Source organism: Sebastes umbrosus, chromosome 17, assembly GCF_015220745.1.
Source record: "Sebastes umbrosus isolate fSebUmb1 chromosome 17, fSebUmb1.pri, whole genome shotgun sequence".
Lineage (NCBI taxonomy): Eukaryota > Metazoa > Chordata > Actinopteri > Perciformes > Sebastidae > Sebastes > Sebastes umbrosus.
The window spans coordinates 385,017-520,016 of NC_051285.1; the positions used below are offsets into that span (position 1 = coordinate 385,017).

Genomic DNA, 135,000 nt, shown 5'->3' on the forward strand with positions numbered 1-135,000 from the left:
ACTACCTCCCCACCCCTCTTTAAAACCAGTCCAGGAGACACATCTGACTTTATCTGTTCTAAATGTACCTTAAAGGGAGATTAGTCCAGTATTTAATCCTCTTGTCAACATGGGAGTGTATAATATGCTGCTTTATGTAAATGCATGTATATATTTATTATTGTAAATCAATGAACAACACAGATCAATAACAGATATTGATCAGAAACCCTCACAGGTACTGCATTTACCATAAAACAATATGCTCCAATCATAACATGTCAAACTGCAGCCCAACAGGCAACAACAGCTGTCAGTGTGTCAGTGTGCTGACTTGACTATGACTTGCCCCAAACTGCATGTGATTATCATAAAGTGGGCATGTCTGTAAAGGGGAGACTCGTGGGTACCCATAGAACCCATTTACATTCACTGATCTGGAGGTCAGAGGTCAAGGGACCCCTCTGAACATGGACATGACAGTTTGGAGCGTTATTTAACCTCTTCATGACCAGCTGGTCTGACATGGTTGGTACCGATGGATTCATCAGGTTTATAGTTTACTATGGTACCAGGATCGGACTTTTCTTCATCCTTTCCTTCGGACATTTGCTGGACTTTTTTTGGACACTTTTCAGACTTTTTTTAGACTTTTTTATACACTTTTCTGACATATTTATAAATTTTAATCTTTTTTAAGGTCATTTCTTTGGATTTTTTTTCAGAAATGTTTTGGACTTTTTTGGACATTTTTTTTAGAAAATTTAATTCTGACATTTTTCTGACACTTTCTGGACTTTTTTCAGACATTTTTCACATACCGTTCTCTCTAAATGAATCCAGTAAACATGTTTGATTTTCAGTCAGATATATCAGGATCATTGTCAGGAATCATTGATCATATCTTTACAGACTGATCTGACGTGAGAGAGTTTCTCTCTGTGCAGGTTTCACCTTTTACATGCTGTAGTGTTTTTGTTAAATCTAAATGAATAAAACCAGTCGGGTGAATTTGCAGTTCAATAAAACCTCCTGATTCTGAAGAGGTTGTTATTGTTTTCGTCTCTTCTCAGAAATGAAGTCGTGTTTTTTTCAGGACAAAAACATCCTCCAGGACAAACAGATCGATGACATCCTGCGCTAGTCATGTGACCCACCAAACACTGATGAGGTCACTATGACATGTGAACACGTATGACTTCCTTCCTGTGGCGACACTCAGCTGACCTCTGGTACAGCTGACCTCAGGTTAGAGGTCTCTGATTGGCTGCTGTTGATCTCAAATCAATCAGAGTTTTGATAACGAGGCGTCGTCTTCCTACATAGGGACCGAAAAATGTCTCCAAATGTGGACGAGATGTTTGCCATACCAACGTGATCTCATGAGAAGAGATCTATACGACCCCTACGTTGTTATTTTAACCCAAACCAGGATCACTTCCTAAACCTAACCAAGTAGTTTCCTGTGAAGACGGAGGTTTATTTTGAAAAGCCTGTACGTATGTAACGAGCAGAAACTGTCCCGTGTTGCTGAACATGTGTAGATATCCTACGAACCGCTGTACGAGGATACGTTGGTTTATTTGATCCATCCACCCTAACCTCCGACCTACGCGGACTTCTTCCCCTGACTCTGGAGTTTGAGTTTGGAATCTGTTTAACATCTTTTATTAGTTAATTACATTCAACTGATTCTGCTGTTGGTTGAAACTCAAAAGTTCTGCAATCTGGATTGTTTGCTTCTTTTTTTGGGGTTGAATAATAATCTAAATATATAAAGTTTGACAGCAGAACTTGACGTGTGAAGACCTGAGTGATGTTTAGGTGTGTTTCTTCATCCTAGCAGGTGAAAGGTGAGAACGCCGGCGGCCTCGGTGACTTGATGTGTGTTGGGTTCATGCGGTGACGGAATTCGGTCTACAGTTTGTACCCAGGACACGTTTCCTCTGTTTGTTCATCGCCTCTGATTCCTGTGTGTTTGCCCCGAGGCAAGGTCTGCCTCCAACAACACTCTGAGTTCATTCATTCACCTGAACCGAGTCTGTGTTCCACTTTACATCAACACAGGAACGTATTCTAGGTTAGAGAAGAACTACAGTCCAGACTGAGTAGATAGAAACACACAGAGGAAACATGTTCACAGGTCTCACATCCAATAGAGTCGATTAAATCTAAACTTATTGAACATTGTTCTAGCATTATTTCTGCTGATGAGAAGGATGAACCGACAACCGAAAACACAACATGTACTGGTATCCTGGTTCGTTGGTACTCACTCAGCCTTGGCGTTGAAGACGTGGGTCGCCCAGCCGTCCATGAAGCGTGGGTCTCGTGTGAACCACAGCACCACCATGAGGACGAGAAGCGCCAGGACGCTGACCTCTCCGTAAGTCACCGGTCCCAACCGCCAGTGCTCGTCTCTGATCACTTCGTACGCCGCTCGCTCCTTCTCCGTCTGCACCGCGCCGCAACCCCACGTCCTCCGCAGGCTGCAACGAGTCAACATCACAACTTCGTACATTTAATGATCTGCAAATTAAAGTGCAGGTGGACGGGTTTGTTTCTTCTTTAGTTTGGGGGTTCTGGTGACTCACTTGCAGCCGATGTAGAGGAACTGCAGCCAGAACCAGGCCAGCGTCAGCATCAGCACCATGGTGGGGAAGGCGAACGCAAACCAGGACGCAAAGTTGATCACGTCGCCGTTCTGAGGGAAGAGTCTACAAGACAGGAAGTCACAGGTTATGTTAAGAGTGAAAGAACGTATATCGCTAAGAAGTGAAAGTCAATAGTTGGTTCCATGTCAACATCAGCGCCCAGCAGCAGAGCTACGCTGCCGCCATTTTGGACTGAAAGCGACTACCGGACGCCAGTAAAACGTCCTCCTACAGAGAGACGTACAAAAGTAAAACTACATTATTTCTATCCTATTGTCAGATTCTACTGAAATGACCTGAGTTGAACAATAAAATATTATAAATATAACAAGCGTTTTCAGTCCAAAATGGCGGCTGTTACAACACCAGAGTTTCGTCTCTTTGCTTCTAAACTCTTTGGTTGAACATCTTAACTTCAAACTACAACATTAATTCTCTTGTCGTAGTAACGAGTGTTACTGGCTCCGTGTTTCCGTGTTTCCGTCTGTGTTTGTGTGTTAGCACCTACTCGCTCATCTGTCCCATCAGGACCAGGTTGGGTCCGGTTCCGGTCAGAGTGGCGGTGCCTCCGATGCTGGCGGCGTAACAGACACACAGCAGGAGTCCTTTACTCATCATCCTCCTCTCCTCTTCTTCGTCGCTCAGCTCCTCCAGCTCCATCTGACAGACGGCCGCCTTCTCCACGGAGACGACCACTAACAACCACAGTTTGTAGACTCATCCAGTGTTTTACTACCAATTACCAGTTCTGATCATTTTACACATCATGCATCCGTTTTTAGACTGACCAATGTTCAGATTATCCGAAACCCCCAATAGTCTGAAAAATTCCGATTGGACCTAAAGCACAACGGGATGTCCGACATCCCGTTGTCCCAAAAAGAAATGAACAAACACATTTTTGCGACGGCCCATTGCTCTGAAAATACACACTCTTCATGCAACAAACAGAAGCACATGGCTAATTATTATACAGAAAGGTTTAGGCAACAAAACTACTTGGTTAGGTTTAGGAAAAGATCAGGGTTTTCTTCAACATAATTGAATTGAATGTCCTATGTGGACTCACCAGTCTCACTGTGGCTGCAGTCTGATGGAGGTTTGTCTTGTGGTGTCGGTTTGACGTCCTCCCGTCTGTCCATCTGATCCCCTGACAACAGTTCCTGCTCAGAGGACATGTTGTCTGATAGGTTGCTGGTTTTCTCCGGGTTGCCTTGTGTGAATGTTGCCCCGTTCACACCTGGAAGGAAACATTCAGAAGTTCAACGTCTCAACCGAACCACCAGACAAGTTCAACGTCTCAACTCAATCACCAGACAAGTTCAACGTCTCAACCGAACCACCAGACAAGTTCAACGTCTCAACTCAATCACCAGACAAGTTCAACGTCTCAACCGAACCACCAGACAAGTTCAACGTCTCAACTCAATCACCAGACAAGTTCAACGTCTCAACTCAATCACCAGACAAGTTCAATGTCTCAACCGAACCACCAGACAAGTTCAACGTCTCAACCGAACCACCAGACAAGTTCAACGTCTCAACCGAACCACCAGACAAGTTCAACGTCTCAACCGAACCACCAGACAAGTTCAATGTCTCAACTCAATCACCAGACAAGTTCAACGTCTCAACCGAACCACCAGACAAGTTCAATGTCTCAACCGAACCACCAGACAAGTTCAACGTCTCAACCGAACCACCAGACGAGAACCCTGATATTGGACGATTCTGCGTAACTCTGGATTATCTCCAATGACAACTGCTTTTAAATATCCTGGCAGCACAGTGCATCAGTCGTACCGTTCTCCAGGACGCTGCTGGCTTTCTCCTGATGTTCCTGGTGTACGTCCACACTCCCTCTCTGGGTCTTGGAGGAGGGTTCTGGTTCTACGTTGCCGTGGAGCTGTTCCAGGACGGCCTGGACGATGGGGACCATCATGGCGGTGGTGGCCGTGTTGCTGATCCACATGGACAGGAAGGCCGTCACTCCCATGAACCCCAGCATCAACCTTGGAGACAAAGGAAGAGGAGATCAATCCTCATCAACAAACGAGACCAGACAACCAGGACCAGGACCAGGACCAGGACCAGAACACCAGGACCAGGACCAGGACCAGAACCAGGACCAGGACCAGGACCAGGACCAGGACCAGGACCAGAACCAGAACCAGGACCAGGACCAGGACCAGGTTGGTGACGACCAAAAACCAAGTTGGAGACGGCCAAAAACCAAGTTGGAGGCACTCTACACTTACTCGTTTGTTTTAATACATGTTGTACTTGTCCTATACCCCTGTTAATAACTCAAACGTTCATCCTGGTGCAGTACAGAGCAGGAGATCATGTGACTCACAGGGCGGGTCGGACGCCGACCATCAGCAGAACTCGGAGTGCGATGCGTTTGTGGAGGTTCCAGTGCTCCACGGCGACGGCCACCATCAGCCCCCCCACAAACAGCATGTTGGTGTCCTTCAGGTACTGCATACACACCTGGACAACAACAGAGAGGATTTACTAATAACGTCAACACAGTTTATATTCAATAATGTAGTAAAGCTCCTTTATACGTCTCAACAGCTGATATTTACTGCTTACTGGTATTCAATCTTTAACGAGCCTCTGTTGTTGTTAAAGGCTTTTTATATTAACTCTATAATGTAATATATCCACAGTATGTCTGCAGACTGTATCATACTACAGTAGTTAGTAGTACCAGCTGTAGTACTCTGAGTGTTTGTGTGAGTCTCACGTCTTTAGACTCCATGATGCCGAGGACGGGGAACAGGATGGTCGGCAGCAACGCCGTCACCGCCAGCGGCAGCACCTCAGTGCACCAGTACAACGCCATGAGGGCGATGACATAAGCACAGGCCGCCTCCTACACACACACACACACACACACACACACACACACACAGAGAGAGATAAAAACATTCCAGGTTAATATTAATTCTAAGACCCACAACAACTTACAGTCGTCACGTTTCCATCTGAATTTCAATCTTTTCCTAAACCTAACTGAGTAGTTTTATTAAGTCGTTTTATTTTGAAAAGACCGGACATTCGTAGGAAAACGCACAAAAAATACTTTGTTGAAAGTCGTGCTGAGCGTCACGAAAAAAAAGGGGATTTTGTGTCGATGTACACGAATCAAAAAGATGAAATACTTTATATCAATATCAACATTTTAAGGGGATTTTAAAGTATAAGGAGGTTCTGATTGGTGTCAGTCCGTCTCACTGTCACATCTGTGTTCAAAGCCTCGTTATATAACATATAAAACTAGAACAACGACAGGTGTTTTTGTAGAAAGGTGAAGACGTGTTGATTTAGACTCATTCACCTGCTGGACTCCAGAATCCAGCTGAGAACATGGTGAGTCAAAGTTCTCAAAACCAACAGAACCGACGGACAAAACTACAAACGTAAGAGCTGAAACATCAGCGTGAGTAGTGATGGTTCAATAGAAAGAAACACGTGACTGACGTATATGAGGTATTTTGTTATATATGAAACAAACGTTTAGGAGAATCCGTGTGAAGCTGCATGTGGTGAACAATGTGAGAACTCAGAGAGAGGCTGAATAACGATGAGGTGAAGTGATCCGTTAAAGAGCCCCAGTGGCTGCTGGGAGTCTGAGCTGCTAAAGGGAGAGAATCTGTCCAATCAAAACAGTTCTTGAAATAGTCACATCTATTAGATTTGTGTACATAAACATGAATTTCGCTGTTTTTTTTCGTGACGCTCAGCACGACTTTCAACAACAGATTTTTTGTGCATTTTCCTACGAATGTCCAGTCTTTTCAAAATAAAACTACTTAGTTAGCTTTAAGAAAAGATCATGGTTTGAGTTAAAATAACTCAAGAAATGCTGTAACTTAAGTACGGAAGTTACGTGACAAATAAATCAACGTTGACTTTTGGCCTCACACGGGGCACCAGTAGTGGCCTCCTGGTTGAAGTCTGGTGTTTGCATTATTACCAAGGTCGTTGTTGTGTTTTTTTATACCTTTTTTCAGTGATCTACCATGTGAATATACTATGGGGTGTAGTAGGCCCCTACTGACCCACATCTATGGGCTTATAATGACTGATAACGCCTCTTTAATGGCCTGACAACAATCTAAACAGCTGTTAAAGGAGACAATGAAGCCTGTTAATGTGTCAGGAAGTAAAAAGATATCCTTTAAATAGATGAAAGTTGTTGTTGTTGTTGTTGTTGTTGTTGTTGTTGTTGTTGTTGTTGTTGCTCTCACTTTTAAACAGTCTGGACCTCAATAAAAAACAACTAAATTGTATGATTTTGACTCCAAAAGGAGTAATTCTATTATAATAATGATGTATGATCAAGTAAAACTTAGATAATAACAAATAAGATCAATAACAATATAGATAAGACAACAGAAAATAATCCAAAGTCAAGTATGTACATTCAATATAAAAACGGTCAAAATATTATAAAGTTAAAATACAATTTCTCTTGCGTTGATTTTGTAACTAAAATATTGAAATCATTGTCAAACAAACTTTATTTGGACAAATCCACTTGTTGTTTTAGTCGCGTTAAGGCCTCGTCTTTTAGAAACTATTCAGAAAGAAAGACCACCACAGGATGTTAGGAAGTTTCTAAAGGCAGTGTTTTAACACACAGCTCCGGTACCGGGTCCGTCAGGTAAAAGAGGTTAAACTGCAAGTGTTCAGCAAACTGGTTATTTAGACTGGTTAAACTGGTCTCACCGTGGTGCTGAAGGCGAGCGGCAGCAGGATGAACGGGCTGCAGACGAGGATGACGACGCCCTTCAACCTCCACACCTGCCGCAACATTCTCACCCGTAGAGGAAGAACTGCCATGGATGGTGATGATGATGATGATGATGAAGTCTAAATGACTAAAGTCAGAGTAACACCTGTATCAATGAGTCTCCTCTCTCTCTGCTCTCTCTCTCTGTCTGCTGCCCTCCTTCCTTCTTTCTCTCTTATTGGAGATGCATTTCACCGTTGACACTAAATATTAACTCTATGTGAGCGACACACACACACACACACACACACACACACACACACTGTGCCCCTGCAGTCTTTATCTCAGAGTAAACACAGGAGAGGAAATCGGATCTCCCGTTTACGTCACTTTTTATCTTTTTTCTGCACTAATTCAACAGAATCAGCTGAAGTTCACAGTTTGTTCTGAAGCAGCAGATATCTGAAGATAACAGGATTATATCTGAGGTATCTGATGATCAGAATCATCCCCATGCTCTATTGTGTCTTATAAGTTGTTGCAGCAGTTTTTGGGTTGATATCATTTGTTTCACAAACTTGGTGCCAAACTTAACCATTTTTTTACCACTGGAGAATTAATCAATATGATCAATAATCCCTCCAGAATACCAATTAAGACACCAAGACCTCGAGAAACACCAGAGAAGAAGACATGCTGTGATTTGGGATCGAAAACTCTTGACATGATTGGATAGCGAGCAGAAACCCGCTCTGATCCTGGATCTAGTCTGATCCATCCATCCTCTGAATGCTCTAGGTCTCTAGTCTGATCCATCCATCCTCTGAATGCTCTAGGTCTCTAGTTTGATCCATCCATCCTCTGAATGCTCTAGGTCTCTAGTTTGATCCATCCATCCTCTGAATGCTCTAGGTCTCTAGTCTGATCCATCCATCCTCTTAATGCTCTAGGTCTCTAGTCTGATCCATCCATCCTCTGAATGCTCTAGGTCTCTAGTCTGATCCATCCATCCTCTTAATGCTCTAGGTCTCTAGTTTGATCCATCCATCCTCTGAATGCTCTAGGTCTCTAGTTTGATCCATCCATCCTCTGAATGCTTTAGGTCTCTAGTTTGATCCATCCATCCTCTGAATGCTCTAGGTCTCTAGTTTGATCCATCCATCCTCTTAATGCTCTAGGTCTCTAGTTTGATCCATCCATCCTCTGAATGCTCTAGGTCTCTAGTTTGATCCATCCATCCTCTGAATGCTCTAGGTCTCTAGTCTGATCTATCCATCCTCTGAATGCTCTAGGTCTCTAGTTTGATCCATCCATCCTCTGAATGCTCTAGGTCTCTAGTTTGATCCATCCATCCTCTGAATGCTCTAGGTCTCTAGTTTGATCCATCCATCCTCTGAATGCTCTAGGTCTCTAGTTTGATCCATCCATCCTCTGAATGCTCTAGGTCTCTAGTTTGTGGCTGTAAAGTTTCATGAGGCTGTGATTATCCTAGAGGTCACCACAGGTCATTTTATACAGTGAGGTCAATGAAATGTCTCCTACGGGGACTAATATCATCACACATGAATCCAGTTGGGCTCATTGGATCCACCAGAGTCTCTCAGCACTCAGTCGAGTGAAGAGAGACATCAGTTTGTCCTCTGCTGCCACCCAGTGGACACAACAGGACTGTGCATGTACTTTCATTTCTTTATATATATATATATATATATAAGGACAACACACGTTAATCAACATTTCTGTAAATGTGCTGCTGTTGGTTTACTTTCAGCTGCAGTCTTTTGGAAAGATGTTTAAAAACTAATGAAGTGACGGATTAATAAATATAAACACAGAACAGCATGATGCTGAAATGACAACAAAAACAACACAATCAGAATGATCAGTATTTTTAGCCTCGTTGTTACACATAAATAATAATAATTTTCCAACTGAGCGTTGCAATGTCTGTCTTTATGCTGATGATACCGTCTTGTACGGCTCTATTATTAACCAGGCTTTTGTGCATTAGGAGTGTTCACATGTCTGACTTTCATCACTCTGATGTAAAACAAGCGGTTGAAAATCAGTGAAATCTCTGTTAGATCTGATCCAACAAAGTGATTAAAACCTGAAAAAATATACAGAAAATAACGGTTAAATTAAAGTTATGATAATTGTGAGTCATTAAGTGGCACCCACATTAAAATAGAAAGTATTTTGTGATGAAGCCCTTCAGATGTAAATAGTGATGCTGGTAAAATAGTGACATCTGCTGACAAATCTGTGGTTCTGTGTTTCTAGGGGGAGGATTAAAGATGTAGCACCATCGTGATGAATTGAGAGTTAACCCTTTGCTATCCTGCCCTCTGTTTTAGAGGTGTAGGGGACCGAAAATAAGTCTATTCAAGTGTGATATTAGTATACTTCTTTAAAACTTAAAATAAGAGAGTATACTTCGAATATAAAGTATAAAACTAGTAAACTATCAGTATACTTATATATAGTCTGTATAGTTACAGTATAAAATAAAACTTAGGTGTTTGTGTACTCAGAGTTTACTATTCTTATTCTTAAAGTTTACCTTTATACACTAAAAAGAGCCAATTTAGTCCCAAGACGTATTGAAGTAGTACACTTACAAGTATACTACTAGTACATATATTTTAGTATACTTACTACATAAAATATACTTGTTAGAGTAGTATAGATGATAGAAGTATATGACTGTCATTCCCATGTTCTATTATGTCTCATAAGTTGTTTGAGATGTTACTCAGATTTGGTGCTAAATTTAACCATTTTTAACTTCTGGAGAATTAATAAAAATGATCAATAATTAGTTGAATGTGTTTGTGTTCATTTGAACAAAGAACATCACCCCGTTAAATAAACAGATCCTTTAATCACACTGTGGGTGATATTTACATAGTAATAATAATAATAATAATATTAATAATAATAATAATAATAATAATAATAACAACAATAATAATAATAATAATGATAATATAATGTGGGTGATATTTACATAATAATAATAATGATAATATAATGTGGGTGATATTTACATAATAATAATAATAATAATATAATGTGGGTGATAGTTACATAATAATAAGAATAGTAATTATTATTATAATAATTATAATAATAATAACAATAACAATACAAATAATAATATAATGTGTGTGGTATTTACATAATAATAATAATAATAATAATAATAATAATATAATGTGGGTGATATTTACATAATAATAATAATAATAATAATAATAATAATAATAATAATAATAATAATAATAATATAATGTGGGAGATATTTACATCGTAATAATGAAACCAACCTCAGGATCAGGAGGATCAGAAGGATCGAGGTGAACGGAGGTGGCGTGAGGACCCTGTTTGTTACAGACGTGCATTGTGGGGGCGTTCAGCTGGAACCAGGCGGTCAGAACAAGGTAAACACACGCCCACGCCCACGCCCTCGCTGTGTGCTGATGTATGTGTAGAGTAGAACGCCACGAGGCCACGAAGCTGGAGGACGAGTCACTAAACAGTCCGAGACTCACTTTACCCTCCACTGGGAGACTAGAGATAGTCTAGTTTAGATTAGTTTAGTTCAGTTCATCTTAGTTTAATCTAGCCTAGTTTAGTTTAGTTTTGTTAGTTTGGTTTAACTTTGTTTAGTTTAGATTAGTTTGGTTTAGTTTATCTTAGTTTATATAAGTTTAACTTGGTTTAATATAGATTAGTTTAGTTTATCTTAGTTTAATCTAGCCTAGTTTAGTTTAGTTTTGTTAGTTTGGTTTAACTTTGTTTAGTTTAGATTAGTTTGGTTTAGTTTATCTTAGTTTATATAAATTTAATCTGGTCTTGATTAGTTTATCTTAGTTTATATTAGTTTAATCTAGTTTAGTTTAGTTTTGTGTTTTAGTTTAGAGATTAGTTTAATATATCTTTGTTGTTTATAGTTTAGTTTAGCTTAGTTTAATTTAGATTTGTTGTTTAGTTCCCTTTGTTTTAGCCTTGTTTACTTTAGTTCAGCATTGTTGTTTAGCTTAGTTTAGTTTATTTTTGCTTACTGTAGTTTAGCGTTCTAGTTCATGATTATTACATACAGAAGGTGACTGTGATGATAATGATAAAGATATGAAGTTATACGTGTGATTTTGTCATGTTTTAGATACAGTATGTGAGTCAGTAGTGAGTCTCTGGGTGGTGGATTTTCCTAAATGATGGCGTTCCTTCAGAGTATTTCGGAGTAAAGAGTCAGACTACAGACAGTTTACTGTGTCGTAGTATCTAACGTACTACTGGAAATACATCAGTTTACTGTGTCGTAGTATCTAACGTACTACTGGAAATACATCAGTTTACTGTGAGAACCTTAATCAATGAATGTGATCGTCTCTCGGCCGCTAAGACGCGTTCACAGCCAAATATTTTGACTGTCTTTGTCGTCTCTAGAGACGTTTACACCCGTCCAGTGTGTCTCTGTATTTTGACTGTCTTTGTCGTCTCTAGAGACGTTTACACCCGTCCAGTGTGTCTCTTTAGTTTGACTGTCTTTGTCATCTCTAGAGACGTTGACAACTGTCCAGTGTGTCTCTTTAGTTTGACTGTCTTTGTCGTCTCTAGAGACGTTTACACCCGTCCAGTGTGTCTCTTTAGTTTGACATACTGTAGTGTCCAAACATCGAGCCGGACCAGTGGTGGTTGATCATTAACGGAGCATTGTGGGGGCGTCAGCCGGGGAGTCCAGCCACTACGCCGTCCAGCCCAGAGAAGGTTGCACACATCCGTCTTTACTCTTATTTTAATCACCTTTTAGCTTTCTCATCGTCTGCCTCCACATCAGACACAAGCCAGGTGAGTTCCACTCCACTTCACCCAACGTCTTCTGGGACTGAATCAGTGTCTGGACAGAAGTTTCAGTCAGTTTCAGCTAAAACAACCTGTAGTTTATACAGATATAGAACGAGTGGTGGAGTTAGAAGCTACTACTCTATAGATCCACAGATCCAGACTGTGTATATGAAGTCTTATCTGGTACTCGGTGTTGGTTGAGTCGTATGGTTCATGTAGTTCAGTGTATTCTGTGTTCTGTGTATTCAGCGTATTGCAGCTCAGCCAAAAACACTTCTGAAACAGTAACCTTTAGTCTTCTGGTAAACACAGCGGCCACATCAGAAACCTCAAGTGACTCTAAAGCTACTAAACGGATCCACTGGTAGACAACGTCACCATGAATAACAACGTCAATACGCAGCTTTAGCCCGATGCATCGTAGCTCTGTGGACGACGATGTCCGTCCATCCATCAGACACTTTGGTCCAGACTAAAATATCCTGATAACATCTGGATGGATTGTCTGACGTCTCCTGCAGCAGCATCAACAGGACAACATGATAAACTACTCTAGTTCCTGACAAGACAACTCTAAACCAACTACAGCTTCAGTTGAACGTCAAGATTAATGCTAACATACATGCTAGCATGCTATTCTCATGTGAACGTGTACCAGTAGGGCCAAAATTGGCCAAAAATTACATTTGAATATTTGTTCTAAAAAAACAACCTGATGTCACGGGAAGGTGTTTACGCCACGCAACAAAACTACGGTAACGGCCGCAGTTAGGTTTAGGCAACAAAACCACCTAGTTGGGCTTAAAATACAAATTTTATCCCAACCATGGTGTTTTTCCAAGACCTATGTAAAAAACGTTTGGAAACAACGCAACAAAAAACACAAACGTCACTAAAAAACTAGGGCTGTCAAAGTTAACGTGATAATGACACGTTAGTGCAAACTCGTTTTAACGCCACTAATTTCTTTAACGCATTAACACAACTTGTGATTTTTAGGTTGTAGCGGCTCAGTTTTAAAGCTAGAGTGAAGATCCTGGTATCATAGTGAACTAGAGAACCTGATGGATCCATCGGTACCAACCATGTCAGACTAGCTGGCACTCCAAACTTACGCTAAATTCTGGCGAGGAAAAACTGTCATGTCCATTTTCAAAGGGGTCCCTTGACCTCTGACCTCCTGCCCCCACGACCCGGCCCCGGATTAGTGGAAGAAAATGGATGGATGGATGGATAGATGGATGGATGGATAGATGGATGGATGGATGATAGATGGATAGATGGATGGATGGATAGATGGATGGATGGATGATAGATGGATAGATGGATGGATGGATGGATGGATGGATGGATGGATAGATGGATGGATAGATGGATAGATGGATAGATGGATGGATGGATAGATGGATGGATGGATGGATAGATGGATGGATAGATGGATAGATGGATGGATGGATGGATAGATGGATAGATGGATAGATGGATGGATGGATGGATAGATGGATGGATGGATGATAGATGGATAGATGGATGGATGGATGGATGGATGGATAGATGGATGGATGGATGATAGATGGATAGATGGATGGATGGATGGATGGATGGATGGATAGATGGATAGATGGATGGATGGATGGATAGATGGATGGATGGATGATAGATGGATAGATGGATAGATGGATGGATGGATGGATAGATGGATGGATGGATGATAGATGGATAGATGGATGGATAGATGGATAGATGGATGGATGGATGGATAGATGGATAGATGGATAGATGGATGGATGGATGGATAGATGGATGGATGGATGATAGATGGATAGATGGATGGATGGATGGATGGATGGATGGATAGATGGATAGATAGATAGATAGATAGATAGATAGATGGATGGATGGATGGATAGATGGATGAATAGCAACTTGAGATGCGAGACTGGAGGTGGAGTTGAGAGACGACGTCTACGACCAGATTGTTTTACTTTGTTTGATTTTGTTTTAAACTCATTTTAAACCAATAAAAAGTTAAATCATCGTCAGATGACAGCCGGTGGGTTCCCAGATTGCATTTCAACCAATGCTTTCCGCCTCTTTTGGTCTCCACACAGACTGTTTACCTGCATTCAACCAAAGCCTGCTCCAATGTGATTGGTCGATACTACTCGGACTACAAACAGAAACCAGAACCGATACCTAAATCTGGTCCCGTTGCTGCAGATTCTATTGTTGTTGATTTATTCCTCGTTCCCCGTGACCGAAGATTACGTTTCATTTTCAGGTAATAATAGTGACGTTGTTCGTCATGAGGTGCGTTCAAGGCACACGAGGCAGTTAATCAGATAACTTAGGAGCAGGAAATGTGTCCTTCGTTGGACGGAATTTGGAGGATTTAACTGTTGAATCCCCAAAACTCTCAACTCAGTAAATACTTCATGTCTACATTATGTTGGTCAGAGTATTTTTATGTTCAGGTGGTCAACAGTCCTTGATGTCTTGTATGATTTAGTTCCTGGTCCCTAAAGATCAATGTCCATTACCCAGCCAACATGGTTATGTGGGCCCCACATGGGTTATGCTGGGGGTACCTGGGTACCAAGTGGGTATGGGCCCGAAATGGGCATCTTATCTGGGGCCCACTTGGGTCAACTAAGTAGGTCCCACATGGGCTCCCCATGTGGGCTACCTGTGTGGGTCCTAGTTGGGTTACTACTGGGAAATAAGTGCATGGGGCTAACATTGAAACTCTGGACAAACCCTCACATTTCAGCCCATGTAGTCCCCATGTAGTCCCCACATAGAACTTAAAGCTGGGACCAAGATGGGTCTTGGGTATGTTGCCCAGTTGGGGCCCACAAAACACCCAGTGTAATCCTGCATGAAATCCATGTGGGCATTGACATTGAGTCGTTATGGAACCTGTGGACAATCCCATATAGGGCCCATTTTCAGCCCATTTACTGTCCACATATAGGAGACAAAAGATATTACTAATCCCATCATTAGTTAGAAATCTAATAATGTGTTCTGGTAATCCTATATATGGTTCTCATGGTTAATGATGTGTCTTTGTGTTTTTCAGGCTGGTTGTTTGGAAATGAAGCTGTGTCTTCTTCTTCTCTTGCTTTGTCTCTGCTGTCTGGGACTAACTGTAAGAACAAACCTCCGTCTAGTAAACTAAATACTTTACTAGCTGTTTCATCAGAGAGTGAACCCTGTCTTCTGTCCTCCCGTCTTCAGGAGGACCTCAGTACAACAGCTCCTGATGTCTCCGTTCCTGTAGACGATGAAGAGGAGAAGGAGACGAAGGAGGAGGAGGAGGTTCAGGGCTGCGGAGGAGGGCGGGTGTTCAGCCCCGAGGACCACCGGGCGATAGGGGGCGCTATCGAGCGACTGGGTTTACAGCTCCTGGAGAAGCTTCCTATTGGTCCGCAGCAGCCCAACGTCGTCCTATCACCTCTCAGCCTGGCGTTGGCCCTCGCTCAGCTCACCTTAGGTCAGTGACACGATAACGCAGGAGGCGATAAGCGTGGATAAGAACGCCGCTGTTGCTTTTGGCGTGTCATGTGTACGCCATGTAGTCTGTACTGACTGCAATGTAAACACATCCTCGTAAATACGCTACGCTCAGAGCTAGAGACGGAGAAGAAAAAGAGAGACAGACTGCTGATGATGGACGGGTCCAACAAACACAGGACTTTAACCAGGAGGCCGTTTGGTTTTGGAAGTTACGTTTGTGACGTTGTTTTTTCCCGTACTTATTAGGGCCCGAACACCGACAACGGTGGGCCGCGAGGACCCCGTGTAAACGTGATTGACACAACGTGAGGTTGTGTTTATGTTTAAACATGCGACAATTTCAGACAAAAAATAGGAACTTGGTGTTCAAAGGCCTTAAAGTTGAGCTGAGTCTGAATGTATAGCTGAACCTGACAAACTGAGTCTAAGATTACTAAAGTTAACGCAATAATAACACGTTAACGCAAATTAGTTTTAACAGCACTAATTTCTTTAACGCATTAATGCAACGTGCAATTTTTAAGGTTGTAGCAGGCTTTTGGACATTCGTCGAACATTTTTCGGTCATTTTTTTGGGGTCATTTTTTTGGACATTTTTGGGACATTTTTCTGACTTTTTTTCGAAAACTTCTCGGATATTTATCAACAATCATGTGATTAATCGCAATTCAATATTTTGAATTGATTGACAGCCCTAATAATTATCAAAATAACTATTAATTATGTTGAATAAAGATGTCAAAAGATGCCGTCCTTGCTGTGTTCAAATCCAATAGTGTCCTCTGCTCCTTTGTTCTTGCAGAGTGAGCAGCTTGGCGTTAACTTGCTTCGTTCCTGTTGCTTGTAAAGTTAGCTCTGTTTCAGCTGCTGATGTTAAACTTGTTAACTTTAGGTTAACAGAGTAAACTGAGCTACGCAGGAATCTTGGATAAACCTTTTGATTTTACAACCTTTCCTCTGGTTTCACCGTCAGTACGCTGATAGCGTGGCAGCAAATTTAAAGTGAGGAAATGTTTGCAGATGTAAAGCCACATGTTGAAGAGGCTGCTCATGTTTATTCTGTATACGGTCCATCAGCTGTTCCTGTTTTATGAAACATGTTGATCAGATTGAATTTGTCTCTCAGGAGCTCGTAATGAGACGGAGAAGCTGCTGCTGGAGAGCCTCCACGCCGTCAGTCTGCCGTGTTACCACCACATCCTGGGAGGTCTCGTGACTCACTTCAGGAACACGTCGCTGGAGGTGGCGACTCGCATGTACCTGAGACCAGGTGTGTGTTCTGAGGACCGCTGAACCGCTGAAACACATCTATTGTACTATTCGTCTTATCCAACTTTTTTACATTTTCTCTCCTTCCTTCCTTTCTTTCTTTTTTTCTTTCTTTCTTTCTTTCTTTCTTTCTCTCAGGATTTGAAGTGAAGTTGTCTTTTGTTGAGGAATCTCTGGCCAGGTATCAGTTACAATCAGACCATTAACACACTGAATGAAGCTGCTTTTCATCAGAGTTTGAACATCCTGCACACACCTGAGATATAATGAGTGAATGATAATGGTTCAGCACAACATCTGGACCCAAATTCAGACAACTGAGACAAAGATGGACGACTAAAGACAATCAAAATGTTGTAAACTAGAGATCAGTAAGGCTAAAAGTCTCAGAGCAGGAAACTGACCAAACAAGCAGAGAGAAGAGGGAGGTGAGGAGCGTTGATTTAGAGCTCCAGATACTGGAGAGCTGATGGGTGGATTGGGAACAGCTGAGGGGATGAGGAGGTGGAGGGAAAGCTCTCTAGTGACGGCTGCTGGTCATGGAGGGAAATGGGTCTGTAGTCTCACTCACAGCTGGATGAAGCTCCTTCTTTAAGGCGGAGGGGATCAATACAGCGGCTACTAAGGGACCAACTTCCCTTAGGGGGGAATTGAGGTCCGTTTTGATCCCGTTCTAAAATATAAATATATAAAAAGTAGTTTGAGCAGTTTACAGTAAGTATTTGTACCGGTCCCAGACATCGGATTGTGCTCTATGACGAACACTAAACTCATAATAATAGTGGTAGGAAGTAAACACAGTAATAATGGATCATTTTCTTACGTTTCTACCGACCTCTTCTTTCCGTCCTGTTGTCTTCATGTTTGCTGTGGAAGTTAAGAGATGTTTTTCTCTTCAGGTACCAGTCATCCCCCGTCCCGCTGGTCTCCGTGGAGGAGATCAACCAGTGGGTGGAGAACGCCACCAACGGTCACATCCACAACTTCCTGGACAGTATTCCACACAACGTGGTGCTGATGCTCATGAATGCTGTGTACTTCAAAGGTGAACCATCTTCACCAAAGACCAGTCAGTTTGGGGATTCATGTAGTCAGAGGGCCACGGTTCTGATCCGGTCCCTCCAACCTCCCACTGCCTTTATAGTCCCACTCACTGCTCAATGAAGCTCATCTTTAAAGTATAGGGTACTTATTTATGTATGTGTGTATGTATATACCTGACGATTTAAATATCCGTCTCTTTCCCAATGTAAGTCTACGGGAAAAAGTCTTTCTGGGCCCAATAGCATCACGTGACGGACACGGAAGTTGTAGTACCGCTGTTTGGCCACTACGAAAGTTGGGATCGATGCTCGGCACTCTTCCTGGAGGGTTTGGTTGCTGCCCATCAGCTGGACAGAGCAATCTAACAATCTGGAGGGAAAGGATGCCTTTATTTGACAGTCGTAGTGTAGGGAGACACGGAGAGCGGTATGAGGTGCAACAAGAGTCCCTGGCCGGGAATCGAACCGTGGACAATGTGGTTATGTGGTTATGTGGTCTGCCATTGGAGATCATGGTCTGAGCCAAAAAGGACAACATCATCAGCAAACAGTTCACGCCCTAAAACCATCAGACCAGATTTCTCCAGACCAGGACAGCTCCTTGAGCATCACAAAGAGTCTAATGCTCTTCATGAAGTGCTGCCTTAGTTCTTAAAATGCAAACACAGGTGACTCATGAATTCAGGTTGTCAAAAAACAGATTTACTAATGAGTCCCCCCCCACCCCCCCGTTGTGTTTGTCAGGTGAATGGCGGACACGATTTGACCCTCTGGGCACCTCCAAGGGAGCGTTCTACCTGGACAACCAGAACTCGGTGTTGGTGGACATGATGAAGTCGGCCCAGTACCCTCTCCGCCTGCTGGACGATCCAGCACTGGAAGCACAGGTAGGTCACATCAGTGATGGTGCCGATTCTGTCCATCACAGTAGTGTCACGGCTAAACCAGCTTTGCCTCAATAGGGGTCTGTCCATACTCACACGGCTCTCTAGGGGTAACTACGAAGCTAGTCAGCCGGCATATGAAGAAGCACTGGGCTATTCGTTAGCATACCTGCTGCCGGCGTGTAGCGTGGGCCAGCCTACCCGGTCTCCGCTTGCTACCTGCTCGCTGTTCCGAGTTGCTCGGCCAGCTCCCGACTCCGCCTCAGTCCCATCGCTGGTGCGTCTGGGCGGCTCTGGGGAGAGCCCAATCAGCGGTGGGCCGACGGTCAGCCTCGTTCAATAAGTCTCGTTAAGACGAGACGTAGACCGAGACGTAGACTGAGACATAGACCGATACACGAAGAACTGTTGACAGCACAAACATTCACGGGGACATTGTTCAGTCATGATGTCACGTCGTCAGTCTTCTCAGGAACACTTTCCCTCGTGGGCTGCTGCTCCCAGTTTTCAAACCGGAACCAACATGGCGGCTCGTTTGTCCTGAAAATAGTTCACTGAAACGTGTTTCTGAAAACATTTAATGAGAGAAATAATCCAGGAAGTTGATGAATCTGTCTTTATTTTAGATCGACAACGGTTAGTTTAAAAGTTTCTTGAGAGTTTCCAGAAGCGGCGAGTCCCGTCGGACGCCCCTGATTTGCATAATGTATCCTAGACCTCAACTTTATGCAAATGAGGAGCGGCCGATGTGACGGTTCGTCTCTCGAATTGCGTCACCACGCTACCAGAATGCATTGCACGGCTGCTTACAATGAATGGGAAGCGTGGAAAGGAGAGCCAAGCAAACAATGAGAAATCTACGTTGATCACAACGGCTGCCGAAGAGGTTTTGCCTCCTGAATGAGAAATCCAGTTTTGTTTTATACAAGAAACCCGTCTATAAAGAAATAACAGAACTAAAGAGGAAGTCCGTCTCTCTCTCCGGCAGGTTGCCAGTTTTCCCTTCAAGGGAAACACCAGTTTCTTAATCGTGAAGCCGTTGCCGGGCAGAGGAAACGTGTCGGCGGTGCTTCCCAGACTGAACATCTCCGACCTCTACAGACGTTTACCTCAGGAGAAAACGATGCAGGTCAATTTACCCAAGCTGAAGCTGCAGTACCGCCAGGAGCTCCAGGAGGCGCTGACCAGCATGGGTGAGAACATCAGCTCCACTAAGACTGAAGGGATGTCTGGATACCTGGACACGGTATACCGACATGTATACATAGACGCCGCATTGGACGCTTCAGCCCGTTGCAGAGATACGTCAACGTGGGCGCCATATTGGACCAGTCTTTCCTGGTCCAATATGTCGCCCACGTTGTCCAGGAGTTAATGCGGCGTCTATGTATATACGTCTTTGGTCAGTTTAGCCTGAATGTGCCAAACCAGGAAGTGAATATGATCAAACTGAGTATCCTGATGCATCAACATACGTCAACCAACGATGTCGTGTTTCCTGTCTCTCTCTCTCTCTCTCTCTGATTCTCTCCATCAGGCCTCGGCTCTCTGTTTTCAGGTCCGGACCTTTCCGGCATTTCCGACCAGCCTCTGACGGTGGCGAGCGTCCGCCACGCCAGCACCATAGAGCTCAGCGAGGAAGGCGTGGAAGCGTCCGCCACCACCGTCGTGACCTCCATGCGTTCCGTGTCCCTCTTCTCCGCCAACTCCCCCTTCTTCTTCGCCCTCGTCGACGACGCCTCCCTGGCCCCGCTCTTCATGGGCGTCGTCACGAACCCCGCCCCCGACAACGACCCCATACCCCTCAGCACCATGAACGACCAACCGGCGATGGAGAATGTCAAGAAAAGAGACACAGATAGCGAACACTGCAACAGCTCGAGCAGCGAGGCGACGAAGGTGCAGTCGTGTAGCGCCGCCGCCGCCACCGAGAGGAAGCAGCTGCAGCCTGTGAACGAACTGGAGGGCGGCGATGGGAAGTAACGGCGAGAAGAAACCAGACGACTCTGCACTGGCCGGAAGCTTTAAATCTGAAGGAATAGTTCGACTTGTTTTGGAAATATGCTTGTTGGGTTTCTCGCTGAGATTTAACTCTCCGCGTATTTCACAAATTGTCAAACTTCTCCTTCTCAGTAGATTCAGAGGATTCATTTTCCACATTGATTATGTTTTTAGCAAATTAGTCAGGTTTCTGATGTGATGATTAAAGTAGGGTGTTTAATGATGTTTATAATACACTTATTAGGTTTTCCAGCTGATGAAAGAAGATTCTGTCAAACAGAAACATGAAACTCTTTCATTCAAAAACAACAAACCAAGTCGTGTATTATGATGTTAAAAGTCTTTTTCTTTCTTTGCAGATGTTTTATCTACAACGTGATGATTTTAATTTGATATTCAGTCACAGAAAATAAAACGTTGACATAAATAAAATAATGTGTAAATTGATTTGATTTGTGGACGGAGAGCTTTATTGGTTTGAGTGAAGTTAACGCTTCAAGTGCGAGAAACGAAAACCAATTTTTTCCCAGGATTGCAGGTCTCTTCCAGACTGGTTTAGGACAAAATTATGAACCAAAAGCTAACACTTCCTTTAAAGGGACTGTTAGTAAGAATCCTAAATGTCTTGTTAACAGCTTCACCTGTGTCCGTTAAGTCAACTAAAGTCAGCGTCCTGTTGCTGGCGCTTGTGCTCGCTCTACATAGACATGAAGGAGCATCGCTCAACACAGTGAGGAGACACACGTCAGCTAAAAGCACAATATCACTCTATATTTCAGCTGCTTGGCAGTAATGTTAGCTGACCAGACCAAGGTCTCTCCATGAATCAATGCTGATCCTAGTGTTGGCTTTTCCCGCCTCAGCCTCCCGACCGCGGTCGGAGGGAACGGGGGAGACGCCGGAGTTTTGGTCGGAGACGATAACGTTTCTCTCTGCGGAGCCCCGTCACTTCACAAGACACGGGAAACCTCTGTTGGTCTGGAGGAGCTGCAGCAGTTATTTCTGCACAAACGTCCACTGAACATTCACTAGATATTCTCAGAGCTAAACTAACTCTTCTGCAGTGTGGAGTGAGCAGCATGCACGTGAGAGGTGGAGAGAGAGAGAGAGAAGGAGCGCGGTGTGTGAGTGAAGGCAGGCAGAGGAGCAGAGGAGCAGAGTACAGCAGAGATTTAGGTCTGCAGAGAGAGAGAGAGAGAGAGAGAGAGAGAGAGAGAGAGAGAGAGAGAGAGCGAGAGAGAGCGAGAGATTCTGATTCTGGGCAACGTGGAACTGTCCTGGAGCAGCCGAGAGGTGAGTGCTCTTTTACGCGCTTTGTTTGGTCACTTTGCGCTTTTACGCACAACTTTTGTCTTCATGATCCGCAGCAGCAGCAGCAGTAGCAGTAGCAGTAGTAGTAGTGATAGTAGTAGTAGTAGTAGTTTGTTCTATTTGACTGTTAGTCTAGTTACTGCATGAAAACGGAGAGCTGCTGCAGGTCTCCGTTTCCATGCAGCAAGAGAGAGAGCTGCTGCAACTTTGACATGAAGTGAAGCAGAAATAAATGTTTGATGAACCTGCAGAGATTCAGAAGTTCATCTCATGAATTCATCTTTTGGCACAAAGAGAAACCCTCTCGTCTCTCGTCTCTCGTCCTTCATGATATAAAATCAGTTTGATAATGGTTTTAACTCTCTGAAACATGGTGATTATGTTGATTATGTTGATTATGTTTCCAGTCTCTGCAGAGATTTCTGAACTTTTCCATCTGAGCTGCCAACAAACACTGAAGGCTTTATATAATAGATCTGATCTCAGGTCAGAGTCCTCTGTGTCTCACATTAAACAGACTGAACACATCAGATCCTACAGTGTGTTTTAAACATGTGATAAAGACATTAGAGTCATATCTCTGAAGATATAATGAGTAATATCACGTTTGGTATTAATGGTTATCAGATTCAGTGAGAGGTGAGAGGAGGTGACGGAGCAGCCGGAGCTCTGGGTTGGTTTGCAGGTTATTCAGGGTTGGGAAGACTTTTGGTGCCAAGAACATTTTGTGAGCTCCACTTAAAAAAAAAGGAATAATCCCAGATGTGATATGAGAGAGCAGCCAGTGAGGACACATTCCTGTGAGCTTCAGAGACACGTTGCTGCAGGAAAACACACGTCTGCTGAGTCAGCAGTTCATCTTCAGTCTGCTGCTGCAGGACTCTGTAGGACTCTGCAGGACTCTGTAGGACTCTGCAGGACTCTGTAGGACTCTGTAGGACTCTGAAGGTCTGAATAAAGTCTGTTTATTAGCACTAAAACTGATCAAACTCTCAGTCTGTCCGGGTCTTAAAGGTCATAAAGGTCTTAAAGGTCATAAAGATTCCTTGGTCCTCTGTTGCCTTCACGCCGTGGTGATAATATCTGACATCAGAGTGTCACTATGTTGCATTCAGGTGCTGAAACATCCAGAGCAGAGGACATCCAGAACTATTTAGTTTTATTGTTCTGGTTGGATTCCTTTCATCTGAAACAACTCTGAGAACAGTTCAATCAGTCATGTGGTTTCTCAACATCAGATTAACCAAAAAAGGAATTTCTTATTTTAATTTTTTCGGTGTCAGAAAATGTAAAATATCAGAACATATTGGAATATAAAGATAAACTGTGATAGAAGATGAATGTGTTTTAGAGATGATGTGAGAAACTGATGGAGAGAAACGATGAGAAGAAGCTTCAGCCTCGGAGGTTATTCTGTTGGCTGGAACCGTCTGGGTTTCCCATCATGCATTGTGTGTGTGTGTGTGTGTGTGTGTGTGTGCGTGTGTGTGAGGTCCAGATGACTTCAGATGCTTTCGTGTTTGTGAAACCATGAGAACTAGGAGAGAACCAGGTCCAGATGTGTGCTGCAGAACAAAAGAAGCATTGTGTGTTTTACTGTGTTATAAACCAGCAGAGTAGTTTATACCACAGTGATGATATATAGTATAAACCTGTAGTTTATACCACAGTGATGATATATAGTATAAACCTGTAGTTTATACCACAGTGATGATATATAGTATAAACCTGTAGTTTCATCACAGTGATGATACATAGTATAAACCTGTAGTTTCATCACAGTGATGATACATAGTATAAACCTGTAGTTTATACCACAGTGATGATATATAGTATAAACCTGTAGTTTATACCACAGTGATGATATATAGTATAAACCTGTAGTTTATACCACAGTGATGATATATAGTATAAACCTGTAGTTTCATCACAGTGATGATACATAGTATAAACCTGTAGTTTCATCACAGTGATGATACATAGTATAAACCTGTAGTTTCATCACAGTGATGATATATAGTATAAACCTGCAGAGCTCCTGTTGGACGGCTGAACAGCTGCAGAGCTGAGATTATAGTTTTCTTCTTCTTCGTGGTCCTGACGGCGTCATCAGTTTACGTTTTGTGGTGAAGTTCCTGCTGGTTGTATAATTTTGTGGCGTTCCTCTGCAATCATCCATAAACACTGTGAGGCTGTGAGATGATGAAACTCTGACCGCCGTCAGATGTGAACGTTGATCCATAAACACTGAGACTGTCTCGCTCTGTCAGGCATGTTAGAGCTGGTTTGATTAGCCTTAAACACTCGAGGAGAAATCATGAGCGTTTGGTTTGATGCAGCAGATATATCACTATTATATATTATATAATATAATATATACATCAGAGCGGCACATACGGGTACGTCCCAAAAAGTCAAGACCACGCCCCTTTTTGGGGATATTCTCTATTAGATATTATTTTATCTCTGTTGTTGTAGTTTAGTATATTCAACGTGCTTCGTGTCTCTTGACTGTTTCTATAGACACTAGGGATGTCACGGTACCAGACATCTAGTAGTCGATACCAACACCAGGGAATTTACACATCTTCATCATCATGTCTTCATGTTTGTCTTCCAGGATGAAGCGAACAACTTTCCTGCTGGTGTTTGGAGTCGTGCTGAGCTTCTGTCGGGCTCAGGTATCACATGATCTTCAATATTTTATAATCAATAAATCTTCTGTGCAAACCAACAACGTGTCGGTCCGTCTCTCACGTACACATAAAGTTCAAATAAATACATAAATCCTTGAATAAAATGTCTCCGTTTACCTTTACCAGTCTGACACGGGAGGCGAGGAGACCGGCGGCGGCGAGGAGGAACACGTGGAGCTCTTCACCACGCCGGCGACTAAGATGGGCGCCGCCACCTCGGACTTCGGCTACAACCTGTTCCGCGCCCTGGCGAGCCGCGACGCCGCCACCAACGTCTTCCTGTCCCCCATCAGTGTGTCCGCGGTGCTGACGCAGCTCTCCATGGGTGAAGACAATAAAAACACACAACTAACTAAACCCAAACCGGTGCTTTGGTTCTGACCGCCACGGTGTGTACGGGCTCGTCGGAGAAACACTGGTTGAAACAGATTGTTGTTTGCTGCTCTCCGAAAAAACACAAGTCATCATCAGGTGGTCGGAGGTGTCACATGACACCAAGTTTACCGTTGGTTTTCATAATTACTGAACATGAAGCTGCTGAACAAGATTAATAATCCAGTCTGAGTTCAGTCTGGAAAAAGTCATGAAATGTTATGTATTGATTCGTGTCCAAAGACATACATTTCACTTTTTTTTCGTGATGGTCGTCAGCACCAGAAAACCGCTGTTCACGTCCCTGTGTGAAGCCACAAGTCAAAGCTGATCTATTTGTCGCATAACTTCCGTATTTAAGTTACAACACTTCCGGAGTTATTTTAACCCAAACCACGATCTTTTTTAGAGCTAACTAAGTAGTGTTTGTCACGTAACTTCAATAATTAAGTTACGGCATTTACAGAGTTATTGTAACCCAAATCAGGATCCTTTCCTAAACCTAACGAAGTAGTTTTGTTGCCTAACAACGTTGATCTTTTCTAAACCTAACTAAGTTTTATTTTGAAAAAGACTTGAGTGGAAATTAACAACACTGTCTCGTGTTGCCAGATATTTGTAGGAAAACACAGAAAAAATACGTTGTTTAAAGTGCTGACCATCACAAAAAAAGGAAATTGGTGTCTCACTAAACATTATCCCGTTTGTTCCTCAGGAGGGTCGGAGAACGCTCAGCGGCAGCTGTTCAGGGCTCTGAGGTACCACACCCTGCAGGACCCTCAGATTCACAACACCCTGAAGGACATGCTGGTCTCCGTCAGGGCGCCCGGGAAAGGCCTGAGTACTGCCGCTCGCATCTACCTGGCACGACGTGAGTTCATGTAGGAGGGCTGGGTGTAAACATCAGGGATCCACGTATTCCTAAAACAGTAGACTGTTTTAAAGAAGTGGATGTTGTCACCGTAACGCCACCCATCCGTTAGTGGACTACGGATTTGAAGCCTTGAGTTTGGCATTTTGGTCGTCTCAATCTTGGTTTTTTGACATTGAGTTTTTCACCACAGACGGGCAGGCCTCGATCCTCCGTCTTTATAGGCACATACAGCGTATCAGTGGATATTAATTCCATGAACATGTATAATTCAGCCGAGAGATGCGTTGTATAAGGAGCAGAGGGCCAAGAACAGAGCCCTGAGGTACGCCATATTTCACCTCAGAGAATGTTGATGTTGTGTTATTAAAAGAGACACACTGAGTTTGTGGATAGATAAGATTGTAACCATGAAAGAGCCGACCCAGAGATGCCAAATTAGTTTCCTACTCTTTTTACTGATTAACTGTCTTTCAGGACGTGTGAAGCAGGACTTCTTCTCGCTGGTGGAGCAGCAGTATGGAGTTCGTCCGAAGTCCCTGCAGGGAGGAAATAGAGATATGAAAGAAATCAACGACTGGGTGTCTCGGGAGACCGGCGGGAAGGTGCAGCGCCTCCTGGCCAAGCCCATCCCCCAGAACTCTGGGGTGAACACCGTGAGCGCCGCCTACTTTAAAGGTACGTCATCTCGCCAGCTGGTTCGTCGGTTTAATCGTGAACCAGCTGAGGATGCTTGAACACCGTTTCCTGTAAACAGGGAAGTGGGTGACTCGGTTCGGTCAGAGCGCAGCAATGGAGAACTTCCAACTGGACGGCGGGCTACCTGTCCGCGTTCCCATGATGCAACAGGATAACTACCCCGTGAAGATGGGCATCGACCCAGATTTGAGCTGTACGGTGAGTGTTTTCTACTAAAACTGGTTTAAACTTCATTACCCATAATCCCTATGTGGTGACACCACTAACCAGCCTGTGATGCTTGAATAAAGTCCTTCATCCCACTTCCTGTTCTCCTCCTCCAGATCGCTCAGATCCAGATGCAGGACGACGTCAGCATGTTCGTCTTCCTGCCCGATGACGTGACCTCCAACATGACGCTGCTGGAGGAAAGTCTGACCGCAGAGTTCGTCCAGGATCTCTCCATGACGCTGCATCCTGCCACGGTGTCCCTCGCTCTGCCAACCCTGAGGCTCAGCTACTCCACCGACCTGCTGCCGCTGCTCAGCGACCTCGGTGAGTCCAGATCTGGCACGCAGACGGGGATTCTCAACAGATACAAAGAAAGAACAATATTGCACACATATGTTAAATTTGTATTCATATCTGTCTGATCCGTTAACTACGTCGTTAATCCATTTTTTCTTCTGATATATTGATTAATTGTTTGGTCAATATAACATCAATAACTTTGTTATGGAAAAAGATAGAGAAAGAAAATGTTCGTTGCAGTTTCCCCTTGCCCAAATTGACGTCTTCTTTTTCTCCAAACGGCAAAGATATTGAATTTAAAATAATGCAAAACAAAAAAAGCAACACATTATATGAAATATAGATTGGAAAAAGCTTGAAGAAAATGCCTAAAACAAATTATCAGTTATCAAAATAGTTGCTGATTAATTTTCTGCTAATCAAATAATCGATTGACTGCTCGTTGCAACTTTAAAATAAAGTTAAACATCATCTGCAATCTGGATGATATGATATATATAATATATATATCATATACATCATATATATCCATATATATATATATATATGGATATATATGATGCAACACTTGTTCACTGTCTACGAATGGACTCCTCCCTGCAGGTCTCTCTGAATGGCTCGCCAACACGGATCTGGAGAAGATCACGACTCAGACCATCAAGCTCGGCAGCGTCCATCACAAGGTCGTCATGGAGACGGCGCCCGAGGGGACCCATTACCCGACCGCCGACACACCGGCTCACCTGTCCTACCGAGTGGACCGGCCCTTCCTCTACCTGATCCGGGACGAGGCGTCGGGAGCGCTGCTCTTCATCGGCAGGGTGGTCAACCCCAAGGACCTGAGGATATAACACACACAGCCCTGTACTTCTACCTTTGTGAGGACACTCATTGATATAACGCATTCCCCGACCCTGTAACCTCACCGTAACCATCACAACGATACGACGCAGTATTACAGCCACACTGAGGACAAATAAATAAATCTGAGATTACGAGAATAAAGTCATAAGTTTAAGAGAATAAAGTGATAATATTATAAAGTAGTAATGTTACGTGTTATTTTAGAGGGTAAATAGTGTGAAAATGAGGAACGTGGAGCATCTTGTGAAGTTCTGCTTTAGTTTAGGTTTCACTAATAACCAAATACTTCATCTTTTGGCTCATCATCAGCACATTATCATCAGTATCAGGACCTGGAAGAGATTGTTAAAGAAACTGAGTTTATTCTGAAGAAAGAGTCAAAAGGACCTGATGAAGAAATGACTCTTTAGAGGAGGAGGAAATGACTTTTATTTTACTAAAGTTATGACTATTTCTCGTAATATTACAACATTTTTCTCGTAAAGTTATGACTTTATTCTCGAAATATTACCGACTTTTGTTTCATGAAATAGTATGACTTTATTGTCATTAAATTACAACTTTTTTCTTCTAATATTATGACTTCATTCTTGAAATCTCTGATTTTCTTTCCCTCAATGCGACCCTGATACTCCGTCGTACAACTAAATGCCTAACCCTTATCCTAACCTAAACCTAACTCAAACCTGAACATTGAAACCAACCACCCTGAATCAGGCCTTTGAGGCCTAAAGGTCCTCACTCTGAAGGTCTAAACACTTGGTCCCCACAAAGGTAGCTGTACCAGAACACTCACACACACTCTTAGCAGGTCCTAGGAGGATTTGCTTCGCGTTCCTGGTGGCAGATATTTACGAGGATATTTGATTTTACTTTTAACTTTTCACGATGAGACATGCATGATCATGTTAATCTGACAGAACACACTGACAATACTCTGAGCTCACCAAAGGATTGTTTATGAAAGAAACCGAATATTGTCATTTGTGTTAAAAGATAATAAACGACAATGAAATGAAATGAAACACGTCTCTCTGGTTCTGTCTGTTCCTGCTCCCCAGAGGATCAACCTTCATGTTGACATCCTCAGAACAAACTTTAGTTTCACTTTAAGTAGAGCCGTCAAAGTTAACACGATAACGGCGCAAATTAGTTTCAACGCCACAAATTTCTTTAACACAACTTGTGATTTTTAGGTCGTAGCAGCTCAGTTTTACAGATAGAGAGAAGATCCTGGTATCATAGTAAACTAGAGAACCTGATGAATCCATCAGTACCAACCAGGTCAGACCAGCTGGTCATAAAGGAGGTTAAATAACGCTCCAAAAATACGCTGAATTCTATTGATTGATTGATTAAATCTTTATGATTGGAGCATATTGTTTTATGCTAAATGCAGTACCTGTGAGGCTTTCTGGATCAATATCTGTTATTTTTTTGTGTTGTTCATTGATTTACAGTAATAAATATATACATAAAGCATCATATTCTCCCTCTCCCATGTTGACAAATCTCCCTTTATGGTACATTATAACAGATATAAAATGCTATGTTAAAAAACTGTTAAAATGTTCGAATTAATTTACGATTAATCACGATTAAATATTTTAATTGATTGACAGCCCTTATTTTAAGTTCTTCTTTCCATCCCAGTTTCTCCTGGAAGAACCTTCATGTTGGATAATCCTGCAGGACAGTTCATGTTGTAGTTTTGTGAAAATGCCGAACATAGTGTCGCCTCTGTGTGACGGGTCGGAGGTCAGGGTGCCGGATCGCAGAGTGAAACACAGACGTTGGGTTGTTAAGTTGTTGTTTAACCTCCTTCACCTGGTTGGTACTGATGGATTCATCAGGTTCTCTAGTTTCAGATGTGACCAGTACAGAATAGTATTCAGTAAACACAACCGTTATTCAGATTGATCAGACTGAAGTGTTTCTGTTCAATCTGATCGTTTCTCCACATGTGGATCTCCGGTCACATGACTGGACGTTCTGCAGGAGGAGATCTTGGAACGACGTCGGTTTCGCAGGTCGACGATGAAGCCAAGATGATTTTCCATTCGACCGTTATTTTACGCCAAGTAAAGACCCAAGTTCTTCTTCTTCTACGCAGAATAAAGAGAAACTCTTCAACCGTCTCCTGAACTCAGAACGAAGCTTTAAATATCTGATCAATAAAACAAACAAGACGAAGAAACTGAAGAGTGGTGGAGCTGATTTACATCTATGTTTAAGAAGTGAGTGTGTGTGTGTGTGTGTGTGTGTGTGTGTGCGTGCGTGCGTGCGTGCGTGCGTGCGAGTGTGTGTGTGTGTGTGTGTGTGTGTGAGTGTGTGTGTGTGTGTGTGTGTGTGTGTGTGTGTGTGTGCGTGCGTGCGTGCGTGCGTGCGTGCGTGCGTGCGTGTGAGTGTGTGTGTGTGTGTGAGGGTGTGTGTGGTCACATGTGGTCTTGATTTTCCACGCAGTAAAGAGATTCCTGAGGGAAGTTTCTGAAACGTTGCCCAGAAGAAAAGAAAGTGATCCGACACCGAGTGGAAAAAGTGAGACAAAGAAGAAGAAGAAGAAGAAGAAGCTCAGCCAGGACACAGAAACGTACAAATAGAAAACCTCTTTGTGATATGTTATAAAGTTATATGAAGAAGCTGTATACATTATCAATGCTGGAGGAAGTATTCACATCCTTTACCAGAGTAAAAGTACTAACAGACAATAGATAGTTAAAGCGTTACACGTTAAGTCAACTCAGAATGATTAAGAAGAGCCTCCATTAAAGGTCCTGTTCAGACTCAGACTCCAACACAAACTCCAGTGAAGCACCAAAACCTCTTGGTTGTATCTGGTGAAGCTGTTAAACAGTGTTGGCCGCGGTCGGAGGACGCGGGGGAGACCGTAGCTTTGGTCTCCAGGACCGGAGTCTCTGCTGTACTCTGCTCCTCTGCTCCTCTGCTCCTCTGCCTGCCTTCACTCACACACCACGCTCCTTCTCTCTCTCTCTCTCCACCTCTCCCGTGCATGCTGCTCACTCCACACTGCAGAAGAGTTAGTTTAGCTCTGAGAATATCTAGTGAATGTTCAATGGACGTTTGTGCAGAAATAACTGCTGCAGCTCCTCCAGACCAGCAGAGGTTTCCCGTGTCTTGTGAAGTGACGGGGCTCCGCAGAGAGAAACGTTATCGTCTCCCACCAAAACTCCGGCGTCTCCCCCGTTCCCTCCGGCCGCGGTCGGGAGGCTGAGGCGGGAAAAGCCAACACTAGGATCAGCATTGATTCATGGAGAGACCTTGGTCTGGTCAGCTAACATTACTGCCAAGCAGCTGAAATATAGAGTGATATTGTGCTTTTAGCTGACGTGTGTCTCCTCACTGTGTTGAGCGATGCTCCTTCATGTCTATGTAGAGCGAGCACAAGCGCCAGCAACAGGACGCTGACTTTAGTTGACTTAACGGACACAGGTGAAGCTGTTAACAAGACATTTAGGATTCTTACTAACACTCCCTTTAATGTTCTGTCAATGGAATAATCACTTCAGCTCTACTTGTATAAACTGTTCGGTACTTTTTAAGTCGTATTTTAGAAGTTCTTCACATATTGTGTGTTAAAATCTTTAGTTTTAAAGTAACTAAAGTTATCAGATAAATGTAGAGAATTAGAAGTAGAAAGTAGTGAGAGAAGAAAATACTCAAGTAAAGTACTGAAGTAAATGTACTTAGTTACCTTCCATTACTGTATATTATATACATTAAATTCCCTTTATAGAAAGTATTACACTCATTTCTCTCTTTGAAATACAGTTATAAGTGAGTTTACTTTATTCATGTTCTGTAGAGGATGAAGTCTAGATTTTAATGACATTTCAGCTCAACTATTGATTATCTCATTAGACAATACAGACATATAGCAGCAGGACACCCAGACTGAAAGACAGTCTGCTTTATGGTCTTTATATATGACATTTATATATATGACATTTATATTTATAAATATATAAATCACCAGGAAGTCAATAAAGTAAATTATAATAATTTAAAAAAGTCATATGGGAAGATCAAACTAAACACACATTTAATAAATAAATAAATGATAAATCATATTTTACAAGCTGTTGTTAAAGTTCACCATCAGCAGGAGGAAACAGTTTATTATGTTTTATTAATAACTCGTAGAAGACGTTGGGTCTCCGTCAGTTGGAGGAAACTGCAGCTGGACTTTCAGTAAAGATTAAAACCGGTTGGTGACCTGAAGTCCGGCGGCTCACATTCATCGTCTACGAGTCTAAAATAAACCTCTGAGTCGTCCAGGAGAGACGCTCACTTCCTGTTTCTGATGTCTTTCATATGATGAAACGGACCTTTACATTGAAACTCTGTTTCCTGTCTGAGAAACTCCTCACTTCTACAACAAGTTATTTATAAAAACAGGCGACTGTCAGAAAGTAAAGGGTTACTGCAGGACAAGTACTCCTTTCTGTACGCCACAATACTTCATTATACTTTCATTAAGTACGTCTACATCAAAACATTAAATACTAGTCGGACTATTAGACAAGAATACGTAGACGTTCCTGTTTACTCGTCAGTATGAGCCAAGTATACTTCTGTTAAGTGTACTCTCTTATTTTAAGTTTAAAAGAAATACACTAATAGTACACTTGAATAAACTTCTTTTAAAGGCAATCACCAAGTTGGAGGTGAAGAGCACAGACACACAATAAATTAAATTATTTACAATAAATTAAATTATTTACAATAAATTAAATTATTTACAATAAATCTAATTATTTACAATAAATCTAATTATTTACAATAAATTTAATTATTTACAATAAATCAAATTATTTACAATAAATCCAATCATTTATTGACCGTTTGACTGAATCCTGACGAGGAGAATCAGAATCTGAAGCAGCAGAAAACAGAAGAAACGTCGTCGTCGTGTTCAGAGATTTATTATTAAAAGTCATTCTGAGAAACTCTCAAAGTTTTACATTCATAAACAATAACCTCAGAACAGAACCACAACCACTTCACACTAATAATGTTTATACAGAACAAGATGCTAATATCATTTTATATAACCAGCTTTATAACTCAGACAATATAAATGTACATTGACCTCATTTGGACGGTTTATTACTTTATAATAAAATAAACTTCTTAATAAGCGACACCCTGATATGATGAGATATGTTTCCTACAAAACTAAACATAAAACATTTAACAAATTCACTCCAAGAAAATGAACATAAACCCAATAACCTGACCGGAGAAACGAGGAGTTGTGGTTAATTAGTTATAGTTAGTTAGTTATAGTTAGTTAGTTAGTTAGTTAATTAGTTTGGATGTTTGAGGCTCAGAGAAGGGGGAATTATTGTAGACTAAAGTTGGATTTTTGTAATTTGTGTTAAAAGTTCCATCTGGATAAAATAAAATAAAAAATATATATAATAACTCATTTAATGAAAAGGAATCTATTACATTTTTTTTGTAAATTTTCTCTGCTTAAAAATATATATATGTGATTGTGATTTTCACAGTAAAAGTCTTGTTTTAATATATGTACAAAATGACAAAATCTATGATAACACCATTAACACTACCACCACTACTACCACTACTATTACTACTACTACCACTACTACTACTAGACCTACTACTACTACCACTACTATTACTACCACTACTACTACTACTACTACTACTACTACCACCACCACTACTACTACTACTACCACTACTATGCAACTCCAATATATCCAACTCCACAGTTAAAGGTAAACTCTGTATCATTGTCTGTAACATTAAAACTTGGCCCCGCCTCCTCCTCTAGCTGCAGAGTGAATGAAGAGAGGGAGCGGCGTTATACAACGTTAATTTCTGATTGTGTTACTGTGGTTACGTTATAAAACACAAATAAACAACTATCCTGACAACGTTAACATGCTGATGTTTAGCAGCTATAATGTTCACCATGTTCACCATCGGCGTGTTAGCATGCTAACATTAGCTACTGATCAGTAAAGTCCAGCGGAGGCTGATGAATGTCTTTGGTTCTGCAGGTATTTGGTCATAAAGTATTGGACACAGGTTGACCTGATGATGGCGCTAGAGAGGAAACGTCAGAGGATCAACAGAGTCAGGAGGATACGTCGTCTTGGAACCACGAATGTTTCCACCAAACTGTGCGCCAATCCATCGAGTAGACGCGGAGATATTCACTGGATAGTATTTATTGGTAGTATGGACAATTTTAAAGTTTTACCGGATGATGCCAGATATTTTCAGATAATTGTCTAATATATTTTTGATGTTTCAACTTCTTTTACTCGTTCACTCTGTTACCGTCTATGGATTTTTTAAAATGTTTCAAATATTTTTTTTTTTTAATTTTCAGGTATTTTTTCACAGTTTTTTCAGATATTTTTTTTAAAAACTTACCACATATTTTACTTTTCTTCAGTTAATAGTCTAATATTTATTGGATGTTTCAACTTCTTCTGTCTACTCTGTTACCATCTATGGATTTTTAAAAATGTTTTTAATATTTTTTTTGAAAGTTTTCAGATATTATTTCACATTTGAAAAAAATAAATCTTATCACATATTTTATTAATAATTTTTCAGACATTTTTCACAATTTTTTTCACATATTATTCAGAAAATATTTTTGGGATGTTTCAGCTTCTTCTGTTTACTCTGTTACAGTCTAGGGATTTTTGAAAATGTTTCTAATATATATTTTTTAATTTTTCAGGTATTTTTTCACAGTTTTTTCAGCTATTTTACAAAAATCTTACCACATATTTTATTAATTATTTTTCAGACATTTTTCACAGTCGTTTTCACAATTGTTTTGTCAGATATTTTTTCACATTTAAAAAAATATAAAATCTTATCACATATTTTACTAAACATTTTTCAGACATTTCTCACTATGTTTTTCAAATATTCTAGTAATATTTTCCAGATAATTGTAAAATTTTTTGGGATGTTTCAACTTTATCTGTTTACTCTGTTACCGTCTATGGATCTTTGAAAATGTTTCTAATATATTATTGAAATTCTTCAGATATTTAAAAAAAAAAATCGTATCGCATATTTTACTCAGAATTTTTCGGATATTTTGAGACATTTTTCACAATTTTGTTCAAATTTCTTTTCAAATATTTTAGGAATATTTTTCAAATAAAAGTCAAATATTGTTTGGATGTTTCAACTTCTTCTGTTTACTCCATTACCATCTATGGGTATTTGAAAATGTTTCTAATATTTCTTTTGAAAATTTTCAGATATTTTTTCACATTAGAAAAAAAAGAAATCTTATCACATATTTTACTCAGTTTTTTGGTTATTTTTCACATATTTTATGAATATTTTTCAGATAATTGTCTAGTATTTTTTGGATGTTCCTTCTGTTTTCTCTGTTCCCGTCTATGAGGGATTGGGGGCGTGGCCATGAGAGCCTACTCCGGATGACGTGTTGACGCTCTGATTTATGTCTGAAAAACGTTTCATAACAATCCCTCCGATAGTTGTTGAGATATTTGAGTCTGGACCGACGCGGCGGACGTCGGACCGACGCGGTGGATCGACCTGCGTTAGCACCTCTTCAGTTCTCCCGTTCACTTCAACTCAGGTTCCTTTGAGCAGCATCTAGTGGCCGTTAGAGGAACTGCAGCTGATTAAACATCAGATCCACATTCATGTTAAAAGTTTGTATAAAAATAGTAATATATATATGTGTGTATATATATTTAATATATCTCTGAGTTTATGTAGAAACACACCAGGAATCCCAGCGGACGGATCTGCAGACTGACTGATCCTCCACATGAAACACTCGATGCAGCTTCGTCAGCAGATTCCACGTTTCCTCTACGACCTCCTGTACTAACTCTTCCTCCTCGTTCAGCTCCTCTGCCTCCTCGTTCAGCTCCTCTGCCTCCTCGTTCAGCTCCTCTGCCTCCTCGTTCAGCTCCTCTTCTTCGTCGTCCGGTCAAGTCTCTTCAGGTCTTGACGCTCTTCGGTTCTTTCTCTTCAGGCGAATCGTTCGCCAGCTCGTAGCCTCTACCTCCCGGCGGCGGTTGCTGACGTCCTGCCCTCCGGCGCAGCACCACGATGGTCAGCAGGAAGCAGAGCAGACTGCCGCACACAAAGATCACCTGCAGGCCCAGAAACCTGCACACACACACACACACACACAAAGGGGGTCATGATGATGGAGACCAGGACTCTCCAGGGTCAGAACCACCTGCTGATACTTCAGGATCTCATCACTATGACAACCACTATTCAGCAGTCAGTCACAGACGGACCAGAACATTTACCAGACAAACATTAAGACAGAACTGCTGCTGAGAAGACCTCCAAGTATGGAGGACAGAACCTGCATAAATAAATAAATAAATATATTAAATAAATAAATAAATAAGTCAATAAAATATAGCAAAATAATATTAAAAAAAATTTAGCCATTAGTTAATTGATAAAATATAAAAACTTTTCTGTTTTAATTTGCTTCTTTATTTATTTATTAATTCCGTTATTTATTTACTTACTCTTCTGTTTAATATTCCCTTTTATTTATTGATTTTTAGTGATTTTAAAATGTATTTATGTATTTTGACATTTATTTATTCAATTATATATTCATGCATTCATTTTTTATTAATTGTTTATACATTTTTTAATATATGTATTTATTTATGTATTTAGTGACAGCCCCCTCATTTGCATAATGAGGTATAAATGCATAAAGAAATGTAAAAAAAAAGTGAATACAGAAATAAAGAAGTTTGGGGAAATCAATAAGGGGTGAAATGCAAAGGGAAAATGACGCAGATAGAAATGCATACATTTATTAATAAATAAATAAATGCATAAATAAATAAAAAAGTTATTTTCCGTGGAGCTGAGATGAAATGTGGGCGTGCTTGATCGCCCTAAAGAGGTGGATGTGTGTCAGGAGGACTCACCTCTGTCTGAAAAGGTCCAGGTTGTAATACTGACAGGACGTCGGGTTGCCGCACTTTTTGCCCCACAGGATGCAGGTGGTGTCGATGACGCTGCCGTACAACACCGGGCCGGGCATGAACGCTGCACACACACACACACACACACACACACATTTATGATGGATGAGAGGATGAAAGATACAGGTTTTCATCACCACAGGAACATCTGGACAGATCATCTGTAGAACCATCAATCTATCGGGGCTTTGCTGACGATGGTCGGGATGAATCAGACCCAGAATCAGAATCAGCTGGATTCTGGTGTAGCGTGGACCCGGCATTAAGAGAGCCTTTACAGCTCTGTCTTCTAAAAATGACGTTCCCATACAACGAAACTGTGATGTGAATTTCAAGACTTTCAACCAGGATACGGCTGGTCACGTCCAGAGTGAAACTAAAAGTCAACTGGCGCCCACGTTGTGTTAGTAGCAAATGTACTTGCGTCCATCTGTGCGCCCACGGTTGGTCTTAAAACGAGGTGTGGTCTGGCGCTTTGTTGGCGCGTTGCTATCGTGCCACCTGCAGCGGTTAAACAGGTCATAGATCGTCTGCTCAGATGGAGTCAGTCGGAGTCAGACGGAGTCAGAGGGAGTCAGAAAGAGTCAGACGGAGTCAGAAAGAGTCAGACGGAGTCAGAAAGAGTCAGACGGAGTCAGAAGGAGTCAGACGGAGTCAGAAAGAGTCAGACGGAGTCAGAAGGAGTCAGACGGAGTCAGAAAGAGTCAGACGGAGTCAGAAAGAGTCAGACGGAGTCAGAAAGAGTCAGACGGAGTCAGAAGGAGTCAGACGGAGTCAGAAAGAGTCAGTCGGAGTCAGAAGGAGTCAGACGGAGTTAGAAGGAGTTAGAAGGAGTCAGACAGAGTCAGAAGGAGTCAGACGGAGTCAGACGGAGTCAGACGGAGTTAGAAGGAGTTAGAAGGAGTCAGACAGAGTCAGAAGGAGTCAGACGGAGTCAGACGGAGTCAGACAGAGTCAGAAGGAGTCAGACGGAGTTAGAAGGAGTTAGAAGGAGTCAGACAGAGTCAGAAGGAGTCAGACGGAGTCAGACGGAGTCAGACAGAGTCAGAAGGAGTCAGACGGAGTTAGAAGGAGTTAGAAGGAGTCAGAAGGAGTCAGAAGGAGTTGTTGACGGGACAGAGGATCAGGAGACGGCGGAGGCAGAGCGTCCACCGGACCAGAACCACATACATCTGCTTGCTCACTTTCACTTCACACACGAGCAGATCTGATTCCTCAGCAGAAAACAGCTTGCTGCTCCAATTTACTGAATCCACCTTTTAAATAGCGATACGCCCAGTAGACCTGTCTTTTAAAGTGAATGGGAGATGACTGGTTTATTGATTGGTTTAATTTCTGTTACGCCCAAAACACACCCGTGATTCATAAAGAGACTAAATACAACCCCTTTTGTTCCTTGAGCCCTTTACTTTACCTTTACTTTACCTTTACTTTACTCCCAGATTAGGCTCCGTTTAACTAGTCAGAGACGCCCTAAGCACACTTTTGTTTCATCGTGTAAATAATGACTCACCCAGAACTCTGAACAGCATGTACTGAACTCCCACTGCAAAAGACTTGTCCTCCGTGGGCACCGTCCTGCAGCAGAGACACAGATACCACATGATGAAGATGATGATGATGATGATGATGAGGTACTTTAAAACAATCTAAAACACTGAGCGCTCAGTTCATGTTAAAAATCTTTTAATGTGTTAAAGTATTTGTCTTTTTGTAGTCGGGGGTTGAGTAAGTGAATTGAAATGAAAGTCAAATATAAATGTTATGTATTTTCTATTCTTGTGGGGTAAAAACTTTGAAAATCAATAAAATATATTTACAAAATAAATAAATAGTTGATTAATTTTAATGATTTGATTTTGTCAGCTTTCCTTCTTCTGCTTGTTTTCTCTGTTTATTTATCATCATTGTTCTAAAGTGGTGATTATCTGAACACATTGAAGCTCACAGTTCACAACAGCAGCACGGACAGGTTCAATGATCTGATGGACTCCGTCTGTCGGCTGCTTTTATCCTCCAGAGATGATTACCTGAAGAGGAACAGGTGAGCCAGCAGGTGACTGCAATCTAGAGTGATCTCCAGATAATCCACAGCACTTGTTCTCTTCTCTTCCCAGCAGCTCTTTCTCCTCCATCTGGACTTTATTTCATGTGTAACATCTGCAGCAGCTCCTCAGCTCAACTCTCTGCATCAACAACTGTTTCTCTTTTAGACGTTTAATGAGAGTATTTCATCTTTAGTGAGACTTCCTGGACTTCATCGTCTTGTTTCTGCTCTGATAATCGTTGTGAGTGTAGAAACACAGACGTGTCTTTCTGTCCAATCAGATGAGTTTATCTCAGGTGGACTCTGATGACGTCATAGACGAGGCTTTTATAGAGAAACAGCCCAACTGAAGAACATCCTGGATTAAACTATCAAAATAAAGTCTGACCCTGAATCATCTCGTTTATCTAGAAGTCTAAAATATTTAGAGCTGATAATCGATTCAGATATTTATTCCTGATTAATAACAAATTAAGCAAATATATATAATTTTTTAGACTTTTATGAGGTGACTGGCTCAGTTGTATCATTTAAAGTTGCTATAATCAATATTTTTTAATAGAGTTGAAACGATTAGTCAATAAAATGATCATTAAATCATCAGGAAATGTATATTTTTGATAATTGTTTTGGTAATTTTTTAAGCTAAAAGGCCACAAAAAAGCCAGCTTTGTAAATGTAAATATTTACTTAAAAGTTGTTTAAGATGTTTTCTGTAGTTTAATTGTAGTTATTCATGTAATAATATTTCATCTTAAAGCTCTTTTTCTGCTCTTCATGCCGGAACTATCCATCACATCAATATGACGATGGTTATAAGAGCATTCGCAGTGGCATTCAGAATTAGCTCCATTGCAGCATTAGAGGTCAAAGGTCAAATTCTCTTGACCTCAGTGCCAGGATAATGTGACCGGTGGATAGATTATAGTCTAAGCTTTACAACGATATATGACTTCATGTTATAGTGTGTATTTTACCCTCCTTTATACCGGTCCAAAATAAACCTGAATCTAGATTTCAGACAGCATGTGGTGGTTGTGACCGTCGTACCTGAGGATCATCATGTAGGACGGCGTCTGACAGACGGCGCAGATGAAGCTGGTGATGCCGAGCAGAGCCACGAAGGGGACGAGGAGGTGGGAGCATCCGCTGCCGCAGGTCCCGGGAGACGCCGAGCCCAGACTGCCGCCGACACACCGGCACTCAGTGTAGTTCTACACAGAAACAGACCATAAATAACTGTTAATAAAGAATGGACGACATGACATGATTTTTTAAAATATATTTATTTATTTTATTATTTTTTTAAATGTATTTTTTTTATTTTAGCATTTATTTTATATTTATTTATAAATGTATTTAGTTATATGTTCATTTATTTTGTATTATTTTGTAAATGTATTTATTTATTTTTGCATGTATTTCTTATGCATTTTATGTTTATTTATAAATGTATGTATTTATTTATGCACAATTTTCCCTTTGCATTTCAACCCTTATTAACTTCCCTAAACTTATTTATTTCTGTATTCTTTTCTTTTCACATTTCTTTTATTTAAGCCTCATTATGCAAATGAGGCAGCTGTCAATAAATGCATAAATACAGAAATAAATATAGACAGTTAAAAAATAATATAAAATAAATAAAAAAATAAAGCAAAAATAAATAAATAAATAAAAAAATTAATAAAGAATAAATACCTAAATACATATAAGGGATAATTAAACAGAAGAGTTAAAAAAAATAGGAATTAATACAAAGATAAAGGCTAGATTTATTTTTAACATTATTTTTTGCTATATTTAATGACATATTTATTTATTTATCGAGTCATTTATTTATTTATTCATTTATTTTTAATTTTGGCAGATTACTCTTTTTTTCCCTTTTATTAATTTATGTATTTATTTTTATAATTTTTCAAATTTATTTATTTTTGCATTTATTTTTAATTGATGAATTTCCTTTTGGATTTATTTTTCATTTATTCATTTATTATTATTTATAATATAATATAATATTTATAAAATAAATAAAAGGGAAAATTAAACAGAAAAGTCAATAAATAAAGTAATTAATACAGAGATAAATAAATAAAGAGAAACAGAATTATCAGTTTGTGTCACATTTTATCAATTAATTAACGGCTACATTTATTGTTAACATTATTTTTGCTACATTTAATGACATATTTCTTTATTTCTTTATTTACTTATTTACTTATCTATTTATTTATTTATTTATTGAGTCATTTATTAATTTATCTATTTTATTTTGGCAGGTTCCGTCTTCCATATAAACGAACTGTACCAGAGTTCATAACGGACTAAATGTTGCTTGTCAAAGTGCCGTTAACTAAGAAAATAGTCTGCAGATGAATGAAAGCAATCGTTGGTTGCAGGTCTAGAATCTGCTTCATAAAGGTTTGAAACAGAGAAGAGAATGAAGAGAAGCTTCTGGAGTCTGTTGTTGAATCACAGCTGCTGGCTGAGGAATGTAAAATCACTTCATCGCCTCCTCATTAAACTGAAACTCCATCCAGGAGACTTAATGTTTCCCGTAGAGCCAGATGGGAACACGATGATGGAGGGGAAAGTGAAAGTAAAACGTTGACTATAAACTGATGTTCTGATGGAACAAACATCTGGACATGACGTCTCTTCCTGCACATCTGGTCGATTATCTAAAGTCTAATGTTCACTTTTGTTTTCATGTTTAAAAATGCAGAATTCCTGTTGACATGAGAATTCAAATGAACCGACATCGATGAATCATTTTCAGCGAAGTCCAGATCACGACGCTGCCCAGAACATCAACTGTGACGGGATGTGACTTCTCACTTTCTCTTCCTGATGACGTCTGCAGCCTAAACCTGAAACTGAATACTGGGAAGTGAACTTTTACATTTCTACTAATCTGTCATGACTCAGTAGAGTTTATTCCCACATTCTCTGGTTACCATGTCAGCCTGGTATTCCTAGAGAGTTTCCTAAAGGTAGACGTGTAGTCGTCGGTTCTCTGACGGCGTGATGGAGGTCAGCGTGTTACTCTCAACTCTTCTACAGTCTACGGCTAATATTTACACTGTCATCTGTTTCTCTGGATCCTCTTCTACATATTCTTGTTTCCCAGAAAGTGAATCCTAATGAGTTAAGGTTCCACTAGGGGTCTCCAAAGCTTCACAGAGGGGTCTTATTATTTAAGATGTAAACAGGATCAGGGCTCGGTGAAGACCTGAACAAGTCACAGAGTCTTCCCTGCTTCCCTTGTTTTACACAAACCTCCTGCAGTGACTGCGTTCACTATTTCATTACCTAACTGTGCAGTTTATCAGTTGTTCTGTTCTGTTATTGTTCTGCATTGAATGTCACTTTACTCGACCCCTAAAGAACAAGGTCGGGACCTCTAATCTGTCCTCTAGTGCCGCCATCAGGACAAACTAACCTGTCCTCTAGTGCCACCATCAGGACAAACTAATCTGTCCTCTAGTGCCACCATCAGGACAAACTAATCTGTCCTCTAGTGCCGCCATCAGGACAAACTAACCTGTCCTCTAGTGCCACCATCAGGACAAACTAATCTGTCCTCTAGTGCCACCATCAGGACAAACTAACCTGTCCTCTAGTGCCGCCATCAGGACAAACTAACCTGTCCTCTAGTGCCGCCATCAGGACAAACTAACCTGTCCTCTAGTGCCACCATCAGGACAAACTAACCTGTCCTCTAGTGCCGCCATCAGGACAAACTAACCTGTCCTCTAGTGCCACCATCAGGACAAACTAATCTGTCCTCTAGTGCCACCATCAGGACAAACTAACCTGTCCTCTAGTGCCACCATCAGGACAAACTAATCTGTCCTCTAGTGCCACCATCAGGACAAACTAATCTGTCCTCTAGTGCCGCCATCAGGACAAACTAACCTGTCCTCTAGTGCCACCATCAGGACAAACTAATCTGTCCTCTAGTGCCACCATCAGGACAAACTAACCTGTCCTCTAGTGCCACCATCAGGACAAACTAACCTGTCCTCTAGTGCCGCCATCAGGACAAACTAATCTGTCCTCTAGTGCCGCCATCAGGACAAACTAATCTGTCCTCTAGTGCCGCCATCAGGACAAACTAACCTGTCCTCTAGTGCCGCCATCAGGACAAACTAACCTGTCCTCTAGTGCCACCATCAGGACAAACTAATCTGTCCTCTAGTGCCACCATCAGGACAAACTAACCTGTCCTCTAGTGCCACCATCAGGACAAACTAATCTGTCCTCTAGTGCCACCATCAGGACAAACTAACCTGTCCTCTAGTGCCGCCATCAGGACAAACTAACCTGTCCTCTAGTGCCACCATCAGGACAAACTAATCTGTCCTCTAGTGCCACCATCAGGACAAACTAATCTGTCCTCTAGTGCCGCCATCAGGACAAACTAACCTGTCCTCTAGTGCCACCATCAGGACAAACTAATCTGTCCTCTAGTGCCACCATCAGGACAAACTAATCTGTCCTCTAGTGCCACCATCAGGACAAACTCTGTACAGAAGACTCATCAGAACGGGCTCATTGCTGCCCAGTGAACCTTTACAGGTTAACATCTCAGCAGTTTGAGCTCCTTCAGCTTCAGGAACGGGACCTGTTGGTTTCTGAGTGAAATCTATATTAATAGTATATTAATAGTTCTTCTGTGAACTTTACTCCAGTTTCAGTAGCTTCCAGTCTCTGGACTAACTCAGCGTTACTCTGAGAGCTTTGTTTGGCTTCTACAGTTGTTTTATTAACAACGTCTGTTTTCACTCAAGACTTCCACAGAACAATCAGACGTTCAGGGAATCAGCTGGAATGCAAATAAAAACAACTGGGTGTGATTGTTGGAGACAATAGATTCTATTTCTATGTGAAGAAACCGAAGAGGAGGAAGACGAGGAAGAGGAGGAAGAGGAGGAAGAGGAGATCAACTAACGGTCTGAATGTGTGAAAGTAAAGCCATGAAAACCCTTCTTACTGTGGTTTTGTTGTGGGGATCCGTCTCCACGGCGACACAGCCGGCATGGCAAGGAGACCTGAACTCGACGCCGTCCGACCCGCAGACCGGGTTAAAGGCCTCCTGAGGACACCGGCAGCCGGCGCTGCACACCAACGCACCGCCGCTGAAAAAACACGCCTTATCAAACTCTCAAGTTTTAAGGTTATGAAACCTTTCAAATGAGTTCCCTGTCAGTGGTGAAATGAGTTCCCTGTCAGTGGTGAAATGAGTTCCCTGTCAGTGGTGAAATTAGTTCCCTTTAAGTGGTGAAATGAGTTCCCTGTCAGTGGTGAAATTAGTTCCCTTTAAGTGGTGAAATTGGTTCAGTGTCAGTGGCGATAAGTTCTAATAATTAGTTCCCTGTTCGGGACTATATCAGTTCCCTTTAATTGGTAACATTAGTTCCCTGTCCTCGGTGTACTCGGTGTCTGTAAAGCGGCGGTGAAGCTACCTGGGAGGGAAGACGCCGTCGATCTTCTGTGTGGGGCAGCCGATGAGTAACAGCGGCGTGGAGACGATCAGGCAGAGCAGGATGGCGGCGCTGCACAACTTACCGGCACCGCTGACTGAAATACTCAACCTCCGCATCAGAAACCCACCCAGGACGATTCCCAGCACCGCCAGCGGGATACAAACGCCTCCTGAACGCAGGACATCAGGTGATTAAAACGTTCCTGCGTTAACTTCATGTAACTTCAGTCTGTAGCTGCAGGAACTCAGACGATACTCACCGATCATCATGTTGGAGAAGGAGATGGTCTGGCTGAACTGTCTCTGAATGAACTTGGCCATGAAGGTGGCGAGGCCGGACATCAGCGCCGCCAGGTTGACCTGTGCCAGAACCACCAGCAGGTAGATGGGACTCCGCAGGGTCCGCAGAGCGATGCGAGGGAAACCTGAGGGACGGCGGGGAACAGTCAAAGATCACATTGAAAAATAAATACCACCTCACGTTGTGTCATCACGTTGTGTCATCACGTTGTGTCATCACGTTGTGTCATCACGTTCACACACCGAAAACCAGAGCTGCTGTCGAGTGTTGATGATGAAACTCATCATCAACACTCGACAGCAGCTCTGGTTTTGACCCTCTGTTGTTGAACTCTGTTTTAGGTCCCAGTGACCTCTGAGTGACCTCTGAGTGACCTCTGGCTCCCAGTGACCTCTGAGCGACCTCTGAGCGACCTCTGAGCGACCTCTGAGTGACCTCTGAGTGACCTCTGGGTCCTAGTGACCTCTGAGTGACCTCTGAGTGACCTCTGGGTCCCAGTGACCTCTGTGTTGACTGTGGACGGCCTGTAGTTGCCTCTGCTGCAGTCTCATCAGACAGGAAACAGAAGAGTCTTACTTTTGAGGAAGTGAAGCTGAGACGTTTCCTGGAGCGGCGGCTTCGTCTGCTGCTGCTTGCCGTCCGATCTGGACTCCACGTCGTCGTCGGCGCCGTCCTGGACAAATATGGAAGCAAAACATCACATGATGGACTTTCAACACCAAGTCAGTCTGCAGGCGCTGCTGCTGCTTTTAGGGGCAATGCATGCTGGGAAGGTTTACATTCAGGGCTCAGTGAGAGCGTTTAGATAAACGTCCTCCGGGTGACCCGTGAGCGCTGGGAGGGCTGTGTTGATGTAACAGCAGACGCTGCACATCGAGACGGCTACCATCTGAAGTCAGATAAACGTTTAGAGTTTAAAGAGGAGCCCTGAGGTAGAAGGTCAGAGGTCACGACACGGAGGACTGAGCTGGAGAATATCATCATTCTGTTTCTCCTCTAGAGTTAACCTCTGATGGAGCAGCGCTTCTCTAACTGAAGGAGAACCTCGTCATCATCATAACACACATTCATCATCATGTTTACTCTGAGACTCTACAGATTGGAACTGCTGGGATTCTAAAACTCTTCAACCGTAATTCATTTCCTTTCATGAGTTGCCTTTTTTAACCCTTTTCCTGTCCTATTGATCTTTTATTATTTGAATGTCCTGTTGGTTTTAAATTGGTCTGATACGATGCTGCGTTCACTGTCTCCAGTTCACCGTCCGGGAGCGTTAACTTAGCAGATACGATGCTGCGTTCACTGTCTCCGGTTCACCGCCCGGGAGCGATAACTTAGCAGCTACGATGCTGCGTTCACTGTCTCCGGTTCACCGTCAGGAAGCGTTAACTTAGCAGCTACGATGCTGCGTTCACTGTCTCCGGTTCACCGTCCGGGAGCGTTAACTTAGCAGCTACGATGCTGCGTTCACTGTCTCCAGTTCACCGTCCGGGAGCGTTAACTTAGCAGCTACGATGCTGCGTTCACTGTCTCCAGTTCACCGTCCGGGAGCGTTAACTTAGCAGCTACGATGCTGCGTTCACTGTCTCCAGTTCACCGTCCGGGAGCGTTAACTTAGCAGCTACGATGCTGCGTTCACTGTCTCCAGTTCACCGTCCGGGAGCGTTAACTTAGCAGCTACGATGCTGCGTTCACTGTCTCCAGTTCACCGTCCGGCAGCGTTAACTTAGCAGCTACGATGCTGCGTTCACTGTCTCCAGTTCACCGTCAGGAAGCGTTAACTTAGCAGCTACGATGCTGCGTTCACTGTCTCCAGTTCACCGTCAGGAAGCGTTAACTTAGCAGCTACGATGCTGCGTTCACTGTCTCCAGTTCACCGCCCGGGAGCGATAACTTAGCAGCTACGATGCTGCGTTCACTGTCTCCGGTTCACCGTCCGGGAGCGATAACTTAGCAGCTACGATGCTGCGTTCACTGTCTCCAGTTCACCGTCCGGGAGCGTTAACTTAGCAGCTACGGTGCTGCGTTCACTGTCTCCAGTTCACCGTCAGGAAGCGTTAACTTAGCAGCTACGATGCTGCGTTCACTGTCTCCAGTTCACCGTCCGGGAGCGTTAACTTAGCAGCTACGATGCTGCGTTCACTGTCTCCAGTTCACCGTCCGGGAGCGTTAACTTAGCAGCTACGGTGCTGCGTTCACTGTCTCCAGTTCACCGTCAGGAAGCGTTAACTTAGCAGCTACGATGCTGCGTTCACTGTCTCCAGTTCACCGTCCGGGAGCGTTAACTTAGCAGCTACGATGCTTCGTCTTTTAATGGGAACAGGAGACGACTCTCTGATTGGTTTAATTCCTGTTACCCCCGAGAACACGCCTGTGATTAATGAAGAGACTAAATACAACCCCTTTGCTCCTTGCGCCTGACTTTGCGCCCAGATTATGCGCCGTTTAACTAGCAAAAGTGGAGTAGGATGCCCTAAATGACCTTCAGATCATTAAAATAGAACCCAGAGTCTGAATGAATCCAGACATTTAAATGAGCTCCAAATCTGAAAAGGATTAAAAGCCTGCAGACGTCCTTTAGAAACTACCGTCAGTGTGTGAAACCAGTCGTTCACCTTCACCAGACATGGAGGAGGATCATATTTAATGGTGCTTCAGAGGAATTTGTTTCTGGCTCCGTCACAGAAAACCTTCAACTGCTAACGCTTCTTTAAGGAAATGAAGCGGCGCTGCCAGCAGGTTGCTCAACACCATGTTGTTTTACTCTCTGATTAAACACTGACTGCTGCCAAAGTCCAGACTTTATCTAACAGCTGCTCAACGTCACACTTTGCTTTCGATTTTAACTTCATTTCACATGAAACACTTTTACTTCATATCTTCTAGTGAACATGTCAAAACCAACACAAGTTAACTCTGTCTGGCTTCATTTAGATCTTTAAATCCCATTGAACCCTCTGGGACCCAACCAGACGGAGAGATGGAGCAGAGGGAAGAATCATTCTCTCTGTAGACAGAAGAGTTCTCTGAAGATCAGTCTGGAGGTCATCCAACATTCATAGAACCAGTTCTATATGGAACCGTCAGTGATTGAGTTCTGATTCCTTTATCTATTAATGAACCAGCTAATCTTTAGCACTGATTCCTTATTGAGTTCAGGATTTACTGAGTCCGTACCGCCTCCAGGAAATATCCACAGCCTCGCTGCTGATGACGACTTTCAGTTCCTCTAAAGACCTTTACACACCGGGGGGTGTAAAGGTCTTATACTCAATACTTTCAATACTACTAGTATATATAATAGTATTGAAAGTATTGAGTATAGTAGTATTGGAAGTATTGAGTATAGTAGTATTGGAAGTATTGAGTATAGTAGTATTGGAAGTATTGAGTATAGTAGTATTGGAAGTATTGAGTATAGTAGTATTGAAAGTATTGAGTATAGTAGTATTGGAAGTGTTGAGTATAGTAGTATTGGAAGTATTGAGTATAGTAGTATTGGAAGTATTGAGTATAGTAGTATTGGAAGTATTGAGTATAGTAGTATTGGAAGTATTGAGTATAGTAGTATTGAAAGTATTGAGTATAGTAGTATTGGAAGTGTTGAGTATAGTAGTATTGGAAGTATTAAGTATAGTAGGATTGAAAGTATTGAGTATATTCTCAGTTTAAATGTGTTGTTCATTGTCTCTGAAGGTTCTCTGAAGGTTCTCTGAAGGTTTAGTGAAGGTTTAGTGAAGGTTCTCTGAAGGTTAGTGAAGGAGAAGTCAAAGACGTGGTGTTGACTTTAAAAGTGAAAGTATGTCTTCAGGCTGCTGGTGTGTTACTCAGGACTCTGACGTTTGAGAAGTGTTGAGCAATAAGCTCGTTTATCTGATTGAACGTGCTCAGCTGAACTTTGAGATTCCTGTCGGAGCTTGTTGAGGCTGACTGGAGATCACTTTATGAGCATGTTTTAGATACTTGACTTCACCTTAGTGATCTCTGATCAAACTGCTTCTGCTTTCTGTTTGTTTGTTTGTTTGTTGTTGCTAACCACTTTAATGACATGTGGTTGGACTTCTACAGCTCACTTTAATAAGAACCAGCATGGATGAATTAACCTTGGTTAGACAGGAACAGGCACTATGTCAGTTTTAGTAGCCAGAAGGGAGCCGGCACACCGGAGAAACTCTGGAGAGGTTGTTCAGATTAGGCATTGATCTCTAATAGGACAACTCCTTTTTGAGTTTTTGCAGATCTCAGATCAGATTTGGTAATTGTTGCTTCCTTCTAGACGCGACCTTTAGACACAGTTTCCTCTACAAGGCCGGTGTTACTGCAGGGCACACCTCCAGGCTGCTGTCATTATACCATTATACCTGATGTTGTGATTCAGTGCTGCATATTGTGCCCAAACACACTGAGAGAAACCAGGTGACTCCCGGTGAACCTGAGGCCTCTGGAGGGCCCTGATGGTCCCAGTTGGTCCAGTCCTGTCTCACTAAATGGTGTATGAATAACACGGACAATCTGGAAGTCATTTCACGTGCAATAAGAACACCGTTCTTGCTTTTGGCGTCGCTGCCACGTTTATGTCTGTGCTGGACTACGTGGAGACGTTACATACATGCATCTCAGTTGTTACCCTGCACTATCTTCTCAAAGCCTCGGCACGCTGGATACTGTCTACTGTCTACTGTCTACTGTCTACTGTCTACTGTCTACTGTCTACTGTCGACCACGGAGCACTGAGAAGCCCTGACGCACCACTGCTCTTTGTGTGCTCGGGTAGGATGGTCTGCTCCGTCCACCCGTAGACTGAACCACTGCCGTGTTCTTATTTATAACGTATTCTTAGTCTGCGTCCATCTTAATATTGTCCAGAATTGTCCGGCCCGCTACGACCTAAAAATCACAAGTTGTGTTAAAGAATCAGTGACGTTAAAATGAATCAGCATTAACGTGTTATTATCACGTTAACGTTGACAGCCCGAATATACAGAGGACATGTTGAATGTTCTTTGTTAGAGACGAGGTGACACATTATCACCTCTTAAGGAGACATTGACGTTTACAAGAACTAAATATTCAGCTGTTTGTCCTTATTCTGAAAAAGAGAATATTCCTGCTGATCTGTGTACATGGGTAATGAACATGAATATTCCCGTTTACAAGCAGCTGTTCATCCTCTGACTAACGAACCCGATGGTGAACTCAGCCTCCCTCTTTCATTCCTTCAACCTCCTTCTTGTAAAGGTCGGTGTTGTGATATTTATATTCATATCCAGAAACCTGTTGATATCCAGGTCTTTCATAATGTTTAAAGTAGGAGTGTTTCTCTCTCGTTGGTTTGTGTCCAACGCACAGAGCAGTAAAAACCCTGATTGAGAGGCATATTGTGAATGTGCTTTATACATGTCCCGTATCAAATTCAGATTATTGTCATATTGGTAATAATGGTGGAATATTAGTGTGCATGTAAACACACTGAAGGTGAACTAACTCCTGCAGAGTGAAACAGCTGCAGGCGTTAGATCAGGTCGGAGCTCCATCTCACCTCTTTGGACATGCTTCTGGGGAAGAAGAGGTAGGGCAGCGCGGTGAGGAAGATGAGGCAGGACGCCACCAGGAAGCCCAGCCACCAGGCTCCCACCCAGCGCAGGTCCTTATCGTTCAACTCGATCTCGTCTGGGAAGCAGAAGAAGAAGAAGAGTCGTTAAACACAAACTAAACTCTTGTTGTGACGGGGTCAACGCTGCTGTGACGCCGTCTGTCAGTCATTAATCAATCTCACTTGTTCGTCACCTCTCACGCTTACACTTCAATTAAAACACGTCAAAGATCACAGTCAGTTATCAAACAGCAACACAACAACTAGCAATGAAAAGTTAACGTTAAAGTTAACGTGATAATAACGCGTTAACGCTGATTCATTTTAACGCCAATAATTTCTTTAACACATTAACTTTAGGTTGTAGCGGCTCAGTTTGAAAGCTGTAAACAGATTAGTAGGAATATTGTCTTTTTCAGAATAAGGACAAACTGAATATTTAGTGCATGTACACGTCAATGTCTCCTTCAAATGTGATAAACTGCCAGCTCGTCTCCAAAGAGGAACATTCATAAGTTGTGTACTCTATAAATAAGGGCTGTCAAAGTTACCGTGATGATAATGCGTTAACGCAACAAATTTCTTTAACGCATTAACAAACTCCGTTTCCAAGTCATCTCATAAAAGAAACTTAAGAGAGGTTGTGAAAGCCAGCCAAGCACATTTTCTTTTCTTCTTTTGTTTTCAAAAACCCGTTAAAAACAACTCAAGACAAATATTCTGGTTTCCAAATCTGCAGTCTGCATTGAGGGTTGAATACTGGGAATTGAGATCCCAGTATTTCCCGGGAATTCTCGTCCGAATCCGGTCCACGTTCCTCGATCAAAGTACCTGCAGAACCACGAGATTATTATCCTGTTGGGCTGCAGTTTGCCATGTTCTGATGTGAGCATATTGTTTTATGCTAAATGCAGTACCTGTGAGGGTTTCTGGATCAATATCTGTCATGGTTTTGTTAATTGATTTAAAATAATAAATATATACATACATTTACATAAAGCAGCATATTAGTCCACTCCCATGTTGATAAGAGGATTAAATACTGGACTAATCTCCTTTAAGGTACATTTAGAACAGATAGAACACGTGTGATTAATTGTGATTAACTATTTGAATCGAATGACAGCCCTAATTGGAATATAATGATAGTTTTCTCTGCCATAATAACCCCCCAATCAAATATCAATATATGGAAAATAATTGGAGCATTATGTAGGGCTTGAAATGCCAAATTCAGTAAACTTCTCTTGTGAAATCTGACTCTATAAGTTTTACTGATAACCACAGCATACGTTCCACAGCATCGAATAATCAAACTGAAACTAAAAGTTTATTCATCAACTTTGACGAAAAAATATAAATACATCAGAATCAACGTTGTTGAGTCTGAGAAATAATACAAAATACATTTCATCCAGCATTCAGTGCACAGAAAAGACTTGTTTTGTCCTCTAAGAACCTCAGGGCGACTATTTTAAAGGGTTAAAACATGACACCTGGAAACACACTGAGGTGGAAAATCACCAAACACCACATCCAGCAGTTACAGATCAACACCATGATTCATCAGGAGTCGTTGTGTTTGTGGTCGCCTGATGAACGTCAAGCCAATATTCTCTCTTTTAGCTCTGTCTTTGGTCTCCTCCACCGACCCCTGAGGGGAAATATCGGTCTCCTTAGCTGCTAAATGATAGATTTATTTTCTCTTTCATAATTTTAAAAGTACGTTGGGGAGAAAAAATGTGATGAAATAAAATGTTGCGAGAGCTGCAGAGAGCTGCAGAGAGAGAGCTGCACAGAGCTACAGAGAGATGCAGAGAGCTGCAGAGAGAGAGCTGTAGAGAGCTGCAGAGAGATGCAGAGAGCTGCAGAGAGAGAGCTGCAGAGAGCTGCAGAGAGATGCAGAGAGCTGCAGAGAGAGAGCTGTAGAGAGCTGCAGAGAGATGCAGAGAGCTGCAGAGAGAGAGCTGCAGAGAGCTGCAGAGAGAGAGCTGCAGAGAGCTGCAGAGAGAGAGCTGTAGAGAGCTGCAGAGAGATGCAGAGAGCTGCAGAGAGAGAGCTGCAGAGAGCTGCAGAGAGAGAGCTGCAGAGAGCTGCAGAGAGAGAGCTGCAGAGAGCTACAGAGAGATGCAGAGAGCTGCAGAGAGAGAGCTGCAGAGAGCTACAGAGAGAGAGCTGCAGAGAGAGAGCTGCAGAGAGCTGCAGAGAGAGAGCTGTAGAGAGCTGCAGAGAGAGAGCTGCAGAGAGAGAGCTGCAGAGAGCTGCAGAGAGAGAGCTGCAGAGAGAGAGCTGCAGAGAGCTGCAGAGAGAGAGCTGCAGAGAGAGAGCTGCAGAGAGCTGCAGAGAGAGAGCTGCAGAGAGAGAGCTGCAGAGAGCTAGCTGCAGAGAGCTGCAGAGAGAGAGCTGCAGAGAGAGAGCTGCAGAGAGCTGCAGAGAGAGAGCTGCAGAGAGAGAGCTGTAGAGAGCTGCAGAGAGAGAGCTGCAGAGAGAGAGCTGCAGAGAGCTGCAGAGAGAGAGCTGCAGAGAGAGAGCTGCAGAGAGCTGCAGAGAGAGAGCTGCAGAGAGAGAGCTGCAGAGAGCTGCAGAGAGAGAGCTGCAGAGAGAGAGCTGCAGAGAGCTAGCTGCAGAGAGCTGCAGAGAGAGAGCTGCAGAGAGAGAGCTGCAGAGAGAGAGCTGCAGAGAGCTGCAGAGAGATAGCTGCAGAGAGCTGCAGAGAGAGAGCTGCAGAGAGCTGCAGAGAGAGAGCTGCAGAGAGCTGCAGAGAGAGAGCTGCAGAGAGAGAGCTGCAGAGAGCTGCACGGAGCTGCGGAGAGCTGCAGAGAGATGCAGAGAGTTGCAGAGAGCTGCACGGAGCTGCGGAGAGCTACGGAGAGCTGCGGAGAGCTGCGGAGAGCTACATAGAGCTGCAGAGAGCTACATAGAGCTGCAGAGAGCTGCAGAGAGCTACAGAGAGCTGCAGAGAGCTACATAGAGCTGCAGAGAGCTGCAGAGAGCTACAGAGAGCTGCAGAGAGCTACATAGAGCTGCAGAGAGCTGCAGAGAGCTACAGAGAGCTGCAGAGAGCTACAGAGAGCTGGAGAGAGCTACAGAGAGCTACAGAGAGCTGCAGAGAGCTGCAGCGCTGCCACACCTCAACAGGTCTGACTGCACTGAGTCATTTAATCTGGGATAGATTACTACTATTACTCGCTCTGTGTTGGTTTGTAACGTGATCTGGAGTTGTTTTCCCAACATGATGAAATAGAGTTTATATAAGATGTTCCTGCAGGTTTGAACAGAAACTGTCGGCAGCAGAGATGTTTTAGTGTTCCCACATCATATCATTGGTTTGTTCTCAGGCTGAATCGTCACATCCAAACACTACATTACAGTAATTATTCCCTTCTATTATTCTCCCTGCTGCATGATTTAGTTTCTGACATTTAATTTGGATTCATTTGTTTCTGTTTTATTTCCCAGGTCTTTCTCATCGTAATCTCTCACCATGTCTCCTGCTTCCTTCTGTCTGACCAATAAAGTTTCATTGATTGATACTCAGAACTTTTCAGTTGTCTGCGGAGCTACACAGCTTTTATACACACAGGTAAATCTAGTATTTACTCAAAGTTTTTCTGTCGCACACCAACAGTCTTTTTTCTGGCTATGCTAGTGGCTCATACACACACATTATTACTTTTATACTTGTGGGGACCTTTACGAGGTTATGCATTACAGGGACGCCTACGTTAACTTGTAAAACAATCTTTATTAAAAGATGTAATAACATAAAAGTAAAGTCACTTGTCTAAAACTGTAAGAAGTGAATACTGGACAATGTCCTCACTTTCCTGGTGAAGGCTCTCAAATCGGTCCTCACAAAGCTAGATGTACAAACACACACACACACACACTTGTTTTGCTAGTTTTGTGAGGACCATGACCCCATAACATGTTGTGAGGACTCCTCAAAATGTTTGCATTATGAAGCAAAAAAAGTCCTGCATAAGCAAACACGTCCTCCTAAACATACATATTATACATGCATGCATGCACACACACACACACACACACACACACATGCACACACACATGCTGACCCACACAATCCGTTCACACGTCCCACATGCTATATGAGGAAATAGGTTTTTGTTTGAACAAGGCTCAAAAGAAAGTGGAGCTCCAGTAATCCGAGAGGCGTGAAGCGTTTCACTGAACATCAGCAAACTGTCGAGTCCTGAAACTCAACCGAAGGAGAAACTCAACCGGAGGTGAAACGAGGAGCCGAGAGACGCTCGGGTTCTGAGGATTCTGCTAAAACGGACAAAGATCAACTTTCTACAAACATAAAGACAGATCGTTTTTCATTGAGTCTGAAAAGCTGAAACATCATCGCTTCTTTTATCTTAAAACTACTTGTTCTTGTTTTTGGTCAAATAATTATGTTCAAAGCAAGACAATAATTCACTTCCGGGCAATATTAAAAAATGTTTCGTGACACGGAGGGGGGTTATGATTTAAGAGGAAAACTGAATTTTACGAAGCATTGTGTTTGTACAACAAAGAAGAGTATTATATATATATATATATATATATATATATGTGTGTGTATTTCAGTCTGTGGGGGGGATTTGTAGAATGGGTTGGGGATGGGTTGAAGCGGAGCACAAAGATAAATCACTTTAAAAAGCTATACAACAAAAGATATTTTTGGGAGGTATATGGTTGAGGAAGAGTTGTGTTAAGAGTTGTGTTAAGGGTTGTGTTAAGAGTTGTGTTAAGAGTTGTGTTAAGGGTTGTGATAAGAGTTGTGTTAAGGGTTGTGTTAAGGGTTGTGTTAAGGGTTGTGTTAAGAGTTGTGTTAAGGGTTGTGTTAAGGGTTGTGTTAAGGGTTGTGTTAAGGGTTGTGTTAAGGGTTGTGTTAAGAGTTGTGTTAAGGGTTGTGTTAAGGGTTGTGTTAAGGGTTGTGTTAAGGGTTGTGATAAGAGTTAGTTTATATCTACTTTTTAACTCTGGATGGATTTGTGGGTTGTAAATAAACTTGGGATGCTGTTCATATATTTAATTTGGGATGTGAATAAATCTGGGATAGTTTATATATTATATTATATTATCATTCTATGATATATGAGTTATTAGAGGAGAAGTGAGAAAGGGGTAGGGAAATATAAGTTTTACTTCTACCTATTCGGACACTGTTACTCTTGTTTGGTTTGTTATTATTTTGTATCTGTTTTTATTTATTTTTATGTTCGAAATAAAGTCTTTCCTTGATTAATTCATAGTATTTGTCTTTGTTTACAGTTTACGACTCATTGTTTTGACATAATGTTAATTTATTATTATGTTGATCATTATTTTCATGTGGTTTGGTGTTGTGTTGGTGTGGTGTTGGTGTGGTGTTGGTTTGGTGTTGGTGTGGTTTGGTTTGGGATGAGATGGGATGAGATGGGATGGATGGAGAGTCTTTGTGTTTGTCCTCGTTGATGTTACTATGTTGGTTGTTTTTCTGTAATTCATTATCATCATCATTATTATTTATGTGCTTAAATGTTTGTTAACTTCCATGTTCTGTGTCTGAGGACCGCCTTGATGCATCTCAACGTTTATCCTCTAATACATTGTGAAATGAAAAAATGTTAGAGGTTTTCTGTCCACGTTCTCTGATGTTGGACAGACACATCTGGAGATACAGGACAGTTATCTAACAGTCTGTTAGCATTCAGCTACTTTGAGGAAGCATCGGTGGCCTATGTTGGAGAAATCTTAAGAAATAATCATCTGTAATGTTTGATAATACAACGAGGAGTTACATAAAGAGACTGAGTACAATCAGTCTCATGGGAAGGCGTATAAATAACAGAACATTTTAAGGACATGAGAACGCAGTTTAGTTTAAGTCATTCAACGCCACGTTGTTATAATACTGGTCGCAGTTATGTTTAGGAATAACATCATGGTTGGGATTGAGATAAGTATGTAAACAGATGTAACAAAAGCAGCAGTTTGAAGCTGCAGTTACAGGTTGTAATTTTCCTTTACAAGTCAGAACTGGTGGAATAATTGCTTGTGCTCATTGAGACAAACTGTATTGTGACATGTTGACACTACTCTCTATGTGACCTATGAGACACACCTGCTAGATTTCACACGACTGCAGCCAAAAACAGTTTTTGACTCGTCTCAGTCTCGTGAACATTTTAACCATAAATATAAACAAGATAAAAGTGAGCATTACACATTACACATTCACATTACCCTCAGAACCCCCAAAAGGCACAACCAGACCACACTGTCAACCATCACACCAAATCTGAAGGTCCTAAGTTAAATAGTTTCTGAGTTCTGCTCTGGAAGTGAAAAGGACGGACAGACGGACGGACGGACGAAGACACGGACCCTGACTACGTTGTCGCGGGGGTATAAAAAGTTTTGTATCTATATTTTTAACTGTGATTCTTGGTGTTTTGACTCAAACTCGTCTCGTGAACATTTGAACTCTGACTCGACCACCTGGACGTTGTGACTTGGACCTGTGTTAGTGGTTGTTTTGTTTCAGACTTGTCTCGGTATCCTGGGTGTGTTGACCATGGAGGTATAAAGAGAACTGGATCCAGCGTTGGAGGCGCGGCTCCGGTCGTTCCTATGAGAGTTGCTCATTGGAGCATGAAGCCTAAATGGCTCCACTTCCGTCTGGAAAAGTACCGGGATCTTGGCGGAGTAGCGTCCGCTCGGTCACGTGACTCGTTCACGGGGTCCCAACGTCACGCCGTCGTCACGGCTTGGCGCTCCAGCCTCGGTCTGGATTTCACTCACATGAACGGAGGAAGGTAAATAACTCTGGATTCAGCTGTTAGTGCGTTTTAATGATTTAAATCAGGACTATTAGAGTGTTCGTACTGGGGAGTTGATTCACATCAAAGAATAAATGATCCTCTGAGTTCCAGACGTCTCTTTCCCAATGGAAGTCTACGGGAAAAAGTCTTTCTGGGCCCAACGGCATCACGTGACGGACACGGAACCTGCAGTACCGCCGATTGGCCACTAGGAAAGTTGGGATCAACGACCGCGGTCTTCCTGGGGGCTTGGTGTTGACTTGGACTCGTCTTGGTTTTGTGGGTATTTTGATCTCATATTTTCCAAAGTGTGAGTCAACTAGTCACCGTTAGCCGTTCTCTGTCTGCTTTTTGTTTGTTTGAGGACACGGCGCTATTTAAGAGGAAACTCCTGGTGAAGATCTAACACTGCAACGTGGATAACTCACACCGGACCTGGTGTGCATCGCTGTCACTTCACCGTATGTTCACATCCCACTGGTGAGAAAGAGCTTTGAACCAGCTGATCAACTAGAAGTGACGGCTCCATGCAGGAAATCCTCCCTGTTTTACAACAAGATAACGTACTGTGAGTCGTCGGCGCTGCGTGTCTCCTCACCTTTGGATACCTTGTCAAAGTCAACATAATAGCGCAGCATGACGGAGCCGGTGATGAAGCCGAAGGCCGGGCCGATGGAGGTCACGGCGAGGACGATGCCTGAAAAAACAACCAAGAACAACAGAAGAGAGACAGAGGTTTAGTCTCACAGCTGGAACCCAAAGTTCCACCTTAAATCTCAAACTAAACCAGTTCTGCCTCTGATAAACGTGAAGTTAGTACCCAGTCTGCTGCGTCACATCAATGAAACTCTTCTTTGACAACATTTGGTGAAGGTTTATTTTTAGCTTATTGATTATTGTTTAGTATTAGTTAGATTATTGTAAAGGTTCTACCTATTAGACGTTGTAAATGACCTACACAGTCACGAAACCATGTTGCTGACCCAAATATCTTCTATCATAACCTCATTCACTAATTCAGATTTGGATTTTGAACTTTATAATTCCAATGTCACCACAACATAAGGAAGTATTACTGCATAATAATGACTGTGATGGTAAATGAGCAGCTGGTGTGATTAATTCAGAACCAATAAAAACAGGTTTGTTATGATCACATGACCTGTGACCTTTTTCTGTTAATGATTCACAGCTGAACATCTGTAATGTGACCTCAGTGTGGACCGGCATGACCTCATGAAATCAAATAAAACACAGGTATCATCTCCAAAACAATAAAACACATCATTCCTGCAAACCTCTAACCGCTAATTATGAACAGGAAGTAGTGATTCTGTACGGCTGGAGGTGTGTGGAGCCTAAATACAAACATGACCTACTTTAAACTTAATCTTGTTTACTTAACAACGTAACTTAACAATGTAACGCAACGTAGCGTAACAACGTAGCTTAACAACGTAGCTTAACAACGTAGCGTTGTAACGACGTTGCATAACAACGTAGCGTAACAACGTAGCCTAACAACGTTGCGTAACAACTGTAGCAACGTAATTTAACAACCGGAACAAGGTAACTATATAAATAATGACCGCCCTTAGCGGACTTTCTGATGTGACGTTCGTCACTTTCTTTGCAAAAACATCAACATTCAACGTATCCGTGTTTTGCAGAAACGAACGATGTGAACATTTCTTCGTGGCGACTGGGCTGCGAACACACGGATGAATCGTATTTAAGAACTTTGAGCGAGACCAAAGTGTTATTGTCTTCGCGGCTCTAACTCACGCCGCTCCCTCACCAACACAGATGTTTATCCGTCATACTTGAGAGAAGTAAGCTTGAGGACTTTTTCACAGAAGTTGTTGCAGCTGATTCTGACAGCTTTTCCCTTTTGATGTGATATTCTCTATAATGACATTAAAACTAGAGTTCCTCTCCTGGTGGGAAGCATCTCAGGACTGTCTGGATGAACCATGGTTCAGTGTTTGGTCAGCGTACCGAGGTAGAGCGGTGAGTTCTTCCTGCTGGCGTAGTCGTCGATGTAGGAGATGCCGAAGGGCTGGATGGGGACGGCGCCGATCCCCAGCAGCAGCTGACCCATCAGCAGCAGCGGGTACACCCCGTCCTGGTCGTGGCTCTCCTGAGAGCTGCAGGTCTGATTGGAGGATGCGGTGGTGAGGGTGCTCTCTGATTGGCAGAGGCCAGCGCTGCTATCACCGGAGACTGTTGGGAAACGGAGGGGAAGTTTAACACATCATGTGTTTCAGTTCAAGAGTCCAAACATCGTCTGCTTTAAGGTGTTTCAAACCTTTCTGGCTCGTGTCCCAAGTTTTCACCAGTGGGGCCAAAAATGTAAAGTTTGTCATGTGGGTGGCGTTAAAATCTAAATGGTGTATCGTCCGTACAGGATCAACAAAGTGATCAGGATTCATCGTCTGGGGCTCATTAATGTGTGAACCAACCCATCGTTGCTTGATCCGCAGACATGGACCCAGAAGCTTTATGAAACTACCTGTGTGTGTGTGTGTGTGTGTGTGTGTGTGTGTGTGTGTGTGTGTGTGTGTGACCTCACAGCTGATGCGGTCGGTGTAATCGTACTTCCCGCCCAGGAAGTGCGGCAGTGCCATCAGCAGCGAGGCGAGGCAGGCCAGCAGAGCTCCGCCTGCGATGAACCGCGGCCGGTGGACTCGACTCCCCAAGAAACTCACAAACACAATGAGGACGGTGTTCCCCACCTAGACATGCACAAGGAACAATAGTCAAGTATTCAATCCTCTTATCACCATGGGAGTGGACTAATCTGCTGCTTTATGTAAATGTATGTATATATTTATTATTGTAAATCAATGAACAACACAGATCAATGACAGATATTGATCCAGAAACCCTCACAGGTACTGCATTTAGCATAAAACAATATGCTCACATCAGAACATGGCAGACTGCAGCCCAACAGGCTAATAATCTCGCGGTTCTGCAGGTACTTGGACAGAGGAACGTAGACCGGATTCGGCCGAGAATTCCCGGGAAATACTGGGATCTCACTTCCCAGTATTCAACCCTCAATGCAGACTGCAGATTTGGACACCAGAATATTTGTCTTGAGTTGTTTTTAACGGGTTTTTGAAAACAAAAGAAGAAAATAAAATGTGCTTATCTGGCTTTCACAACCTCTCTGCACTTTCTTTTGTGAGATGACTTGACTACACCCCACCCCTCCAAAAAATGTAATTCAAATCCATCGCAGACTTTTGGTGTAATCCTGCTAACGGACAGACAAACAGACGCCGGTGGAAACAAGGCCTTTGCCCTTGGAAGGAGGTATTAGGAGGTATAATTACCACGGCGTAATTACGTGGAGGTAATTATCTGTAAAGAGCAGCGCTGCTGTAAACAGACTTTTAGAAGGTGTCCCGTACTGACCTCGTTGAAAGCAGCCAGCAGGCCTGACTTCTGGCTGGTGAGGCCGTAGCGTCTCTCGATGGTGGCGATGGAGCTCTTCATGTAGCCCGACACCAACAACTGAGCCAGCTGCAGCAAACTGTGACAAAACACAAAGAACTGCAGAGAAGAAGAAGAAGAAGAAGAAGAAGAAGAAGAAGAAGGAGGAGGAAGGGAGATAGAAAGAAGAGGAAGATGAATAACACGGCAGGTTGGCTTTATCACGTTGATAATATAATTAAATGTACATTCAGTAAAGTGAGGATTTAAAACGAAGTGAAACTCAGAAACAACAACAACACGGAGGAGTGAAGAGTGATTGAGGACACGATGAGCTCAGAGTTTTCGTGACACGACATGTCGAGAGGAAATGTTTACACGTTTGACCTCAGAGAACAAAACCAGGATGGACTTCAGGAAGGGAAGTTTCTCCTCCAATCAAAACACCTGGAAGTCCTGCAGATTACACTGAAGCTTCAAGGGACAGCTTCTAGCTCTTACTCCTCTCAGCAGGTTACTCTGCTTCTCCTGCTGTCGGACGGATTTCAATCAGTAGGACGACTGAAGGGATCAGACTTTGTCCATGGATTCAGACATCTGCTGTTGAGGCACCAGATGTCTGGTTATTAGAGCTGGGACGATTCAGCTGCCTCCTGATTCCATACCTTCACCATACTATCACCAGACCCCATAGTTTTAAGTATTGTGATTGTTGTTAACTTGTTTACCTCTAGACCATGAAGGGAAGATGATGAATCATACACTTCTAGGGACTTTTGCTTTGTAAAATCTCTAAATGAATCCAGTAGAATGTTTGATGTTCAGCATGTATGTAGTCAGAGACGTCCTGAAGTCAAATAGATCAGGATCATTAACAGGAATTATTGATTATCCAGCAACCCAGAAATCAAAGAATAAAGACATTTCCCTCACAGATTAGTGGTGTTTTCTTTTTAATTTATAATGTTTTATACTTCTGGTGAATATAATCCATCAGTCTGATTTCCATAGATGTATTTAGTATCTACAGTTCCCTTTGTTAACACCTTATTTTGAAAAGCAGACGTAGTCCCATGTGTCTACTTCCTCTAACTTCTCCAAGGTGGTCTCTAGCTCTCCCGTCAGCTCCGTTCTCTTTATCCATCCATGGTCAGCTCCATCGGGGCCGTTTCAATGCAGAGAACAGACATGTCAGTATCTGGGTGCTCTACAGTCGTAGCGTTGGCCCATTTGACCACGGAGATGAGAGCGACGGCCGGCTCCACCGCCGCGTTACCGCCATACCATAACGTTACCTCCAAACCATAACGTTACCTCCATACCATAACGTTACCACCATACCATAACGTTACCGCCATACCATAACGTTACCGCCATACCATAACGTTTCCTCCATACCATAACGTTACCACCATACCATAACGTTTCCTGCTAACATTTTCGCACCTTTTTTCGGATATTTTTTTTCAGACTTTTATTCAGACATATTTCTGCCTTTTTTGGACATTTTTTGCGCCATATTTCAGACATACTTTGGCGTTTTTTCAGCCTCTTTTTCTGACATATTTCAGACATTTTTTTAAAATGTTATTCAGACATATATCTGCCTTTTGTCGGACATATTTCAGACTTTTGTTTGAACATATTTCTGCCTTTTTTTGGACATTTTGTGCCTTTTTTTTTTTTTACTTTTCTGACTTTCTCAGCCTTTGTTCGGACTTATTTTCGGACATATTTTGTCCTTTTGTCCTTTAGCTCTGCTCTGTCTAGCTCTGCTTTTCCTGTCAATGTATGAAACCCAAAGTGTTTCCATCCTTTACTGGATGTGTAGTGTTTACCACGCTGGATTTAACATGGGAGGTAAACTTCTTTTCATTGTTTGAACCGTCAGATGACAAAATGATCCATTCAATTAATAAAATCTGTCAAACATGCATGTATATTCCATAAATATCTCTGACGAGGAGGTACAATTTGTGTTTTTTTAACTGAACTACTGCAGGTTTCTTTCGTTGTTGCAGGTTGTTGTTGTTGTTTTTTGGCATAGATGTCATTTTTGTGGCAAAATTTCTGTTCACAGTTTATGACTTTATGAATTTTCTTTGTTTACAGTACATGTAACGCATTGCTACACAAATAAATGAACTGTATACATACTAATGTGCGTATCCTTTTTTCTGTGTAGCTCCTACAGTATAGTACTATTCCCAGTCAACCTTTACCTGCTGTTGAAATGGGAATCTGAACAGCTCAGTGTGAAACACATTCAGCTGGACAGAACTGACATTCTGGTAAAGTCCAGTCAGCAGTCAGTGTCAACAAAACACAGATCTGTATGTAAGAAACATTTCCAGGTTTGATGACCATAACGACTCACACCATGACAAAACAACTTGTCATTTTGGTGCCGTTGGCCAGTTTACTGGTTTAGAAGCATGAATGAAGTGTTTCTGGTGAGCTACTACCTCTCATGTCCCATCAAACAGTGGTGATAGTTGTACTCACAGTTTAAAGTTAAGACTGTTACGAGCCAAAGCGATTGAAAAAAAGTGTAAAAGTGATGGATGTGAAGCAGAGACCGACCTTGATGCTGTTGAAGAGACTCCGGCGTCGGGCAGGAGGTCGTGACCCCGCGGGGTCACAGTTCATTTTGAGGTCGTTGGCTCCCATGATTTAATTTTTTTTACCACACGGAGACTGAAGAGAATCAAACCTGTAAAACACAAACACAGTCCGTCACAAATTCAACCCACACTGATATCTGCTGTGACATCCAGACTCTGATCATGTGACTGCTCCGTTCCTGTTGTTACAACACAATCACTTTCACGGCTTGAGGACACAAACACCATGTGCTGAAGAGTTTACCTCAGTTCTGTGTTTTCTAGAATCACTGAGAGCATAAAGAACGTGCTGCATGGTAACACAAAGAGACGGAGAGAGAGAGAGAGAGAGATGATCTGAATTTGAATTTGAGAGGTAAGGTGAGAGTGAAAAACAACCCGTAGGAAGAGAGAGAGAGAGAGAGAGAGAGAGAGAGAGAGAGAGAGAGAGAGAGAGAGAGAGAGAGAGAGAGAGAGAGAAGGTTTTTATGAGGCTTTAACAGGAAGATAAACCACAACTCATGGACACAATTCAAACAGGAAATGGACGGAGCTCATCGGGGTTTGTCAGACAGCGACTGGGACTATAACAGATTAATAATCTGCAGAGTTTGGAAAAGCCAGAAGGGGTTTAATTACTGGTTTAATGGTTTGGTTTAATCCACCAGACCGCTGGATCAGGAAACAAAGTCACAGCTTAGGAAAGCAGTCAAACATCCGTTTGGTCCTGCAGCCGACGGAGTATTGATTCATCCAGATGGTTACTGAGCATGTTGATCTCTAGTGTTGTTCTATATATTGTTGTAGTTTTGTATATGCAACGTGGCCACGCCCCCTTTTGGGGGAAAGAAAACTGAAGATCTCATAGACTTCAATGTGATCTGACGTATGTTTGGATTGTAATTCTGACCAGTTCGTATACATTCATCTCTTGTTATACAAACGTTTGTTTTATTCACGTCTAATCATTATTTAGTGCCTGAACCTGAGCGTTGGCGATACCTTAATAAATGAAGGCGTATCGCCGCCATGTCCCTTCAGTCTTCCCCCGTCCAACACAGTGGACGGATATTGCTGATCCAGACTTTATAGCGGCGGAAGGATATACTCACGATGATAAACTTTACTCTGGTAACTTTTATGGACCCGCTCCGTATGGAGATATAAACAGCTCATTCTAAGGTAACAAAAACACAACGATTCTTATTATCAGATGATTATACACTACAGAAAACATAGTTATTAATATTATATTCCATTTCTGCCAATAGATCCCCTCAATGTTACACACTGGTCCTTTAATTAACATATAATCAGTAACACTTAAATAGGAAATTCTTATATGTTAATCGCAACAACAAGTTATTATTGCTCATTTTCTTCACATCATGCAGTGCTATCTGAAATTACAGGGGCGCAGAAAGAGACAGAGAAGAAGAAAGAGGCAGGAATCAAATTCAGATAAACAGGAAGGAAGAGATTTCTAATCAGCAGAGGAATGTGAACACAAGGACGGCCGGTATCTGGTACTGTGTTGTACTTTTATCTCCTTAGAGCCGAAACCATAACAAGCCAACATCCAACTCAGTCAGCAACAGCAGAGAGTCAGAGCTGAACCCGGATGCTCAAAACCTCCGACACAAATCACACCCAGGAAAAAAAAACAAGATGGCAATGGCCGAAAACCAAGATGGTAAAAACCAAGATGCCGACGGCTAAAAAACAAGAAGCGATGGCCAAAAACCAAGATGCCGACGGCTAAAAAACAAAAAGCGATGGCAAAAAAACAAGATGCCGACGGCTAAAAAACAAAGATGGCAATAACCAAGATGGGGACGGCCAAAATGCCAAACTCAAGGCTTCAAAATGCTAACCCACAAACCAACGGGTGACATCACAGTGACTACAGCCTCTTCTTACATACAGTCTATGAGTCTGTTAGAATGACTGTCAGTTTTGTTTTAACTGTTTTTCTCCGGTCGTAACACGAAGAGATAAAACAATAATTCTGTTCAGACTGCTGACATGAGAGGAACCTCCTCAACAAATCTAAATGAATTCACAAGGAGATAATACTGAACCTTATGACAGAGCTCTTACTGAGTGCAACAGGTTGCAGCCCTCAGAGGTCAATGCACTCAACTCTACTGAGGAGCTGCAGAGGCTTTTCTCTCCGTCAGCGTTACGATACTGATGGAAACTTCACTGTGTTTATAAGTCACTCCGTTGGTCGGTCAGTCTCCAGAAGACTTCCAGTAACTTGACTGTGTGTCTCTGTGGGATGAAGAATGAATCATCATCATTATCATCATCATCATCATTATGATTTGGTGAAGCTGGTCTACCACCCAGAGTGAGTCTGATGTTAATTCATCTCCACGTGGTCTCGCTTCATGATGACTCACACGTTGTTTTACAGCACAATTATTGTTAATATCAACCTGAAGAACTTGATTTTGTTACTGGTCGAATTGCAAACTTATTGTAGAATGTTTTGCCTTTTTAAAAATGCAATATTAGTATAGTATAGTATAGTATAGTATAGTAGAGTATAGTAGAGTATAGTATAGTATATGTCTGCAAACATCAACACAGCAGCTGCATTCATTCATGAATCAGCTTCTTTTGCTTCAACCTTCTGAAACTTTGCATGGTTAAATGTGAGTTTGTAAAGTGAGATAACTTTTAGAAAGCAGCTGTAATGAAGTAGTCCCATTAGTCCCATTAGTCCCATTAGTCCCAGTTAAGAAGCCTGAACAGACAGAAGTGATTCATGGAGACTCACTGTGAAAGCAGCAGCAGCAGCAGCTCGCCTTAGATCCTTCAGATTTTCCCTCGTAGTGTTTCAGTCCTTCCAGCAGCTGACAGTCCTCCACAATCCGACGGAGGGAGGGAGAGACTGGAATTTGAACCCTGGGTGTTGGAAGGCAGGACAAGAAACCCAAGTATTTGTAAAGTTGCATTGTGGGTAATGTAGGCGTCAGAACAAAATAAAAAAGACAACATCTCTGGTTGTGCTGCTTCGGTTCTGATCCTTTATGTTTTAAACTTTACATCATGAGTCCAGCACTGATTAACATTTGTTCATTTCTTTACTGCACATGTCGAATAGTTTCACCACATAAACAGCACTTCAGTTCAATTTAATTGTATTTATTCTATTTTTATCTCATTTGATTCATTTATTTTGTGAAGAATGTCGGACTTCTACATTTCCTACAACACAGACAGTATTTCTCTTATCAGACTCTGTTCAGCTGCTTCATGCTTCACGTTTGTCTGTCAATGATATTTTAATTTTAATAGTTGATTATTATATAATTATAATATTACATAACTACCTATTTTAATGGCTAAGCCACTTCTCTCACACTGGCACAACAAAAGTCTGGAAATGAGATGTGTACATTGATAGTTAATTAAACTTAGTTAACAATTACTTTACTGTTAACAAACAATGAAATTAATCATTAATCGACTACTAATACTACTACTAATAATAATAATAATAATAACAAAACAGCACAAAATGTGTGGGGACAGAAGAGATAAATACCATGGATAATCAATAACATAAATGATTTGTTATTGTTGACTTTTTGCAAATTTGCTTAAAACAGTGAAACAAACTAAAAGGAAAGTTTCTTCATGATGAAACTGAGCCGACGGTTCAGTCATGTGACCAGCAGGTGGAACCAAAGTCAAATCACATGTTCCTCTTTATCTGTAAAATAACTAATGATCAGTGGTGGGAAGAAAATAAGTACATTTACTATAGTACTGCACCGTTCAGAAGTACTTGTATTTAACTTGAGTATCTCCATTTTATGCTTCTTTATACTTCTACTCCACTTTTATATGTTTACTCCACTACTTTTATCCTTTATTTAAACTTTAGTTACTTTTCAGATTAATATTATATATTAAATACACATGAAAAGTTATTGTATATAACATTAAATACAATCAGTTGTAATAATTCCTCCTCTCCAAAGAGGGCCTCTTATACTACAACGGTTCAAAAGAAGATGAGCACTTCATTAAATGTTCTTTTCAATTATTAATTATTAGGAAATTACGGGTTTGTAACGCATGTTAAGGATTAGCGTATCTTTCCTGTTGGGTTTGATCAGAACAGAAAGATCCGGACAGATGTTCCAGATGTTGGACTGTCCCACAAAGACTTCATCAACCATCAGATCAGATCATCAGAGACCTCTTTGAAACATTTTGCCAAACAGACAAAAAGATGGAAACAAAACTAATTCAAGCATCTCTGGTGCAGAAAATATGATGATAAAACAAGTGTTTTTTCTATATATTGATAAATAAACTTATGTCTTCACAGGAAATAGTTAGGTTTAGGAAAAGGTGGCGGTTTGGGTTAAAATAACACCGAAAGTGCCGTAACTTAAATATGGAAGTTACGTGATAAGTAAATCAACGTTGACTTCTGGCCTCACACGGGGCACCAACATAGTCCACTGGTGAAAGTCTGGTGTTTTCAGACCCAAACCATCGACCCTGACCTCGTCCCTACGTGGTGTTTGTCACTCTTCATACTTTCCAGGTCACAATTACTGAACACAAATACTTACACGATTAAATATGCATTGATTTCATGAGATATATAAATTAAGTACAGTGCATTATTTAGGTAGGTATAACTACGAACGGTGTATGTTTCCAGAGGTCTGTACTATGAAGCAGGATTTAAGGTTAGCGAGTGTAACTTCAGGGTTTTACCCTTAAGATTTTTCAGTCCTACGACGGTGGTTCACTTCTTACCATGATAGATCGTCATGGTAGCTGATGCTGAACACCTGACCTGCTCCGGAGCAGGTTATGTTCCAGATAAGAGATCAACTACTGACCAATCAAAGCTTGGTGTGCGGACCGTAAAATAATATTACACAAAGAAGAAGTTACAGTTATAATCCAGACTAAAAACAACACAGTTTGTGTGTCTAATACTATAGTTTACAAAATATGGTGCTCTGCTGACAGTAGATTGGTGAACGCACTCATTGTCAGATAGAGAAACCCTGGGTGGATTTACCGAGTTGATAACCACCGTCGTAGCGGAATCTTAGTTGTTAGGGTTCCAGATAAGGAGAAGACAGCCTGGGTATGTTGAACTGTCTTCGTAGTACAGGCCTCTGAGGTAATGATGATGATGACACACAGAGAGGATGCTGAGTAATTATTGGTTTTCTGTTTACAACCACCAAAACTGAAACCAGGAGCCATTTAGTGGCCGCTGTGTTTCTGCTGTTTACGACAGTTTCCACAACTTCCTGTTTGACGTTCCAGACACAAAAACAAAACTCGGAGGTTTTACTGGCTGAACACATGAAGCCACATCTGCTGAGACGTCTGAAAACTCTGCTGAGTAAAGAGCTCAGGATCTCCCTCTAAATCTGGATCCTGATGAGCTGATGTGAAAACAGCTGGATACTGTGCTCATGTACTCGCAAAATGGCTCCGATACAACGACACCGTTACCACTTTACGGCAGCGTGACGTTAACCTCTCGTCAGCATCTTTCGGGTCCTATCGCACGCGCTCACGCTCCACCACGGTGCAGGCAAGATGGGCCAGTGGTGCGCCCGGGTGGGTTGCAGACATCGCCGCAGAGCCCTGGCGCCTTTTAAGTGGGCCGAGCCCCGCCCTGGGAGCACAACACGGTTGGGCCGCACTGAGGACAGTCCACCCCAGTGATACTTTGTCCACGGCCCCGGGGAGTACCTTCGCCCCGAGCCTTTCCAAGCCGACCTAAAGCCGGTGGCGGCGCACCGCCTCGTATGCGGGACTCCCCAGCCTGCCGTGTGTCGCTCACACCCTCCAGCTGGCTGTTAACGAGGCTCTTTAGGCACAGAGAAGTACTCGTATCGGTACTCGGTATCGGAGAGTACCCAAATGGAAGTACTTGTACTCGGTCTGAAAAAAAAGTGGTATCGGTGCATCCCTAGAACATACCTCACACAACTGGAAAGATCATCTTTAGAACCACCAAACTATCAGGGCTCTGCTGACGATTGTTGGGAGGAATCAGGACCAGAATCAGCTGGATTCTCGTGTAGTGTGTAACCGGTATAAGCCAAACCATTATGTTTTTTTGTTTGTTGCCTAAACCTAACCGTCATTGTTTCACGACGTTAATCACACGCGAACCTTCTGCATAAATATGCTACGCAAAAGGCTGCCTAGCTTCTGCCAAAGCAGCAAAAAAGGGCTCTGCTGATAAAATATACTTGTGAAATGTAGAATGAAACTTTAGTTCAGACCCCGAAGGAGCCCGTTGGGTTTGTTTGTGGTTACAAACTTAAAGTTTGTTTAAACTGTTGCATGTTGGGAGCTCAGAGGACTACACCGCCCACTAAAGGTCCACTAGTTTCATCACTGTGTGTTCCAGTAACGAGTGTTAATGTTTCTCATTAATGAGGTCCACTGTGACAGTTTCTGATGGTAATTAGCCCTCTGGGAGCAAAGAGAGAGGCCCAGTAATAGATGTTTATCAGACGCTGATTACAGGCGCTGATGAAAGCTCCAGGGATCTACAGGGATCTACAGGGACTTCTGTTTTCCACCATCCTCAAAGAAATGATCCTACATTACATCAGACAGTACAAACAGGTCAGTCTCAAACACTGATGGGATGTCAAAAATAACAATGACAATACTAACCTGTTTAGCAGGTATAAGCAAAGAGTTTAGAAGCAAAGAGACAAAACTCTGGTGATTTTTTGACAACGGCCGTAAGATGGCGCCATTTTGGACTGAAAACACCACTGAGTGTGTGTCCGTGGATGTATAAAGAGACGTCTGTGAATCAGAGGATATAAATCACCTTCCCAGTAGGAACACTTAAATATCCCTCATTTAAATCAACACGTCCTAAAAGTAGTAACATGAACTAACAGCTGAATCCAGAGTTATTTTCCTCGCCATAATGGACGGTCATCAGACCCACGGGACCGCACCGCCGTGCACGTCTCTGTTCCCAAACAACCGGCTATCGGCCAGTAGCTAGTAGCATGACATCAACAGAACTTAATGGAGTTGTAGGCTATTTACTAACACGCAGGGCATGAGTGAAATACCAAAAATAAATCACTATCAGGCGCCAGAAACAGTCCTGCAGGAGATAATGAGACGGACCGAGTGAGTAAAGATAGAAGGCTGGTCTGCAGGCTGGAGTCTCCGGAGAGGGGGGCGGGGGGGCGTCTCCCTGTCCGTCGGCCCCTGAACGCCTCACTGCAGCTTTTAATTCTATTAACCTGCAGGTCACCGAGACACCAGGGAGCTCCGAGGCCTCCAGGACTCTCATTACAGCCCAACAGTAATAACACAGGTATACAAGGACCGCACACATGCAACGAGGCAGTGTGGCCTTTAACACAATACTGTGCACTTATTACAGTAACAGCTAACAATCATTACAACGGCTAAACTAAATGAACAATTCTCTGTTTCAGCTTTTAAAAGAAAGTGTCTAAACTCAACGAAAAACATAATCAACATTTTTATCAGTCAACATTTATTTGTATAGCCCTTTACAATAACCAGAAGGTACCCAAAGTGCTTCACATTATCATCCAGAACTTGTTCCATAGTTTAGGAGCAGCGACAGCAAAAGCACGATCACCCCACAGCTCATACCTCGACCTCGGGACGACTAAAAAAAGCTGACCCGATGATCGCAAAGCCCTGTTATACTCGCGGAGAGTTAAAATCTCGGACAAATAAGGTGGGGTGAGGCCGTTAATGGCTTTAAAAACAAACATCAAGAGCTTAAAATGGATTCTAAAGCGAACTGGAAGCCAACAGAGTGAGTAAAGTAGGGGGTTAATGTATTCACGTCTGGAAGTGTTCTTTAAAAAGCAAACATAAAATATGTTTCATAATCACCAGCTGGCTCATTCAGGGAATTAATCATTCAAACAACTTCAAACAACTCTTCAAAGATCAAAGCTTCTCTTTTGTGAACTCGTATGCTGTGATCTTAATTATTGTGACTTTTACTAAATTCCCGCATGCAAGGTGGTGCGCCGCAACCGGCTCTAGGTCGCCATGAAAAGGTTCGGGGCGAAGGTGGCTCTACAACATTTGTTTGTGGAAGGAGGCTGTCGCGGTGTTTTTTTTTTTTAAATCATTGTCCAACATTAACGTACTTCCCGGGGATTCTGGGCTGGATTAATGGATGGATGTTCAGTTCAGACTGGGTCACTTCCTGTTGATCAAACTGACAACAGAATTCAGTGGGAGGAAGACGATCTGCAGCTGCTCAGAGAGCTGCGACGGGAGGACGTTTTCTGTAGCCACCGTTTTTTTAAAGTAAATTTAAAGGAACAGTGTGAAGCATTTCACAACCTGTTCTCACTCCCAACTCGTCAAATGCCGCCGTTTGGTCAGCGCCCCTCGGCATCGACAACCGACGCACGGAGGCGCCCTTTAGCAACAGTACGGGACGAACCGGACTTTCAGCTAACTCCACTGTTAACCCACCATGGCGTTATTCGACAGTCAGAGCAAGTGACACAGTATTAACAGCATGAGAGTCCGTTCAGGGCGGGAGGGAGGTGAAGTTTATGGGTCAAACAAACTCAAGACTTTCAACCAGGAGACCGGTGTTCATGTCCCATGTGAAACTAAAAGTAACGTTGACTTATTTAGTCACGTCAGCCTTTAGTCTGTATCATCAGCCTTTAGTCTGTATCATCAGCCTTTAGTCTGTATCATCAGCCTTTAGTCTGTATCATCAGCCTTGTGAGTCACGTGAGTCGTGAAGTTAACGTCAACCAACCCCTAAGTGGTTGTGTTGCCTTAACCTAACTTCCTGTCAGTTTATTTTAAAAGGACACTATGCATGTAACGTATATTGACACGCCGTCCCTGGACCGTCCAAAAGTAATGCAAGAGAGGTACCGCTTGCGGCGGTCTTGGATGGCGAGGAGCACTGACCAATAGCAGTATTTGACGAGTTGGGAGTTTCGGGGATCTATTTATTGACAGTGTTTGCGTTACCTTAGAATGAGGCGTTTATATCTATATACTGTAGGTAGCGGATCCTCTTCACAGAGCCCAGAACAACAAACCAAACACTGGCGCTAAATGGGGATATTTGCGTTTTCACGTTTTCGCATCAGCTACCATAGTTCTCCAACACGCTTGGCACAAGGGAGAAGATTCAGTTGGTTGCAACCTGCAACCTCACCACTAGATGCCGCCGGATCCTACACACTACCTGGATGCAGGGCTGGATTCACTTATTAGGGGACCCCGGGCCAAAACTTTGCTGCTGGTCCACTACTGACCCCTCAAACACTCCCTGCACTCCGTTACCTTGAACACAGAAGACTATACCTGGCCCTACGTTTCCTATGTGCCAGTTAGTCTGTGCTAATTTAATCAAACACACCTTTAATTAGGAATACAAACCTAAAACTAGCTAAAAGTAAGTATTACTTTGACACACGGTGCCTCTAAAGGATGGGGCCACAAGATTAGCTAATAATGCAGGACCTATCCAGTTGATATTGTACTTTAGTGGTGCGAATGTCCTAATAAATGTACAATTAATCAAATCACCAAAACCAATCTATTTGATTCAACCTCTGGAAGTCTGGGGCGCCGGGGCAGTTGCCCTCTTTGCCTTTTTTTTGCCCAGCTGGCAATACAGCCTTTCCTGGGTGCCCTGTGGTACAAATGGTGAATATAGTATTAAATATGGTACAAAAACACATATTATACAGACATAGGAGTTGGAGAACAAGCATATCAAACAAGGCAAAAGTGAGCATAGCTCACATACCCCCCTGCTCACTGCTTGACCCCCACTAAAGTAGGGCCAAAGGTTTTGCCCTTTTGGAACTAATGGAATTAATGGGCATTAACTAATTAACTAATGGGCTCCCTGGACTTCTAACCCCCAAAAGGCACAACTACACCACACTGTCAACCATCAGACCAAACAAAGTTCCTAAGTTAAATAGTTTCCGAGTTCTACTCCGGAAACAAAAGTGCGACACGCGAACGATCAGACGGACGGAAGGACGTAAGGACACGCGGAGCGCTATATACCCCGACTAGGTTGTCGCGGGGGTATAAAAAGATTCAATCCATCTGTCCTTGAGTCACAGATTGTACAAAATGTTTTCCTATACACCTGGTGAAAGGCGGGGGACTGAGACTAATAATTATTAAAACATAAACCAAATGTTACAGGTAAAACAAAAAGCCTCATATAAATATAATTCAAACTATTGTGTCATTCCGTGTTTTTAAAAATCATTAAACTGTGTTTTAAAAGTCACAACATAAAGTTAGTTTGATCTTCAGACCAAAGCTGTATGAGTCAACTGTTGATTTCATGTTATCTGTTGGAGTCTGAGCAGAGAAACTTTCCTCCACAGAGAAGCTTGCTGATTGAGTTCAGCTGGAGTTGGTTGTTGTGGTGGGAGGTCGGGGGTTTGCTGAAGCTTCCCTGCAGAGTTCCTTCTGGTACTAATTAACACATTGTCACTGTAACAACAGCAAACAAACATGTGTGGTGAAACAGTGAGGTCATATTTACATTTCATTACTCAGCAGGGAGGCCTCCTGGCTCCGACCGCACTAAAGCAGCATCTTTTCTGTGTTTTGACCTCCAAACCGAGTCAGTTTCAGATCATGAGAGCTAAACCTTTATTTCATAACCCGTGGCCTAACATCTTACATCAGTTAAACACGTAATGTGAAAACTTGAATCATTCTCTTTGCCAGATTAAAACAGTGCTTAACCTGGAGGTAAACCTCACCTACAGTCCACCTACAGGCTCAGTCTCTGCAGGGTCATTCAGGAAGGACACTGTCTCAGACCATTCACCCATCACCACATACATCAAGTACTCCAATAAACTGCAGCAGTTGCACTAATCAACGTCAATAACTCTGTTACGGTGACAGCAAAGACTCCATCACCTTGCCAAAGCATGGAAACAGATCAACAGATGAATGGAAGCTTACGGAATTAGAACATTCTCCCCTAGATGGCCAAACGGAGATAGTTCTGGGTAAATAGGGACGTCAGGTCCATGAATGCGGTCCAGTCCACTCAGCAGCATGTGAAACAGTCTTTCAACTATGTTAACTCAGGGATCAAATATTCAGGGTGGATCACAAGTCTTTGGGGCAAGTCAAATACTTTTTGGGCCAAAGAGAGTCAGATATTGGCAGAAGAACAACTCAGGTACAAAGGTACCAACAGGACCAGGCAGTCTGGCAACTTCAGAAACAAGCCATCTGAACCATGAGAGATTGGAACCAGAAGGACTGGGATCAGAAGAATGGGATGCTGGAGAATCACAGGAGTCAGGAGAGGCAAAAAGGCCAGAGAGCACCAGACTTTAGCAGAGACCTTTGACAAAATGAGCTCAGGCAGAGTCTGAGAAACAAGTTCAGGAGATAAAAGCTCAAGATCGGGTGGATAAGAGCTGTGCTTTGGGCCGAGTGCAGGTTCCAGACAACAGGAGGCAACCTCTTTTTCCCCAAAAGAGTCAGGTGTTTGTAAAAGAACAACACACCCCAAGACCAAGCAGCCTGACTAAGGTTTGGGAGGTGCAGACTTGGGTCTTAGGAACTCTTGCTAGTGTTGGCATCCTGAATTAGACCAATGGACTTCTTGAACCTTTTTCATCACAAGTGTACCATGACTCCGTCAACCAAACTTCTGGAAGCAGTCTGGATCTGACTATGAAGCAGGAAGAAAAGTCATCCCTCGCAGGATGTGCGCTCTTTAGCGTGCATGAACACCCTGTTTCAGCAGACCCCAGCAGAGTGGAGGGGTGTACCTCTAACTAATTCCATTAGTTCCAAAAGGGCAAAACCTTTGGCCCTACTTTAGTAGAGGTCCAGCACTGAGCGGGGGGGTGGGTGGGGGGGGGGGGGTATGTGAGCTATGCTCACTTTTGCCTTGTTACTTCTGATTGTAACATTTTGGTTTGAACCTGGGGGAACATAACTTAGACTTTCTTCTGCTTAATAAGCAATTCTGTCTTCTCAAAGTTACATTCACGTGCAATAAATCATCATTCGAATTTGAACTAATGGATGCCACCCGGATAATGATTTCATCAACTTCTCAGCAATACCATTACTAGGGATGCACCGATACCGATACCAGCCTCGGGTATCGGGTCCGATACTGTGCTCATGTACTCGTACCCACAAAACGGCTCCGATACAACGGCATCGATACCACTTTACAGCAGCGTGACGTTAACCTCTCGTCACCATCTTTTGGGTCCTCACGCTCCACCTCGCCCATGGTGCGCCCCTCACCGCTGGGCCAGGATCCCACCTCAGCTGGCGTGTGCCGGCCCTCACTTTCATTGCGCCATGGTGTTTTGCTTGCACCCTCTGACTCGCGCGGGCGTTAGACACCTTGGTCTGTGTTTCAAGACGAGTCTGGTGGGTTGCCGAGAACGCCACGGACCCCTGGCGCCTTTCACGTGGGTCGCAGCACGACGCGGTTGGGGCGCACTGAGGACAACCCGCCCCGGTCGACAGTCGCACCGCGAACAGGGAGCCCCGTCACGGTGCGGCGAGGTACGAGAGCGCTGTAAAGCTGTGATCACGAGCCACCTTCGCCCCGAGCCTTTTCATGTCGACCTAGAGCCGGTGGCGGCGCACCGCCTCGTATGCGGGACTCCCCAGCCTGCCGTGTGTCGCTCACACCCTCCAGCTGGCTGTTAACGAGGGTCTTTAGGCACAGAGAAGTACTCGTATCGGTACTCGGTATCGGCGAGTACCCAAATGTGAGTACTTGTACTCTGTCTGAAAAAAAGTGGTATCGGTGCATCCCTAACCTTTACATTTGAATTACAACTACAACCACTGCCAACCTTCATCAATTAGTTAAGCGACGTTGCCTATGGCTACCAGCTTGACGACTTACCCCCACCCTTGACTACATCTCTTTTAAAACTGACAGAGGTTGTGGTCTTCTGGCAGAGGGTTGGCTGCTGAGTGTTTGGTGGCTACAGGCACAGCACGAGAAATTAAAGGTAATATTTAACGCTTTAATTATTTAACCACTGAACATTTCAAATCTCTCCTTGGTTTACATTTACACAAACTGACATCTTGTATCTTGTACTGAAAGACTTTATGACTCATGTGACACATCACATTCCCCTTTTGTGTCTTTTGTTTCAGGTTGATGGAAAACTACACCTACAACAGTTTGACCCTCCAACTGGAGGGGTTAAAGGTCACAGAAGATTTAGTGTACCCTGTATTTCTCTTTTTCTTTTTCTCCTACTTAATTATTATGTTAACTAATGTTGGCATTATGATCCTGGTTTTCTTTGACAAGAACCTCCACCAGCCCATGTACCTCCTTTTCTGCAACCTGCCAGTTAATGACATCCTTGGGAATTCTATGTTGGTGCCTCGTTTGCTCGTCGACATGTTGTTGCCTCCCTCCGAGCGCCTCATCAGTTATTATGAATGTGTGGTCCAAGCTTTCCTCTCACACATGTTCGGCACCACTTCCCACACAGTGCTCATGATTATGGCCTTTGACAGATACGTGGCCATCTGTAATCCCCTGCGCTACGCAACCATAATGACCAACAAAATGGTGATCAAGCTGACAGTTTCCGCCTGGGGGATGGCCTTTGTTTTGGTGGTCATTCTGCTCGGTCTGACCGTACGACTGAACCGATGCAGGACTCTGATCACAAACCCCAACTGTGACAACGCCTCGCTGTTTAAACTCTCCTGTGACAGTGTGTTTATTAATAATGTCTACGGCCTCACGTTCACCGTGGTCCTGTTCACAGGCTCTATAGGCTGCATGGTTCTCACCTATACCAAGATCACAGTAGTCTGTCTGACCAGCAACAACAAGTCTTTGAACAGTAAAGCCCTGAAGACCTGCAGCACTCATCTCTTTGTATATCTAATGATGGCATTATCTGGAATCCTCATTATCTCCATGCATCGCTTCCCTCAGTACTCAGACTACAGGAAACTTGTTTCCATTCTGTTTCATATCGTCCCCGGCACCCTCAACCCCATCATCTACGGGGTTCAGTCTAAAGAGATACGGAAATTCTTGTCACGATTGTTCCAGTTCAGAAAGGTTTTTCCATCATTATAATGTAAATACAATCACCACCCCTCAATCAATTTATTGCAATGAGGAATACAAAGATGATAGATGATTGTCCAGAGTTAATAATCACAAAGTAATCCTCATTTATTTATCTGTTCAACATGAACCTTAAAGGAAGATTTGTCAAATATTTATTCCTCTTATCAACATGCGAGTGGGTAAATATGCTGCTTTATGTAAATGTATGTATATATTTATTATTGGAAATCAATTAACAACACAAAAGAAACCAGAAACCCTCACAGGTACTGCATTTAGCATAAAACAATATGCTCCAATCATAACATGGCAAACTGCAGCCCAACAGGCAACAACAGCTGTCAGTGTGTCAGTGTGCTGACTTTACTATGACTTGCCCCAAACTGCATGTGATTATCATAAAGTGGGCATGTCTGTAAAGGGGAGACTCGTGGGTACCCATAGAACCCATTTACATTCACATATCATGGTTAGTACCGATGGATTCGTTAGGATTTCTAGTTTCATATGATACCAGTATCTTCACTATAACTTTAAAACTGAGCCCGCTACAGCCTCTGAAAGACCGGCGGCACATTGGTTGTATATAAATATATGTCTTCTTCCTATACATAGTTTTATTGTTGATACGGAGGAGGTCCACTTTCTAAGTCTCTCCCGTCACATCTGTTTCACTTCTGTTATCTCTTATGTTATTTGTTTAGATGCAGAACTACAGCAAAAATATAATAAACACATTTTTTTTCCAGCAACCCAAAAAAAGAATAAAGACATTTCCCTCACAAATTAGTGGTATTGTCTAATGTATAATGTTTTATACTTCTGCTGAATATAATCCATTCATCTGATTTCCATAGATGTATTTTGTATATACAGTTCCTTTTGTTAACACTTTATTTTGAAAAGCGGACGTAGTCCCACGTGTCTACTTCCTCTAACTTCATTTTGGTTTTGGTTGATGGATACGGAACGGATAAGACGCCATGTTACTCAGACTACCACAATAAAAGCGGTAACTTCCTTCTACCTCCACATAGACTCAGATGAAGCAGATATAAATCAATTCTGGCATTAAAACATCTGTTTAGAAATCGTTTTTCCATCCGTACTGAAAATACTGCCACAAATACTCAAGAAATAAATGGATGTTTGAGGATAGCAAGAAAATGACAAACCATTTGGTTGAAAATTGTTGACCAATAATATCTGTTTCCCGCTCTTTATGCCAATATCTTAAATTAACCTACAACAGGTACACATGATGATTCATCAGCGGTTGCCAAGCAACAGTTGACCCGTCTGACTGATGCAGCCGATAAAAGCGTCTGCAGTTTCACTTCTGGTCGGAGTTGGCAGGAGGGTCTGTGTTAGCAGCCTGTTAGCCCTCAGCAGCTCCGCTCTGTTTAAATCTAAATGTAATCTAAACTGTGTGTTTGATGAATTAACAGCATGTTGTGAGACGCGTGTATCCTTCATTTACTGCAGCAGCTTATAAAAGAGTTCTCACTTCACTCCACATATCTAATCTACTGTGAACAACACTTTCCACTCACTTACTTTAAAGGCTAGGTTCACCCAAATCATAGATAGTTCTAGATTTATGTTATATGTGTCTTCTACATTAGAGGTGAATGGAAGATAGTTTGTGAAACATGAACATGAATGTACGTCTGTCCTGGGAGACGGATCCCTCCTCTGTTAATCTAACCCAGGTTTCTTTAAATGACATTTTATGTGATGAAATGTTTTTGTAATTCAGGTGAATCAAACTTTAATAAATGAAGAAAAAAACAAAACAAAGGCACACTGACGTAATATGTTGGATGCTTCTCTAACTAATTCAGTTCAGAGTAACATCATGTGTGAAATGACAGCATGTTATTGAGAGGTTTAGATTCACTGATAACTTTATTAAGGTGTTTTTAAAGAGTCACAGTTTACTATAACTCCATATACATATAACAACACAGTTATCTACACTAAAGTCTTTATTGCTATGTGACAGATGAGATATGGAAAACAGCTCTTTTGGTGGGGATGTTGTAACCCTGGAGGGGTTAAAGATCAGCCACCAGTCCTTCATTCCTGCCTTCATCCTCCTCCTCCTCATGTACATCTTCATCATGGTGTCCAACGTGGGCCTGGTGGTGCTGATCTTCAGGGAGAGGAGCCTCCAGCAGCCCATGTACCTGCTCTTCTGCAACATGAGTATTAACGATGTGTTCGGGGCCTCCATAATTATCCTTCATGTACTCAGAGATCTTCTGATATCAGACTCGGTCCGGTCCGTTCATTACATCGACTGTGCCGTTCAGGCCTTCTGTGTTCATCTCCATGCGAGTGCTTCTCACACCGTGCTCATGATCATGGCCTTCGACTGCTAGGTGGCCATCTGCAACCCGCTGCGATACGCCACCATCATGACCAACCAGATGGTGGTGGATCTGTCGGCAGCGGCGTGGGGGACGGCCTTGGTGCTGGTGGCGGTCCTCGTGGGCCTCAGCGTCCGCCTGTCGCGCTGCAGGTCGGTTATATTCAACTTGTTCTGCGACAACGCCTCCTTGTTCAAGCTGTCGTGTGAAAGCGTCCTCGTCAATAACATCTACGGCCTGGGCTACACGGTGGTCCTGATGGGCTCCTCCGTCGGCAGCGTGACGCTCACCTACCTGAAGATCGCCGCGGTGTGCGTGCGCAGTAAGAACAAGGTGTTGAACAGCAAAGCGCTGCAGACCTGCGCCACCCACCTGGTCATCTACATCGTCCTTCTGGTGTCTGGCTACGTCATTGTGATCCTGCACCGTTTCCCTCAGCTAGCAGACCACAGGAAGGTGGCGGCCGTTATGGGACATGTTGTCTTGCTGATCGTCAGCCGCGACCTGAGCGATCACACTGTACGGTCCGATCGTCAGCCGCGACCTGAGCGATCACACCGTACGGTCCGATCCTCAGCCGCGACCTGAGCGATCGCACCGTACGGTCCGATCCTCAGCCGTGACCTGAGCGATCGCACTGTACGGTCCGATCCTCAGCCGCGACCTGAGTGATCACACCGTACGGCCCGATCGTCAGCCGTGACCTGAGTGATCACAAGGCAGAACGTCTGTAAAAAAGAGGCTGGTGCGTAACGTTATATGGACTCGCGGGTGGCGAGGAAGACGTGGACAGTATGGCTTGTCCATTTTGCAGAGAGAATTGGAGGTAAGCTATAGCTTTAAGAGGAGTAACCGCATTACTGATGGACACTCGGAGCACAGAGTAGAATCATTAAAAGAGAACACACTCTCCTCGACGAGTCAGAGCATCATCAACGCTCTGACGAGACGATGGGAAGACACAACAGGACGCTTTAGGCTTTTCACAAGAACCTTTATAGTGTTGTGATCATGAGACATTACCTTTAGTTCTTTTATTTCTGTGTGTTTGATGAAATACTGAATTGCTCTGAGACATCTGTTCATTAAGTGTCAGTTGTCTGTTTTACTGCAGGTAATACTGTGTGATCTATTTCATTTAGTTAAGAATTACAAAGAAAGACAACTGTCAGAGGCCAAGAACTCTTTTGTTAACGTGATTATAAGTCTAAAGTTATTATTATTATCCCTGATGTCTGAAAGTTGTTATCTGTTGGGAGGGTTATTGATGAACTTGTCTTTTACAGAACTGCATTGTTTTGGATGGAGAACGTAACTATGGTAACTCCTCTCAAACAGCCTATTGTGTTCGAGCTGGAGGGCTTCTACGTACCACGAGGCTACGGCGCCTTCCTGTTCTTCCTGGCTCTGCTTCACTACATGGTAGTGCTGTTGGCGAATGGCGTGGTGCTGTGCGTCATTGTCATGGATAAGAAGCTGCACAGACCCATGTTTGTAATGGTTTGTAATCTGGTAGTCTGTAATCTGATGGGCGCTACGGCGGTGGTGCCTCGCCTCATGATACACTTCTTGACGGGCCAGAAGAAGATCGCCTACATCCCGGCCATCGCCCAGGGCTTCTTTGTGCACACGTATGGCTTCGCAGCGCAGACAATTCTGGTTGTGATGGCCTATGACAGGTATCGAAACGCATCAGCACATCGAGAGAATTAGTCCCTGATTCAAGTCTTTCACTGTGATGCATAAATGGTAGAGACTGACTGAGAAGGCATCTCAAATTCTCATTTTACAGACCAGGCTGATGTTTTTGGTGCTGTTGTTTTGTTACTGGGGTTATATAAAGGGTTATCAATGGGTTATGGGCATGCAGACCGGGAACATCCCACAAGAGCTGCAGTTCTGGAGATGCTCTGACCGGGTCGTCTAGCCAGCACTATCCTTAGCTCATATCCTGACGCTGGCCCATTTTTTCTGCTTCCAACACAAAGTTCAAAATGTTCCCTTGCTGTCTAATATATCCCCTCCACCCCACTGCCAGGTGCCATGGTAACCAGATAATCAATGTTATTCACTTCTCCTGTCAGTGGTCTGAATGTTATGGCTGATCGGTATATACAGTATATATCCTCCACCAGCCGGCCAACTTCTTCGTGCACAAACAGTTTTAGATGCTAAGATCCTGTTAAAATATAGTTGAACTGTAAAAAGCCGAGGATGTTTTCTGATGTCTTTAACAGTGCTCTCCCTCTGCAGGTACATCGCTGTGTGTGAACCCCTCAGGTATCACGCCATCATGACATCAGCTCGGCTGTACTGCTGCTGCTCCCTGGCCTGGTTTGTTGCTCTGCTGAGTATTGCTGTGCTCTTCTCCTTCCACATGAATGTCCCACTGTGTGGTAACACCATCAAACACGTCTACTGCAGCAACCGTGCTGTCCTGTTGTTGGCCTGCAGTCCAACCCCCATGAGTAACATCTATGGTCAGTGCATTCATTTATGATGAAGCAACAGACATACAGACAGTATGTTGTTGAACATTATGTCTTATCCACAGCCCTCATCAGCTGGTGTTCAGCAAATTCAGTTTGTGGGTGAAATTAGGCAAATGGATAGAATAAGGTAAAAGGTTTACATGATACTTAACTGACTGAATATTTGTCATTTGTTTTTCTAGGTTTGTCCTTGACCTGGTCTGTGAACACAAGCGTCTTCCTCATCATCGCTTTTTCCTACATCAGAATCCTGCATGTTTCTGTAAAACTAGGCCGAGCTGACAGCACCGTCCGCAGTAAGGCCTTTCAGACGTGCGCACCACACCTTGTTGTGTATTTGCTGTACGGAATAGCTACAGTGATCATAGTTGTGAGTTATAGGTTCCCCTCACTCTCACAGAATATCAAGAAGTTCTTAAGCATCCTGTTTATCATAATACCACCAGCCATCAACCCCATTATCTACGGATTGGTCAATAAAGAGTTACGTGCCGGCATCATCAAGCATTTTAACAATCTACAAGTATGTCATAATAAAATGAGAGGGGCTTAACTTCTTTAGGTCATTGTATTCCGGATCATTTCCTAAACTGTAAGAATTGTTTTAAAACCTGTTTTACCTGCTTGCAACGTTTTCAATAACCTAGCACATCTCAGTATCACATATTATTTAGGGTCTTATGCATACTCCTGGGCTGGTGGTCAAGCTCTTTCCCCATTTCTCCGGTCTGTAACTACTTTCAACCATCAAAAAATAAAACATACTGTATATCTTTGTTTTGATTTCACTCACAATCACTGGCCCCCAACCTTTTACATGTTGTCAATGTTTCACGTAAGCTGGAAATTGGTTTGTGTTGCTCACAGGGCTGGACCCAAACATACGTACTATATCGATTTTCAATTTTGGTATTCGGATATTCGTTATTGTTTTTGTTTGAACCCCTCAGGATTACAGACATGCATAAAACCCACCAAACCTTTTGGAAAATGCTTTTTATTCATTAACGAATAACAATACAAACAACAATACTGTAGAATAACAGAATCCTTAGAAATGAATGCCTTTAATCAAACCTAAAGGCACGTGTTGTGGTGCCATGCCATTATTCCTACAGCACATTATTACGAAACCCCAATAGTTTGAAAATCACCTGACAGCCCTCTTTCCCAAACAGAAGCACATGGCTAATTACTATGAAAAATGACGTCATCGGACCTGCCCGGTTGTGATATTGTTTTTTCTTACCATGTCAAAGGCATGACTCTCTCTACTCTGCCTTTGATTGGCTAACCCTGATATTCTTAACCTAAACCTAACTAATATGACTCCTCATGCCTAAACTTAACCAACCAAACCAACAAAGGCATTCAAGGCAACGAGAGGGGAAGGTCCGATAACGTCATTCTGCATAATAATTAGCCATGTGCTTCTGTTTGTTGCATGGAGAATTTGTATTTTCTGACAAACGGGCCGTCGGAACAATGAGCAGTCCCCCGTGTTGCAGCGCTATGCCGTCCATCTCAGCCGAGAACGGAGAAATGTCTGGCTGAGTCTTTCCCAAGTCATGACATGGACACAAACCAAGGGCCCTCGTTGCCCCTTGGTTATGTCGGAGCAAAACCCATGCAAGGCTCAGACCGAATTGGCCGAAAGGAAGCCGGGCACTGCCGGGATCGACGGTGCGTAGGACGCGGAGACAGCAGCCTCAAAACAGCGGCGTTCATGGGGAGAGGGCTGGCAAGAGACTGAGTGAGGAAAGAGGGGTGTGCGGACTCATCATGATATTTCTGTTTGAAAAAGCATGTGTGGGGGAATCTTCTAATTGTGTAAAAGGATTGTGCTGCTTTAATGACAAAAGTCTGTGCTGCCTACTTCTACTTACCGAGAGGGTACTGCGACACCCCACCCCCCTGGCCGAAGATTCAAAAGTTCGCTATTGATTACTACCAAAGCTCCGAAGCCCAAAAATGGTATTCATGACAGCCCTAAGCATCGTAAAATGACATTTAAAGAATTAAACGGCAACATGTTTCTCTAACTACATAACTTTCTTAGTAAGTAATCATTTTAAAATCAGAGTCAAATGTTCAGTCTTAGTGCCAGCTTCAGAAACGAGCCGCAGCGGGCGGGGTTGATGTTTCGATGGTAACGTGACGGGGATCGGCATTACTGATGGACACTCGGAGCACAGAGTAGAATCATTAAAAGAGAACACACTCTCCTCGACGAGTCAAAGCATCATCAACGCTCTGACGAGACGATGGGAAGACATAACAGGACGCTTTAGGCTTTTCACAAGAACCTTTATAGTGTTGTGATCATGAGACATTACCTTTAGTTCTTTTATTTCTGTGTGTTTGATGAAATACTGAATTGCTCTGAGACATTTGTTCATTAAGTGTCAGTTGTCTGTTTTACTGCAGGTAATACTGTGTGATCTATTTCATTTAGTTAAGAATTACAAAGAAAGACAAATGTCAGAGGCCAAGAACTCTTTTGTTAACGTGATTATAAGTCTAAAGTTATTATTATTATCCCTGATGTCTGAAAGTTGTTATCTGTTGGGAGGGTTATTGATGAACTTGTCTTTTACAGAACACTGTTTTGGATGGAAAACGTAACTATGGTAACTCCTCTCAAACAGCCTATCGTGTTCGAGCTGGAGGGCTTCTACGTACCACGAGGCTGCGGCGCCTTCCTGTTCTTCCTGGCTCTGCTTCACTACATGGTAGTGCTGTTGGCGAATGGCGTGGTGCTGTGCGTCATTGTCATGGACAAGAAGCTGCACAGACCCATGTTCGTAATGGTTTGTAATCTGGTAGTCTGTAATCTGATGGGCGCTACGGCGGTGGTGCCTCGCCTCATGATACACTTCTTGACGGGCCAGAAGAAGATCGCCTACATCCCGGCCATCGCCCAGGCCTTCACTGTGCTCACGTATGCCGTCGCAGCGCAGACAATTCTGTCTGTGATGGCCTATGACAGGTATCGAAACGCATCAGCACATCGAGAGAATTAGTCACTGATTCAAGTCTTTCACTGTCAACCATAAATGGTAGAGACTGACTGAGACGGCATCTCAAATTCTCATTTTACAGATCAGGCTGATGTTTTTGGTGCTGTTGTTTTGTTACTGGGGTTATATAAAGGGTTATGAAAGGACCTTTGCTGAATGTCACCACCATTGCCTTCCTCCCAAGTATAAAAGCCACTTCAGGATATTTTTAGTGCATACAGAAACAGATGAGATCCTGTCAAAATATATGTTATAATAACTGTAATAACTGTAATGTCTTTAACAGTGCTCTCCCTCTGCAGGTACATCGCTGTGTGTGAACCACTCAGGTATCACGCCATCATGACATCAGCTCGGCTGTACTGCTGCTGCTCCCTGGCCTGGTTTGTTGCTCTGCTGAGTATTGCTGTGCTCTTCTCCTTCCACATGAATGTCCCACTGTGTGGTAACACCATCAAACACGTCTACTGCAGCGACCGTGCTGTCCTGTTGTTGGCCTGCAGTCCAACCCCCAAAAGTAACATCTATGGTCAGTGCATTCATTTATGATGAAGCAACAGACATACAGACAGTATGTTGTTGAACATTATGTTACATGATATTTAACTGACTGAATATTTGTCATTTTCTTTATGTTTTTCTAGGTTTGTTCTCGACCTGGTTTTGAACACAAGCGTCTTCCTCATCATCGCTTTCTCCTACATCAGAATCCTGCATGTTTCTGTAAAACTAGGCCGAGCTGACAGCACCGTCCGCAGTAAGGCCTTTCAGACGTGTGCACCGCACCTTGTTGTGTATTTGCTGTACGGAATAGCTGCAGTGATCATAATTGTGAGTTATAGGTTCCCCTCACTCTCACAGAATATCAAGAAGTTCCTCAGCATCCTGTTTATCATAATACCACCAGCCATCAACCCCATTATCTACGGACTGGTCAATAAAGAGTTACGTGCCAGCATCATCAAGCATTTTAACAATTTACAAGTACATCACAAAAAATGAGAGGTGTTACGGAATAATTGTTAGGAAAGGGACCCCCACCCTTCCCTCTGTAATATATACAGTATATTGAAACCATTTGCTGGGTACCCCAGGTCACTGGTCAGTCTCTAGCCGTGTCTCACTACCCCCCGGTACATGTTGAAGACCTCTGATAATCGGCCAGCCTGTTTTCTTGTCTACCTCCCAAGGTAGGCGCAAAGGGGGGGGGGAGAATGTCACACAACAGTTGCAGACATGCACACATAGACTTAAAGCATTTCTGACAGACACATTCTCAGTTGTTTCTGTCTCACTAATATCTGAGGCATGTGTTGTTTAGTAGAGAAAGACCATATTTGGGTTATCGCTGCCTGTGCACATGGAGGAGGGTAAAAAGTCCCCTCCGGCGTATTCAGAATTGAGTTAGCGACACACTTGATCACTTGTATTTTCTGACTAGATTCTCCTTGAATTCAAGACATAAATAAACCTCCAGTGTAAGTCATTCCTGGTCTCCGGTCCACTTTTTCAGTCTCCAATAAATTGCTCTCAAAATTCCTCCACAAGAGGTGTTTAACTTTCACTAATTAAAAACACTAATTCTTCTAAAAGTATTAAGTCACGCAGTTTGTTAAAGTCTGTGACATTTTTAGAGTGGCACCGGCGTTCAAACAGAAATTCTTTTACGCGGCCAAACTCAACATAAGTCTTTCTTTGACTGGCTGAATTTTTGGCGGTATGCCTCGTTAGCCCTAAGCACAGCGGCTTTGACTTCCTCATAGTCAATACTTAACTCAGATGACAAAGATGTGTACACATCCTGAGCTTTACCGGTTAGCTCACTCTGGAGAAGCAAAGGCCACACATTCCTGAACAAATGTTCGGTACCAGGGTCACCAAACAAAACCCCTTTGTCAGACGGCGCAGACCATAACTCAGACTTAAAGATAGGGTGGCCGATGTTGTAAAGCTAGCATAATTTGAAAGTAGCATCGCCTCAGGACTGCTTTTAATAACTTGTTTTTTTTAACTGTTTGGACACAGGGATATCAAAATGTTCTGCAATAATAATTAGATGCTCTTTTGTGCAAAGACGGAGTTTCTATACGCTAGGTTGCACAACAAACTCCTTTAGATTAAACTCCATCGTCAAAAGCAACTATCAAACAAGTGCAAACCACAAAAACACCAAGCCGGAAAAACACAGGTCTTTTAAAACCTGATCGGACACACAGTCCCAAAAATGGCACAGCACGGGGGAAAAAAACTGGCAAACACAGCAGCACAAAATCAGTGGCGTCCAACACGCTTGTGCGTAAAAACGTTTCTAAACACACCAAACGTAGGCATTACGCAGCAAACTTCACAAGTACCACAGCAACACTCCCCAGTGTCAAGCTATGTATCAATTAACACATGGAGAGAGAAAACAAAGTTACTATGATACAGTTTGCAAACACAAGTAACTGCACTTTAATCAAACGCACAGCTACAATACTGAGGCGGAAAAAAATGAAGAAGCCATCAGTACTTACCCGCACTTCATGTCTAAAACAAGCCTACAACAACACAACGCCAGTGTGGGGAAAAAACTCCCGGACGAGCCCCCAAATATGTTACGGCCTCTCAAACAAACAAAGGCTCCGGAGAGATACAAAACTAGTAAAACACCAATAAAACAACAATTTGGTTTACAACAAAATCCCTTTTTGACCAAAAAGTACCAGGAACTATGGAACTAGACCAGGGGTCTCCAACCTTTTTTCCTCTGAGAGCTTCTTTGATAAAATGAAAGTGGCCGAGAGCTACTCATATTTTATATTATTAGTAACGTTTATTCACATCGCTCAGCTCCACCCAAACCAGCTGAATAAGCTTCTTCTTGTGTGAACATTTAGAAAACGTTGATATCCAACACTCACATTTTGACATCATCAACATCTTAAATTCAGCAGCATGTGCATGTTTTTTTTTCTGTATGCATTTCTTTACATTTTCAATGTATCCAGCTCACACTATTAAATTCACATCAGATTAATGTCATAGAAAACAAAACAGTATTGCTACTTATTAGGGCCCGAGCACTGACAACGTCGGGCCAGCGAAGGCCCTATTGAAACTGTAGCGTTTATTCTTTTTCACAAAAATGAATCGCCTTTTTGACGACCTTAGCATGCCCCAAAAGTTGTTAGACTTGGCACACTTATCAGACGCGGTGAAAATTTTTTTATTTTAAGGGTCTCGGGCTAAGCTGTTGCAAAATGGCTCGCTAGCGCCCCCTAGTGAATTGAAAAAGTTGAGCACCGCGCTCCGGTTTCACCTACGTTTATGAAATTTGGCAGATAGAAGTAACATGTGAAGACAAACAAAAAAGCCTCTTGGAGGTATGCCCAAAACTCAACAGGAAGTCAGCCATCTTGAATGTAATATGCGATTTTCGCCCATTTTTTGCATTTTATAGGACATGTACTTTAACGAACTCCTCCTACAGATTTTGTCAGTTCGACTTCAAATTTGGTCAGGACCATCTTAAGACCTTGAGGATGAAAAGTTATCAAAATGGTGAGTGTTCACTAAACGACCTGACCGGGGCGTGGCAGCCATTTTGAGCCATTCGCCATGAAACAGGAAGTTGTTGTAACTCAACTGTACATAGTCCGATCTCCCCCAAATTTCTCAGGTATGATGAGGGTCCAGTCCTGATGACATGTATATGAAAAAATATACTCATAGCCCCGCCCCAAGACGTGAGCCACGCCCCCTTTCATAACTCATGAACCATTTGTCGTAGAGTCTTGTGGGATGTGTCATATCCCTCAGCAGAGAGTTCCTGTTTCATTGGTTAAGGTTAGCCCCGCCCCCTACACATTAGCCACGCCCCCTTTCATAACTCATGAACCGTTTGTCGTAGAGTTTGGTGGCAGGCGTCATGGCGCTCTTCAGAGTTTCGTTTTCACTGTGCCCGGCCGCGTCAGTCTGCGTCCCGCCAGTACCCCCGACACGCCGGGAGGGGCGAGGGCCCGTTCATCGCTGCTCGCAGCTTTAATTTTACTTACCTTTACAGAGAAAGGTTAAGAAATGTGTGGTAATTTGTAAATAATAGTAATAATCCACAATTAAAACCCCGTACTATATTCATTCATGGAGCTCTCAAAGTCACTGCTCGTTCTACAACACTGTCTGGCACATATTTCAGAATAATTCAATTCAATTCAATTCAATTCAATTTATTTTTGTATAGCATCAAATCACAACAGGAGTTATCTCAAGACGCTTTATATATAGAGCAGGTCTATGACCGTACACCAGAGTTTAGAGACCCAACAGGATCCACCAAGCGCACTGTGGCCAGGAACAACTCCCCGATTACTGGGAAGAAACCTGGAGCAGAACCGGGCGCAGGGCGGGCGGCCATCTGCCGAGACCGGCTGGGGGGATAGATAGATAGATAGAGAGAGAGTGAGAGAGAGAGAGAGAGAGAGAGAGAGAGAGGGAAGCAGCCACAATAGTAGCCTAGCAGCTGTAATAGCTAATACAAGTAGGACTGATAACACAAAACCAATAGTGGTGGATGTAAAAGAGTGATAATACAACTATCGGAATTGATGTCATTGGGTCGTCCCCAGACGGGCTTTCAAGTGGAGCTTCCAACTGTCTCAGTCCACCATACATCTGGCTAGCTCGGCAGCACTGTCCAGCATCTCTCCTCAGTACGTCCATGTGTGTTGGTGTGGGACGTCCCTGTGATCGATGCCCGTGCGTTGGTTCCCGCAACATCAGCATGCTTGCTGGGAGTTCTTGATGTCTTTGGCAGTGACCGAGAAGTGTTATTCTCCAGGCTGCCGACGGATTGCGATGGCCATCCTAATTACATTAGTTATAATGTTGCGTCAGACATTATTCAAAGTGATGATAATGAATTCCCTGAAGTTAAAATCAAGTCTACAAAACACTGCAGCAGAGAACATCCTTTTCAGTGCTGGTGGGTATTACCAGCAGTGAACTGGGAGAAACAAGAAAGAGAAGAAACCAGAGACCCTCAAGGAAGGTATTACTGATCAACAAACAACTGTTTCTTTAGAACTGTTCTAGTAATTTCTGATTAAAAAAAAGCAATATTGCATTATGCAAAACAATAGTTTAAACCAGATGATTTGGTGATTTTAGAAAGATTTGAGATTTTCTAGACATTACATGTGACAATAAGAGTATTGTTTTGTTCTTCACAGGTTGATGGAAAACTACACCTACGACAGCTTCACACTCCAGCTGGAGGGGTTAAATGTTTCCAAAGATTCTCTGTACTCTGTGTTTCTCCTCTTCTTTTTCTCTTACCTGTTCTTAATGGTTGCAAATGTAGGCATTGCTGCTCTAGTTTTCATTGACAGAAACCTTCACCAGCCCATGTACCTCCTTTTTTGCAACCTGCCCTTCAATGACATTCTTGGAAATTCTATCATGGTGCCTCGTTTGCTTCTAGACATGTTGAGGCCTCCCTCCGAGCGCCTCATCAGTTATTATGAATGTGTGGTCCAAGCTTTTACCTCACACATGTTTGGTACCACCACCCACACAGTGCTCATGATTATGGCCTTTGACAGATACGTGGCCATCTGTAATCCCCTGCGCTACGCCGCTATAATGACCAACAAAATGGTGATCAAGCTGACGGTTTTCGCCTGGGGGGTGGCCTTTGTTTTGGTGGCCATTCTGCTCGGTCTGACTGTACGACTGAACCGATGTAGGACTCTGATCACAAATCCTTACTGTGACAATGCCTCGCTGTTTAAACTCTCCTGTGACAGTGTGTTTATTAATAATGTGTACGGCCTCACCTTCACCGTGGTCCTGTTCACAGGTTCTATAGGCTGCATGGTTCTCACCTATACCAAGATCACAGTAGTCTGTCTGACCAGCAACAACAAGTCTTTGAACAGTAAAGCCTTGAAGACCTGCAGCACTCACCTGGTTCTGTATCTGATCATGTTGATCAGTGGATTTATTGCCATTATTCTGCATCGCTTCCCTCAATACTCAGACTACAGGAAACTTTCTGCCATTCTGTTCCACGTCATCCCCGCCAGCCTCAACCCCATCATCTACGGCGTGCAGTCAGCAGAAATCTGCAAATCCTTGTCCAAATTATTCCGATCCAAACCAGTTGTGCCATTATTCTGAATTTTAAAGTTAGTATTTGAACTTGAAGAATAAACATTTACAGAATGAGAAAAATCACCAAATGTGTACTGAACTGCCTTATTTCATTTCAAACATGTGTTACTTGTGTTTGTGTTTTTTAAGAAATATGCCAATTTACTTATAAATAACCCATCCACCCATTATCTATACCTGCTTGTGTTTATCAGGTTCATGGGGGGCTGGAGCCCACACCAGATCACTTTAGGTGAGAGGCAATGAAAAAGTCCTGAAAGTGTGCACTAGCTAAAAGCTCAGGGAAAGCATACAGAATGAGGAGGTGGAATTAAAGGTCCCATATTGTAGAAAGTGAGATTTTCATCTCTTTTGTATTATAAAGCAGGTTTAAGTTCTTTATAAATACTGTTAAACTATAAAACACTCGATATACGGAGAAATACACACAGCCCGTATTCAGAAATTGTGTGTTTGAAACAAGCCGTCAGGATTTCTGTACATTTGTGATGTCACAAATATAAAATATTTAGACCATCACACGGTTTTAAACATAAACATTCTAAATGTGTTTTATTTCCTGTTGCAGTGTATGTAAATAACATCAGCTGACAGGAAGTAAACCTGGACCCAAGCTGTTGCCTAGCAACGCAATTCCGTTGCAATTCTGTTGAAATGCAATAAAACGGAGCGTTTCAGACAGAAGGTGAATACAGGTATATTCAGACAGACATTATGAGGAAAATAAAGTGATTGTGTGTGGCAGTTTAGTTTAGTTCATTTATTTATTTGCACAAGTAACAAAAAACCTGCGATATATTAAAGGAGTAAAAAGGATTGTGCTGACTACGTTAAAATAACGGAGTGTCTATTTGCATCCAGGTGAGAAGAGTCACACGGCAGCTATTCAGCTATTTACACCCGGTAACAGTAGTAGGAATATAAAGAGCGACAAAGTACATGTAAGGAGTAGGTTGTGGTGTATGAATGGATCAAACTTAGGACTTTAACCCCGGGGGTTCAAGTCCTGGGTCGGGTGCAAATAGTATTGTTGGCTTCAGACACCTGGGTGCTGGTCTCTGCCATGCTTTATACACCCGGTGGTAAATAGTGCTAATAGCTTCTGCCTTAAAATAACCCAAATGAGCTCAAAAGGACATCTCACAAAACAAGACTAACATTAAGATATATAACACAATATCAGTAACATTAGCTGCTAACTTTGACCAACACAAATCTAACAGAATGGTCTTAAACTAAATGCCAGTATTTGCTTCTACCTTTCTAACTTATCCATTGAATTAAGCTACTTTATACAGGTAGTAACATTAACTGCTAATATTGACCATTACAAGGCTATTATTAAGCATAATTATACAATGACAGACACATTAGCTGCTGATTATGACCATAAGAAACCAAGGGTAAATGAAGTGTCACTCACATTAGCAGCAGACTTACCGTCACAATATGAACAAACGGCGTTCCACCGGGCGCCGCTGTGACGCGTCACCAGAGCTGTTATACCTATATTTTATATGCATCAGCCTTTTTATCAGTTATTATATTTCTTGAGAAATAGTCTGGATGTAAACCCGTTAATGAAACCCTCGTCACATCTGAGGGCTGTAGTGTTTGAGATGTCTTGTGCAAAGTTGAACAGAAACGGCAATGAGCTTTTGGTGTGACTTTGTCCTGGTCTGTCGGAGGTCTGCCTTCTCATTTTAGCTGCTCACTAGATTGTTTTAGTGTAATTTGCAGAATAAATTCTCCAAATCTTAAATACATATACATACATACATACATATACATACATACATATATATATATACATACATATACATACATACATACATATACATACATACATACATATATATATATACATACATATATATATATATATATGTATTTAGGTTCCTTATCTTGGTTTCAGGTTCTAGTAAAGCGTGTCAGTAAAGTGCAGTTTAACATGATACAGGTCCTTTAGTGAAGCTGAGTCTTCTTCAGTCAACTAGCAGGAATATTAACTTTCATAACTCACCTGTATTCACCTGTATTCACCTGTAGACCTTCAGTCTGCTGAATATCCTCCTCTTCTCTCCTCACAGCTGAAACATCACATCCAGGTTGGTTTAACTTCAGGTCTCAGCTAACAAACACTAAACACAGTGACTGATCCTGATCCTGATCCTGATCCTGATCCTGATCCTGATCCTGATCCTGATCCTGAGACCAGACTGATGGAGCTAGCATGCTAACAGAGCTAGCATGCTAACAGAGCTAGCATGCTAACAGAGCTAGCATGCTAACAGAGCTAGCATGCTAACAGGCTAATCTTGATTAGCTTCACATCTTTTACTAACTACACTGAAACGGTTCAGTATTAAATATATACACACCTATTCACCTTCTGCAGATACACTCCTCAACCAGGCTCTGATAACCTTATGATATTAATCATATTAATCATCTGACAACACCAACTGTTCTCAGCTAGCTGTGTGTCTCAGTCTGACTAGCAGCTGTTCTCTGTGTAACTGATTAAAACAGTTAGAGTCTAGTGTAACTGGTGTAACTGGTGTAACTGGTGTTACTGGTGTAACTGGTGTTACTGGTGTAACTGATTAAAACAGTTAGAGTCTAGTGTAACTGGTGTAACTGGTGTTACTGGTGTTACTGGTGTAACTGGTGTTACTGGTGTTACTGGTGTTACTGGTGTAACTGGTGTTACTGGTGTAACTGGTGTAACTGGTGTAACTGATTAAAACAGTTAGAGTCTAGTGTAACTGGTGTAACTGGTGTAACTGGTGTTACTGGTGTAACTGGTGTTACTGGTGTAACTGGTGTAACTGGTGTAACTGGTGTTACTGGTGTAACTGGTGTTACTGGTGTTACTGGTGTAACTGGTGTTACTGGTGTAACTGGTGTAACTGGTGTTACTGGTGTAACTGGTGTAACTGGTGTTACTGGTGTAACTAGTGTAACTGGTGTAACTGGTGTAACTGGTGTTACTGGTGTAACTGGTGTAACTGGTGTTACTGGTGTAACTGGTGTAACTGGTGTAACTGGTGTAACTGGTGTTACTGGTGTAACTGGTGTAACTGGTGTTACTGGTGTAACTGGTGTAACTGGTGTAACTGGTGTAACTGGTGTAACTGGTGTAACTGGTGTTACTGGTGTAACTGGTGTAACTGATTAAAACAGTTAGAGTCTGGTGTAACTGGTGTAACTGGTGTAACTGGTGTAACTGGTGTTACTGGTGTAACTGGTGTAACTGGTGTAACTGGTGTTACTGGTGTAACTGGTGTAACTGGTGTAACTAGTGTTACTGGTGTAACTGGTGTAACTGATTAAAACAGTTAGAGTCTAGTGTAACTGGTGTAACTGGTGTTACTGGTGTAACTGGTGTAACTGGTGTAACTGATTAAAACAGTTAGAGTCTAGTGTAACTGGTGTAACTGGTGTTACTGGTGTAACTGGTGTAACTGGTGTTACTGGTGTAACTGGTGTAACTGGTGTAACTGATTAAAACAGTTAGAGTCTAGTGTAACTGGTGTAACTGGTGTAACTGGTGTTACTGGTGTAACTGGTGTTACTGGTGTAACTGGTGTAACTGGTGTAACTGGTGTTACTGGTGTAACTGGTGTAACTGGTGTTACTGGTGTAACTGGTGTAACTGGTGTAACTGGTGTTACTGGTGTAACTGGTGTAACTGATTAAAACAGTTAGAGTCTGGTGTAACTGGTGTAACTGGTGTAACTGGTGTTACTGGTGTAACTGGTGTAACTGGTGTAACTGGTGTTACTGGTGTAACTGGTGTAACTAGTGTTACTGGTGTAACTGGTGTAACTGGTGTTACTGGTGTAACTGGTGTAACTGGTGTAACTGGTGTAACTGGTGTTACTGGTGTAACTGGTGTAACTGGTGTTACTGGTGTAACTGGTGTAACTGGTGTAACTGGTGTTACTGGTGTAACTAGTGTAACTGGTGTAACTGGTGTAACTAGGAATCAATCATGAGTCACGGTGAAAATACGTTCATACTTTATGTAATACTTTTAGCAAGAAGAGGTTTATATCAGAAAGAATGTTAACATGCACTTAGTCAAACGTTTTATTAGTGATGCACCGATACCACTTTATTCAGACCGAGTACAAGTACTTCCATTTGGGTACTCTCCGATACCGAGTACCGGTATGAGTACTTCTCTGTGTCTAAAGACCCTCGTTAACAGCCAGCTGGAGGGTGTGAGCGACACACGGCAGGCTGGGGAGTCCCGCATACGAGGCGGTGCGCCGCCACCGGCTCTAGGTCGGCTTGGAAAGGCTCGGGGGGGAAGGTGCTTCCAAAGTGTCACCGGGGCGGACTGTCCTCAGTGCGCCCAGGGCGGGGCTCGGCCCACGTTAAAGGTGCCAGGGGTCTGCGGTGATGTCGGCAACCCACCCAACCAAGGAAACTGGCATCGGTATCGGTGCATCCCTACTTATTATTATTATTGCTAATATATCAGCATGAACAGAAGCAGCCATCAGTCCAACAGATTGACGGATTTAAAGATATATAATGAAAGACTGAAGGGTTGGATGCACAAAGTGGATTTTAAGTCTGTCACAGTGTTTGATTCTGTTTCGTCATTTCACCTCCGACGCCGTCTTTTTATTCATTTTAAATGCGATCCTAACTTTCTGTCTGATCTCTTTGATTTGCAGGCCGTAGATGGCGGCATTCATGGAAGGAGGAACCAAGTGGAACAAGATGGACGCCAGCTTCCTTTCGTCCGCCAAGCGAGGGAAACGATGGAGGGCGATGATGACGCCGCCCGACAAGAGCAGGATGATGTACACGGCCAGGTGGGAGGCGCAGGTCTGCAGCGCCCGGCTGTTCAGCGCCTTGTTCTTACTGCTCAGACACACTTTGGCGATCTGCAGGTAGGTGAGTGTGACGGTGCACAGGGACACGGCCATCAGGCCCATGGCGCTGCAGAGGCCGTAGATATGGTTGATGATGACGTTTTCACACGACAGCTTGAACAAGGAGGCGTTGTCGCAGAACGGGTTGAATATGATCCGCCTGCAGCGCGACAGGCGGACGCTGAGGCCTACACTAACCGCTATCAGGACAAAAGCTACCCCCCAGGCCAACACCGACAACTTCACCACCATCCGGTTGGTCATGATGGTGGCGTATCGCAGCGGGTTGCAGATGGCCACGTAGCGGTCGAAAGCCATGATCATGAGCACGGTGTGTGACGTGCCTCCGTGAAAGTGAGCGCAGAAAGCCTGAATGACACACTCGTAGTAATGAATGTACCGCTCCGTGATCGGAGTAAAGATGTCAATTATCAGGCGAGGGATGACGGCCGTCGCCCCGAACACATCGTTAATACTCATGTTGCAGAAGAGCAGGTACATGGGCTGGTGGAGGCTCCTCTCTGTGAAGATCAGCACCGCCAGGCTCATGTTGGACACCATGATGAAGATGTAGATGAGGAGGAGGAGGATGAAGGCTGGAACAGAGGACTGGGGGTTGACCTTTAACCCCTCCAGGAGCAGAGTATCCATGTTGAACGTTACGTTGTCCATACTGCAGCAGGATGAGATAGAAAACAACATGACATGAGTATAAATACATCTTCTAAATGTGTTGAGTAACTCAGTGAAACAGAAACGTATCAGTCCATCTGAATATAGAACATAGAGAACATTCATTCATTAGTTCTAAATTCAGCTTTACAGACAGAAAACTCCACTTTCATTAAAGTTGTTCTGGCTGATGAAACTCTTCAGAAGATGTTCTGTGAACTGAAATCTAACCAACATCTTGGAGATCATTTGAAGTTTTTGCATTAAAGCTTCAACCGGGAACTTCCATTTTGAGTTGATTTTGGCGGTGTGTTTCCGAGCACCAGACTCCCTTTAGAGATCCTCTCGTTTTACTGCAGCTATGGGTCTGATAGTGTGCCCTGCTCAGTCCTGGTTCTGGTTCTCTCCGTGCCTCCCTTTCCCTCCAGTGGGCCCAGCAGTACGGCCTGGGTCTCCAGCAGCGTGGTGTCAGCGGCGTTGGGGCCCGGCGGAGGAGCCGGTTGGGAGTCTGTCCACGGTGGGCTGGTCGCTGCTGGAGGCCCCGACTTCAATCTGAGCTGAAGGAGTTTCTGGTGCAGGATTTCATCTGATTTTGCGTTGAGTGGCATCGATGAGAAGCATTAAGAATAACTATGATGGTCTGGTTTACTCATGTAGGTCACATAGAGACATCAGTATCACACTGAGACTGTTCCAGAACCAGTTCAAAGTTCCTCACAAAGCAGAAGTTGAAGAGTTTAATACAGATGTTTTTCTTGTGTATCTGTATTCAGTCTGTGCTGGGGGGTAAGTTGTTGGCAGTGGCGGTGAAATCATCAGGACATCCGGCACTTTGGCAGAGAGGGAATAGAGAACCCTAGTTGTCCGATTCTGTGGCATCTCATGCCTACGTGACTATCGATTCCTCTTCGATGCTTTCCGACCGTTCTGCATGCACAATGACGCGTACGCACGCTGGATCATGTTTCAGTTTCTTTTGGGACCGGAGAAACGGCAGAGAGAAAAAAGCCCTCTAAAGCATGAGGCTCCTAAACCTGAGGGGACGCAACCCTAGACTCAAAATCAGCTCCGTTATCAACACTGTTACATGAAAGCCTAACCGTATATCTAAAAACAAGAGTGCTTCCTGCTGTATTCTGGTCCCAGAGAAACACTTTGCTTCACTTCCACCTTTGAAATATGGAAATCAATCTACCGTTGGTTGTAGATCCAGATCAGGATGCTGAGCCTGCTTCAATGAAAGTAAAAACCAAAACAACACTCAGCGGTCAGTCTGAGGATTTCACTCATGTCCTAAACAGCTTGGAAACGTGCACAGCATCCCTGACCAGACTGAACAAAGTCATATTATCATATTATATTATATTATATATGTTATCACCCAGAAGAAAGAAGGACACCACTTCATGTAAATCTGATATTTAAAATTGCGCTCTATGTACGTCATGTTCTCAAAGATGGGACATGTACGAGCTTTCAAGACTTAAAGGTCTGGAAAGACAAGATTCATTTAGATACCTACAAGAACGGGACTATCTTATCGAAAGAAGTGAAAAAAACAAATGGGAATCTAGTACAAGCTACATATAGAAATGTCAGATGAAGAATGGTATGAAATGTGTACGACACAGTGAACCACTACTAGTTCATGATTATGGAGAGAGTTCGGATGGAAGAATCTTACGAGGTTTTTCATAACAACGCAAATCAAAAGCAGACAGCTAAAGACCCAGCAGCCATGTTGGAGGCCAACCATCCCCGATCACTGGTTTGAGATCGTCCGTGATATCTTTTCAATGGAAATACTGACGTACCAACTAAAAATGAAAAACAATATCTTTGACAAGAACTGGGAAAAATGGATCATTTACATGAAACATGATGTTAGAGTGTTGTTAGAGAATATATAGACATGATTAACTGCCCCCGACAACTGATCACTGCATATATATATATATATATATATATATTTATATATATATATATATATATATATATATTTGCAGTGATACACCTCAAAGATTCATGTTTTTGTGTATTTTTGTTAAAGTTTTCAAACAAACAATATATCATCTCTCTTTTATGCACAACATCTCTAATGCATTCTTCATTAGTGTCCTTTAAAATAAGAATAAAACCTTTGACAGATTACAGTTCATCTAGTTCATCAACATTTACATTTCAGTGTTTCAGTCAGTCTTCAGTGAACAGTGTAAATCAACAGAGAGACTGTGTGTGTGTCAGGTTTACCTCTACTGACATGAACCTCCTCCAGCCAGACCAGAGCTGGACTACCAGACACTCTTTATAAGATGACTGAGCCGCCTGGTTCTCCAATCAGGAGCCTTTCTGGTCAACTCGGTGCCGTATAGGCCCCTCACAACCCTGAGGGCCTTCATCCCTCCACGGACAATTAACCTGTTTTCATGTAAACTTTATTCAACTTCTCTCAAATTATGTTGTCTAATCTTAGATTTGATCATATTCACTCCCAAGTTGTCAAATACGGCAGCTTGGTCAGTCAGTGGCCTTACGTCTCAAACTCTACGTTGCTGTTGTTACGGCGAGAGCAAAAGAGGAAGTCAGGTTTGAAAAAACAACAGGACTTTCACCCAGGAGACTACTGTTGGTGTCCCGTAGGAAACCAAAAGTCAACACTGACTTATTTTAACTTACTTACATACGAAAGCTAACTTACATAACAAATGTACTTATTTGAACCCAAACCATGATCTAACCAAGTAGTAACATACTTAACCCAGCCCGTTCTCATTAGCAGGGTGTCAAATACAGACACGGCCGTCAGCGTTTGATACCGCACGAGGCACCTTGAGCATCGGTAGGAAACACACCGGGTTTTCCATTAACTAAATTGTAAACCCGTTCACAGCAACAGTTAACGCTCAGGGAAAGTGCTGCGTTGACGTATTATAAAGAGTCAAAAAGACACACGGGCGGTTGGGAGGGGAGCTGGATGGGTCCAACAAACACAGGGCTTTCATCCAGGAGACTGCTGTTTATGTCCCGTGAGTTAGGTTTCACTTTCACTTTACAATCAGGTGTTCGTTCGTGTCCTGTGTTTATAACTTCCAGTCTCATTTTCACTGTAAAAGCGTTGTAATTTTAAGTCCAACCATGTTGTTCTTCTTTAATCTAACTCAGTGGTTTTGTTGCCTAATCCTAAGAAAATTTCATGAAATCAGAATCTTGTAGCCATTTAGGATTAAAGGAGCCTTTGGTTACTTGTGAATCGTTGTAAAATAGTGATATGGGGGAATGATCAGATAAAACAATGCTATCATATCTGCAGCTAGTCAGCGATCAGGGCAGAGAGGCTGAGCAGGGAGAGAGATGATCCGGCACGCAGGATTCAGAGTTCTTTTGGCCGTATTTGGAGCATGTTAGACGGTGTCTTCAGGTTTTGATTCAGGTCGGCTGGATGCCGATCTCAGCATGTGGTGAGGTGTTGGGCCTCCGGTCCTCAGGACGGGCGAGCAGAAGAGTCGAAGAGCGATCTCAATGTTGCTTGTAGTGTTATGGGTCTCTGTTCTGGGTCTGGTGTCACTGGTGTGTCCAGCTGACCTCTCCCATCTGTACTTAAAGTTTAGATACTAGATAGTTTAATACTATTAGACATCTGGATTTCATCCGCTGCAGAACGGTACCAAACATTCAGATAATATAAACCACTGAATAAAACCTGATCTGTTGAATTCAAATGAATCCCAATTCCCAACATAGATAAACCTTGTTATCATAACATGTAGGTTTATGAAACACTACAACAGACAGGTGTATATATGTAGATATATATGTGTGCTTATTACATAGTAAATGAAGGGATAAGATTCATCTCAACATATCAAACAGTCAGTCCATATGAGAGCAACAAAGAAGAGCGAGAGGTCGCTCTGAAACACGCTGAAACACGCTGCTGTCTCTCAGATAGAAGTTACCAACATAATAGACAGAATTCAACTTAAACCACGTGAAACTAAGTGAAATGTAAACAGAGTTCATTATCATGAACGTAATTCTAGATGTTCTCAGCATGTGTAACAGTAAAAAGGATTCAATCTATGTATGGTTCAGAATCAACGTTTAAAGGTGTGATACACTTTCAGTAGATTAAAACATATGATATAAGATTAACTGAGGCATTAGTGTGCACACGAATTCCTGTTTAAGATCTCTTGGGACGTATAATATGCGTATATAGAAGTAATCTACATGTGGGCTGGCAACATCTTACCAAAGTGATTCATATAAAGGTTATAAAGGTTATAAAGGTTTTGATCTACAGCTTCTGATTATTTGAACTTGCTTTGGTTTCATTTCTTATGTCAACAACTTCCTGTTATTAGAACATATGTTAGCAAAGCTTAACATACATGTTCATTTGCATTAAATGTCAGTTTCATTTAGTCTTATTCACAGTTTGGATGTCTTGTTTGTGTGATTTGTTCAAATCCAACATCAGTTTGTGAACGCAGCAGGTCCGTCTTATCAAGTCAAATCAGTTGAGAAACATGCAAGTCAAACTCTAAATAAGAATATACATCATCATTACTTCAGTTAATTGTGACTGAATGGATGTTTAGAAGTGAAATACATTTGAAAAGGAAGATTTCAGCGAGACAGAGAGTTAGGAGTTTTAATATCAGTAAGTGTAATCATTTTATTAACAGTTATTTACATTCAGTTCAGTGCTGAGTCGTTCCACCTCATGTACTCCTAGTGAACATTATGAACATTTTCTGTCTGATGGCTTTGATCTGCAGTCCGTAGATGATAGGGTTCATGGCGGGAGGAACCACGTGCAACAAGATGGACGCCAGCTTCCTGAGGTCTGATAAGTGAGGGAAACGATGGAAGACGACGATGACGCCGCACGACACAAAAATGATGATGTACACGGCCAGGTGGGAGGCGCAGGTCTGCAGCGCCCGGCTGTTCAGCGCTTTGTTCTTACTGCTCAGACACACCACGGCGATCTTCAGGTAGGTGAGCGTCACGCTGCCGACGGAGGAGCCCATCAGGACCACCGTGTAGCCGAGGCCGTAGATGTTATTGATGAGGACGCTTTCACACGACAGCTTGAACAAGGAGGCGTTGTCGCAGAACGGGTTGAATATCGTCCACCTGCAGCGCGACAGGCGGACGCTGAGGCCCACGAGGATCCCCACCAACAAGAAAGCTACCCCCCAGGCCAGCACCGACAGCTTCACCACCATCCGGTTGGTCATGATGGTGGCGTATCGCAGCGGGTTGCAGATGGCCACGTAGCGGTCGAAGGCCATGATCATGAGCACGGTGTGTGTGCTGCCTGCGTGAAAGTGAGCACAAAAAGCCTGAATGACACACTCGTAGTAATGAATGTACCGCTCCGTGATCGGAGTAAAGATGTCCCGTAACAAGCGAGGGATGACGGTCGTCGCCCCGAACACATCGTTAATACTCATGTTGCAGAAGAGCAGGTACATGGGCTGGTGGAGGCTGCTCTCCATGAAGATCAGCACCGCCAGGCCGATGTTGGACACCATGATGAAGATGTAGATGAGGAGGAGGAGGACGAAGGCAGGAACAGAGGATTGCGGGTTGACCTTTAACCCCTCCAGGAGCAGAGTATCCATGTTGAGAGTTTTGTTGTCCATACTGCAGCGGGAGGAAAGCAACAAGGAGACAACATGAGTATAAAGTATCTTCTAGATATATTAGTCTATCTGAATATAGAACAATAGAGAACATTCAGCAAGACGGCCTGGGCCAGCAACCGTTTGTTCTTTCTCACCGCAGACGGCCAGCAGCTCCACACATCCACATCCACACACGTATCTCTCTGCTCTCAGAAGGAGGCGGGGTCAGGCGTCATCAACGCCTCACCAGCTACACTGTGCATGTGTTCTACCCCGTGGTCTTCATGCTCAGGCTGATCGCAATTCTTAAAAACATTCCTGAATCCGGATCATGATCCTGATCGCCACTAAAATCTAATGGATTGATCATTGTGCTACGCACCCCCCCACTCCAAAACATTTCATTCAAATCCATAGTGGACTTTTGGAGTAATCCTGCTAACGGACAGACAGACAGACAGACAAACCAACACCGGCGAAAACATAACCTCCTTCCTCGGCCTTTAGGAAGGAGGTAACAACTATGATGGTCTGGTTTCCTCATGTAGGTCACATAGAGGCATCAGTATCACACTGAGACTGGCAGAGAAGGAATAGAGAACCGTAGTTATCTGATTCTTTGGCATCTCATGCCTCCGTGACTATCGATTCCTCCTATTGATGCTTTCTGACAGTTCTGCATGCACGATGACAAATAAAATCACTAGAAGACAGAATATGAAAAAACGCCTGTTTTTTCATATTGTGTGACCAGAAGTTTCCATTTACAAAGTAAGGACGCGTATGAGGACGGTGCTGTGACATGAGAGAAGAAGAAGCACGGTGCTGCTGTGTAACTGAAGGTGATGGACACGGATCAGAACGTAGTTTATAGAAACAATAAAAGAGTGTTTCAGGGAAGAAGACATGACTTTCTGCAGTCATGTCACAGCACCGTCCTCTGTCTTCTAGTGATTTTATTTTTTGTTTTTAGAAATAGAAAATGAAAATCAACCCATTTTTTAAGTTTAGTTCATCCCTTTTTGACCCTGATAAAGAAAAACGTCTTTATTTTAATATTAATTTTTTGTATTTTAAAATGAAAATCAAATAACCACAACTTTTTTGTTTTTTAATATCTGGTTGTGAAAGGAAAATCAAAAGATACACTGACCCCGTATCATGTTCCAGTTTGTTTTGGACACGGCAGTGAGAATAGAGCGCTCTAAAGCACGACGCTACTAAACCTGAAGGGACGCAGCCTGTTGTCTCTGATAAAGAGACACTGAACAACAAACCATCAGGAGGAGAGTTTAACTTCCCAACACTAGCTCTAAGCAGCTTATAATACAGCATTAAAACTACTGATGACAAAGCAAAGCAAATATTGAAGTAATCAATCATTGTGTTTTTCTGCAAATAAGCCCTATAGATGACTCTAACGGAGTACAGTAACATGAACAACAGGGCTCTCCCAGAAGCTACCGTGTAATATAAACACTGTAGTTTACCCTGTATATAATGTTTTTACCTTGTCAAACAATATATCATCTCTCTTTTATGCACAACATCTCTAATGCATTCTTCATTTCAGTCCTTTAAAATAAGAATAAAACCTTTGACAGATTACAGTTCATCTAGTTCATCAACATTTACATCTCAGTGTTTCAGTCAGTCTTCAGTGAACAGTGTAAATCAACAGAGAGACTGTGTGTGTGTCAGGTTTACCTCTACTGACATGAACCTCCTCTAGCCAGACCAGAGCTGGACTACCAGACACTCTTTATAAGATGAGGAAGTCGGGTTACAAAAAAGCAACAGGACTTTCACCCTGGAGACTGTTGGTGTCCCGTAGGAAACCAAAAGTCAGAATTGACTTATTTTAACTTACTTACGTACTGAAGGTACGTAGTGAACTTACATCACGTATGTAGGGCCTTCATCGCTACACGGCCAATTAACCTGGATGTTTACATGTCAACTTTATTCAACTTCTCTCAATTTGTGTTGTCTAATCTTAGCATTTTTTTTCTGGGATTACCTGTTGCTGTACCTGGGAAATGGAGGAGACAAAGAAAGCGAGGTCATCGGGCCGTAGTCTTAGTCCGGCAGAGGACACGTGAAAACAGACCTCCTCTGCCGAGTATCCTTCTAGCTAATGTCCAGTCACTGGATAATAAACTGGATGAACTCAGGAGCAGGATTAAGAACCGTAACGCTGAGGTTTCCACGCAGATGTGGCTCGACACCTACATCCTAGACTCGACCCCTACATCCCAGACTCGACCCCTCACATCCTAGACTCGACCCCTACATCCCAGACTCGACCCCTACATCCCAGACTCGACCCCTACATCCTAGACTCCACCCCTACATCCTAGACTCGACCCCTACATCCTAAACTCGACCCCTACATCCCAGACTCGACCCCTACATCCTAAACTCGACCCCTACATCCCAGACTCAACCATTGTCCCAGAGGAGCTCTCCATTCACCGCCAGGACCCGACAATAACTTCTGGAAAGAGCAGGGGGGCGTCTGCTTCATGATCAACAACAAGTGGTGCTCAGATGTGGAGATCATATCTACGGACTGTTCCTCTAATCTAGAGCAAAATATGATCGAATGACGTCCTTATTATCTCCAAAGGGAGTTTACATCGGTTGTTCTCACAGCGGTGTACAGACCACTACCCCAAGCACTAGACGAGGACCGAGACCTCACGGCCGAAGGCTGCTTTTATTGTGGTCGGGGATTTTAACCACGCCAAACTGAAGAAAGTCCTGCTGAGATAACACCAACACATCAGTCACATCTTGAGGAAGAGACCGGCGACGTTGAAAACAGCCCTTCCACAACTACTCGCTGACTGCTCACGTTACTCACGTTAACTAGCGGTCCACTTCCGTGTTTTGGTACGGTTGGTTTTCACACCTGATGCGAACCGTACCCGAGTACACATGAAACCGAACTCCAGACCACCTTTTCAAGTGTACTCGAGGACGGATTGACGAACCGTACCCGAGTACGGTACGGAGCGTTCACACTAGTCAACAAACTGGACTTTGGGGACAAGTGTACTCGGATCCGGGCCCGGGTCCCTGATGTGGAAGCACCCTCAGTGAATAGCATTAAATCAAGTCACTATGTGCATTGACAGAAGGGTTAAAGTTAAACAGTCTTGCTTAGCCATGAGCCATTGCTGAGCCAATTCTGTGCTAAGGTAGGCCCAGTTACTTTACCATATCCATGGAAGGAAAAAGGGGATTCTTTATTAACTGGAGATTCAATCTGTTGAAGATGGAAGAGCCAGGCGGGGAGAGTTGGTACCGGTGGCATAAGATGCCCTCCTTGCTGGTCGCAGCTTGACGCTAACTTGTAATAACTTGTAAAGTTAGCTGGCAGACTTTGGTCGTAGTCTCTGGCACTAAACTTGTTTACTCTGGGTTAGCATTGCAAACTGAGCAGAGCAGGAATCTTAAAGAGGCAGGTGGGCCGTCTTCTGTTGGTAACAGGCCGTAGTTCAGAGCTTCAGTATGTGTGCAGTCCTTGTATACCTGTGTTATTACTGTTGGGCTGTAATGAGAGTCCTGGAGGCCTCGGAGCTCCCAGGTGTCTCAGTGACCTGCAGGTTAATAGAATTAAAAGCTGCAGTGAGGCGTTCAGGGGCCGACGGACAGGGAGACGCTCCCTTTCCCTGGAGAGACTCCAGCCTTCAGACCAGCCAACCTTTTATCCATCCTATTATCCATCATATTATCCATCCTTTTTATCACATTATAAATGTGAGTTCTGGAAAGGCTTTCCAAAAGACTTGGCAGCTTGTTTGTCAGTCGGTGTTCCGGTTCCTACTAAAGGTGTTGGATGGGTTTGAGCTCCGGGTTCTGTCGAGTTCTTCCACACCGAACTGGGACAGCCACTTCTTTATGGACCAGTTCTTTTCTTCATTGGGGTGTTGAAGGGTCATACTGTGTTTTATGGAGTGATTCAAGTTGTGAGTGCTCAGTGAAGTTTCATGGTAGTCCGTCTTTTAGATCATGATATGTTTTTATGTTCAAATGTCAAACGATGGCAGTAGAGGAAAGGTTAGTTTAGGACCATGAATGTCTGAATTTCATCAGAATCTAGTCAGTAGTTGTTGAGTTTTCTTGCTGTGGACCAAAGTATGCTGGAAAATCTGAAGTTTCATCATGCGTTGACAGTGAAGTGTAGATCCCTGTAGATCCCTGTAGATCCCAGGAGCTTTCATTAGCGCCTGTAATCAGCGTCTGATAAACATCTATTACTGGGCCTCTCTCTTTGCTCCCAGAGGGTTAATTACCATCAGGAACTGTTAAGATAAGTGTCACAGTGGACCTCATTAATGAGACACATTAACACTCATTACTGGCTGCTGTGGCAACTGGAACACTGGTGGACCTTTAGGGGGCGGTGTAACACTTTATAGTTAAAGTGTTTTGGTTGTTAACTGTTCACAACAAAGTTTTATGTAAATGCAAAACTCTGATATTCCAGAGAGCACAGAGAGTCCAGTTCCAGTTGGTTTATAGTGGGATGTAGTCCTGCTCCTGGACAATCAGAGTTATAATCACGTTTATTGGTCAAATATACCGACACATCCAAAGGAAAGACACTCAGCGTGCTCCAATCCACGTACTTCCGGAAGTACACTTCAGTGTAGTGCACTGTGTGCACGCTGTACTTACTTGAGTAGTGCGTGAATTTCAACGGGGTAGGGTCGTCTCTAATCGAATACTCTGCGGCGCACTGACCGGAAATGACAACATTTCAAAAATACCCGTTACCCGCCAAAATATCTTCTTCTTCTTCTTCTTCGGGGTTTTATGGCAGCTGGCATCCTTTGTGTTGCTGCTGCCTCCTTCAGGTTTTACCCGTCTACTACACGCCAAAACATCTGCCTGCTTTGTTGATCAAGAATACACAGAAAATTAAAGTAAAGCCGAAATTACGTTTCCAACGCCTACGTCTACAATGTGTCCTCCTGTTGGCTGAAAATGCAGCGGTATGTTTACGTATTGTATTGTTTTATTCTGTAATCTACGTAGCCCATAGACGTCTATAAGGTATGTTGTTCAGCACCTGCAAAATCTCGGGCATCATCTGCCGCCATTTTCACCAATAGTGATCGTGGCTCCGCCCCTTCCGCTGCGTCGCCAAGATGGCGACAATTGAGTGTGAAAAGTGTCCAGCGTTCCACACTCAACGATCTGACCGTTTTGAGTACAACATTCGGGTACTTTGAGTGCACTGCATTTTGCCGTACTTCACAGTGTGAACGCACTTATACACTCAGAATAGTAAGTGTAAGTACGGGGCAAGGGGAGTGACGCCACGATCACAGCTCCAGTAAAGGCCAAAACGCTGTCAAACAGTGTGGAGAAATGGTTTTCTATAAGAGCTGCAGTGATACATAGGCTACTACAGCAGCGGCCTATTACATACAATATAATATCATAATAATAATAATACTGTCTCATAATACAGCTCAGCCTTCCTCTATAGATCAGAGGGAATCCAAAACGTATTATGAGATAATGCAAAATTCAGGTTCTCTGTATAAGCCTTATTAACATCTGGTGACGTAATAAATCACATTAACTCATTAACAGGAATGTTTTAATGTGTCATAGACAGAATATAATAACACACTGTATACATATTAAGGACTGAATGAGGCTTTGTACTGAATGTGATGTTAGAGGTCTGCAGTGTTCAGGGATCAGTGTGTTGTTCTGTAGCTCCATCTGCTGCTCTCTATCTACTACTGCAGAGTCCAGTTACTACTGGGACCACATCAGCACACTGACAACAACTCAGGCCTAGAGGGCTTTAATCTCATAGTTCTTACAGTAATGAGTCTGCATGTGTTTATAACATGGTCCTGACTGCCCTTCACATACACAACATACAGGACAGACTGGTTAGCGGTGGTGGTTCTGACCCATTTAACCCTCTGAGACCCACAATAGAGACGTTTTAGTCTCTTTTAGGGGGTCCAGGTTGTCTTTAGGGGGAGATCGCAGGTCAACAGTAGATGTCACATAGAAGTGGTGAACATCATCTGAAAGCTGGAACTTGAAGATTAATCTGAGATGCTGCTCAGCACTGAGGGTCAAGTTGTTCTATAGTCATAAATCAGAAATGAACATGAATGAATTAAATAACTTGTGAAAGTGTATCAGGGTTTAGAACATGATGACAGACAGATACACGTTTTAAAATATTAGCTTTTTGAAGTTTCAGTGTGTGAACTTTGTTTCTCTGCAGGTTGATGAAGGTGAACTTTCTTCTTGTTCTTCTCTGGTTCTTCGTGTCGATCGGCGCCGGAGATGGTTCAGTGGGTAAAGATGCCGACCGCCAACGTTGAGGCCGTGGGTTCGATTCCTGTCTGAGGTACGCCACACAGGAGTGTGTGTGATGAATGTGTGTGTGTGTTGGTTTCATTTGTCGGCAAATAATTTCAAACGCTGCGATCACGAAAGCCGTTCGTTGAGATTTCACGTCGATTTCAACTTGCGAATTTACAAATTTACAACATCGTCCAACAAGGAGGAAACAGAAGACGTAAGTCCAAGAGAGCCCCGGTGGTGGAGCAAGCCAGCTGGCTTGATGGGCATTTCTTAAATATGTAGTATGTAATGAGCGTGTAATTAAGGTCATTATGTACGATATCGGCCTCCAAACCGCCGGGTCAAGTATGTCACAAATTCTGAAGAAAAAAAAGTCTCCACAAAGCTCCGCTGTTTTAATAAGAAATCTTTAATGTATTTTATGGCATCAATGATGTGAAAATATGTAAATATGTCTTTTGACAAATGTCCAACACCACAAACAGGATACAATATATAACAAGAAGTTACAGGGACAAAATATGGCATTTCTTCTTTTTTTCATTGTGAAGACTACAAACACTGCAAAACATGAAAAGTTGAGTATTATTGTTTAATATTGTGGATTAATAAAGTTTAACCTTCTTTCAAATTTCTGATCCATTAAATTTGGTTATTGAATAATTGTGACCAATCTGCGTACTCATCTGGACATGTTACCTCTCAGGGCTTCCGTAGATTCACTAACTTCAATGTGACTGATGATAATAACACTCGTATTCATATAAAACGTGAGGCAAACTAAATGTTTCTGATAGTGAGATTAATGTGTGTTCAGTTATAAGACAAACAGTCATCATGTAAACAAATCTATTATTTCATCGTTTTGATCATCACAAACAGATGGAAGCCTGGCACATTATTAATGTTGTATTCATCTATTAAATACATTTAATGTTGTATTCATCTTGTGAAACAGTTCTAAAACCAGCTTGGACTGGAGTTTAGTTTGAGATCATTTCTTTTAAACAAATGTGATTAAACATCGAGCTTCATAAAACGTCTCCTTTTCCTTCGTAGTTCTTTTAAGATCTCCTCAGAAAAAGATCAATTTCTCACAGCTGTATGTGAAGCTGTGATGTTTAAATAAACATGTTTGGTTTGTGATGCATTTGAAGTTAATTTTCAGGTGTGTGCACGTTCCCATCAACAAAAGATACAACAGCTTTTTAAATGAAAATGTGCCAATAAGTGTGTTTGTAGAGAGATAAGACCCTGTGGAGACTCTTATTTCTCTCATTCCAACAACACATTCACATCTTTTCTTTGACACATTCATCAAACAGCAGTTTCTCTTCCTCGGTTCACTTTGACTTCTCTTTCTCTCTGAATCTGAATCTGATTTTAACAGAATTCACCAGAAAATCACTAGAGAACAAGAACACCATTAGTTTGGTTTCTGGTTGATTCTCTTGAGCAGAAATGGCGTTACCATGGCAACTTTACAGAGAAGTCGACTTGACTTTGGCAAATCAGTAAGAATTTGATGCTGTAATGCAGATGTTTCTAGAAACACGTTACGAACGATGCTTGGGGAAGAAAAATATAATTTTGTACAACTGGACGCTAAACTCTCAAATGCAACACAGAGCATCACGTCATTTACAGCTCAGTCGAACAGCAGTTTGTGAAATAGTCATGAAATTGAATGTACTGATTCGTGTACAGAGACACAACTTCCACATCTGTTACGTGATGGTCATCCGTCCACGTAGTTGTGAACCGGGAAGTATAAAGAGCGATGAACGCTGCGTAGGGAGGAGGTCGGGGTGGATGGGTGGGTCTCAAAATACCATACTTTCACCCAGGAGACCGATGTTGGTGCCCCGTGTGAGGCCAGAAGTCAACGTGGATTTATTTGTCACGTAACTTCCGTACATAAGTTACGGCACTTACGGTGTTATTTTAACCCAAACCGCCATCTTGTCCTAAACCTAACTAAGTAGTTTTGCATAAACCTAACCAAGTTGATCTTTTCCTAAACCTAACTAAGCAGTTTTATTTTGAAAAGACCGGAGTGGAAATTGAGCCGTGTGTCACGTGTTGCTGGACATTCGTAGGAAAAAGCACAAATAACATGTCGTTGAAAGTCGTGCTGAGAGTCACAAGAAAAAAGGGAAATTCATGTTTATGAACACGAATCAAATAGATTAAATTTCGTGACTATTTCACGATCTGCCGTGAGACTGTGACGTCATTTGACTCCCATAGAAAACATCAAACGTGTCATCCAGACAGAAGAAGTAGTCCGGGTTCAATAGCCGGGATATGTTGTTGTTTTTGGAGACAGTCGCTGTGCCTCAGTGCTGTGGATGTTTCCTGATGGGTGAAACCCACAATGACAATGAAGATCATGCTATTGGATTAAAATCTCTCCATATTTGATGAGATGTTTTCAAAGCATTAGAAATGATCTGTGGCCTTTTGTTGATTATTTTACAAACTCTGATATATCCACATATCTGTGCAAACTCATCCGATAACACTTCATTTTACAGGTCCGCAAACTTCATGGTTATTAGGTGATAATTAGAAAGTAACCTATTGGACATTTCTTAGGAATTAATGCCAAATTAGCCCAATATTTACCTCAAAGTTTACTGTATATCTCACCATTGTGACTTATTGTCTACACAGATGTATCCTGGTAGCTGATGTCATGATTCAGGGAGTTATTTAAGACATTTATTATTATTATCTATTTATCAGCAGACATGTAAATTATCCGCTATTGGGAAATAGTGGAATATAATTATTAAATAATGTTTATAACAAAGTCATTTTCGATAAGTATTGAGGTAATTTGGCAGTAATTCCTAATAGGGTACTTGCTAATTATCACCTAATTACCATGAAATGTGTGGACCTGTAAGATGAAGTGTTAACACTCATTTAGTCTCTTTCCAACCCTCACGTCTACGTTTTCTGGTGGAAATCATTATTTGCAAAGATACCGGATAGAGTATCGGTTTATGGCGGGTACGGTAGATTGAACCTTTATCTGAAAATTTCTATTTAAACAAAACCATCATTGTTCACTTGTTCGGTGAAAATGAAGACTGATTTTAAACTTTTAGCGGGCAACCGACTCGCCACCGTCACACCCTCACGGAGCCGGATCTCCATCAGATGGCTTTCCCCAGGATGAGGATGCTCATGAGGAAGACCATGATGAAGAAGAGCCACATGAAGAAGCGATCCATGACCTTGGCGACCTTCCTCCACTCCCCGATACGCAGCTGAGCGGCTCGCTGGTCCTGGTACGAGTTGGCAATGTACTCAACGTTCCTGCGTAGTCCCTGGTGCTGGCAGACACACTGGGTTCTCACCAAGATCTCCCTCCTTCTCTCCCCCCCGGCGCCGCCTCCTCCTCCGTCACCTCCTACGCCTTTCTTTTCCTCCACATGCTCTCCTCCTCCTCCTGCTCCTCCTGCTCCTCCAGCGTTGGACTCCTCCGGCTCCCCTTCAGGTCCTCCAGCAGCTCCTTCCTCCTCCGAGTGGTCGATGGTCACAAACAGATCCTCCTTCCAGTCCGTCTGGTTGGTCGGATCCCGTCCTAGCCTCAGAGACTCCCCGTCCTCCTCCACCCTGCCCCCCCACACCTGCCCGTTCACATCCCAGCTGGTTCCTTTGGGGTTGCTGCCGTTGGCCGACGGGGCTTCGGACTCCTCCTGAGACAGAGGTTGTTTCCTGGAAGACGTCCCGCCGAGGCAGTTCTCTCCGACCTCGTAGACGAAGCAGATGCGGGCGAGGTAGTTGAGGATGAAACGTTCGGCCCACCGCGGGACGGGACGGGCCTCGGGACCGCAGTGGTGGATGTTCATGATGAAGATGGTGAGCGCTGTTGATGCAGTGACCATCGTCATGGTAGCGATGTAATACTTTCCTGTTGAAGAAGGGAAGTGAAGATCAGTTAGAGTTCAAAATGCTCATACAGTTAAATCTTTAAAGGGTAAAAGGGAGACACTGGGGAAACTCTCGCTAGATCGTTGACCTCAAATATTCAAGGTTAGAATAGGTCGTCGGGCAGCGAGTCTTGCAAGAGTTTTTGCAGATCTCAGATCAGATTTTGTGGTTTGCGACCTCTTGAAAGTCTCAAAGACAAATGTCAGCTTTTGCCAGAAGAGTTCCATTCAGCCAGAAAAAGTGAACAACATCAACTTGTTTCCTAAATATTGAAACTAAATCACAAAATTAATCTTGTTAAAAGGGGGTTAATTTTGTCCCCTCACACCTCAAAATACTTGAATGACAAACTAGGGATGCATCGATACCACTTTATTCAGACCGAGTACAAGTACTTACATGTGGGTACTCTCCGATGCCGAGTACCGATACGAGTACTTCTCTGTGTCTAAAGACCCTCGTTAACAGCCAGCTGGAGGGTGTGAGCGACACACGGCAGGCTGGGGAGTCCCGCATACGAGGCGGTGCGCCGAGCAATGAAAGTGAGGGCCGGCGCGCGTTGGGCCCAAAAATACTTTTTCCCGTAGACTTCCATTGGGAAAGAGACGTCTGTAACTCAGAGGATCATTTCTTTGTTGAGGTGAATCAACTCCCCAGGATGAACACTCTAATAGTCCTGATTTAAATGAATCCAGAGTTCCTTCCTCTGTTCATGTGGATGAGACCCAGACCGAGGCTGGAGCGAGGGCTGGGAGGAGGAGTTAGCAAGCTGTGACGGAGTTCAACCAAGTCACATCTTAAAATCTACTTTACTTTATACTGGAATGAGTTTTCAGCGTGTTTCTATGTTTATCTTTGACAGAGACAGTTATTTCTGGTCGTACAATGTAAGTTTAGCATGTAGTTAACAGTTGTACTCGTTGTACCTCTTTAGTACAGAAGGTTCTGAGAGGATTAACTGCTGTTGGCGACGCTGAGACCTGAAGGTTGAACTTCTGAGAGATCATTGATTCCTTTTAAATAACCGCTGACGGGCCTCATCGACCTGCAGCCCTCCTCCTTCACTCTGCTGTTAGCCAGCAGATATCAACACGCTGTTTACTACCGGGCTCAGAACCAGAATCTTTAGAAACACCAAGACAGCACACACACAGGAACTGCAGATCTGCTGGTCTGGTAACCTTCTCCTCCTGAACAACAGGAAACTGTATCTCAGCTTATCCAACATTCATTTAAAACTCATCCACGTACAGTCTCCTCTGATCTGAGGCTCTTATTCTGAAGGGGGGAGGAGGAGGATGCAGGTGCAACATACCAACCAGTTGCAGGTTTAACACCACATCCAGCCTGGGAACGCCAGGAACGTCGCCTGCGTCGTATTTGTTGCGTGGCGGCTGTGTGATTGACGCGTCGGGCGTTCTTTCTTCCTACATAGAGTTTGCCTTTTAATGGCCGTTTCATTTCATTATAAATGTAATTCCTATTTATTTTAGACCGAGAAAGGTTCAGAAACGTGTGGTAATTTGTAAATAATAGTAATAATCCACAATTAAAACTCCGTACTATATTCATTCATGGAGCTCTCGAAGTCACTGCATGTTCTACAACACTGTCCTGCACATATTTCAGAATAAAAGCCTCGTGTTAACAAATGAAGGAATTCTGTCCACAAAAAAAACATTTAAGGGCTTTTATTTTGAAATGAAAGCAGGAAGTATTGATTTAAAAATAAGTCTTTACTTTTTTTTCGTCTCCGTAACATATTCTACAGATAGAGACATGTAAACTGTAGTAATGTAGCTGATATGATGTCAATATACAGTCAATAGATCACCTTCACTGGCTGTTGTTGCTGTGAACCATGCGCTGCTGACGTCTCAGAGTGATGGTTCAAGAACCAGTATGCAACATTTAAGGGGAAGTATATTTTCTTTAGTGTATATCACCTGAAACTGAAAGTGCTTTTGTGGCAGCTGCCAATTCTCTGGTGCTTGCTGTTGTTTCCCTTTTCCCTGGTGTTTTTTTGGTTGAGTTGCTGAGTGATTAGAGGGTTATTCAGTTCACCTGTTGCGCAGGGTGTGGGGACTGGCTCTTAAATGATAGTTGAGAGCAGCTTGGTGCATTCCCCTCTTGGCCAATCAGGGTGTAACGACGCCCTTTCTGTAGGGCTTAAAAGAGGAGGGAAACTGCACACCCAGGGTCATTCTGATCTCTCCTTCACTCAATGCAACATGTGTTATCAGCTTTATCAGAAACTCTGGTCTGTTTTGGGCCCTTTTGGGATTCTGTGATCTTTGTGTTTTGTTTGTTGAGAGTGTTGACTCTCCTAGTTGGGGAAACAAGTTAAGTGCCAACCAATTGGGTTACCTGCACTGGGACGATTAGTACTATTTGTGCAACGATCTGGCTTGCCTTACAATAGCCTAACGCCTGCAGGCTGTATTTTTGTATTCTATTCATTTGTTGATTTTCAATGAAACCCTTTATACCCATTTCTTTTAGTGTATTTTATTTGGGAAAACTTTAAAGGAGGGTAAAAGGAAAAATAAAACCAATATTTCAGTTTCCTTAATTGTTTGTTAATATAGAGGCATTTGTTCATTATTATTATTAAGAAGGCATTTTATTTTATATTATTATGTGGATGGGAACTGTTTTTCAGTCTTCTGACTGAACAACTAAAGTCTGGGGAACTCAGTACCGCCACACTTTCACATCAGGGACCCGGCCTGGATCCGAGTACACTGGTCCCTAAAGTCCAGTTGGTTTTATTCGTGTGAACGCTCCGTACTGTACGTGAAAAGGTGGTCTGGAGTACGGTTCATGTGGACTCGGGTACGGTTCACATGAGGTGTAACGCAACGCCCCCTAACAAGACTCCTGAGTCCTCTCACCTATCAGCGGGACGCTCTCGGAGGGCGGCATGCTCTCAGCCACCAACAGCTGAAACACGGTGAGGGCCAGCAGCACCGTGACGCCCAGAGACACCTTTTCACCGGAGTCGGCCGGCAGGTAGAAGCCCAGCGGAGCCAGAAAGGAGATCATCATGCAGGGGATGAGGAGGTTGAAGATGTAGAAGGAGGACCGTCTCTTCAGGTGGAGGCTGAAGGTGATGTCCGGGTACGGGTCTGAACAGCAGCCGTACAGGATGACGTTCTTCTTCGCCGGCATGCCCAGAACCTGCGTAAAGAAATCATTAGATTTAGTTAAATTAGATTCAGGAATGAGGTCTTAGTTTGAGCAGGTCACCGCTCACCTCCCACTCCACGTTGGGGACAAAGTCGGCCAGGTCGGCGGTGTCCAAGGCGTTGAACAAGTCCATCTGGTTACCGTTGTGAGTCCAAGATCCGAAGGTCAGGTGACACTGCTGCAAGTCGAAGGGGAAGAAGGCCACGTCCACGGAGCAGGAGCTCTTAGTGATGGCCGGCTGGTCCCACATCACCTTGCCGTCGTTACTTATAACCACGTTGGTCTCCATGGAGCTGGAGAACTCGTCGTCTGCACTGTGGAGGAGGAAGAAGAGCAGGAACAGGAGATCAGAGAAGGTCATAACAGGTCATTAATCAGTCAGATACCACCTACCAGTTATACAGCACTACGTCACCTACCTGTTATACAGCACTACGTCACCTACCTGTTATACAGCACTATGTCACCTACCTGTTATACAGCACTACGTCACCTACCTGTTATACAGCACTACGTCACCTACCTGTTATACAGCACTATGTCACCTACCTGTTATACAGCACTACGTCACCTACCTGTTATACAGCACTACGTCACCTACCTGTTATACAGCACTACGTCACCTACCTGTTATACAGCACTGTCACCTACCTGTTATACAGCACTACGTCACCTACCTGTTATACAGCACTACGTCACCTACCTGTTATACAGCACTATGTCACCTACCTGTTATACAGCACTATGTCACCTACCTGTTATACAGCACTACGTCACCTACCTGTTATACAGCACTACGTCACCTACCAGTTATACAGCACTACGTCACCTACCTGTTATACAGCACTACGTCACCTACCTGTTATACAGCACTATGTCACCTACCTGTTATAGAGCACTATGTCGGGTCTCCATACGTAGCTGCTGGGGATGCGGATGGTGTCGAGGCCGTCGTAGTCCTCCTTCTTCCAGGTGAGGTAGGCATCCATCCACACCTGGCGGACCCACAGGTAGGTAGTCAGGATCTGGTTCCGCTCATCCTGGTGAAAGGACACGTTCACATCAGCCAACCAGAGGACGGCGTGTCAGGGTCACGTTTAGCTCCGCAGAGACGTGAATATTACACGTCTTTATTAACGTACGGTTCCAGCAGGGGGCAACGATGACTTGATCTTTGACTTAGCATCAGGAGAGAAAACCACTTAGTTAGGTTAAGCCAAAACGTCACAAGTACGTAAACTAAGTAAAACACGTACAGAAACAACGCAACAGTTCGTGACACGTGACAACCGTCACTAACGTATCTTGCGAAACAAAACACTCATCTCGAACACGGGTCTCCCGCTTCAAAGTCCTGTGTTTGCTGGGTCGGGGAAAAAGTCACGGTTGGGCTTAAAATAAATACGTAAATTAAGTAAAGCACGAACGGAACAACGGAACTGTCGGATGAAAGTCGGAAAAATGTCCGAAACATATCCGAAAAAAGGCCTAAAAATTTCAGAAATAAGTCTGAAATAAATCTGTTTAATTAATTATCTGAAATGTTAGTAAAATGTCCGAAAAAAAAGTCTGAACAATATCCAAAAAATATCAGAAACATGTCTGAAATATATCCGAAATAAAGTCTGTTTAATGTCTGAAAATTTATATATATCTATATATATATATATATATGTAGCGTCAGATTGACTCGCTTTCTTCCGGTTGGACAGGCGGGTCTATATCACGCTTTGCCGTGAAGCCGGGCTGCATCATTACAACATGAATTAAGACACCATGAACATGAACATCGGCGGTCGGGGTTGTGATTACCATGTCGATGATCTGGGAGAGCGTGATCTGCAGCGTGACGTTGATGATGTGGTCGGTGTCCTCCACCGGACGCAGAGCGTTGGTGTAGTTAGTGAACAAGTCAGTCAGCAGCTTCTGAGCGTAGCGACCGTGAGCGGCCAAACACACTGGAGAACAGAGAGAGAGAGAGAGAGAGAGACTTCTTTATTAAACCAGGTAGTTTGAAAGTCTGTCACTGAGTGATGAAGTTACACGATTGGTCAGCTGAGTGTTGGAGCTTCCGCATTGGCCGTTGCTCTTTCACAATGAAAAGGCGGGAACAGTACTTTGTCCAGCGCGACGCGTCCGACTCACCAAACTTGAACCAAGTTGTGAAACTATGGATCTAGTTGTAAAGTGAAACCAGATCAGCAGTAGTATCATCGCCTGTTTCCCTCTTAACATGTTATCAGAAGTAGATTTTGGTTGATTGTTTAGACGGAAGGACTTCTGAATATTGGTTTCTGGACAATATCTGTCATTGTTTTGTGTTGTTCATTGATTTACAATAATAAATATATACATACATTTGCACTCCCATTAGCACTCCCATGTTGAGAGGAGGAGATTAAATACTGGACTAATCTCCCTTTAAGGTTCATTTAGAACAGATAAAACGTGTGTTTAATCCCAGTGAACCATTTGAATGGATGGTCGGCCCTGAACTCTTCATGTGAACCTGTTGGTATGTTGAATGCTACGAGGTTACATCGTGGCTACAGTCCTTTTCTCTGCTGCTTTATTCTCTGTCCTGATTTTCTTTTAATCCTGAAGTGTCTGATATCTCCATCAGTCTGAGCACACACACATCCCATAATAACACACACACACACACAGAAACCACATTTCCCTCTTCAATTAACCTGCTAATCAGCTAAAGGTTTTACACATTAATCACTAAACGTCTGCAGACTGATAATTCCTTTAAATCCTGTGACAACTAATGATGATGATGATGAAGGACAGAAACGATGCTGATGAGGGTCTGACCAATACTTTATGCAAAGTCACATGCACTATAAACGTGTTAATGTCTCCTATTCTAAAACGGTGTATCTGGATGTTTCTGCATACTGGGGTCCATAAACAGTCTAAGAATCACATAAACTGGGTCTCACTGTAAAGCTGAGACTCTGGTGGATCCAATGAGCCCAACTGGATTCATGTGTGATGATGTCAGTCCCCATAGGAGACATTTCATTGACCTCACTGTATAAAATGACCTGTGGTGACCTCTAGGATAATCACAGCCTCATGAAACTTTACAGCCACAAACTAGAGACCTAGAGCATTCAGAGGATGGATGGATCAAACTAGAGACCTAGAGCATTCAGAGGATGGATGGATCAAACTAGAGACCTAGAGCATTCAGAGGATGGATGGATCAGACTAGAGACCTAGAGCATTCAGAGGATGGATGGATCAAACTAGAGACCTAGAGCATTCAGAGGATGGATGGATCAAACTAGAGACCTAGAGCATTCAGAGGATGGATGGATCAAACTAGAGACCTAGAGCATTCAGAGGATGGATGGATCAGACTAGAGACCTAGAGCATTCAGAGGATGTTCACCACTTCTATGTGACATCTACTGTTGACCTGGTATCTCCCCCTAAAGACCCCCTGGACCCCCTAAAGAAGACTAAAACAGGTGTGTTGTGGGTCTCCTGTGAGAGTTTGAAAAAGACCAGTAAAATGCAGAAGCTAAATGACGTCAGAACCTCAACATCAAACAAACCTCCAGCGTCCTTATTTCAACGTGTTCATCGGTGTTTGATTTGGCAAACAGTCCAAACTGTGAAGATAAAAGCAGCTGGGGACGTTCAGCATCCATAAACTGTCTGATCAGATCAGAAGAACACTGGAAACATGTGATGTAATATCATTCTAGTTTATCTCCTTCAGTGTTAACGTCAGAGGAACGTTCCCTCAGAGCAGATAAAGACTCGTCTCCTCCATCAGGCTGATATCTCATCCTGTAACCATAGAGGTAAACAGTGAAACAGCCAGCACACTTCAGTCCTGTAAACTGTTTAGAAGAGTCTGTTAAAGACAAAGACGTCTCTATCAGCTGCAGTCAGTCGTCTTTAGACAGCAGAGGAATGAAGTTCAGTCGCCAGAGGAACATCCTGGAGGGTCTCAGTGAAACGTGTTGTTGGCTGTTTGAACACATGATGAAACGTGTTCGTCATTTCATGGAGACTTTAAGAACAACAGCTTCAGACTGAGGGGGAACAGAGGAGCTGCTGGGATCAAAGTAACACATTAAAACATCTATAAACATGTTCTAGTAGAAACACAGAATACAGTTTCACCTGAAAATAACCCTAGTATGTCCTCTTTAATAAACACTTTCTCACCATTAACCCAACATTTACTTTCATCATTCTGCGTTCTGAAAGTCAGGTACCAACGTTTTTGCAGACTTTCTGAGTATTTGTTCCGACTTCAGGAGGAGGTTACAGTCCGAAAGATTCCTCCAACACCACATGAATGAAGCATCAGACACAGCTAGTGTTCTCACAAAAGGCTCCTATATGTTCATTAGCAGGGCTAACTGGTCACTGGCACATAGACTGTATGTAAGAAGTGGACGGAGTCACCGTGACGTCACCCGTTGGTTTGCTGCTGCTCAGGTTCGGCATTTTGGCCGTCGACATCTTGTTTATTTTGGAACCAGAAGGTACCTGAGAGGATGGAGCTAAGAACAACCGAACGCTGAATAATCTGCAATACAGCATGATGTTCACTTAGTAAATGATGGTCCCATTTAGAGTCAAACAGACCATAAAGCAGGGGATGCTTTAGGGCGGGGCTACCGGGTGATTGACAGGTCGCTACCACGGCGTTGTCCGGTCTGGGAGTTCTCCGTGTTTCCGTCTTACAGCTTTAACTTTGAAGTTTTCACTTCATCAAAGTTAATTAGAACATTTTGGTCGCCTATAAATGTGTTATTCAGCGTTTGGTTGTACTTAGCTCCTCCCTCTAGGGTCACTTCTGGTTGCAGAAAAAACAAAGATGACGACGGATAAAAACAAAGATCACAACGGGCAAAATGCCGAACTTGAGGCTTCAAAACCGCAGTCCACCAATGTGTGTTGTCATAGTGACCACGACCACGTCTCATATCCAGTCTGTGGGTTAGACAGCTCCACAACAGTGAAGCCAGAACGAGTCGATCATGTTCATTTCATTTTGGGAAGCTGAAAATGTGATCGAGATTAATATTCTATTAATTGTGCAGCCTTAATGCAGGCAGACAAACACCTTATGATCAAGTAATATGAGTGATTCCTTTCTACTCAGGTTGTTTCATATAAAAGATCTTTAGAGGTCTTTAGAGGTCATCCAGGATTTCACAAGACAAATTACATTTTTGTGTTTGTAACAAGTATTTTTATATCTTTCTTAATCCTTTAATTATCTTCTAAATGAGCCGTCAGATTAATCTCAGGCCTCCAACCTGGACTCTAGTGAACCGCTGAGTTAATAGAAATATCACATGATAAAATGTATTCTGATCCAAACTGCTCTGAACACTCAACAACCAGATTAATAACTGAAGATGAGACATTAGAGATAAAAATAAACCCTCATACGGAGCTTCAAGAACATGCACTAAAAAGGAAGCACAGGAGACCACCGTCAGCTCAACGACCTTCAGATAACAGACATTCATATATCACTGGACTAAAGGAGGACGGAGGAAAGGTTCAACGTCTTCTGTACAAACATGGAGCTCTGAGGACGTCTCATTAAGAGAACCAGAACTGAGGACGTCTCATTAAGAGAACCAGCTCTGAGGACGTCTCATTAAGAGAACCAGCTCTGAGGACGTCTCATTAAGAGAACCAGCTCTGAGGACGTCTCATTAAGAGAACCAGCTCTGAGGACGTCTCATTAAGAGAACCAGAACTGAGGACGTCTCATTAAGAGAACCAGAACTGAGGACGTCTCATTAAGAGAACCAGAACTGAGGACGTCTCATTAAGAGAACCAGAACTGAGGACGTCTCATTAAGAGAACCAGAACTGAGGACGTCTCATTAAGAGAACCAGAACTGAGGACGTCTCATTAAGAGAACCAGCTCTGAGGACGTCTCATTAAGAGAAGCAGAACTGAGGACGTCTCATTAAGAGAACCAGCTCTGAGGACGTCTCAATAAGAGAACCAGAACTGAGGACGTCTCATTAAGAGAACCAGCTCTGAGGACGTCTCATTAAGAGAACCAGACCTGAGGACGTCTCATTAAGAGAACCAGCTCTGAGGACGTCTCATTAAGAGAAGCAGAACTGAGGACGTCTCATTAAGAGAACCAGAACTGAGGACGTCTCATTAAGAGAACCAGAACTGAGGACGTCTCATTAAGAGAACCAGCTCTGAGGACGTCTCATTAAGAGAAGCAGCTCTGAGGACGTCTCATTAAGAGAACCAGCTCTGAGGACGTCTCATTAAGAGAACCAGAACTGAGGACGTCTCATTAAGAGAACCAGCTCTGAGGACGTCTCATTAAGAGAACCAGAACTGAGGACGTCTCATTAAGAGAACCAGCTCTGAGGACGTCTCATTAAGAGAACCAGCTCTGAGGACGTCTCATTAAGAGAACCAGACCTGAGGACGTCTCATTAAGAGAAGCAGAACTGAGGACGTCTCATTAAGAGAACCAGCTCTGAGGACGTCTCATTAAGAGAACCAGAACTGAGGACGTCTCATTAAGAGAAGCAGAACTGAGGACGTCTCATTAAGAGAACCAGAACTGAGGACGTCTCATTAAGAGAAGCAGAACTGAGGACGTCTCATTAAGAGAACCAGAACTGAGGACGTCTCATTAAGAGAACCAGCTCTGAGGACGTCTCATTAAGAGAACCAGAACTGAGGACGTCTCATTAAGAGAACCAGAACTGAGGACGTCTCATTAAGAGAACCAGAACTGAGGACGTCTCATTAAGAGAACCAGCTCTGAGGACGTCTCATTAAGAGAAGCAGCTCTGAGGACGTCTCATTAAGAGAACCAGCTCTGAGGACGTCTCATTAAGAGAACCAGAACTGAGGACGTCTCATTAAGAGAACCAGCTCTGAGGACGTCTCATTAAGAGAACCAGAACTGAGGACGTCTCATTAAGAGAACCAGCTCTGAGGACGTCTCATTAAGAGAACCAGACCTGAGGACGTCTCATTAAGAGAAGCAGAACTGAGGACGTCTCATTAAGAGAACCAGCTCTGAGGACGTCTCATTAAGAGAAGCAGAACTGAGGACGTCTCATTAAGAGAACCAGAACTGAGGACGTCTCATTAAGAGAAGCAGAACTGAGGACGTCTCATTAAGAGAACCAGCTCTGAGGACGTCTCATTAAGAGAACCAGAACTGAGGACGTCTCATTAAGAGAACCAGAACTGAGGACGTCTCATTAAGAGAACCAGCTCTGAGGACGTCTCATTAAGAGAACCAGAACTGAGGACGTCTCATTAAAAGAACCAGAACTGAGGACGTCTCATTAAGAGAAGCAGAACTGAGGACGTCTCATTAAGAGAACCAGAACTGAGGACGTCTCATTAAGAGAACCAGAACTGAGGACGTCTCATTAAGAGAACCAGACCTGAGGACGTCTCATTAAGAGAACCAGACCTGAGGACGTCTCATTAAGAGAAGCAGAACTGAGGACGTCTCATTAAGAGAACCAGAACTGAGGACGTCTCATTAAGAGAACCAGAACTGAGGACGTCTCATTAAGAGAACCAGAACTGAGGACGTCTCATTAAGAGAACCAGAACTGAGGACGTCTCATTAAGAGAACCAGCTCTGAGGACGTCTCATTAAGAGAAGCAGAACTGAGGACGTCTCATTAAGAGAACCAGCTCTGAGGACGTCTCATTAAGAGAACCAGAACTGAGGACGTCTCATTAAGAGAACCAGCTCTGAGGACGTCTCATTAAGAGAACCAGACCTGAGGACGTCTCATTAAGAGAAGCAGAACTGAGGACGTCTCATTAAGAGAACCAGCTCTGAGGACGTCTCATTAAGAGAAGCAGAACTGAGGACGTCTCATTAAGAGAACCAGAACTGAGGACGTCTCATTAAGAGAAGCAGAACTGAGGACGTCTCATTAAGAGAACCAGCTCTGAGGACGTCTCATTAAGAGAACCAGAACTGAGGACGTCTCATTAAGAGAACCAGAACTGAGGACGTCTCATTAAGAGAACCAGCTCTGAGGACGTCTCATTAAGAGAACCAGAACTGAGGACGTCTCATTAAAAGAACCAGAACTGAGGACGTCTCATTAAGAGAAGCAGAACTGAGGACGTCTCATTAAGAGAACCAGAACTGAGGACGTCTCATTAAGAGAACCAGAACTGAGGACGTCTCATTAAGAGAACCAGAACGTCCTCAGGTCCACTCGTCTGTTTAAGGACGACTATACGAACATGACGTTGTGGATTGATCCGTCAATCAGGTGATTATTTAAGAAGTAATTATTATCAACAAAAGCCATTAAAGGACCAACATGTCGGTCCGTCTCTCAACACCGACTGACTTCCTGTCTCTCAGGTCAGAGCTCACTGGTTCCTACTGAGGATTAAAAACACAGATATGTAGTTTAATCTCCTCAAACAGCTGCTGACTGTGGTTTCTATCACACAAACAGAGGAAATAGAGACTATTATTTACTATAATGAAACTATTCCTGCAGCTCAAACTGACCTTCAGACAGTTAAATCCGTTTAAATCATATTCTCATGTTATGTGTAATAATAATAATGTCGTTGTAACTGAATATGGACTGAAGGCTTCCTGCCTCTGTGTCCAACACCTTCATCCCAGGCAGGACATCCTCGCTACTGCAGGCCAGGTTCCATTAGATGTGACGTTGTTTATACAGACAGGTGACAGATGAAGGTAGAACCCAACAGTGAGGGTCTCAGTGAGGTGTTGGGAACGGCTTCAGTGCTACATGTGGATCTACTGGAGGGTGAACGTCATTATTACAAATATGTTCCCTTATTTGGTGTTCTGATGGTGATGGTGGAGAGCGCTGTTACTCCATAAGATCCCTCAGGTGTTCAACATACTAAAGAACCCCCTAGAACCTCTTTAATGGCCATTTGAACCCCCAAACACCCATTATCACCACCTAAAGGAGCTCTAGAACTTCCTCTGTGGCCACAGGAACCTCCTCAATGACCACTAGAACATCATCATGGACAATTAAAAGCTCCTCAATGACCCCTAGAACCTCTGTAAAGACAACTAGAACCTCCTCAATGGCCACTAGACTCCTCAGTGATCACTAGAACCTCCTCAGTGACAACTCAAACCTCCTCAGTGACCACTAGAACCTCGTCATGGACACCTAAAAGCTCCTCAATGACCACTAGAACTTCCTCAATGACCACAAGAACCTTGTCACTGTCCACTACAACCTCGTCACGGACAACTTAAACCTCCTCAGTGACCACTAGAACCTCGTCATGGACACCTAAAAGCTCCTCAATGACCACTAGAACTTCCTCAATGACCACAAGAACCTTGTCACTGTCCACTACAACCTCGTCACGGACAACTTAAACCTCCTCAGTGACCACTAGAACCTACTTAAGGGCCCTCGTGGTGGAGAAGAGTGTCGTTTAAGTCAGTGCAACAAAAACTTCCATAGGTGTTCAATATACTGTACATACAATATATATAAGAACCCCTAAAATCTTTTTTAGGACCACTAGAACCTCCTCAATGAATACAAGAACCACCTAAAGGACCACTAGAACATCCTGAATGATGACTTACCTCATCGGTGGCTATAGGAACCTTCTGAGACTTCTAGAACCCCCTCAGTGAGCCCTAGAGCCTCTCCAGTAGCTACAGGGACAACCTAAAGGACTGCTAGCCTCTTCAATAACAACTAGAACCTCCTAAACACATACTAGAACCACCTAAAGGATCTCTAGGGGCACCTAAACACATACTAGAACCACCTGAAGAACCTCTAGGGGCACCTAAACACATACTAGAACCACCTAAAGGATCTCTAGGGGCACCTAAACACATACTAGAACCACCTGAAGGACCTCTAGGGGCACCTAAACACATACTAGAACCTCCTAAACACATACTAGAACCACCTAAAGGATCTCTAGGGTTCACCTTCACAAGTCAACATTCAGTCCGTTTTAATTGAACTCTGGTGCGGTTTGTTTCGACGGCCGCTTGTTGTTGTGGCGGCGGGGGAGGAGGAGCGGCGCCCCGGTAGACTACCAGATATCTTCCCTTCTATATGTAACGTTACGGCGTACCGGAGTGATCTCTCTCCGCCGTAGTCACGTAACGTTATAGCATTTAGAGCCGTAACAAAGTCTTGCATCACTTTTAAGTTTTAAAGCATAGTCACTAAATCGATCTAGATATTCCTCAGAGTGGATCGATCATCCTGCTGTTGATCAGATCATGTTTATTGATCTGTGGAGCGTGACAGCTCGCCATCACCGCCTAGCGCTGTGTGACTAGAATGAGTTTACCCATCAGGCCTCTGTGAGGACGAAGCACAGAAACCCGTCTGCAGAGAAGAGAGATAACGATTCAATTACATATTAATTAGCGTTGGATTGACTCACATTCAGCCACTTTGATTAGTTCTCACTGTGGACTCAATGAGGAGGGCAACACCAGCAGAACACAGGAATCTACATCTGATCACCTACTAGAACTGATATTCAGATCCATTGATCGCCTGGATCAGCCCCTACTATCTACTAATAGATGATGACTTAGAGCTGATCTCCTATCAGGAGGATCATTAGGACCTGAAGTCTTCGTGTAAATCAACCTGCTGCTCTTCCTCCTCCTCTTCCTCCTCTAGTCTCTGGTCGTTGTTCTGATGTGTTCACGGTTCACGGCGAGCTGCTGACTCAGCATCGACTCCCAGAGGAGCTAAAGTGTGAGCGTTAACAGCTCTGACATCACGCCAGCTGGCACACACACACAATGCAGCACCATCATCTTTATCATCATCATCTTCATCATCATCACCATCATCATCACCGCCGTCGTCATGGTAACCAGCCAGTCCATACATTCTGAGTGCACAGATGGACAGAGTGGCGTCCATCACAGCTAAGTGCAAACAACCAGATGATGGCATGTTAAGTCAATATGGTGTGTGTGTGTGTGTGTGTGTGTGTGTGTGTGTGTGTGTACATCACAGTCAGATCCAGTTTTATCCTGTTGATTGTTAAGCTCTTTACAGAGATCAGTAATACTCAATGATGACCTGAACCCCCTAAACACATACTAGAACCACCTAAAGGACCCTAGAGCCCCCTTAATGATGACTTCAGGTCCTCGCCGATTGGAGACGTGTAACCATGGTAACCAACCGCGTGTGTCCAAAACAACGGTTTGTGAGAATTAAAGTCTGAATTAATTATAAATATATATATTAACGCCTAGCAAAGTGAAATCTGAAACTTCCAGTTAAGCTGAAGCGTTATTGATGTTACAGAGCTGTCCGTCAACGTCTGTCATGAACGTTGTCATCACTACCGCATTGCATTTTGGGATATTTATGCCGCCGTAGTGTCCAGCGTCGCATACTGTAATACTTCACTTGTAAATAGTATGTCATTTGCGGCTACCAGAGACGGCGAATTGCGCCAGACGTAATTGATTTGCATAAAGTAGCCTAGACCTCAACTTCATGCAAATGAGGAGCAGGCGACATGACGCCCCGTCTTTCGAATCATGCCGCCACGCTACCAGAATGCATTGCTGCACGGCTGCTTACATAGACAATGAATGGGAAGCGTGGAACGGACGGAGGCTGTGGACCTTCACCCTCATTGAGGGAGAAGGAAGAAGAATCGTCAGGAAATAGAGAATCGGTCCGTTTCATTACGTTGTATTCATGTAATCAATATATAATATCAGTTAGATGGTGATCTGATTAGAGAGGATTCTGTTATAATAATAATCATCCGCTGATAGAGATCACTTTGACCCGGACAGACGTGATCATATAGGAGGTTTCCCCTGTGTAGATGTTGGACAGTGTTCCTCTAGTTAACAACGTGTGGAGAGTTACAGCCGACCGGCTCTTCACGGTGAAGATGTGCAGCTGAAGTGTGTTTGGATTATCTCTGCTGTTTGACCTCTGGAGGTCACGCCTCCTCTTATCTGGATGGACAGTGTGATTGACAGCTTTAATCCTCGCCGCCATCAAACGCTCATCAAACACTCATCACTGCTCATCACTGCTCAGCCTGTCGCTCTCATTGTCCCGACATCGACCTCACAAACACACATTTAAACACACAAACACAATCTGAAACACCGTCTCACACGTTAATACGGCAGCTAGCGCGGTGTGCTACGTTAGCTTTGATTCTTAACATCTAATAAACATGAATTCAACAGTAATATGAAGTTATTGTTTTAATGTTACTGAGCTGTACAGTGAGAAGAAGAAGAAGAAGAAAAGGTGACCTTCACCTAGTGTTTCTGGATCTAGTCGGGTCACCTGTGTGGGCGGTCCCAACCTGTCATCATGTGCTCACCTGATAACCTCTGTTTCCATGGAAACCAGATTTGTTTGGCGTTGAATAAAACTTTTACTATGGTATTTGTTCAGTGTGGCGGTGAGGAAAAATCATATAAATGATCAGTAAACATATAAATAATGTATTAATGTCATATTATATTTAAATTAGATCATTTATCTCAACATTGATGAAGAAAAGATACGTTTTTAGACCCATAAAATGCTTCATAACTTTTATTAAATCACATTATTTAGTCATTGTTTTTAGAAGGGTAATAACAATGTGTATATATTTATCAAACGTTGCACTGAACATATGAACATTAATCCAACATGTCATTGATGGGAGTTAAAACAATGTATCTGTAGAAACATTGATGAGGAAGTGAACATAAAGTTCCTCTAAAGAAATGATCCTCTCATCATATAAAGTGTTTAAAGTGAAGCTGATCAATGTTCTCACCTGGCAGAAGAAGCAGATACATGATCGATCCGCTGCAGAGGAGCTTCATCCTGATCCAATAACTGGTATTGATCCGGCAAATAATAATGATCCGATTACAATACTGTGATCAGCAAGAGTCCAACCACCACGCAGAGAGGATGAGACATACTGAGAGAGAGAGAGAGAGAGGGAGAGAGAGAGAGAGGAGAGAGAGAGACAGAGAGACAGAGAGATGAGAGAGAGAGAGAGGGTGAGAGATGAGGGAGAGAGAGAGAGAGGGAGAGAGATGGAGGGAGAGAGAGAGAGAGGTGAGAGAGAGAGAGAGAGAGAGGTGAGAGAGAGAGAGAAGAGAGAGAGAGAGGAGAGAGAGGGAGAGAGAGAGAGAGAGAGAGGAAAGAGAGAAAGAGAGAGAGAGAGGGAGGGAGGGAGAGAGAGAGAGAGAGAGGAAAGAGAGAAAGAGAGAGAGAGAGAGAGGTAGGGAGAGAGAGAAAGAGAGAGAGAGAGAGAGAGAGATGGAGGGTAGAGCAGGACACAGTGAGTGTTTGCTGTAGTGCAGTGGTCGCTGCTGTATGGAGGGTCGTTAGTGCCACACAGACTGGAGACTATAAACCTGATCTCTAGAAACACATTCTGCTCTCACATGTAGAATCTGGAGCAACGGGACCAGAACTGGTATCGGAAATTCTGGTTTCTGTCTGTAGTACGAGTAGTATCGACCAATCACGTTCAAGCAGGCTTTGGTTCAATACAGGTAAACAGTCCGTGTGGAGATACAGTGGTACTCTGATCAATACCTGCTCAGGTACTCTGATCACTACCTGCTCAGGTACTCTGATCAATACCTGCTCAGGTACTCTGATCACTACCTGCTCAGGTACTCTGTTCACTACCTGCTCAGGTACTCTGATCACTACCTGCTCAGGTACTCTGATCACTACCTGCTCAGGTACTCTGATCACTAGCTGCTCAGGTACTCTGTTCCCTACCTGCTCAGGTACTCTGATCACTACCTGCTCAGGTACTCTGGTCCCTACCTGCTCAGGTACTCTGTTCCCTACCTGCTCAGGTACTCTGTTCCCTACCTGCTCAGGTACTCTGGTCACTACCTGCTCAGGTACTCTGTTCCCTACCTGCTCAGGTACTCTGATCACTACCTGCTCAGGTACTCTGTTCCCTACCTGCTCAGGTACTCTGTTCCCTACCTGCTCAGTTACTCTAGTCACTACCTGCTCAGGTACTCTGTTCACTACCTGCTCAGGTACTCTGATCACTACCTGCTCAGGTACTCTGATCACTAGCTGCTCAGGTACTCTGTTCCCTACCTGCTCAGGTACTCTGATCACTACCTGCTCAGGTACTCTGTTCCCTACCTGCTCAGGTACTCTGATCACTACCTGCTCAGGTACTCTGGTCCCTACCTGCTCAGGTACTCTGTTCCCTACCTGCTCAGGTACTCTGTTCCCTACCTGCTCAGGTACTCTGGTCACTACCTGCTCAGGTACTCTGTTCCCTACCTGCTCAGGTACTCTGTTCCCTACCTGCTCAGGTACTCTGGTCACTACCTGCTCAGGTACTCTGTTCACTACCTGCTCAGGTACTCTGTTCCCTACCTGCTCAGGTACTCTGGTCACTACCTGCTCAGGTACTCTGATCACTACCTGCTCAGGTACTCTGTTCCCTACCTGCTCAGGTACTCTGTTCCCTACCTGCTCAGTTACTCTAGTCACTACCTGCTCAGGTACTCTGTTCACTACCTGCTCAGGTACTCTGATCACTACCTGCTCAGGTACTCTGGTCACTACCTGCTCAGGTACTCTGTTCCCTACCTGCTCAGGTACTCTGGTCACTACCTGCTCAGGTACTCTGATCACTACCTGCTCAGGTACTCTGTTCCCTACCTGCTCAGGTACTCTGGTCACTACCTGCTCAGGTACTCTGGTCACTACCTGCTCAGGTACTCTGGTCACTACCTGCTCAGTGAACCTGTTCAGTGAGTCAATAATTAAAGGACCAGTACGACCACTTGTCTGATTCCTTTGTAACAAGAACTACCAGCTGTTTGTACCTTCAACACATCAGGTGACACCTTCTGTTGCCCTGCGTCTTACTGAATATCCTACAACTCCATTACACTCTGTTGATGTCAAGCTATTAGCACTACTAGCTACTGGCACTGCTAGCTACTGGCACTGCTAGCTACTAGCGCTACTAGCTACTGGCTGATAGCCGGTTGTTTGGGAACAGAGACGCACCACCGTAAAGTGGTATCGGAGCCGTTGTATCGGCGCCGTTTTGCTGGTACGAGTACATGAGCACAGTACCAGACCCGATATCGGTGCATCCCTAGCTTTCAGTCCAAAATGGCGGCAGCGCTACCGCAGCGCCATCTAGCGGCTGTTGTCAAAAAAGCAGCAGAGTTTCGTCTCTTTGCTTCGATACTGTTTGGTCCCACAGAGCTGCTGTCATGGCTGAAGACTCTTAGTCCTGTTTTGTGTTGTCAGCTCCGCTGCTCTGAACCGTCTCAGCCATCTGGTCATCAACATCAACATCAAGCTGAGAGGACGTCTGGACTGGACACACAGATGAAGCTGATATCAGTCTGAAACATGAGACAACCGTTCTCTAAACATCAGACTGTTCCTTCATCATCATCATCATCATCATCATCATCATCATCTTCATCATCATCATCTTCATCGTAACTCACTGAGGACAACATCATGAGGACGACGTCCACCAGTCGAGGACTACGGGGATGATATTAAATGAATAATGATATTTTTTATTGCAGTTCTATAATAATAATAATAATAATAATGATAATAATAATAATAATAATAATAATAATAGTTGTGTGTGAATGGAACGAGAGTCGGAGGAATAAATAATAAAAACAAAGTTAGAGAAGTGAAGTGAGGACATCAGGAGGAGATTAACGGATTAGCAGGAAATAAATTAACTGACAGACAAAGTCAAAGAGTCAAAACACCTCCATCCTCTCCTCTACATACAGTATAACGGAATTAAATGTTCCTAATTGGTTTTATAAACTCACAAATATCACATGTTTGAGATCTCAGTGACTAGAACACAAAGACAAGTTGGGTTTTATTTGTTTCAAGCTTTAATCATAAGCACACAAACATAAAAAGGTATTAATAAGAGATATAAAAGACACACAGGAAAATATACCCTTACCAAAAAGACCTTTATTTATTTATTTCTAAATATACTTGACTTAATATATACTGAAGAAGAGTATCATGTAGTATTGTTGCCTTAGAGGCCTACAGAACGGTGTACTTGTCCTGTAGTTGTGCGTACTTGTTGATAGAGTATCCTATTAAAGTGCGTGAGAGTTTGCAAAAGGATGTTTAGTACAGAGTACACTTTAAAGTGTGCTTTTATAAACTATAAAGTTGGCTACAAGTATTAAACCAGTAAACTATCATTATACTATCAGTATAGTTAAACAGTACAAAATAAAACCTATGTGTAAAGTAGTCAAAGTTTACGATTGTTACACTAAATAGTTTACTTTTATAAACTAGAAAGAGGGACAATCTAGTCCCAAGAAGTATTCAAGTATTACACTTACAGGTATACTACTAGTACATTGATATTAGTATACTTACCCAGTATACCTGATCTTACTTGAGTATACTTCATATAATAAACTTGAAGTATCAGTATACTAGTTGTTCATGAGGGCAGATAGGGGGACGTGTCAGTGAGAGGTGTGAGCAGCAGTAAACAGTTAAAGAGTGTTCCAGATGTTGGAGCATCATAAAAGCTGGATGTGTTTACTGAGGACAGAGAGCAGAGCTGAACCAGAGTCTGAACCAGAGTCTGAACCAGAGTCTGAACCAGAGTCTGAACAACGGAAACTATGAACAACAGCAGGATTTCTACAGTCACACAGGAAGCTGCAGTAAATATGTGAGAGCTGAACTCTCTAACGGATCCTCTCAGCTCTTTTCTCTTCTTTTGTTGAGTGGACTTGAAGGCGTCTGAAGGTTAATTGAGCTGGGACGCTGCCGGCGGCCAATTCTTTAAAACATCCCCCTCTGGAAATAAGAGTAAGAGCCTTCCAGGCGGGCCGGGGGCCAACGCCGGCCTGAACCGGCCAACAGGAAACCAGCTACGGAGCCAAACTTTGACGACACGCACCGACACAACCTGAGACTGATGTTCATCCTTTCACCTGCAGGTGACATTTTATTCACCAATTAAACTGTTTATTTCAACAGTTTCAAGTATCACAAACTGTCCTACATGTGATCCAGCACCTTCTCATTCCCAGGGCCTTAAATACACACGCTTTGTCACGGCCGTTGGCGTTTGGCACCGCCGCCGCAGTTCCCTTTAACACTGGTTGGGGCAACTGTAGCTCAGTGGTTGTCCATCGACTGCGAGGTTGGTGGTTCATCCCCCGTATATGTTGTCCTTGAGCAAGCACTTCACAGCAGCCCATTGCATCTAAGGATGGGTTCAATGATATTAACGAATCGACACAAATTTCTTTTAACGCCACTAATTTCTTTAATGCAGTAAAAGCAGTAAACAGAAACTGATATCATATGAAAGCGAGAGGGGAAAAGCGTTCGTCCAATCAGGTGTCTAGTGGCAGCCCATCAAGCATCCGACACCGGGAAGCGAGGCGATCTATCGCGATAAAAAACGCCCCTGTGGACACGAACCAGAACTCCTGCGTCTCTCAGGCGTGTGGCGTCCACACAGACAGCGTTTCTTTCCACATAGTTTGCCTTTTCATAATGACCATTTTATTTCATTATACTCTATTAATCTATGGAGCCGTGCAAGTCACTGCATGTTCTACAACACTGTCCTGCAAATATTTCAGAATAAAAGCCTTGTGTTAACAAATGAAGGGATTCTGTCGACAGACAAAACTAGGGCTGTCAAAGGTAACGTGTTGACGGAAATTCATTTTAACGCCACTAATTTCTTTAACGCATTAACGCAGCTTGTGATTTTTAGGTTGTAGCGGGTTCAGTTTTAAAGCTAGAGTGAAGATCCTGGTATCATAGTAAACTAAACCTGATGAATCGGTACCAACCATGTCAGACTAGCTGGTCATGAAGGAGGTTAAATAACGCTCCAAACTTACACTACATGTTGGAGAGGAAAAACGGTCATGTCCATTTTCAAAGGGGTCCCTTGACCTCTGACCTCCAGATATGTGAATGTAAATGGGTTCTATGGGTACCCACGAGTCTCCCCTTTACAGACATGCCCACTTTAATAATAATAAATATATACATACATTTACATAAATCTGCATATTAGTCCACTCCCATGTTGATAAGAGGATTAAATACTGGACTGATCTCCTTTAAGGTTCATTTAGAACAGATTGATTGTGTTGATTGACAAATAAAGCTTCTTCTTCTTCTTCTTCTAAACCTAGCTATAGCAGTTTTGATGAAGTGAAAGCGGTGGTATGTGACGAGTTGGGATGAGAACGTGTTGTGTTATCAGACAGGAAGAACAAACTAACACATTAAAGCATCTTTATTTTATCCAATCACCTGTCCGATGTGCATGAAACTCTGTCTCCAAACACAGCTCCAGAACATGACATTTAAATGAAATAATTCACCAAACTAACATCGGAACTACAGCACTGAAAGTCCTCGTCAACAACACAGACAGTTGTTGTTGTTGTCTAATAAAGATAATACATCTGAGGTTGTTTATTGAAGGAGCTCTTCTGATTCTGGCCGGCATTGAA

At 43.0% G+C, this 135,000-nt stretch overlaps 10 protein-coding genes and 1 pseudogene across 12 annotated transcripts in view; 6 read left to right on the forward strand and 5 right to left on the reverse strand.

Moving 5' to 3' along the window:
• The window catches only part of slc13a5a (solute carrier family 13 member 5a), a 13,695-nt gene extending 6,078 nt beyond the window's left edge, over nucleotides 1–7,617 (reverse strand). Inside the window, exons 1-8 of the mRNA XM_037748086.1 lie at nucleotides 7,374–7,617; nucleotides 5,386–5,514; nucleotides 4,990–5,126; nucleotides 4,437–4,645; nucleotides 3,703–3,873; nucleotides 3,142–3,328; nucleotides 2,574–2,696; nucleotides 2,256–2,468 (exon numbers count right to left, since the gene is read on the reverse strand). Of these exons, the coding sequence (XP_037604014.1) occupies nucleotides 2,256–2,468; nucleotides 2,574–2,696; nucleotides 3,142–3,328; nucleotides 3,703–3,873; nucleotides 4,437–4,645; nucleotides 4,990–5,126; nucleotides 5,386–5,514; nucleotides 7,374–7,487 (1,283 nt within the window). The 5' untranslated portion in view covers nucleotides 7,488–7,617. The remainder of the gene's footprint in view (nucleotides 1–2,255; nucleotides 2,469–2,573; nucleotides 2,697–3,141; nucleotides 3,329–3,702; nucleotides 3,874–4,436; nucleotides 4,646–4,989; nucleotides 5,127–5,385; nucleotides 5,515–7,373) is intronic.
• A 4,468-nt stretch (nucleotides 7,618–12,085) lies between these two features.
• On the forward strand, nucleotides 12,086–21,402 carry serpinf2a (serpin peptidase inhibitor, clade F (alpha-2 antiplasmin, pigment epithelium derived factor), member 2a). Its single transcript, XM_037748087.1, has 9 exons — nucleotides 12,086–12,231; nucleotides 15,311–15,379; nucleotides 15,469–15,724; nucleotides 16,874–17,017; nucleotides 17,155–17,197; nucleotides 17,916–18,061; nucleotides 18,804–18,946; nucleotides 19,932–20,136; nucleotides 20,481–21,402. Exons 2-9 carry the CDS (start codon nucleotides 15,326–15,328, stop codon nucleotides 20,924–20,926), a joined length of 1,437 nt encoding a protein of 478 aa, XP_037604015.1. The 5' UTR covers nucleotides 12,086–12,231; nucleotides 15,311–15,325; the 3' UTR covers nucleotides 20,927–21,402.
• A 695-nt stretch (nucleotides 21,403–22,097) lies between these two features.
• Nucleotides 22,098–28,481, forward strand: serpinf1 (serpin peptidase inhibitor, clade F (alpha-2 antiplasmin, pigment epithelium derived factor), member 1). Its single transcript, XM_037749794.1, has 8 exons — nucleotides 22,098–22,237; nucleotides 24,876–24,936; nucleotides 25,078–25,276; nucleotides 26,039–26,194; nucleotides 26,672–26,872; nucleotides 26,952–27,091; nucleotides 27,217–27,427; nucleotides 28,007–28,481. The coding sequence occupies exons 2-8, from the start codon at nucleotides 24,877–24,879 to the stop codon at nucleotides 28,252–28,254; spliced, it is 1,215 nt and encodes a 404-aa protein (XP_037605722.1). The 5' UTR covers nucleotides 22,098–22,237; nucleotide 24,876; the 3' UTR covers nucleotides 28,255–28,481.
• A 7,517-nt stretch (nucleotides 28,482–35,998) lies between these two features.
• slco2b1 (solute carrier organic anion transporter family, member 2B1) lies at nucleotides 35,999–94,248 on the reverse strand. Of its 3 annotated transcripts, none has more exons than XM_037748412.1 (19): nucleotides 94,140–94,248; nucleotides 93,778–93,848; nucleotides 90,657–90,661; nucleotides 66,367–66,494; nucleotides 63,562–63,691; nucleotides 60,961–61,098; nucleotides 60,110–60,272; nucleotides 59,536–59,760; nucleotides 58,136–58,234; nucleotides 50,672–50,802; nucleotides 45,709–45,805; nucleotides 45,092–45,256; nucleotides 44,812–45,001; nucleotides 44,340–44,484; nucleotides 40,391–40,554; nucleotides 38,807–38,871; nucleotides 37,237–37,357; nucleotides 36,225–36,439; nucleotides 35,999–36,161 (listed from the first exon to the last, which is right to left on the reverse strand). In XM_037748412.1, exons 5-18 carry the CDS (start codon nucleotides 63,646–63,648, stop codon nucleotides 36,268–36,270), a joined length of 1,962 nt encoding a protein of 653 aa, XP_037604340.1. In that variant the 5' UTR covers nucleotides 63,649–63,691; nucleotides 66,367–66,494; nucleotides 90,657–90,661; nucleotides 93,778–93,848; nucleotides 94,140–94,248; the 3' UTR covers nucleotides 35,999–36,161; nucleotides 36,225–36,267. The 3 variants fall into 3 exon arrangements, with proteins under 3 accessions (XP_037604340.1, XP_037604341.1, XP_037604342.1); XM_037748413.1 differs by having other exon boundaries at nucleotides 35,999–36,182; XM_037748414.1 differs by lacking the exons at nucleotides 66,367–66,494; nucleotides 90,657–90,661; nucleotides 93,778–93,848; nucleotides 94,140–94,248 and adding an exon at nucleotides 65,682–65,700.
• Nucleotides 76,780–77,733, forward strand: LOC119475581 (olfactory receptor 52N5-like). The gene has a single exon (XM_037748417.1). It carries the CDS (start codon nucleotides 76,783–76,785, stop codon nucleotides 77,725–77,727), a length of 945 nt encoding a protein of 314 aa, XP_037604345.1. The 5' UTR covers nucleotides 76,780–76,782; the 3' UTR covers nucleotides 77,728–77,733.
• On the forward strand, nucleotides 79,734–80,804 carry LOC119475579 (annotated as a pseudogene).
• Nucleotides 81,364–81,989, forward strand: LOC119475580 (olfactory receptor 10H1-like). Its single transcript, XM_037748416.1, has one exon. It carries the CDS (start codon nucleotides 81,396–81,398, stop codon nucleotides 81,804–81,806), a length of 411 nt encoding a protein of 136 aa, XP_037604344.1. The 5' UTR covers nucleotides 81,364–81,395; the 3' UTR covers nucleotides 81,807–81,989.
• On the forward strand, nucleotides 90,671–92,125 carry LOC119475578 (olfactory receptor 52N5-like). Its single transcript, XM_037748415.1, has one exon. The coding sequence runs from the start codon at nucleotides 90,820–90,822 to the stop codon at nucleotides 91,762–91,764; it is 945 nt and encodes a 314-aa protein (XP_037604343.1). The 5' UTR covers nucleotides 90,671–90,819; the 3' UTR covers nucleotides 91,765–92,125.
• A 2,123-nt stretch (nucleotides 94,249–96,371) lies between the features above and the next one.
• Nucleotides 96,372–97,322, reverse strand: LOC119475740 (olfactory receptor 52N5-like). The gene has a single exon (XM_037748721.1). It carries the CDS (start codon nucleotides 97,320–97,322, stop codon nucleotides 96,372–96,374), a length of 951 nt encoding a protein of 316 aa, XP_037604649.1.
• A 4,724-nt stretch (nucleotides 97,323–102,046) lies between these two features.
• LOC119475741 (olfactory receptor 52N5-like) lies at nucleotides 102,047–102,976 on the reverse strand. The gene has a single exon (XM_037748722.1). It carries the CDS (start codon nucleotides 102,974–102,976, stop codon nucleotides 102,047–102,049), a length of 930 nt encoding a protein of 309 aa, XP_037604650.1.
• A 9,130-nt stretch (nucleotides 102,977–112,106) lies between these two features.
• LOC119475226 (neuronal acetylcholine receptor subunit alpha-9-like) lies at nucleotides 112,107–129,456 on the reverse strand. Its single transcript, XM_037747714.1, has 6 exons — nucleotides 129,264–129,456; nucleotides 118,256–118,401; nucleotides 117,329–117,483; nucleotides 116,511–116,757; nucleotides 116,149–116,434; nucleotides 112,107–113,234 (listed from the first exon to the last, which is right to left on the reverse strand). Exons 1-6 carry the CDS (start codon nucleotides 129,310–129,312, stop codon nucleotides 112,474–112,476), a joined length of 1,644 nt encoding a protein of 547 aa, XP_037603642.1. The 5' UTR covers nucleotides 129,313–129,456; the 3' UTR covers nucleotides 112,107–112,473.
• Between the last annotated feature and the right edge of the window lie 5,544 nt (nucleotides 129,457–135,000).

Coding starts and splice junctions, on each gene's coding strand:
- serpinf1 (XM_037749794.1), top strand. CDS start 24,877: ATGAAGCGAACAACTTTCCTGCTGGTGTTTGGAGTCGTGCTGAGCTTC. Junction 24,937..25,077: donor TGAGCTTCTGTCGGGCTCAG/GTATCACATGAT, acceptor TACCTTTACCAG/TCTGACACGGGAGGCGAGGA. Junction 26,873..26,951: donor GAGCGCCGCCTACTTTAAAG/GTACGTCATCTC, acceptor TCCTGTAAACAG/GGAAGTGGGTGACTCGGTTC.
- LOC119475226 (XM_037747714.1), bottom strand. CDS start 129,312: ATGAAGCTCCTCTGCAGCGGATCGATCATGTATCTGCTTCTTCTGCCA. Junction 118,402..129,263: donor GTATCTGCTTCTTCTGCCAG/GTGAGAACATTG, acceptor TCTGTTCTCCAG/TGTGTTTGGCCGCTCACGGT. Junction 113,235..116,148: donor CGAGAGCGTCCCGCTGATAG/GTGAGAGGACTC, acceptor CTTCTTCAACAG/GAAAGTATTACATCGCTACC.
- LOC119475581 (XM_037748417.1), top strand. CDS start 76,783: ATGGAAAACTACACCTACAACAGTTTGACCCTCCAACTGGAGGGGTTA.
- serpinf2a (XM_037748087.1), top strand. CDS start 15,326: ATGAAGCTGTGTCTTCTTCTTCTCTTGCTTTGTCTCTGCTGTCTGGGA. Junction 15,725..16,873: donor CCTCGCTCAGCTCACCTTAG/GTCAGTGACACG, acceptor TTTGTCTCTCAG/GAGCTCGTAATGAGACGGAG. Junction 20,137..20,480: donor GGAGGCGCTGACCAGCATGG/GTGAGAACATCA, acceptor TCTCTCCATCAG/GCCTCGGCTCTCTGTTTTCA.
- LOC119475741 (XM_037748722.1), bottom strand. CDS start 102,976: ATGGACAACAAAACTCTCAACATGGATACTCTGCTCCTGGAGGGGTTA.
- LOC119475740 (XM_037748721.1), bottom strand. CDS start 97,322: ATGGACAACGTAACGTTCAACATGGATACTCTGCTCCTGGAGGGGTTA.
- slco2b1 (XM_037748412.1), bottom strand. CDS start 63,648: ATGGGAGCCAACGACCTCAAAATGAACTGTGACCCCGCGGGGTCACGA. Junction 45,257..45,708: donor TCAGCTTCACTTCCTCAAAA/GTAAGACTCTTC, acceptor GCCGTCCCTCAG/GTTTCCCTCGCATCGCTCTG. Junction 37,358..38,806: donor CATGCTGTTCAGAGTTCTGG/GTGAGTCATTAT, acceptor GTGTGTGTGCAG/CGTTCATGCCCGGCCCGGTG.
- LOC119475578 (XM_037748415.1), top strand. CDS start 90,820: ATGGAAAACTACACCTACGACAGCTTCACACTCCAGCTGGAGGGGTTA.
- LOC119475580 (XM_037748416.1), top strand. CDS start 81,396: ATGGAGAACGTAACTATGGTAACTCCTCTCAAACAGCCTATTGTGTTC.